The sequence below is a fragment of the Gorilla gorilla genome, chromosome 15 (assembly GCF_029281585.2).
Source record: "Gorilla gorilla gorilla isolate KB3781 chromosome 15, NHGRI_mGorGor1-v2.1_pri, whole genome shotgun sequence".
Classification (NCBI taxonomy): Eukaryota; Metazoa; Chordata; class Mammalia; order Primates; family Hominidae; genus Gorilla; species Gorilla gorilla.
In genome coordinates, this window is record NC_073239.2 from 80,494,196 (window position 1) to 80,638,374 (window position 144,179).

Below are 144,179 nucleotides of genomic sequence, written 5' to 3' on the forward strand. Positions count from 1 at the left end.
ACCACTGCACTCCAGCCTGGGTGACCGAGTGAGACTCTGTCTCAAAAAAAAAAAAAAATTCATTCATTTTTATGGCTGAATAATATTCCACTGAATGGATATACCATGTTGTTTGTTTTGTTCTGTTTTGTTTTTTCACAGCCAATTTTCATACTGTTGTTTCACATTCTCACAGCCCTCAGCACAGGCCACATCCCAGCCCAGCTCTGGGACTCTGGTTCAGGGCTCAGAGCCTCTGGTCTGGGCTGATCGAAAACCTCCTTTAACCCTATGGCAGTAGGTGGACCTTGGCTCTGCTTGTCCCTACTCAGAGCTCAGGGTAGTGCCCTGTACAGCCGCCCCACTTCCACGAAGGCCTCCACGTGGTAGTCAATGTCTTCCTCATTGTGCAATGCTGAGATCTGTATCCGGATCTGGGCCTTGCCCCTGGAGACCACAGGGTAGCTGAACCCAATAACAAAGATGCCTCTCTTCAGCATGTCATCCGCCATGCGAGGTCAGCTGGGCATCATCCAGCATCACAGGGCGGATGGGGTGACTGGCTCCTGAGACAGTGAATCCAGCAGCTTCCATCTTACTACAGAACCACTGAGTCCTGGCAGCCATAGACTGGACGATGGTGTTGCTCTCCATGAGCAGATCTAGGGCCTTAGAGGTGCAGCCAACAACAGCAGGTGGCAGACTGTTGGAGAAGAGGTAGGGCTGGGCAGCAGCAGTGACACCAGGGGCCCAGGCCCTGTCGTGTAGCCCCCTGATGCACCACCCAGGGCCTTCCCCAGGGTGGAGTTGATGATGGTGACCTGGCCCATCACACCCAGCAGCTCATCTGTGCCCTGTCCTGTGAGTCCCAGGAAGCCAGTGGCATGGCATTCATCCACAAAGACCAGGGCGCCATATCTAGAGGCGAGGCGGCAGATCTTCTGCGGGGGCACGATGTCGCCATCCATGGAAAAGGCCCCATCGGTGGCCACCAGGAACAGCCGATGCTTCTAGGCCTCCTGAAGCTTGGTTTCTAGGTCGGCCACGTCCAGGTGGCAATAGCGGTACTTGTGGGCCTTGCACAGGCAGATGCAGTGGATGATGGAGGCACAGTTCAGCTCGTCCGACAGGACTGCGTCCTCGGGTCTCAGCAGGGCCTCAAAGACGCCGGCGTTGGCGTCACAACAGCTGGGATAGAGGATGGCATCCTCCCGCTGGTGGAAGCGGGCTATTTTTACTTCTAGATTCTTGTGGATGCTTTGGGTTCCACGGATGAAGCGGACCGAGCTAAGGCCAGCTCCAAAGAGTCTGCAGACCTGCCTGAATCACCTCGGGGTGGCTGCTCAGGCCCAGGTAGTTGTTGGCACGTTGAGGATTCCTCCGGAGACGCCGTCCACGTGGATGTGCGGCCCCTGACGTGACGTGATAACCCGCTCACTCTTCCAGGTGCCAGCTCCGCGGATCCCTTCCAGCTCCCCCTCCAGAATGCCGCGCAGCTGGGCCAGCACTGACTGCGCGCTGCGGCCGCAGGGCACCCCGGAGAGCGCGGCGCGCCAGGCGTTTCCAGCCCACATTGCTCCTACCTCGCCAGAGCGCACCTGCCTGCCCGAAAAAAGCCCGAAAGCCGTGTGCACCGCCCACATTGTTTATCCATTCATCTACTGATGAACACTTGGATTCTTTCCACCTTTTGGCTAGTATGAATGTTACTATGAACACTCATGTACAAGTTCTTGTGTGGACATATGTTTTCAATTTTTCTGGGCATATACCTAGGAGTGGAATTGCCAGGTCAAATGGCAACTGTACAACTCCCTGAGGAACTTCTGGACTGTTTTCCAAAGCAGCTCCACCATTTTACATTCCCACCAGCAGTGTATAAAGGTTCTGATTTCTCCAGATCTTCAGAAGACACAATTTTTATTAATATTATAGCCATCCTAATGGGTGTAAAGTGTTCTGGTTTGCATTTCTCTGCTAATGATATTGAGTATCTTTGCATGTGCATACTGTCCATTTGTGTATCTTCTTTGGAGAAATGTCTATCCAGATCCTTTGATCAATTTAAAAATTGGGTTGTCTTTTCAATATCGAGTTGTAAGATTTCTCCGTATATTCTGGACACAAGTTCCTTATCTATGATTTGCCAACATTTTCTCTCATTCTATGGGTTAGTATTCTATGGGTTGGTGCAATTACTTTTGCACCAACCTTTTTAAGGGTCTCTTTCAATTGATGAGTTAAATCCACTTATACTATTTACAATGTTCTCCACATGGTCAAATGCATTGGGTAACCTATAAGTTCAATTTTCTCCCTGGACATCTCCCTCCTGATAACCTCTGTCTTGCTCCAGTCTGGACTGAATATAGTGCTGCAAAGCTGTTATCTTGCCACAATGCTAGGTTGGTTCCCTGATTTTTGCTATCTCTGCTCTTCCTTGATTTACTTCCTTAATTTCTGTGGAGTGTATCCTTCAGCAGCCTTTGAAAAAAACGGCATGAAGAGTGAAGTTTGAGATTTTGTATGCCTGCAATGTTTTGTTTTGAGATAGAGTCTCGCTCTTGTTGTCTAGGCTGGAGTGCAATGGTGCACAATTTTGGCTCACTGCAACCTCTGCCTCCCAGGCTCAAGCAATTCTTCTGCCTCAGCCTCTCAAGTAGCTGAGATTACAGGCATGTGCCACCATGCCTAGCTAATTTTTGTATTTTTGGTAGGGACGGGGTTTCACCATGTTGGCCAGGCTGGTCTTGAACTCCTGACCTCAGGTAATCTGCCTGCCTCGGCCTCCCAAAGTGCTGGGATTACAGGCGTGAGCCACCGCACCCAGCCAACCTGCAATGTTTTTAACTTCACGCGTGAAGACAGCCTGACTGGTCATAGAATTCCTATTTCCTGGGTTTAGCCAATGAGAGTTTGGTTACAAATGGATACTTTGTTAGCTGTATCAACTTGGTTCCTGAGGTTCAGAGAACAACTAGGAAATATTCATTTGACAAGGGATATCTCAAAAAATTTATCATCTATTTGCTGCATGAGTTTGGAGAGCTGTAAATTCAAATAGGTAGCAATCTGTCCTCAGAACTCTGAAGGCATTGATCCACCATCTTTTGTCATCCAGATTTGCTAATGAGTCTAACACAACTGTAAATCTGTTCCTGAGTGATTTTTTTTTTTTCCGGACACTTGCAGGATTTTCTATTTACTCTGGGGGTTCTGAAACTTCACAGTGCTATGCCTTGATGTGGATCTTTTTCATTCATTACACTTGACACTCTGCTGTGCCTTTCAATCTAAAGATTGAAGTTCTGGAATAGCCACTATATTAGTCCATTTTCACACTCTATAAATAACTGCCCAAGACTGGGTAATTTATAAAGGAAAGAGTGTTTAATTGACTGAAGAGTTCAGCATGGCCAGGGAGGCCTCAAGAAACTTACAATCATGGAGGAAGGAAAAGGGGAAGCAAAGCACCTTCTTCACAAGGCTTCAGGAGAAAGAGTGAGGAGTTAAAGGGGCAGAGCCCTTTATAAAACCATCAGATCTTGTGAGAACTCACCCACTATCAGGAGAACAGCGTAGGGGAAACCATCCCCATGATCTAATCACCTCCCACCAGGTCTCTCCCTAGACACGTGGGGATTATGGGGATTACAATTCGAGATGAAATTTGGCTGAGGACACAGACAAACCATACCAGCCATTTATGTTATTTCTAATAACCCACTGCCCCCATTTCTTTTTTAACTTTTTTCACTTTCTGAAACTGTTAGTCTGGTTTTGACTCCTGTATTTATCTTCTGTGGCTTTCATCTTTTCTCTTTGTCTCTTTCAGTTCTACTTTCAGGAATATTTTCTCACCCGCATCTTCCAACACTATTAATTACTTTTGAATTTTAAATATTTTTAATTTTAAAAAGCCCTAATGTTTTAATAGTTTCACTTCCAATTGTTTTATGAATGTGATTTCTCCAGATATCTTTCAAACTAATTTTTTTATTCACTACATAGCACTGTCTTTTATTTTAAAGATTCTGAAAAACACAATTTTTAACGCTTATGTAGTCCTCCATCAAAACATCAATGTACTGAAGATTTTAAGCAGCATGAGGCACCATCACGTTTTTGTTTCTTCCCCCTCATTTCCCCGCCCCTACCAGATCTGTTTTTGATGTTTAGCCTAGAAGTAGCAAGAAGGATGAACTGAAGCAGATTAGAGATCGAGCTGGTAATCCAGATGAGAAATAATGAAAGTCTTCTCTAGGGTAATAGTGGTGAGGTAAAGGCAAAAGGATAACTGACAGACGTTAGGAGATGAAATGGCACAGGACTTGGTGAAAAACTGGTTAGGAGAAGAGGAAAGAGAAAAGTCCAGGTTATCCTCAGATTTATGGTTTGGACAACAGGAAGAACAGCAATTTCTCCAAGTCGAGTCCTATTATAAATATTTTCATTTTTGTATTTCACTTTTGAGTCTCAAATTACCAACATAACTTCCTTTCAATCAGCAAAACACCTGTTTACTACTTACTAATATTAAAGATGCAAATATTTACTAAACATATTTTTCTCACTTTACATAGATGCCTATCATTTTATTTCTAAAAAAGCTTAATTCTATTTACTCATTAAAATACTTACATTTAAATACTCCAACATAATACATTAGGTGTATTAAACATATAGATGCTCCTCAGATGAAGCATATAGTCTGATCTGGTTTTATACACAATAAAGACAATTTAAAATGTAAAAAACTGGCCTTAAAAAATGCAGCCAACCACCTGTTTTATTAAGTTTTACCAAGTATTTCCTTCTAAAAAGTCCTTATCAGAGCTATTTCTTTAAAGCCAACATTTACTACATTAACAGATGGGTTCTTTAAATGAGAAATTTTACTTTCAACTCACTGATTTTATACCTAGAGGCTTTAAAATTTTTTAGAATATGTGAAGACTGGAATTAAACCATTCTCACCATATTTTTCCAGGACTGTTTGCTAACTGGCTTGTTTTTACATAAAGCTTTAAACATGTAGTAAACAAGAAGGACTATTTGAAACTATAAAACCTACCAAACAAAGTGCCAAATGCATTATCACTGCTTTTTCCTTCTCTTATAAGAATCATTACTATGAACTCGTACTCGTTGGTGCACAGAGGATGCTATTTTCATACTCTCTTTCTTTGTAAAGGTCTTCTCTATAGCTCCAGGTTTCCAAAGTAACAACTGTGCATCTTCTCCTCCAGTCAACAAAGAATCATCTTGCACATTCCAACAGAAAGAACGGACTGTAGCAGCATGCCCTCCCTGAAGGCTAGTCACATGGGTCAGTCCTGACATGCTGCAGTTCATCAAATGAATCCTTCCTTTGTTTGTTCCTCCAATAACATGCAATGTGTCTGTCTTTTCATGATATAGGCCACCAATCAAATAGTCCAAAGCATCTTCTTTCATGTTAACTACTTCTCTGACATCCTGGATGTTCAAACGTGTAACTGGTTCATCAGTGTCCAGATGATTAAGATCCCACCAATAAAATCCTTCATCATGTGTCATGCAGTAAATCTGTTTATAACCTTTCCCAGACCAACCAATACAGCTTACTGATGAAATTGAGTTACAGGTTGTAACCAGTGCATCCTCCTCATTATCAATATTAATATCAAATACATTTACCAGGCCATCAGATGAACCTGAGACTACCATGTTGGGATTGCTGGGATGGAAACGTACTTGAGTGACATCATCACTATGTGTCTCTGAATATGCACCAAGTGGGTCTTTAGTTGTAGATAAATTCTGAGAATTCATCCTTGCATCCCAAAACACCAACAATGCATCATCATCAACTTTTTCTGTACCAGCACAAATAATATGATCATTACAATTAATATCAAAACTGATAAAAATATTGGAAGGGTAACCCTTGAAGAGCTGAACAGGTTTTTCTCTGGCTACTCGAGCATCCCAACATTTCACAGTGCCATCAGTACATGCTGAATATACACTGTCACAGAAATTTGCAAATCTGACTCCATTAAGAAGTCCAGGATATCCACTAAATTCTCGTAGTACATTTAACCTTTCTTTATCATATATTCTGATTGATCCATTAGAACATAAAACAGCAACCAAGTTTTCCTTTCCTGCTTGGACAGTCTTTGATGTGTCTATACCAAGAAGGTAAGTGGGCTCTTTGGTTCCTAAGGAACATTTAACAATGTGCAGATTAGCAAATTGTTCCTCAATCTTTTCCATGTCAACAGCAGCATCCAAGGGTAGTAAAACTCTGTAAAAAATAATAATAATAAAAATAAAAATTAATGCTTAACAATGGAGATACATAAAAAAATTTAACTTGAAGTTTCTCTAAAATTGCAATTAAATCAAGAACATTTTCCTCTGAGGGCTGGCATGACTCAATCAATCAACAGAAATGTATTCTAATACTATAATCATTTCCTTCCTATGATGTAACTAAAACTCAGTTGCCTTCTAATTCAATCACTCTTTAATACTGAATTCACTACCAGGAGTGGTGGCTCACACCTGTAATCTCAGCACTTTGGGAGGCTGAGGTAGGAGGACTGCTTGAGGCCAGGCATTAGAGACCTGCCTGAGCAACATGGGGAGACCCCCCGCCGTCTCTTCAAAAAATAAATTAGCAGGGCATGGTGGCCTATGCCTGTAGTCCTAGCTACTCAGGAGGCTGAGGTAGGAGGACTGCTTGAGACCAGGAAGTTGAGACTACAGTGATCCATGATCATGTCGTTGTCATCCAGCCTGGGGAATAAAGTGAGATCCTGCCTCAAAAAAGAAAAAAAAATGCTGAATTTACTATATATATTTTATGCTAGTAAGAGAATAAAAAACATGTACATACGCCACCCAGTAGTTCCTTTTAGCTCAAACCCAATTACTGGTTCTACTCAAGTCATCTTCAGGATTGGCAAGGATCTCCACTTTGGAATAATCTTCTCCTGGCCCCAGCTGCCTTACACAACTTTAGAATTTAAACATAGATATGTAGGCAAAAAAAAAAAAAAAAAAAAAAAGGTTTCCCAAAAATATTCATGCCTTAATCCCTGGAATCTGTGAATATGTTAGGTTACAAAGGAAAACTGAAGTTGTACATGGAATTAAGGTTGCTTATCAGCCTAATTTAAGGCTAACCTTAAAATAGGGAGATTATCCTAGATTATCTGTTATCACCGTGGCCCAATATGGTAACAACTGTCTTCAAAAGTGGAAGAGGGAGGCAGAAGAGTCAGAGGAAGAGGTTCCCATAGAAGAAAGGCAAAGACACAGAGAGATACAATGTTGCTGGTTTTGAAGACAGAGGCTGAGGGTGGCCTCTAGAAACTAAAAAGCAAGAAAAGATTTTCCTCTAAGCCTCCAAATGGAAATGCAGCCCTGTTGACATCTTAATTCTAGCCCAGTGACATCCATTTTGGACTTCAGACCTCCAGAACCGTTAAGATAATAAACTTAATGTTATTTCAAACAACTAAGTTTGCAAGTAATTTGTTATAGCAGCAACAGGAAACGAATACAACAGAGGTTCCCAGTATAGAATCCTGGAGAAGTGCTTCTAAGGCAGTAGCAGCTTGTGATAGTAGAACTGGGATTTGAACCTAGGCATTCTGGCTTCAGGCTTCACGGACTGTGCTCTAAACCACCATACTAGATTGCCTCTCCAGGGTGGGCTGTATGTAGGACAAGTTCAAGGCCAGAAAAACATGCATGCCTAGTAACACTATAATAAATTCTTGACACTAGAGCAGAGTACAAGTCTGAGGCGGAGGGAGTCATGGCAGGACAAGCGTTTAAGTTTCTTCCACTCTTTGACCGAGTATTGGTTGAAAGGAGTGCTGTTGAAACTGTAACCAAAGGAGGCATTATGCTTCCAGAAAAATCTCAAGGAAAAGTATTGCAAGCAACAGTAGTCGCTGTTGGATCGGGTTCTAAAGGAAAGGGTGGAGAGATTCAACCAGTTCGTGTGAAAGTTGGAGATAAAGTTCTTCTCCCATAATATGGAGGCACCAAAGTAGTTCTAGATGACAAGGATTATTTCCTATTTAGAGATGGTGACATTCTTGGAAAGTACGTAGACTGAAATAAGTCACTATTGAAATAGCATCAACATGAAGCTGCCCATTCCACTGAAGTTCTGAAATCTTTCATCATGTAAATACTTTCCATATTTCTCTTTTATAATAAACTAATGATAACTAATGAAAAAAATAAAATAAATTCTTCTATTGTGCTTTCTCATCAGTGAATATTCTTTCTAGCCTGTCTAACAAATTCATTTTCATTCTTAAGATGAAATGTTTTTTCTGTTGCTTTAGTGATATCTTCTTAAGCATCTGTCTTTTCATCTTTAAAAGGAGAAATGAGTACTCACTCAAGAACTGTTAGGAGGATTAACTAATGCATGCCATGTGTTCTGCACAATGTATGGCATATCATAGTACCTACACAATAGATGTAATAGGTCAGGCATGGTGGCTCGTGCCTGTAATCCCAACACTTCTGGAGGCCAAGGCAGGGATCATCGAGGTCAGGAGTTCGAGACCAGTCTGGTCAACATGGTAAAACCCCGTCTCTACTAAAAATACAAAAATTAGCTTGATGTTGTGGTGCACACCTGTAATCCAGCTACTCGGGAGGCTGAGGCAGGAGAACTGCTTGAGGTAGAGGCTGCAATGAGCCAAGGTCTTGCCACTGCACTCCAGCCTGAACAACAGAGTGAGATTCCTACTCAAAAAAAAAAAAAAAAGATGGCTGGACATGGTAGCTCACGCCTGTAATCTCAGCACTTTGGGAGGCCAAGGCGGGCGGATCACCTGAGGTCGGGAGTTCGAGACCAGTCTGACCAACATGGAAAAACCCCATCTCTATTAAAAATACAAAATTAGCCAGGCGTGGTGGCACACGCCTGTAATCCCAGCTACTCGGGAGGCTGAGGCAGGAGAATCGCTTGAACCCAGGAGGAGGAGGTTGCGGTCAGCCGAGATCGCACCATTGCACTCCATCCTGGGCAACAAGAGTGAAACTCCATCTCAAAGAAAAAAAAAAAAAGATGTAATATAAAAATTACCAGTATCACCATATAAGGGAGAATTTGGATCTATCAGAGAGCTCCAAATAGCACAATTACATCAAACAGCAAAAAATATTAGTAAGTTGGATTTGGGTTTTTTAAAATTTATTTTATTTTTTTGTATTTTTAGTGGAGATGGGGTTTCACTGTGTTAGCCAGGATGGTCTTGACCTCCTGACCTCGTGATCTGCCTGCCTCGGCCTCCCAAAGTGCTGGGATTACAGGCGTGAGTCACCACGCCCGGCCTGGATTTGGGTTTAAAATAGAAATAAGCATTCCCTCCAACTTTTAATTTTCAACATTTATTTTTACTTATTTTTCCTTTGGAGATGGCATCACAGCTCATTAATTTTCAACATTTATAAGTGCACACACACAAAAAGCACTAATGCACACACACAGTTCACCTTCTAGGTTCACTGTTAACTTCTTGCCACATTTGCTTTCTCTCTCTCTACACACACACACACACACACACCCCACTGCTTTTTAAAAATGAACCTTTTGATGAGAGTTAGCTGCAGACAAAGTATCACTCCATTCCTAAATACTTCACCATAACAGCATCTCTCCAACCTTCTGTTTTTCATGTCACGGAATTTTTTGAATATCCTTTTCTTCAACAACTTTCATCCAAAGAGTTCAGGATCTACTAATTATCCTTGCCTAAATCAATGATTATGCTAGAATCTGCAAAACAGTCCTTTTCTAATTCTATCATTCTTTCTACCTTAGCAGGCATTCTTCTATAAACAAGAGCTTTTTTCCTTTCTCTGTTTCTTTGACTAGGAAATCACGATTCTTAAAAACTGTGTATCATAATCTATTGCTTTGTTGCTTTTTGATGCTCAAAGTGTCTGGACTTGGCCATTAAGACCCTTTAAGCCAGCTTCTGTAGCCTTCTGATAGGACCCCATCAGTCTGTAAGCCCTACATGAGAAACTCCGTGGAAGCATTAGGTAGCTCTAAAAATGGTGTGCTTCCTTCAACTTAAGTATTCAGACATGAAATGACCATTTTCTAGTAACGCTGGGGTAGTCACCTCCACAGGTGCTGAGGTAACTAGCACAGTACAACTGTTCTGTGGTTTTCCCGCCAGACGAAATAGCCTTACCTTGAACACGTCAGGCTTGCTCCTGCCTCAGGACTGCAGCAACAGCTGTTTGCCTGGAGTATTCTTTCCCTGCATGTCTGCATGAGTGACTCCTTCCTGTTATTCAGGTCTCAGCATATGTCACCTGCCCAGAGAGAGTCTCTCCCCCGCCAATCAACGTGAAAAAGCCCCTGTCATTTCCTATCACATCCTTATCCTGTTTCACTAATTTAAAAATTAAAAATGATGGCCAGGTGTAGTGGCTCATTCTTGTAATCCCAGCACGTTGAGAGGCCAGGGCAGGCAGACTGCTTGAGCCCAGGGGTTCGAGACCAGCCTGGGCAACAAGGCTAAACCCCATCTCTACAAAAAAATGCAAAAATGAGGCAGGTGTTGTAGTGCACGCCTGTAGTCCCAGCTACTCGGGAGGACTGCTTGAGCTCGGGAGGTGGAGGCTGCAATGAGCCAAGATCATGGCACTGCACTCCAGCCAGGACAACAGGGCAAGACCCTGCCTCAAAAAAAAAACTGACAAAATTTAAAATGTTTATGAAGTATTTCAAATATACAAAGGTGTAGAAAAAAATATAACAGACACCCAAACATGTACCACCTATACTTAACAAATATTAACATTTTTTACTGTATCTGCCTCAGTTTAACAAAATGGAACATTACAGACACAAGTAAAACTTCACTCCAATAATTAAGAATTTAGAATAATGGCACCATATTTATATGTATCTTTCTTGCAATTTGCTCTTTTCACTCAATATAATTTTTAAAAAGTCCTGTTTTAGTGGTGAACTTATTACCTAACTCTTTCTTGCTTATTTGTTAATAAGTGGTTGCTGAATACATTAATGCCTAACTGATTCAACTTTCACACATTAAAATCACCACGTAAGGACGCTGCGGTCAACGACAGACCACATTTATGATAGTTAAGATTATAATGGAGGCCAGGTGTGGTAACCCATGTGTGTAATCCCAGCACTTTGGGAGGCCAAGGCGGGCAGATCACTTTAGCCTAGGAGTTTGAAACCAGCCTGAGCAACATAACGAAACCCCATCTCTACACAAAAAATACAAAAATTAGCCAGGCATGGTGGTGCACGCCTATAGTCCCATCTACTGGGGAGGCTGAGGCAGGGGAATGCTTGAGCCCGGGAGGCTAAGGCTGCAGGGAGCTGTGATTGCACCACTGCACTCCAGCCTCGGCGACAGAGCAAGACGTGCTGTCTCTCTCTCTCTCTCTCTCTCTATATATATATAATACACACACACACATATATATACATACACACATATATATACACACACATACACACACACACACACACACACACACACACACATATGAGCTGGGAAAGTTCCATCATCTAATTGTGGTCCCTGCAAATTCATGGCACAATGCATTACTCGTGTCTGTGGTGATGCGTGTATAAACAAACCTATTGCACTGCCAGTCATATAAAAGTATAGTACATACAATTATGTACAGTACATAATACTTCACAAAGACAATAAAGGACTATGTTACGGGTTTATGTTACTGGTTTAAAAGTCCAATACTATACTTTTTTTTTTTGAGACAGAGTTTCGCTTTGTCACCCAGGCTGTAGTGCAGTGGCACCATCTCAGCTCACTGCGACCTCTGCCTCCCGGGTTCAAGAGATTCTCCTGCCTCAGCCCCTCAAGTAGCTGGGATTACAGGCATATGCCACAATGCCCAGCTAATTTTTGTGTTTTTAGTAGAGACAGGGTTTCACCACGTTCGCCAGGCTGATCTCGAACTCCTGACCTCAGGTGATCCACACACCTCAGTCTCCCAAAGTGCTGGGATTACAGGCATGAGCCACCATGCCCGGCAAGACTATACTTTTAATCATTATTTTAGAGTGTACTTTCTCTACTTATTAAAAGGAAGTTAACTGTGAACAGCCTCAGGCAAGTCCTTCAAAGGGTATTCCAGAACGCACTGTTCTCAAAGAAGATGACAACTCCATGTGTTATTGCTCCTAAAAACCTTCCAGTGGGATAAGACATGGAGTAGAAGACCACAAAATTGATGAACCTGACCGTGTGTGGGCCTAGGCTAATGTGTGTGTCTTTTTTCTTCTTTTTTTTTTTTGGAGGCAGGGTCTTGTTCCATCACTCAGCACAGTAGCGCCATCATGGCTCACTGCAGCCTCAACCTCCCGGGCTCAGGCCACCACATCCAGCTAATTTTTGTATTTTTGGTAGAGACAGGGTCTCACTATTTTGACCAAGCTGGTCTCAAACTTCTGGGCTCAAGCAATCTTCTTGCCTCAGCCTCCCAAAGTGGTGAGGTTACAGGCATGAGCCACTGTCCCCAGCCTGTGTCTCAATTTCTAACAAAAGAGTTTTAAAAGTAAAATTAGAAAATAATAAAATAAAAATTAAAGTAGAAACAGGCTTATGGAATAAGGATATATGAAGAAAATATTTTTGTACAGCTGTACAATGTGTTTGTGTTTTAAGCTAAGTATTATTACAAAAGAGGAAAAAGTATCACGGCAAGTGCTCTCTACAGGTATACCATTTGTTATCATTTATACCATAATTTTATTATACCTTTTTATGTTTAGATCTACAAGTATTTACCATTGTGTTACAACTGCTTACAGTATTCAGTAGAGTAAAATGCTGTACAGCGTAGTGTAGGTCATACTGTACAGCCCGAGTATGTAGTAGGCTATACTATCTAGGTTGGGTAAGTACAGTATACTCCATGATGTTCCCAGGATGAAATTGCCTAATGACCCAATTCTCATTGTTAGGCAATGAATGACTGTAATCATAACTGGAGTTCACCAAATGCTAGGCTATATGCTTGAAACTTCTATCCAGTTTTTAAATCCTAATCATTTAACCCTATGAGGCAGATATTATTATCACTATTTTACAAAGGAAATTGAAGCTCAGAGAGACTAATTTGCCCTTGCTCTCATAGCTACTAAATGAACATATTGGAGGAGTCTGGTTTGAAATTCAAGTTGTAACTTCAAAACCTGTAAATCTGTGTTCATTCCAATGTTAAGCTATTGATCTTCTATGTAAGTATTAAAGTACTCCTGTCAACTTTAATCCAGGGATATGCCCATGAGGCTTTAGAGGAGGAATTACATGTAAATTCTATGTATCAGACGAGAAAGGAAGCAGTGTATGATTGTAAAAACATGTAATAACCCAGAAAAGAGCTACAATAAGCAATCATCCTTTACTTTCAATTTTTCATGTGATCTACTTTTCTCTTTAAAACTTTTTTTTGAGACGGAGTCTTGCTCTGTTGCCCAGGCTGGACTGCAGTGACACCATCTCGGTTCACTGCAAGCTCTGCCTCCCGGGTTCACGCCATTCTCCTGCCTCAGCCTCCCAAGTAGCTGGGACTACAGGTGCCCACCACCATGCCCGGCTAATTTTTTTGTATTTTTAGTAGAGACGGGGTTTCACCGTATTAGCCAGGATGGTCTCCATCTCCTGATCTCGTGATCTGTCCGCCTCCACCTCTCAAAGTGCTGGGATTACAGGCATGATAAAACTTTTTATTATGGAATGTGCATGGAGTAGAGAACAGTAACAGAAATCCCCACATGCACATTATCCAGCACAATTATATTCCCCAAAAGTTATCAGGGATGGAGAAGTCAGTTATACATATTTTACTGAAGGGCAATTAAGAAACCCCAGGCCAGGCATGGTGGCTCACATCTGTAATCCCAGCACTTTGGGAGGCCAAGGCGGGCGGATAACCTGAGGTCGGGAGTTCGAGACCAGCCTCACCAACATGGAGAAAACCCATCTCTACTAAAAATACAAAATTAGCCAGGTGTGGTGGCGCATGCCAGTAATCCCAGCTACTTGGGAGGCTGAGGCAGGAGAATCGCTTGAACCCAGGAGGCGGAGTTTGCAGTGAGCCAAGATGGCGCCATTGCACTCCAGCCTGGGCAACAAGAGCGAAAGTCTGACTCAAAAAAAAAAAAAAAAAGAAAAAGGAAAGAAACCCTAGACAGGGCGCAGCAGTGGCTCATGCCTGTAATCCCAGCACTTAGGGAGGCCAAGAAAGGTGGATCACCTGAGGTCAGGAGTTTGAGAGCAGCCTGGCCAACATGGTGAAACCCCATCTCTACTAAAAATACAAATTTGCTGGGCGTGGTGGTGCATGTCTGTAGTTCCAGCTACTTGGGAGGCTGAGGCAGGAGAATCGCTTGAACCCAGGAGGTGGAGGTTGGAGTGAGCCAAGATCACACCATTTGCACTCCAGCCTGGGCAACAAGTGTGAGACTCTGTCTCAAAAAAAAGAAAAGAAAAGAAAAGAAAACCCCAATGGACAAAATGATGAAACTCTTCAAATTCTTCCTTCCCAACACCCCACTCTCACATGTGGCGTCAATATAATTTCCGGACTGGTCCCAGCTCCAGGGGCAGATCCTGATTAGCTCAAACCAATTATAGTAATCCCACCCCCTTTACCAGTTCAGAAACCTTACATTTTGGGCAATCTGGGCATGCATTCCCTTCCCAACTAAACGTACCCAGATATGAAACACTAACTCTAAAGTGGTCCCTAGCCAACTAATGAACAGTGCTTTTACACCGTATCTGAGCTTCAACATCTTCTGATCATTTAAGTCAGTTTGCAGCAGAACTTTTGTAAATGCAGCCAGAACCACCCTAACTAATTAGAGATAATCAAATAAAGTCTTGGGTATATCACCAAGTACTGACTTAATGTAAGAGGCCCCTATAAATAAAGATTTAAGAAACATTTTTTAAAAAGTCAAATTTCTAGGGTTGGGAGCAGTGGCGTATGCCTGTAATCCCAGCACTTCGGGAGGTAGAGGCAGGCGGATCACAAGGTCAGGAGTTCAAGACCAGCCTGGCCAACATGGTGAAACCCTGTCTCTACTAAAAGTATAAAAAAATTAGCCAGGCGTGGTGGTAGGTGCCTGTAATCCCAGCTACTCGGGAGGCTAAGGCAGGAGAACCGCTTGGACCCTGGAGATGGAGGTTGCCATGAGCCGAGATTGTGCCATTGCACTTCACCTTGGGGGACAAGAACAAGACTTCCTCTCAAAAAAAAATAAATAAAATAAAAAATAAAGTTAAATTTCATTCACATTATTTAATTAATTTATTTGGATATAGGATCTCATCCCGTTGCCCTCACTGGAGTTGGAGTGGTACAATCACAGCTCACTGCAGCCTCAGCCTTCCAGGTGCAAGTGATCCTCCTGCCTTAGCCTCCCAAGTAGCTGGGACTACAGGCACACACCACCACATCTGACCAATTTTTAAACTTTTTTTTTCTGGAAACTAGGTCTCATTATGTTGCCCAGGCTGCTCTCGAACTCCTGGGCTCAAGTGATCCAGCTTGACCTCCCAAAGTGCTGGGATTACAGATGTGAGCCACTGCACCTGGTCTTCATTCATATTAAAAAGGGTGACTTTGGGATGGGCATGGTGACTCATGCCTGTAATTCCAGCACTGTGGGAGGCCAAGGTGGGCAGATCACTTGAGGTCAGGAGTTTGAGACCTGCCCGGCAAACATGGTGAAACCCCATCTCTATTAAAAACAGAAAAATTATACAGGTGTGGTGACGCACTCCTGTACTACTCGGGAGGCTGAGGTACAAGGATTGCTTGAACCCGGGATGTGGAGGTTGCAGTGAGCTGAGATCACACCACTGCACTCCAGCCTGGATGACAGAGCAAAACTCTGTCTCAGAAAGAAAAAAGGGAGGGGTACTTTGATCTTTTGTTCTCCCTCGCTCCCTTATTGTTTTTGTTCAAAAATAAAAAGGAAAAATGAGATACACAGAGGAACTCTCAGAAGACTCTCTACAAAAATCTATGCTCAGTAATAATGGTAGGATCCCTGATTCTAACTAAACACATCAAAAAAAATAAGAAAACAAACCAGCAAAATGATCTAATTTATCTTACTTTATTTTTTGAGATGGAGTCTCACTCTCACCCAGGCTTAAGTGCAGTGGTGCGACCTTGGCTCACTGCAGCCTCTGCCTCCCAGGTTCAAATGATTCTCCTGCTTCAGCCTCCCAAGTAGCAGGCACCCACCACCATGCCTGGCTAATATTTGTATTTTGAGTAGAGACAGGGTTTCACCACGTTGGCCAAGCTGGTCTCAAACTCCTGACCTTAGGTGATCTGCCTGCCTTGGCCTCCCAAAGTATTGGGATTACAAGGCCGGGCACAGTGGCTCATGCCTGTAATCCCAACACTTTGGGAGGCCAAGGCGGGCAGATCACGAGGTCAGGAGTTTGAGACCAGCCTGGCCAACATGGTGAAATCCCATCTCTACTAAGAATACAAAAATAAGCTGGGTGTGGTGGTGCATGCCTGTAATCCCAGCTACTCAGGAGGCTGAGGCAGAAGAATCACTTGAACCTGGGAGGTGGAGGTTGCAGTGAGCTGAGATTGTGCCATTGAACTCCAGCCTGAGCAATAGAGTGAGACTCTGCCTCAAAAACAAAACAAAACAAACAAACAAACAAAAAACAACTTAATATAGAATTCCCTCTGGCTGGGCATGGTGACTTACGCCTGTAATCCCAGCACTTTGGGAGACTGAGGCAGGAGGATCACTTGCAGCCAGGAGTTCAAGACAAGCCTGGGCAACAGAGTAAGTCTCTTTCTCAAAAAAAAAATAAATAAATAAATAAAAAATAAAAAAATCTGTCTAGTAAGTTTCTGTATGTTTTAACAATGTATTTATATTTTTGAATATACAACATAGTCAATGGTCCAAAATTAAAAAGGTCCCCAAACTATCTTAGAACATCTCTGTCCTCAAGTCCCTTTCCTGTCCCAGGAGACAATGTTACTAGTTTCTTATAAATATTAATATTTTCAGAGATTGTCAATTTGGAGTACAGTGTAAATACTGCAGTGAAGTATCTCAACAAAAACCAGCCAGTGTGGTGCATGCACACACACGCACGCGCGCGCACACACACACACACACACACACACACACAAGTAGCTTTAAGAAGCAAAACCCCTAGTGCTGGCAATTTGGATGAAGACCATGCCTTCTGCCTTTAAGAAGTTGGGAGACAGAAAAGTAAACAATTACAATATAGGAAGACAGGTGGCTGGGTGCGGTGCCTCGGTGGCTCACGCCTATAATCTCAGCGCTTTGGGAGGCTGAGGTGGGAGATCACGAGGTTGGGAGATCTAGGCCATCCTGGCCAACATGGTGAAACCCCATACAAAAAATTGGCTGGGTGTGGTGGTGCGCTTGTAGTCCCAGCTACTCGGGAGGCTGAGGCAGGGGAATGAGGCAAGGGAATTGCTTGAAGCCGGGAGGCAGAGGCTGCAGTGAGCCGAGATCGCACCACTGCACTCCAGCCTGGCAACAGAGCAAAACTCCATCTCAAAAAAAAAAACCAAAAAAACAAAAACGAAGACTGGTACTAGGACAGAGGTGATAGAAACACAAAGCAGAAGTATGCAGAAGGTACAATGCTTGTCATAAAGAAAATATGCAACAAATATTAATTTCCTTCCTAATTTTCATTTCATTTGATTTAGTCATTTAAATTCATTTCACATTTTAAAAGCTACGATTCTTACACCTGTTCAGAAACTTAACACAGTTTAGTTACTTTTATATTAACTATTTAAAAAAACAACATGCAACCTTCATGAACACAATATCAAATAAACAACTCTCAAATCTGAATAAACTATAGCCACACCAAATTGAGCTGGTACTTTCTTAGATTTTTCATTTTATAATGAAAAACACACCTCTAAAGAGCATATGGCCGGGCGTGGTAGTTCACGCCTGTAATCCCAGCACTTCGGGAAGCCGAGGCGGGCAGATCACCTGAGCCTCAGGAGTTGGAGACCAGCCTGGCCAACATGGTGAAATCCTGTCTCTACCAAAAATACAAAAATTAGCCAAGGGTGGTGGCGCCCACCTATAATCCCAGCTACATGGGAGGCTGAGGCAGGAGAATTGCTTATACCTGGGAGGTAGAGGTTATGGTGAGCCAAGATCGCATCACTGCACTCCAGGCTGGAGACAGACAGAAACTGTCTCAACAAAAAAATAAAATAAAATAAAATAAAACAAAACCAAAAAAGCATATGAACTTCAATATGTTTCAAAAGATGACTGTGTTTCACTGCCCGACGTTCTCAGTGAACTCTCCCAAGATTCTTATCTTAGATACCAATCAGAATGTTTAGGATTTAAACTATTAAAAACGCCCTTGAGTTCCTTGGAGAAAGAAGAGTTTAAAAGGAAAAACAAAAAGACATAGGAGCCAAGAACTCCATTGGCCAATCTAAAACAATCTTAACAACAAAATAACAATACTCATCTGAGCGCAGTGGCTCACGCATGTAATCCCAGCTACTTGGGAGGCTGAGGCAGGAGAATCACTTGAACCTGGGAGGTGAAGGCTGCAGTGAGCCACAGTCGCACCACTGCACTCTGGCCGGGGCGACAGAGTAAGACTCTGTCTTAAAAAAAAAAAAAAAAAAAAAAAACTCTTGGATTACAATCCAAAGAATAAAATAAATATCCATGAGTCCATACTGACAAAAATGAATCAGTAAATAAATAAATGAGGGAGAACGAACAAATCTTCCTTACAGAACTCAAATATAACATATATAGATATACCCCTGTAGAAAGTAGAGCTGAATTCTCCTCCCCTTGAATGTAGGCTGGACTTAGTTACCCGCATCCAAAGAATAGAGTACAGAAAGGGTAAAAGACAGTAACCTCATTGTGGAGAAGCTCAGATGACATCACTGTGACCAACTGATCAAGGGTAACATCATCAGCAATATGTCATGTTCCTATCATGAACCCCCGGTATGATGTGATAAGAAAGGCATTTCATTCACCTCTGTTATATTCTTCCCCAAATAGAAAACCCCAGTCTAATCATGAGAAAACCTCAAACTAACCCAATTTGAGGGATATTCTTTTCTTTTCTTTTTTTTTGAGAGGGAGTCTCACTCTGTCAGCCAGGCTGGAGTGCAGTGGTGCAATCTCGGCTCACTGCAACCTCCACCTCCTGGGTTCAATCAATTCTCTTGCCTTAGCCTCCTGAGTAGCTAAGATTACAGGTGTGCACCACCACGCGTGGCTAATTTTTGTATTTCTAGTAGAGATGGGGGTTTCACCATGTTGGCCAGGCTGGTCTCGAACTCCTGACCTTGTAATTTGCCCGCCTTGGCCTCCCAAAGTGCTGGGGTTATAGGCGTGAGCCACTGTGCCTGGCCAATTTGAGGGATATTCTACAAATACCTGGCCAGTACTCTTCAAAAGTTTCAAGATCAGACCAGGCACAGTGGCTCATGCCTGCAATCCTAGCACTCAGGGAGGCTGAGACAGGCAGATCTTGAGGCCAAGAGTTTGAGACCAGCCTGGCCAATGTGGTGAAACCCCATCTCTACTAAAAACACAAAAATTAGCTGGGAGTGGTGGCACACACTTGTAGTCCCAGCTACTAAGGAGCCTGAGGCATGAGAATCACTTGAACCCAGGAGGCGGAGGTTGCAGTGAGACAAGATCGCGTCACTGTACTCCAGCCTGGGCAACAGAGCCAGGCCCTGTCGCAAAAAAAAAAAAAAAAAAGCTTTAAGATCATGAAAAAGAAAGAAAGACCAACAAATCATCACAGATTGGGGGAGACCATGATGATGTGATGACGAAATTCAATATGGTATCCTTGATTAGATCCTGGACTAGTAAAAGGACATTCATGGAAGACCTGGTGAAATCCAAATAAAGTCTGTCATTTAGTTAATAGTATTATCCCAATGTTAATTTCTTAGTTTTGACAAATGTTCCACGGTTATGTTAACATTAGGGAGGCTGGGTGAAGGGTATACAGGAACTCTGTACTATTTTTGCAACTTTTCTGTAAACCTAACATTATCCCCCCAAAAAAAATCTTTTTTTTTTGAGACAGGGTCTGGCTCTGTCCCCCAGGCTAGAGTGCTGTGGCACAATCTCGGCTCACTGCAACCTCTGCCTCCTGGGTTCAAGCAATTCTCCTGACTCAGCCTCCCGAGTAGCTGGGATTATAGACGCGCACCACCACGTCCGGCTAATTTTTTGTATTTTTAGTAGAGATGGGGTTTCACCATGTTGCCCAGGCTGGTCTCGAACTCTTGAGCTCAAGTGATCCGCCCACCTCAGCTTCCCAAAGTGCTGGGATTACAGACATGAGCCACCGTGCCTGGCCAACAAAAAATTTTTAACATATCATCAATGTTTATAGTTCTAGACAGAAAAATATTTGTGGTACTAACACACTAGGAATGTCCCAATGCTGAAAAGCCCTTCAGTCAAACTCATCTCTAGACCTGAGATGGTTCTAGCAGGCCAATCAGGGCTACCACCAACAATCTCTGCCCTAGTCACGTCCCTAATCTAGCTTCATAATAAACTGGAAATTACACAGCAGAGCCAACAGAATCTCTTTCCATATGCCAATATCCCCTTCCCCAAAGCAGTACTAAGGAAAGGTAAAAATAAAATTTCAAGGTTTTTTTTTTTTTTGAGACGGAATCTCCTCTGTCGCCCAGGCTAGAGTGTAGTGGTGGGATCTCTGCTCACTGCAACCTCTGCCTCCCGGGTTCAAGCGATTCTCCTGCTTCAGCCTCCTGAGTAGCTGGGATTACAGGGGTGCACCACCACACCTGACTAATTTTTGTATTTTTTGTAGAGACCGGGTTTCGCCACGTTGGCCAGGCTAGTCTCGAACTCCTGACCTCAGGTGATCCATCCGCCTCGGCCTCCCAAAGTGCCCCAAAGTGTTGTAATCCCAACAAGCAAGAGCCACCATGCCTAGCCAAGTTTCAAGAATTCTCACAAAAACTCCCAAATTTGGAAAGAAGCAAACTGAGGGAGTTGGTAGGCAACCTCAAAAAATCTCTCAGAAGTAGTAAGTACTCCTACTTACTACTGCAGGAGCTCAGCAAAGGCATGAAGAGTTGGTAGGGCTATTTTCTAATGTCTCCAGGCTCAGTTTGGGAAATGAGAAGCAGCCCGTAAGAGTGGAATATACCTGGGACTTGTTGGAATGGGATTTGGTATAGGACATTCAATGGGATCTCAGATGAACGGACAGATTCCAGGTCCTCCAGCAAGGACTGTCTCAGCCCCAGTATGTCACTAGTTTTTGCCAGTGGAAGCAATTTATGCTACAGTTAGGGTAGGATTAAGAGGTAATGGGTTTTCTCCACCTTTTCTTTGCTCATCTGCTGGCTCGATGGAGAAGACTCCTTGGTCCTACAGGATGGTATAGCCATAAAATGAAAGGAGTCGCAGCCTACCAATCACCAGATGAAAGGCTATCTGCTGATCAGGAAAACCTACATTTGGCTGCATCAGTCAATCAGCGGTGAACAGATCTGAAACATGTAGTTTTAAAACTCCAAATCTGCTTGCAGAGGTGGCATCCTGTAACTTCTTAGGGGACAAGTGAGAAAAAAACCCAAAAAACTCCAAAACACAATGATTCCAACCTCTTAATGTTATTCATTGTTTTAAAAAACTTAAAGTAAATTTCAAGAGCCAGAAGCTCTTGTATTAAAATACCTAAATTTTAGTCATTTCTTTCATACTATTTATTTTTTGTGTATTCCAGCTCTTTTTTATACTGCTGAATTTTTTTTTTTTTTTTTTTTGAGACAAGAGTCTCACTCCGTTGCCCAGACTGGAGTGCAGTGGCGTGATCTCGGCTCACTACAACCTCCACCTCCTGGATTCAAGCAATTCTCTGCCTCAGCCTCCCGAGTAGCTAGGATTACAGGTGTCCACCACCATCCCAGCTAATTTTTGTATTTTTTAGTAGAGATGGGGTTTCAACATGTTGGCCAGGCTGGTTTTGAACTCATGACCTTGTGATCCACCCACCTTGGCCTCCCAAAGTGCTGGGATTACAGGTGTGAGCCACCGCACTCGGCCACTGCTGAAATTTTTAAACATCTTTTTTTTTTTTTTTTTTTTTTTTAATACAAACACGGTCTCACATACTTGAACTCCTGTATGTAAGCAATCCTCCTGCTTTGGCCTCCCAAAGCGCTGGGATTATAGGCATGAACCATCACGCCCAGCCTATTACTGAAATTTTAATGATGATGACAACCTCATGACAATCCCAAAGTACTATTATATCCATTTTACTGATGAGAAAAGCACAGCTAATATGCAGTAAATCTAGTTTCTGAATTCAGGCATTCTTATTCCAGAGTCCATGCTATTAATTCCTATACTATACTGTCTCTATATAAGCATGTAGCATATTAATCTTTTTAAGGGGGGAGTATTAGCAGAGCCACATGGAAGCAGTAGCTGCTAATGTGTAAAGTGACAAGGCCAGTGGCAAACCTGAAAAATCTACTGGCAGCCACAAAAGCTTTATACAAGACATTCAAGTAGCTTAATGTTTATCAGGCATATCCTTTCTTTTCTTTTTTTCTTTTTTTTTTTTTGAGACAGGGTCTCACTCTGTGGCCCAGGCTGGAGTGCAGTGGTGCAATCACAGCTCACGGCAGCCTTGACCTCCCTGGCTCAAGCAATTCTCCCACCTACCTCAGCCTCCCAAGCAGATGGGACCACAGGCACATGTCACCACACCTGGCTATATTACACATATCTGATGTCAGCTTATCTAAAGCAAAACTGCACAGGAGAATCTTAACAATCTGGTTATTAACATTTCAGAGAAAGAGGGAAGAGTAAAATAGGAACAATCACACATATGCGTTACCAGTATGTCCTAGAGGAAACAATACCTTGGGATAAAAAGCATACACTGGTTTAATTTCAGGAGAATCGTTTCCAGAAAACAGTTATAATTTAGAGAAATGTATGTGTATGTTTTAAACTAACACAGAATTAGCTCTAAGATAATTTGCCAAAGAGCCATTTGTTTTAAATTCAGAAGAACTGCTGAATATTTAGCGGAAGGTATGCTAAACTGACATCTGCTACAACTCTAATATAATTTTAAATTTCACATTCATTAATGACTAAGACAATGTCTCTGTAAATTAATCCTGCTTAGCTAGTTTGAATATGGTATTCTTATTCACATAAACGTCCAAGATAGTGGTTGCAGCAACATATGGCATCCCATGCATTAAATACATTAAAATTCTCAGGAAAAGCACAATTTTTAAAGTACAGGAATCTGTTACTAAGGAAAAGGGGGAGGACTGGGAGGAAATGACACATACTTTCTCATGCAGTGTGAGATTATGCTGCAGGTTCCAGATATAACATTCAAAGCATCTTTTTAAAAACAAAAACATTTTCCTCAATAACATCCTGAGATGTCCAGTTTTGCATGTAAATCTTGCATCCAAACGTCACCCTTTACGGTAATTCCACAAATGCCCAGAATCTTTCAACAAGAACAATTAACTGCCTTTTTCCTTTCCAGAACAACCAGCTGGTTAAACAAACAGAGAAACCAAATTTCCCTAAGTCACCAGATGTCTTAATTTGGAACAGTTAGAAGCAATTCGGAATAATCCAATTCTTGAATTGGTACTACATGTTTACTATTTCTTCATTTTCTAATTTTGAAAAGACGTTTTTAAGAATTAAGCAAATGCTATCTTTAATAACTGCAAAAAAAATGAGGAAAAACAAAAAGAACCATATCCTGTTACAGAATGATGTTAACATTATCTAAGAGCCAGCTACTTAAATATTGGATACATTATAGTTAGAAACTGATAAGCTCTAACAACATTAAATCTGCTCTAAAGTTCTTAAGAATTACCCTACTCAAGAATTCAAAAACAGCCGGGCCCAGCGGCTCATGCCTATAGTCCCAGCACTTTGGCATGCTGAGGCAGGCAGATCATGAGGACAGGAGTTCAAGACCAGCCTGGCCAACATGGCAAAACCCTGTCTCTACTAAAAATACAAAAATTAGCCAGGTGTGGTAGTGTATGTCTGTACTCCCAGCTACTCAGGTGGTTGAAGCAGGAGAATCACTTGAACCTCGGAGGCGGAGGTTGCAGTGAGCTGAGATGGTGCCACTGCACTCCAGCCTTGGCGACAGAGCAAGACCCTGTCTTTAAAAAAAAAAAAAAAAAAAAATTCAAAAACAATTCTTGGCCAGGTGCGGTGGCTCACACCTATAACGCTAGCACTTTGGGAGCCTGAGGTGGGTGGATTGTTTGAGCCCAGGAGTTTGAGACCAGCTTAGGCAACATGGCTAAACTCCGTCTCTACAAAATTTAGCTAATTTTTGCATTTTAGAGCTAAATGTACAGGGCGTGGTGGCCTGGTGGTAGTCTCAGCTACTTGGGATGCTGAGGTGGGAGAAGCACCTGAGCCCAGGGAGGTTGCGGTTGCAAGTTGAGCTGTGATTGCGCCACTGCACTCCCGCCTGGGTGACAGTGAGACTCTGTCTCAATACCAAAACCAAACCAAACAAAAAAAACAATTCTGGAAAGGTTATGACATGACAGGCCTAGAACATAACAAATTCAGCAAAGAACAGTCATGAAGTCCCTTTCTTCATGCAGGACAGGATAGAAGGAGGTAGGTGGAAATACAGCCCAATAACTAATTATAATAATAAAAATAGTGAGGAGTGTTATAAAAAACAACATAGGGTAAGGCAAGAAAAATGAGGCAGGAAAAGCCATTTCTATTCAATCATTAAAGGAAACTTCCCCCATGAGGTGACATTTGAGCTGAGACCAGGACAAAATGAGGGAGGCAAGGGAGTGGATTACATGTAGCAAGAGCTGCCTAGGCAGAGAGAAACAAGTAGGCCAGTGCAGCTGAAGTCAGAGAAAGAAAGAAGGGTGTAGAAAATGAGGCTAAAGGGGTAACTGGAGCCAGAGAAGAGCTCCATCGGTCATGGTAAGAACTTCGAATTTTATTCTCAAGTGAGAAAGAAAGCCACTGTAGGCTGAGAGCAGGTAAGAGACACTGAGAATGGGTTCCTTGGGCTGCTGCCTGGAGAACAGACTAAAGGGCAAGAGTATAAGTAGTTAGTTTAGAGGTTTGTGCAAAGTTCTGAGAAAGAGTTATGACAGAGTGGCTGGATGTAGGTCACAAATATGAAAGAATTTTCTGGTAAAACTGCAAGTGGTGTGAGAGAAGGGCAGTCAAAAATGATTCTTGTCTCAAAAAAAATGATTCCTAGGTTTCTGGCTTAAGCAGCAAGGTAAATATGTTGTTGGTATATTATTAATACTTTAATTACAAGCTTTTTTTTTTTTTTTTTTTTGAGACGGAGTTTTGCTCTTGTTGCCCAGGCTGGAGCACAATGGCGCGATCTCGGCTCACTACAACCTCCACCTCCCAGGTATAAGCAATTCTCCTGTCTCAAGCCTCCCAAGGAGCTCGGATTACAGGCATGCGCCACCATGCCTGGCTATATATTTTTTCTATTTAGTAGAGATGGGGTTTCACCATGTTAGTCAGGCTGGTTACAAACTCCTGACCTCAGGTGATCCAACAACCTCAGCCTCCCCAAGTGCTGGGATTATGGGAATGTGCCACTGTGCCTGGCCTAATTACAAGCTTTTAAGATAAGATGATTAACTGGACAATTTGATAATTATCCAGTTGTTTATACAGGCCTTACTGATAAACTGTGGTATGTTATACTATAGAATTCTCTTTTTTTGTTGTTTTTTTGAGACCAAGTTTTGCATTGTAACCCAGGCTGCAGTGCAGTGGAATGATCTCGGCTCACTGTAACCTCCCGGGTTCAAGCGATACTCCTGCCTCAGCCTCACAAACTGCTGGAGTTACAGGCACCCACCACCACACCCAGCTAATTTTTGTAGTTTTAGTCGAGACGGGGTTTCACTATGTTGGCCAGGCTGGTCTCAAACCCCTGGCATCAAGTGATCCACCCACTTCGGCCTCCCAAAATGCTGGTATTGCAGGCATGAGCCACTGCGCCTGGCCTAGAATTCTACATAGCAATAAAAAACATACAACTGGTACATGCAACAATGTGGATGAATCTCAGAATTGGTTAGATGCCTGACACTTAAAAAGGTACTACAGGATTTCATTTATACAAAGTTTTAAAAAAGGCAAAACAAATCTATAATGGTAGAATTAAGAATATTACTTATTTTGGGGGGAGATACAAACTGAGAAACAGAACAAGAATTCTAGGTGGTGATTATGCTCAGATGCATACATTTAAAAATAAAACCATGGTGCTCGCTTCTGCAGCATATATACTAAAATTGGTACAATTCAGATTAGCATGACCCCTGCACAAGAATGACATACCAGTTTGTGAAACATTCCATATTTTTAGAAGGCTGTGTGTGTGTGTTAGAGAGAGACAGGGTCTCACTCTCTGTCACCCAGGCTGGAGTACAATGGCACAATCTTGCCTCACTGCAATGTCAGCATCCCAGGATCAAATGATCCTCTGGCCTCAGCCTACCAAGTAGCTGAGACTACAGGTATGTGCCACCATGCCTGGCTAATTTTTGTATTTCTGTAAGAGATGGGGTTTTGCCATGTTGCCCAGGCTGGTCTCAAACTCCTGGACTCAAGCAATCTGCCCGCCTCAGCCTCCCAAAGTGCTGGGATTATAAGCAGGAGGCAGTGTGCCTGGCTTGTAGGTGTATTTTAACAAAGAAGAACATTCAGACAACAAGAAAGAATTCTTGGAAATTAAGAATAAGAAAGCAGAAATACAAAATCCACAGAAGAGCTAAAAGATATGGTTAAGGAATACTCCCAACTAAAGTAGAAGAAGAAGAAAGAGAAAGAATGAAATCAGAGGATTGATCAATCAATCTAAGTCAAACATCCTAAAAATGAAAAGTCCAGAAAGAAAAATAGAAAAGAAAAAACAAACAAACAAAAAAACCCTGAGTCTTCAGCAAAAAGGATAGCAAAAGAAAGCCATACCAAGCCACATATATCTTGAAATTTCATAATGCTGGGGATAAAGGAAAGATTCTACAAGTGTCCACGGAGAAAAGGGGTCTCATAAAACATGTGAAGAATCGTAACAGCATCAGACTTCTCAATAGCAACCCTCGGGGAAAAAAGGAATAATGCCTTGAAAATTCTGGGTCAAAATTCTCTCTAACCTGGAGTCTTTTTAGCCAGTCAAGTTAACAATGAAATGTGGGTCTAGAACAGAGATATTTTATGTGTGCGTATTTTTAAAAATCACGGAGCGAATGCCTCCCTACTTCTGCCAAGCCTTACACTGTGGAAAGAGCACCAACGGTCGGCAGGTGGTGGGGAAGAGCATGGAGAGAAACCTCCTGTTGGGGCCTGCTGGGACTGAGTGGAGCAGCGACAAGGAGAAAACTCTCCAGCATCCCAGGCCTGACACTAAGCACAAGATAGTAACAGCTCATAGCTGAAGGAATTTGAAGTTTTTGGTATATTAATGTTAACTATAGTAACACCAAAACCCAAACCAGGCTAGACTGTTCAAACCCCAACACTCACAGTCTGATAGAAGCACAGGTATCCGTTTCCAAGGCTAAATGCTATTTACCTTAGTCTCTACTATTCTTCTATACATGATGTACAGAATGTAATTTTAAAGAGACAGAGAAATACCAACAAGTTATCAAGAAATGAGGCAAAAAACAGAAAAAACCCCAGAGAACACTCAGATATATACTATACACCTACTAATAGTGTAACTACACACTCCCACTGCTTCACTTGACAAGGCTTAAAAGCAAACAAAAAAACTAAAATAATTATGAATTGGTTATTTTTAAGCACCCCTCAAAACAGAAGACAACAAGTATTGGCAAGAATGTAAAGAAACTATAGTACAGCCAAAATGGAAACCAGTATGAAGGTTCCTAAAAAAATTAAAAATAGGCTGGGCACCGTGGCTCACGGCTGTATTCCCAGCACTCTGGGAGGCCAAGGCAGGAGGATCACCTGAGGTCAGGAGTTTAAGATCAGCCTGGCCAACATAGTGAAACCCCATCTCTTGTGAAAATACAAAAATTAGCTGGACATGGTAGCACGTGCCTATAATCCAAGCTACTCAGGAGGCTGAGGTAGGAGAATCACTTGAACCTGGGAGGCGGAGCTTGCAGTGAGCCGAGATCGTGCCATTGCACTCCAGGCTGGAAGACAGAGCAAGACTCCATCTCAAAAAAAAAAAAATGAAATCAGTATGTCAAAGAGATATCTGTACTCCCAGGTTCACTGCAGCATTTTTTCACAACAGCTAAGATATAGAATCAATCTAAGTGTTCATCAGTTGATGAATAAAGAAAATGTGGTGTAAAAATACAAAAATTAGCCGAGCGTAGTGGTGTGCACCTGTCATCCCAGCTACTCGGGTACACATTTGTGTACATACACAATGGAATACTACCTCAGCCTTAAAAAAGAACAAAATCCTGTCATTTGTGAAACAGGGATAAACTTGCAGGACATTATATTATAAACTAAAGTAAGCCAGATATAGAAAGCCAAATACCACATGATCTCATCTAGATGTGTGTATATATACAAACTTACATATCTATATGTGAAATCTAAAACAGTCAAACCCATGGAAGCAGACAGTAGATAGGTAGTTAATCAGGGCTGGGGAGGAGGGAGAATCAGGGAGATGTCGATCAAAGGGTATAAAATTTCACTCGGAAAGAGGAGTAAGTTCAAGAGCTCTACTGTACAATATGGTGACTACAGTTAGTAACAACGTACTGTACATTTGAAAATTGCTAAGAGGGGGCAGGCACAGTGGCTCACGCCTGTAATCTCAACACTTTGGGAGGCCAAGGCGGGCGGACTGCTTGAAGTCAGGAGTTTGAGACCAACCTGGCCAATATGGTGAAGCCCCATCTCTACTAAAAATAAAAAATAAAAATAAAAAAATTAGCTGGGCATGGTGGCAAGTACCTGTAGTCTCAGCTACTCAGGAGGCTAAGGCATGAAAATTACTTGAACCTGGGAGGTGGAGGTTGCAGTGAGCTGAGACTGTGCCACTGCACTCCAGCCTGGGTGACACGGCGAGACTCCATCTCAAAAAAAAAAAAAAAAAAAAAAAATTGCCAAGAGTTGCTAGGAGAGTAGATTTTCAATGTTCTCACCACACCCAAAAAAATGTATGTAAGGCAGTGGGTATGTTAATTGGCTTGATCTAGTCATTCCACAATGTATACACATATCAAAACATCTTGCTGTACTCCATAAATATATACAACTTTTATTTGTCAATTAAAAAATACATTTTTTTAAAAAGAATGTGAAGAAACTGGAACCCTTCTATATTGCTGGTGGGAATGTAAAATGTAGCAGCCTCTGTGGAAAACACTTTAGCAGTTTCTCATAAAGCTAAACATATGTTCATGCAAAAAAACTTATACATAAATTTCATAGTAGCATTATTATTATTGGAGACAGAGTCTCACTCTGTCGCCCAGGCTGGGGTGCAGTGGCACAATCTCGCAATCTCGGCTGGCTACAACCTCTGCCTTTTGCAGCACTTTGGGAGGTTGAGGCAGGTGGATCACCTGAGGTCAGGAGTTCGAGACCAGCCTGACCAACATGGTGAAACCCCATCTCTACTAAAAATACAAAAATTAGCTGGGTATGGTGGCAGGCACCTGTAATCCCAGCTACTCAGGAGGCTAAAGCAGGAGAATCACCTGAACCCAGGAGGTGTAGGTTGCAGTGAGATGAGATCACGTGATTGCACTGCAGCCTGAGTGGCAGAGCAAGACTCTGTCTCAAAAAAAAAAGAATTACTACAGTCTTCGCATCAAAAACTATGCAAGCCAGAGGACAAAGGAATGATAATTTTAAACACCAAAAGGACAGAAAAACCTACCAACACAAAGCTCTGTACCCAGCAAAAATGCCTTCTGAAAAAGAGTATAAAAGAAAGACTATCAGTCTGGTCCAAAGGCAGTGAGTTATCCCAACTGATTGCTCACAGTCAGTTACAGGTCAAACTCCCTGTTCCACTCTTCCCCTCTTCTCACTACTGCACTTGACTAGTCTTCAAAAAGACAAACAAGAAATACGATCAGACAAACACAAACTGAGAAGATTCACTGCCAGCAAAACTGTTGCTGTTAAATTGTTATTCAGGCAGAAACAGTATGATAACAAATTGAAATCTGGATTGACATAAAGAAAGAAAGAGCACTGGGAATGGTAAACATGAGGGTAAATGTAAGACATTTTTTCCTTTTAAATTTTTCCTTGAAAGATAATTGCTGTCTAAAGTAAAAACTAGTAATAACAAACCAAGGGATTTATGACAGGTCAAAGTAAAGTGCATCAGCCGGATGCGGTGGCTCACGCCTGTAATCCCAGCACTTTGGAAGGCCGAGGTGGGTGGATCACCCGAGGTCAGGATTTCAAGACTAGCCTGGCCAACAAGGTGAAACCACGTCTCTACTAAAAATACAAAAAAAAGTAGCCAGGCAGCCGGGCGTGGTGGCTCATGCCTATAATCCCAGGACTTTGGGAGGCTGAGGCGGGTGGATCACCTGAGGTCAGGAGTTCGAGACCAGCCAGGCCAACACGGTGAAAGCCCTTCTCTACAAAAATACAAAAAAATTACTAACAATACCAAGTTCTGGCAAAAATGCAAAAGCAACAGGAACTTTCATACACTGATGGTAAAATGTTATAGCCACTTTGGAAAGTGGTTTGGCAGTTTGTTTATAAGTTAAATACATACTTACCCAGCAAGCCCACTTTTAGGTATTTACTCAAGAGAAATGACAACTTATGTCCGTACAAACACCTGTACACGTGTTCATCACTATTTTATTTATAACAGCCAAATACCTAGAAAAAAAACAGAAATACGGGTAAGCTTAAGCACAGAAAAAATAAACAACAAAGAACCTCCCTCCCCCAGAAATATCTGTCATCTGCTGAAGGGAAAAACAAATTGTGGCATACATATATAATGGAATCTAACTCTGCAAGAAAAAAGGAACTAGAGATATATGCAACATAAAAGCATATATATTGTATGATTCCATTTAAATAACATTCTGGAAAAAGCAAAATGATAGGAACTGGTTGTTAGGGGCTGAGGTTGTGGGGACGCCATTGATTATTAAGGGGCACAAGGAAACTTTTTGGGTGATGAAAATATTCTATATCTTAATCAGGGTGCTGGTTACACAACTGTGTAGGTACATACCCATGTCAATTCATCAAACTACATACTTACAAAGTTTAAAAAGGTAAATTTTATGGAATGTAAATTACACTTTAACAAACCTGATCTCCCACGCCCAAAGGCAAACAAAACATAAAAAGTCATAGGCAAAACTAATGTATGATGATGGAAACTAGAATGGTGGTTATCTTTAGTGGGAATGACTGGGAAGGGGCATCCAAGAGGTTTCTTGGGTGCTGGTACCGATTTGAGTGTTGGTGGCACAGATGTCTTCTGTTTGTGAAAGTTCACCGAGCTCTACCCTAGATTTGTAGACCTTACAGTAATTATATTTTAATAAATAAGTACAAATAAATTATAATTAGTGCTATTTTAACTGCTCATTGTAGAAAATGTGGAAAATCACATTTTAAACACAAAGAAGCAAAACATACAATTTTGGAGTAGAAGAGGACTTTTTTTTTTTTTTTTTTTTTGAGACAGTCTAGCTCTGTTGCCAGGCTGGAGAGCAGCGGCGTGATCTCAGCTCACTGCAACCTCTACCTCCCGGGTCCAAGTGATTCTCCTGCCTCAGCCTCCCAAGTAGCTGGGATTACAGGCATGCACTGCCACACCCAGCTAATTTTTGTATCTTTAGTAGAGATGGGGTTTCACCATGTTGGCCAGGATGGTCTCAATCTCCTGACCTCGTGATCCACCCACCTCGGCCTCCCAAAGTGCTAGGATTACAGGTGTGAGCCACCACACCCACCCATGAAGGCAAAAAGTGAGAGATCTGATTAGACAAAAACATAACTAAAATAAGGTAAAATATATTAGAAATATAGTTAAAATTGAAATTGGAAGAAAATTTTCATAACACACTATCAAGGGTTAATACCCTTACTATGCAAGAAATTTATCCAAACATAAAATAATAGCTAAAAGAAGCAGTAAGTCATAAAAGGGAAAATTCACATGAACAAGAAACATAAAAAGATGTTCAACCTCAGCCGGGCGTGGTGGCTAATGCCTGTAATCCCAGCACTTTGGGAGGCCAAGGTGGGCAGAACACGATCACATGAGCTCAAGAGTTTGAGACCAACCTGGCCAACATGGCAAAATCCCATCTCTACTAAAAATACAAAAATGAGCTAGGCATGGTGGTGCACGCCTGTAATCCCAGCTGCTTAGGAGGCTGAGAGGCATGAGAATGGCTTGAGCCCGGGAGGCAGAGGTTGCAGTGAGCCAAGATCACACCACTGCATTCCAGCCTGGGCTACAGTGAGACTGTCTCAAAAAAAAAAAAAAAGTTCAGTCTTACTAACATTTGAGGAAATAAGATGCATTTTCACCTATCAGGTTGGCAAAAATTAAAAACACTGGTAACATCAAGGTTGATGGGGTGTTGGGAAATAGGCATCTGTAAACATTCTAGGTTGGGCACAGTGGCTCACACCTGTAATCCCAGCACTTTGGGAGGCCAAGGCAGGAGGATCACTTTGAGACCAGGAGTCTGAGACCAGCCTGGGTATCACAAAGAGACCCCGTCCTTACAAAAAAATACAAAAATTAGCTCGGTGTAATGGCGTATACCTGTAGTCCCAGGCACCCAAGAAGCTGAGGTCAGAGGATCACTTGAGGCTAGGAGTTCCAGGCTGCAGTGAGCAATGACTGTGTCAATGCACTCTAGCTTAGGTGACAGAATAAGACTTTGTCTCTAAACACACACACACACACACACACACACACACACTCTCTCTCTCTCTCTCTCTCTCCTCTCTAAATGTTAAACTTTTTGACAAGTATTCTGGTACTATATAAATAAAACTAGAAATATGTGTCTCCTTGAATCCAACAATCTCCCATAACCATCTATCCAAAATTAAATATATGCATATGTAAGGAAGGATATTTATTAAAGAATTGTAATAACAAAAAAAACTAACAGCCTGAATATCCATTAATTGGGAAGTGGTCAAATTAGAGTATTGCCATATAAAACAACATTAAGTAGCTTTTATAAAAAAATTAAAGTCCATAGTTTACCTTAGGGTTCACTTTTTGTTTTGTACAGTTCTATAGGTTTTGACAAATACATGTAGTGAATCCACCATTATATAACTGTTTCACCACCCTAAAAATCCTGTGTTCTGCCTTTTCATCCCTCTGCTCATCCTGAACCTTTATCAACCATTGATCTTTTTACTCTCTCTCTAGTTTTGCCTTTTCCAGAATATCAAATGGTTAGAATCATAAAGCAAGTGGCTTTTTCTGGTTTCCTTCACGAAGGAATAAACACATGGAGTTCCTCTATGTCTTTCAGTGTCTTAAAAGCTCATTTCTTCTTATAACTGAGTATCACTGAATTAAATTCCACTGTATGAAAAAAAAAAAATTCAGCTGGGTATGGTGGTACACGCCTGCAGTCCCAGCTACCAGAAAGGTGAGGTAGGAGGATCACTTGAGCTCAGGAGGTCGAGTAGAGAAAGTTATTTCAATACTTGACTGGAAATTTTAGTAACTTTTTTGATTAAATTTCTCTAATAGGCTGAGCACAGGGGCTCACGCCTGTAAGCCCAGCACCTTGGGAGGCTGAAGTGGGAGGCTCCCTTGAGCTCAGGAGTTTGAGACCAGGCCAGGCAACATAGTGAGATCCCATTCTCTACAAAAAGTTTAAAAATCAGCCGAACTTGGTGGTGTGCACCTGCAATCTCAGCTACTTGGGGGGGCTGAGGAGGGAGGATTGCTTAAGCCTGGGAGGTCGAGGCTATGCGATCAATCAGGTGAACCATGTTCACTCCAGTCCAGGCAACAGAGAAAGACCTTGTCTCAAAAAAAAATCTAAAATAGTTTAAAAACTTAGTTTCTTTTTTAGAATTTATAACTTTACTCATAAAATATCTGATGAGAATTTTCACTGACCAAAGAAATGCTATAATTTTGTTCTAACAGTTTTACTGAGTTGACTGTTATTCTGAGGCTGCAACATTCATTCATCATTTCAACTCAGCTATAAAGAAATAAATATATAACAAGAAAACTGGCAAGCTCTATGAAGAAAAATAAACCAGAGTTTAAGGTATGTAACGTGACGAGAATAGATGAGATGGGGTCAAGCTCTTTTAGATAAGATGGCTAGGACAGACCCTAGAGATGTAACATTTGGGGAGACAACGTAATTAAAAAGTGAGCAATGCAAATCTCTGGAGAAGTAGCTGTGATCCTAGCAATTTGATGTCAACCTTAAGAAAAAGAAAATAATAATAATAAAAGAAAGGCCAATGGCCGGGTGCGGTGGCTCACGCCTGTGATCCCAGCACTCTGGGAGGCCGAGGCAGGAGGATTGCCTCAGCCTAGGAGTTTGAGACCAGCCTGGGCAACATGGTGAAACCCTATCCCTACCAAAAGTACAAAAAATTAGCCAGGCATGGTGACGTGCATGCCTGTGGTCCCAGCAACTTGGGAGGCTAAGGTGGGAGGATTGCTTGAGTCTGGGGTCACCTATACTCCGGCAGCCTGGGTGATAATGTGAGACCCTGTCTCAAAAAAAAAAAAAAAAAAAAAAAAAAAAAAAAGGATGTTTGCCTGTAGTAAGGACTTTACACAAACTCTTATTAGTCAAAGTTTCAAATACCAACTCTCCATCCCTGGTGATGTCCTAAAATGTTCTTCCCTTTATCACTTTCTTGGGTTGCCTTCTCCTTGAATCCCACTGCAACCCAAGCTTAATAGAATGTTTAATAATTAAACACCAGTGTTAGGCACTCTTCTAGGTGCTAGAGAGACGGTGATAACTAGAACTTGATTCTGCCCTCAAAGCATTAGTGGATTTAAGCAGAACATTTGTCCCTTTCCATTTTGAAATGTTAATTTTGCATATACCGGATCAAGTCTTTAGTATAACCACTTCCAGATCTTTAACTCCAAACTTCATCTCTTTATTTTCTTTCTGAAGCTCCAGTATTCTTAAATGCTTGCTACATGTGCTGCCAGAACTTAAAATTCAGATTATCCAAAATTTACTTCATTAGCTTCTCTCTTCAACCCATGCTCCCAATTTCCATGAATGATAGCAAAGTCTGACAATCAGTGGTTCTTCCTTTCTCCCTCAGGAACAGTTTACTTTCTTGACTTAGCATTCAGGATCTTCCACAGTCCACAATGTCTGTTACTCATGTCTGGTCACTGAACATTTTAATATGCTGAATATGAGGACAGACAAGCATGAAAAGTACTGAAAGCAAGGGAAGAAGAGAAAGTTTAGTATTGCTGATCATAATGTGTGATGTGGATGGGAAAGGAGACGACATTGAAGCAAGCAGCAGGGCAGGTCTTAGAGTTGTCTATCTTGTATACCCAACTAAAACGTCAAACTTTATATTTTTTATTTCTTCTCACAGAACCAATTAGGTAAGAAAGGAGTTAGAACATTCAGTGGGTTATAGGGAATGACTAAAGCAGTATCTTATTTTTACCTAGAGCAGCTACGTTAAACTATTTGAATAAATAAATGAATTAGAAGGGGTCGGTAGCAAAAATATTACATATTCAGAGTCATACACACATTTTTTTTTCTTGAGATGGAATCTCGCCTCGTCACCCAGGCTGGAGAGCAATGGCGTGATCTTGGCTCACTGCAACTGCTGCCTCCCAGGTTCAAGCGATTTTCCTGTCTCAACCACCCAAGTAGCTGGGACTATAGGCATATGCCACCATGCCCGGCTAATTTTTGTATTTTTGGTAGAGACGGGGTTTCCCCATGTTGGCCAGGCTGGTCTCGAACTCCTGACATCAGGTGGTCCACCTGCCTCGGCCTCCCAAAGTGCTGGGACTACAGGCGTGAGCCACTGCACCCAACCCAGTCACATATTAAATTGCTCACATTTACAATGTAGAAGATGGATTTAAATAGGGAGAGGTAAGGCTGAAGGTTGGGAGACCATAGAGGCCATTAAAAAGTCCAGACAAGAGGCTGGGCGCGGTGGCTCACGCCTGTAATCACAGCACTTTGGGAGGCCAAGGCGGGAGGATCACCTGAGGTCAGTTCGAGACCAGCCTGGCCAACACGGTGAAACCCCATCTCTACTAAAAATTACAAAAATTAGCCGGGCATGGTGGCACACGCCTGTAATCCCAACTACTCGGGACGCTGAGGGAGGAGAATTGCTTGAGCCCAGGAGGTGGAGGTTGCAGTGAGCCGAGATTGTGCCATTGCACTCCAGCCTCGCCGACAGGGCGAGACTCTGTCTCAAAAAAAAAAAAAAAAAAAAATTCCAGACAAGGATACGGAGTGCTTGCTTTGGCAGCACACATACTAAAATCAGAAGGCCACAGAGATGAGCATGCCCTTGCACACGGATGACATGAAAATTCATGAAGTATTCCATATTTTTAAATGTATTGTCCATTTTTTTTTTCATGAGACACAGTCTTGCACTGTTGTCCAGGATGCAGTGTAGTGGCACAAACACAGCTCATTGCAGTCTCAATCCTCCCACCCCAGCCTCCTGAGTACCTGGGACTACAGGTGATGCCACCATGCCCCAGCTAATTTTTTAATATTTTTTTTGTAGGTCTCACTATGTTGCCAGAGCTGGTCTTAAAAAATCCTCTGGCCTTAGCCTCCCAAGTGCTTGGATTATAGGTGGGAACCACTGGGCCCAGCCTGTACTGTCTATTTCAAAATAGACAGGAGAGGACTGTTGCATGTTCTCACCACAAAGTGATCAACATGTGAGATGATGGAGACACTAATTAACTTGATTTGATCATTACACAAAGTATATGTATATCAAAACATCACACTATATCCCAGAAATAGGTATATTATGTGTCAACTAAAAATCAAACTAAAAGAGATAATGGAGTTCCCAACAGTAAGAATGGAGAAAAAAGGCGAATTTGAGAAATATTTTTCTTTTCTTTCTTTTTGCTTCTATTCACTGTGAATACTGTATTATAGTTTGACTATCTATTTATTTATTTGCACAGAGTCTTAACTCTGTGGCCCAGGCTGGAGTGCAGTGGTGCAGCTGCCACTCACTGCAGGCTCAATCTCCCAAGCTCAAGCGATCGTGCCACCTCAGCCTTCCAAATAGCTGAAAATACAGGTGCACACAACCACGCCTGGCCAATTAAAAAAAAAAAAATTTTTTTTTAATTTTTAGTAGAGACGAGGTCTTGCTATGTTGCTCAGGCTGTTCCTGAACTCCTGAGCTCAAGTGATTCTCTTGCCTCAACCTCCCAGTCTCTCGTACCTGGGATTACAAATGTGAGCCACCACACCTGGCCAGAGAAATATTCAGCAAGTTAACATTAGTGAAGCTTGGCACTGACTCGATTTGGAAGCACAGGGGAGGAGCAGGTGCAGAAGGAATCCAGGCTGATTCTTGCATTGGATGACCAAGCGGAGTTGAGTCAGAAAGTGAATCCAGGCCAGGCGCGGTGGTTCACGCCTGTAATCCCAGCACTTTGGGAGGCCTAGGCAGGCAGATCACCTGAGGCCAGGAGTTTGAGACCAGACTGGCCAACCTGGCGAAAACCCGTCTCTACTAAAAACAGAAAAATTAGCCGGGCGTGATGGGACACGCCTGTAATCCCAGCTATTTGGGAGGCTAAGACAGGAGAATTGCTTGAACCTGGGAGGTGAAGGTTGCAGTGAGCCGAGAGTGCGCCACTGCACTCCAGCCTGGGCAACAGAGGGAGACTCTGCCTCAAAAAAACAAAAAAAACAGAAACTAAAAACAAACAAAAAAAGTAAATCCAAAAATCAAGAAAATGGGGGAAAAAAAACAAAGAAATGCCCTTAGTTTTACTCATATAAGCCTGAGGGACTTCTGGGGATGGCCAAGGACAAACATTTGTATACATCAGTCTACAACTCAGAGGGAAAGTATGGGATTCTGTTACCAGACTATAGGAAGTAGCAGCACTTAAAAACTAGTAAAGTAGGCCGGGCGTGGTGGCTCCTGCCCCTTATCCCAGCACCTTGGGAGGCTGAGGTGGGTGGATCATGTGAGGCCAGGAGTTCAAGACCAGCCTGGCCAACATGGTGAAACCCGTCTCTACTTAAAAAAATACAAAAATTAGCCAGGCGTGGTAGCGCAAACCTGTAGTCTCAGCTACTAGGGAGGCTAAGGCACGAGAATCAATTGAACCCGGGAGGTGGAGGTTGCAGTGAGCCGTGATCACACCACTGCACTCCAGCGTGGATGATAGAGCAAGACTCTGTCTCAAAAAAACAAACAAACAAACAAACAAAAACCCAAACTAGGAAACTGGATGAATTATACAGATGAATTATACAGAATGATAGCAGATGAATTATACAGAATGATGGCAAGCAGCAGGCCAAGCATCCTATAATAGAGAAAAATGAAAAAAGAATGGGAAGAAAACCAGAAAAGTAGCCAAATGACAGCTAATATTAACTGATCATTACCATTCTAGGTTACCATGTCAGCCTCTGCACATGAATTGCTTCACTGAACCCTCCCAATAATCCTAAAAGATAGTCCTTTTATTACAGTGTTTTAGATGAGGAAGCTGAGACAGATATTGCATGATAGCTGAGAATGGGTATACAGTCAGACTGCCAGAGCGCAAATCCTGGCTTTACTAACTATATGTTTCAGTTTCCTGTAGTTTAAACAGGAGATAGCAATATCAATGCCATAGGGTTTCATAAATTAATTACCATGTTAAATGGTGCCTGGCACAAAAGCAGCACTCATATACCACTAGGTGGGAGTATAGAGAATGTTAAAGAAATGCAATATGTAATGTCAAATGATAACCTGCAGAATAAACTAGTATTTGACAGGATTTCCACCCCTTTTATGTATAAATATGTGTGTAAGTATATATATATATTTACATACGTATATAGACTAGATGCTTCTAAGGTGAATTTGCAATACAAATGTTCCCCTAAAAATGCTAACCTAATTCATCAAGCAGAAAGACACTTTAACATATTAATGATTTTTAAAATTTCCACTGTTAATTGGTAGATGAAATAAGTTTAAGCCAGAATGAGGCTTTTCCTGACACTGGATAGTTTATAATCATGTAAACATATCTCTCAGACAATAAAGCAATATTTTATAAATATTTATTGACAGCTACAGACTTTGTTTTGCATTTTGAGGTTGATTCACTATTTAATTTTCCAAATTAGGAGACCATTCAAAAGGACTACGTTGAAATAGAAATCAAAACACATCCCTAAATGTAAATATTTATAGCTTGTATAATATTCATGTAAAGATATAGCAGAACTAGTTCTTTTAACCACTTTGGTGTTATAATGTGGGAAGATCAGAATCTACTAAGTTCTAAACTCATTTCCTCTCTACTGAACACAGTAAAAGACCCTGATATCAGAGAAATAACAAACAAAAGGCATAATTATTGAACTATCCAGAAAAAAACGGATATTAAGAGGATAAAAAGTTCACATGTGCTTTGTAGATCAGATGTGAAGGATAAAAAGAACTGAAAATCATGTACGGTCAGTTGTAACTTCACTAAACATAAGAATTAGACTTAAGCTATCAAACCGTTTTAAAAGTTTCCTTCCTGGCCCTTGGCATTGATTACTACTGCCATCTAGCAGGAGGTCCAAAAATTAAAATTACGAGAACTGTAAAAAATCATCAGGACATAATTCCAATCTCCAAATAGAAAGATGTTTACCATACTAATAATTACTTAAATTTCAGGCCGGGCACAGTGGCTCACACCTATAAACCCAACACTTTGGGAGGCCGAGGCAGGTGTATCACTTCAGTCCAGGAGTTCGAGACCAGCTTGGCCAACATGGTGAAACCCTGTCTCTACTAAAAACACAAAAACTGGCCAGGCGTGGTGGCTCACACTTGTAATCCCAGCACTTTGGGATGCCAAGGCGGGTGGATCACCTGATGTCAGGAGCTCGTTACCAGCCTGACCAACATGGTGAAACCCCTTCTCTACTAAAAATACAAAAATTAGCTGGGCCTGGTGGTGGGTGCCTGTAATCCCAGCTACTCGGAGGGATGAGACAGGGAGATGTACTTGAACCAGGAGGCAGAGGTTGCAGAGAGCCAAGATCGCGCCACTGCACTCCAGCCTGGGCGACAGAGCGAGACTCCCTCTCAAAAAAAAAAAAAAAAGAGAAGTGAAGGGAGAAATATTCAGGGAAATAGACAGCTTAAAGAAAAAACAAGGCTCGACACAGTGGCTCATGCCTGTAATCCCAACACTTTTGGAGGCTGAGGCAGGCAGATCACCTAAGATCAGGAGTTTGAGACCAGCCTGGTCAACATGATGAAACCCCATCTCTACTAAAAATACAATATTAGCCAGGCATGGTGGCACATGCCTATAATCCCAGCTACTTGGGAAGGCTGAGGCAGGAGAATCACTTGAACCCAGGAGGCGGAGGTTGCGGTGAGCCAAGATCGCACCATTGCACTGCAGTCTGGGCAACAAAAGCGAAACTACGTCTCAAAAAAAAAAAAAAAAAAATTAGCTGGGCATGGTGGTGCGTGCCTGTAGTCCCAGCTACTTCGAAGGCTGAGGCAGGAGAATCGCTTGAACCTGGAGGCAGAGGTTGCAGTGAGCCGAGATTGTGCCACTACACTCTGTCTCCAAAAAAAAAAAAAAAAAAAAAGTTCAGGACCAGATGGATTCACAGCAGAATTCTACCAGACATTCAAAGAATTGGTACCAATCCTTTTGACACTATTCCACAAGATAACAAAGGAACTCTCCCTAATTCATTCTATGAAGCCAGCATCACCCTAATACCAAAACCAGGAAAGGACACAACCAAAAAAACAAAACTACAGACCGATATCCTTGATGAACATAGATGCTAAGATCCTTAACAAAATACTAGCTAACTGAATCTAACAACATATCAAGAAGATAATCCTCCATGATCAAGTAGGTTTCATACCAGGAATGCAGGGATGGTTTAACATACACAAGTCAATAAATGTGATGCACCACATAAACAGAATTAACAACAAGAATCACATGATCATCTCAATAGATGCAGAAAAAGCATTTGACAAAATCCAGCATCCCTTTATGATTAAAACTCTTAGCAAAATCAGCATATAAGGGACATACCTTAATGTAATAAAAACCATCTATGACAAACCACAGCCAACATAATACTGAATGGGGAAAAACTGAAAGCATTCCCTCTGAGAACTGGAACAAAACAAGGATGCCCACTCTCACCACTCCTCCTCAACATACTACTGGAAGTCCTAGCCAGAGCAATTAGACAACAGAAAGAAATAAAGCAATTAGACAAAGAAAGAAAGGGCATCCAAATCAGTAAAGAGGAAGTCAAACTGTCACTGTTTGCTGAAGACATGGTCAATTACCTTGAAAACTGTAAGGACTCCGCCAGAAAGCTCCTAGAACTGATAAAAGAATCCAGCAAAACTTTTGGATACAAGATTAATGTACACAAATCAGTAGCTCTTCTATACATCAACAGCGACCAAGCAGAGAATCAAATCAAGAACTCAACCCCTTTTACAATAGCTGCAAAAACAAACAAACAAACAAAACTTAGGAATATACCTAACAGGCTGGGTAGTGGCTCAAGCCTATAATCCCAGCACTTTGGAAGGCTGGGGCAGGTGGATCACTTGAGGTCAGGAGTTCGAGACCAGCCTGGCCAACATGGTGAAACCCCATCTCTATCAAAAATACAAAAAAATCAGTCAGGCATGGTAGTGCACACCTGTAGTCCCAGCTACTTGGGAGGCTCAGGCAGGAGAACTGCTCAAACCCGGGAGGTGGAGGTTGCAGTGAGCCAGAGCAAGGCTCTATCTCAAAAAAGAAAGAAGAAAAAAAGAATATACCTAACAAAGGAGTCAAAAGACCTCTACAAGGAAAACTACAACACACTGCTGAAAGAAATCATAGACAACACAAATGGAAACACATCCCATGTTCATGGATGGGTAGAATCAGTATTGTGAAAATGACCATGCTGCCAAAAGCAATGTACAAATTCAATGCAATCCCCATCAAAATACCACCATCATTCTTCACAGAACTAGAAAAAACAATCCTAAAATTCATATGGAACCAAAAAGGAGCCCGCATAGCCAAAGCATGACTAAGCAAAAAGAACAAATCTGGAGGCATCATACTAACTGATTTCAAACTATACCATAAGGCCATAGTCACCAAAACAGCATGGTACTGGTATAAAAATAGGCACACAGACCAATGGAACAGAATAGAGAACCCAGAAATAAACCCAAATACTTACAGCCAACCGATCTTCGACAAAGCAAACAAAAACATAAAGTGGGGAAAGGACACCCTTTTCAACAAATGGTGCTGGGATAATTGGCTAGCCACATGTAGGAAAAATGAAACTGGATCCTCATCTCTCACCTTATACAAAAATAAACTCAAGATGGATTAAGGACTTAAACCTAAGACCTGAAACTAACAATTCTAGAAGACAACATTGGAAAAACCCTTCTAGACACTGGCTTAGGCAAGGATTTCATGACCAAGAACCCAAAAGCAAATGCAATAAAAACAAAGATAAATAGCTGGGACATAATTAAACTAAAGAGCTTTTGCACAGCAAAAGGAATAGTCAGCAGAGTCAATAGACAACAACAGAGTGGGAGAAAATCTTCACAATCTATACATCTGACAAAGGACTAATATCCAGCAACTACAACGAACTCAAATCAGTAAGAAAAAAACAAACAAGCCCATCACAATGTGGGCTAAGGACATGAAGAGACAATTCTCAAAAGAAGACATACAAATGGCCAACAAACCTATCATTAGCTCGACATCACTAATGATCAGGGAAATGCAAATCGAAACCACAATGTGATACCACCACATTCCTGCAAGAATGGCCATAAGTGAAAAATAAAAAAAAAACAAGAGATGCTGGCGTGGATGTGGTAAACAGGGAACACTTCCGCACTACTGGTGGGAATGTAAACTAGTGCAACCACTATGGAAAACAGTGTGGAGATTCCTTAAAGAATTAAAAAGCAGAACTAACATTTGATCCAGCAATCCCACTACTGGGTATCTACCCAGAGGAAAAGTCATTATTTGAAAAAGATACTTGCACACGCATGTTTATAGCAGCACAATTCACAACTGCATAATCGTGGAACCAATCCAAATGCCCATCAATCAACAAGTGGATAAAGACACTGTGGTGTGTGTGTGTGTGTGTGTGTGTGTGTGTATGTGTGTGTATATATGTGTGTATATATATAATGGAATACTACGCAGCCATAAAAAGAAATGAATTAACAGCATTTGCCATGACCTGGATGAGACTGGAGACTATTATTCTAAGTGAAGTAACTCAGGAATAGAAAACCAAACATCATATATTCTCACTGATATGTGGGAGCTAAGCTATGAGGACACAAAGGCATAAGAATGATACAATGGACTTTGAGGACTTGGCCAGGGGAGGGGGGCAAGGGATTAAAAGACTACAAATATGGTGTAGTGTATACTACTCAGGTGATATGCGCACCAAAATCTCACAAATCATCACTAAAGAACTTACTCATATAACCAAATACCACCTGTACCCCAATAACTTACGGAAAAATAATTTTTTTTTTCAAAACAGTCTAGCTCTGTTACCCAGGCCGGAGTGCAGTGGCACGATCTTGGCTCACTGCAATCTCCGCCTCCCAGGTTCAAGTGATCCTCCTGCTTCAGCCCCCCAGTAGCTGGGACTACAGGCGCACACCATCATCCCCGGCTAATTTTTGTATTTTTAGTAGAGACGGGGTTTTGCCATGTTAGCCGGGCTGGTCTCAAACTCCTGACCTCAGGTAATCCACCCGCCTCGGCCTCCAAAAGTGCTGGGATTACAGGCATGAGCCACCGTTCTTGGCCAAAAAATAATTTTTTAAAAAAAGTCACTGCCCCCCCCAAAAAAGAAAATTACAAGAAGCTACATTAGCTGGGCACTGGGTTGCATGCCCATAGTCCCAGCTAGCAGGCTTACGTGGGAACATCAGTTGAGCCCAAGAGTTTGAGTCCAGCATAGGCAACATAGTGAGACCCCCATCTCTAAAAATAAATTTAAAAATAAAATAATAATGAAACTACAGAATAAACAGTCTCTTCTCTAGAACAGCAATGCTTAAATATAATTCAAAACAGCATCAACCATGAACATATAAAACTGAATGCAAAAGTCACATAAAATTTTAAATTATAAGATTAGAATTCAAAGAAATTTTACTCTTCTAAAGCATCAATTCAGGCTTTGTTTCCAAATATCACAGGAATATTCATTTACCTTTGCTATTAAAGATATTCCAGAGGAAAAGTTGGCGAAGCTCCAACCTGTGGTGACTTAGGCTATTTTCACAGTAATAAGAAAGTCTAACTCAGCAACCATTTACTGTGAATTTGTTTTTCTCTTATAGTCCCTGTGAGACTTTATGGGATAGGATGTTTTACTCTTCTTTATACCTTCCTGTGGTAGGCTGAACACTGGCCCTCAAAGATACAAAGGTCTTAATTCCTGGAATCTACGACTGTTTCATTATATGACGAAAGGGACTTTACAAAGTATCTTGAGATGGAGAGAGTATCCTTGTTTATCTGGGGGGGTCCTTAATATAATCACAAATGTCCTCATAAGAGAGGCAGACGGAGATGTGACTACAGATGAGAAAGTGGTATGATGATAGCATGATGTCCTGTGCAGAAAAGAGCCACAAGCCAAGGAAGACAGGCAGCCACTACAAGCTGAAAAAGGTAAGGAAATGGATCTTCTTCTCACAGCCTCCAGAAGGAACTGGGCCTGCAACACTTATGACTTTAGTCCAGTGAAACTGATTTCATACTTCTGACCTCCAGAACTAAGACAATAAATGAGGCTGAGCATGGTGGCTCATGCCAGTAATGCCAGAACTTTGGGAGGCCAAGGTGGGAGGACTGTTTGAGCCCAGGAGTTTGAGACCCACCTGGGCAACATAGCGAGACCTCATCTCTACCAAAAAAAAAAAAAAAAAAGGAAGAGGTGACTCTCTTGAGTACATCTGCACTCCCCTTTCTTAAGTGTGTACTTTTCACCAAAGGAAAAAAAAAAAAGAAAGAAACAAAGGCAGAAAGAATAAATGTGTGTTATTCGAAGTCACTAAATCTGTTGTAATTTGTTACAGTAGCTATATGAACAAAATACACCCTTTTGACATTTTGGCGATAATCTGTACATAATCTGCCCTAAAATATTGAACAGAATTAACATAAAGACCATTCCAGTTCAGATTTATCAAAATTCTCTTGTATTCTCTACCAAGTACATGAAAATATCTTAAATGCATGGAAATCATTGAAAATGTAGTTCTTTAAAGCACATAGGGAAAAAGTAAAAAAGCAGTAGCATCTTCAGTCGTATTTGCAGCTCATAGTGTCAGTGGCAGAAAAAGTAGTCATGACTTTAGTACAAAAGTACAACTCAAAAACTTCACGGGTTTGGCACAGTGGCTCGGGTGTAATCCCTGCCACTTGGGAGGCTGAGGCAGGAGGATCACTTGAGCCCAGAAGTTCGAGGCTGCAGTAAGCTAAGACTGTGCCACCGCACTCCCGTCTGGAAAAACACCCTGTATTTACAAAGTGAGAGAAAAGAACCCAAAAAGTAGTTACATGGGCTTGATCTTACTTTTGCTTTACAATAGCTACAACAGTCTAAGGTAAGAATACAAACCAGGTAAGCAAAATAGCTGCATTCACAGGAAAGTATTCCTAAATACTGAACAAGGAGATAAGCAGTCCATAGACGTTTCAGAGGATTTCTCACTTAAATGGTACTTGACTGCAAGTTACCACTGTTTTACTCGGCCATAGGTTGCAGTGCAGTCCAGGCTCCACAAGAAAGAATCTGAAAAGCAGAAACAGTCACGTGGCTTTCATCGGCAACATATTTTGTATCTATTAAATTATTTAATCCTCAGAACTCTAAGTAGTCAAGTTTGGTATTTATTTCAATTATACAGGTGAAAAAGCTGATGCTGACTTGTCCAGTCAAAGGTCAGTAACTGGTGCCTACTGCGATGTCTTTCCTCTAGATCATTTTACCTTGGTAACAATCGATTAATTCACTTCTAGGTGTGTTTTATTGACTTTTTTTTTTTTTTTTTGAGAAGTTGTCTCACTCTGTCGCCCAGGCTGGAGTGCAGTAGCACGATCTTGGCTTACTGCAACCTCTGCCTCCCGGGTTCAAGCGATTCTCCTGCCTCAGCCTCCCGAGTAGCTGGGACTACAGGCGCCCGCCACATTTTTGCATTCGTAGTAGAGACGGGGGTTTCACCATGTTGACCAGGCTGGTCTCGAACTCCTGACCTCGTGATCCGCCCGCCTCGGCTTCCCAAAGTGCTGGGATTACTGGCGTGAGCCACCGCGCCCAGGCTTTTATTGACTTTTTAAATAATTTCAAATTAATAAAGAAAACGGCCGGGCACGGTGGCTCACGCCTGTAATCCCAGCACTTTGGGAGGCAGAGGTGAGTGGATCACCTGAAGTCAGGAGTTCGAGACCGGCCTGACCAGTATGGTGAAATCCTGTCTCTACTAAATATACAAAAATTAGCCGGGCGTGGTACCAGGCGCCTATAATCCCGGCTACTCAGGAGGCTGAGGCTGGAGAATCGCTTGAACCCGGGAGGCGGAGGTTGCAGTAAGCCGAGATCGCCCCACTGCACTCCAGCCTGCGCGACAGACTGAGACACCATCTCAAAAAAAAAAAAAAAAAAAGAAAAGAAAAAGAAAACAGGAGCAACGTTTTACAAATTATACCATCTTTTAATTTTACATCCATGGAAGCTGAATGCCACAATTTGTCAGAGACAAGCTAAAGAAAACACAAGAATGAGTAATGTCTAACACTGCTTCTTCGCGTGAAAATGAGAACACTCACAGTACCTACCTCTTTAGATAGCCATGTGGTTTAAATGATATAATAGACCAGTTGCTGGTATCATACCACATCCCATACTACGGGTCGTCTCTTCCCAAGTGAAAATTTGCTTCCTGGCCTACAAAAGGATTATACTAAACCCTTTTAGTGGTGGGGAGAGTATCCGTGGAGAGGGAAGAGCACGAGGAAACAGGTCTTTCCCTGAAAATGAGCAAGGGCGTTTGGCTTTTATTGAAAAACGCCCCAGAGGAAGTACTGAGAACGGCACCGGCAACAGCAGCCTGACCCGCAGAAGGTTCTTTGGCCAGGGCCAACACAGGTTTAACCCGGTGGCTCCGACCGCGGAGCGAGACTGCCAACACGTGCACACTCCGTCCAGACCTCCCACTTCCCTCCGCGCTCCCGCGATAGCTGTCCAGCAACTCTAGCTTTCTAGACTCAACCACGGCGTCGCCGCTCGTCGAGAGGGCTGCCTATCCCGGGGACCCGCCCAGCCTGGCCCAGCAAAACGTACCTTATTTAGTAGCCTCAACCTGTACCGGAGAAAACGCAGGCTGCGCGGCGGCTTAGAGCGGTCAAGCGGAACCCCGCCTCGACCTCTCTGATTCGGTAATGCGCACAAGAAAATCAAGAGGATTGGTCGGCTGCAGAGAGGCGGCCCGTAACGCGACGCGAAAGAAGTGGGGCACAGCGGTCCGGGGAATTCTTACTAGCTTCCGATTGGACGAAAGCAGAACGCCTGCCCCTTCGTAGACCCAGCGTACGTACAACGCTCACACCACCACGCCATACGCTGCGTTAGCGGAAGTTTAATGGCCCCATTGGTGGGATGCGTGGCCAATAAAGGGCAAGAATAAGGTGGATTCCGCCTTCCTCGTGGCTGACTGGATGCATCCGCTGGTACTGATATACGTGAGTTTCAGCATTTAGACGTTCCGAGTTTCCACCGAGCCAGAGTTGGGTAGAGAGTTATTAAGATGACTAGGAGACTAATGCGGGGAGAAATAATTTAGTAGTTAGACTCAGGCCCTGAAACTACCACTCGTGTTCAGAAAGTCTACGTAATACCTTATTGTTTTCACGCGAAGAAACCAGCCCTTCAGGCCGGGCAGAATGTGGTTTAGGGATTCTCTGGCTGTCATTGGGTGAAAAAGCGATCAGTTTGAAGGTAGCTCCGCCTGGGCTCTAGGGAACTCTGGGATTTGTAGTCCGGAACTTTCGAGTCCTGTAGCTTTAAATGTGGTTGTTGCTACTGAGTTCTTTCATATTGTTAATAACACCCGTTGACATTTATTGTGGTTTGTTGGACTTTTTATCCTTTCGTTTATCAGCAGCATTAAAGACAACATTTAAGAAATGTGTAAACACTGCATGTATGTTCGTAAACAATTAATGTTTGTGTTTCCAACAATTTACTGCTGTGCCTAGCTCTATATTGTATGTTCATGATTACTGTACTAAGTAGATACTAAAATTATTTGTTTCTAAAACTTTTACTGTTACAACAAAACAGTGTGATTTTCATATTAGTGTCCATTTACGATTATTTGAACCCTACATTTAGCAATTATGTGTACTGTGATGGCGTGGGTAGCAGCTGCTTACATGAATCAAGTGTTGTTATGACATGAAGCAGAACTGGCTGCTGTCTTGACAGGAAAATAGGGCTATGCTTAAAATGTCAAGCAAGACCACCATCAGGAGGAATACACATTGTATATTATTAAAGACTGTATTATAATGTCTATCTTAAGCCTTTATTAAAACAGTTTAGGACAGGCTTTTCCTGAGTCTATAGAATCCTGAACTCTTCTGTGAGCTAATCTAGCGGTATTTCATTTTTGTGTCTAGCAAAAGTAAAACCATTAATAAATACCAAAAACTTCCTGAGTAGACTTCGCTTTCGAAAAATTTTAATATTTTTTTCCTATTTTACATGTAATACAAACTTTCGACTGTAGAAGAAAAAAACATGATTTCGGATGTATTTAATACTTCTACATTGCTAGATTAAAATGAAGTACACTTTACAGAATTAAAGCTAAGCAAAAACTGCTTTTATTACTGATGCTTGTAATTATTGCATTTTTGTTTAAAATGTCGAATTATTTTTGTCATTTTTGTGTCATTTCTAAATGATTAGAGAAGGTTTCAGGTTGTTTGTAAAGGAAGCATTACCGATTTAGCTCTTTGTTTTGTTTTGTTTTGGAGTCAGGGTCTCCCTCTGTCATCCAGGCTGGAGTGCACTGGCAGGAGGTGGGATCATGGTTCACTGCAGCCTCGACGTCCTGGGCTCAAGTGAGCCTGCCACCTCAGCCTCCTGAATTGCTGAGACTACTGGCACACGCCACCAAGCCCAGATTTTTTTTTTTTTTTTTTTTTCAGATGGAGTCTCGCTCTGTCGCCCAGGCTGGAGTGCAGTGGCGCGATCTCAGCTCACTGCAACCTCCGCCTCCCGGGTTCAAGAGATTCTCCTGCCTCAGCCTCCCAAGTAGCTGGGACTACAGGCACGTGCCACCATGCCTGGCTAATCTTTTGTATTTTTAGTAGAGAGGGGGTTTCACTGTGTTAGCCAGGATGGTCTCAAACTCCTGAGCTTGTGATCCACCTGCCTCGTGCTAGGATTACAGGCGTGAGCCACCGCGCCCGGCCATATTTTTTGTGTAGACAGAGATTCGCTATGTTGCCCAGGCTGGTCTCGAACTCCGGAGTTCAAACGAGGCTCCTGCCTCGGCTTACCAAAGTGCTGGGATTACAAGCTCATGCTCGTTTTTATTCCCAATAAATGAAGAGCGAAATTGGGTGTAAATCATCGATATATTTATCCTTGTAATATTCTATATGATGTAGTAGGTGAAACGTATGGATGGGTGAAGATGACTCTGTGGCAAAAATGCAGAATTACATTTTTAATGCTTTTCATTAGCTAGCATTTTAATGGTATTTTCCTTTTGCCTCTTATTTTAAATCAGTAGTTCATTTAACATGTTAATTAAATGTCATATAACTAAGAATAAACACCATTAAAAACTGAATCAAGGCTACTGTGGTTAGCTCTGTTTAGCTGAATGATAGATTAGCTGAGTGACTAAACTGTGGCCACATTTGGCTGATATAAATTCTAAGTGTTCTCTCAGCACTTTTGGAAGCTTCTAAAATGTTTCATTTATTTGTTTATTTTTGAGACAGAGTCTCCCTCTGTCACCCAGGCTGGAGTGCAGTGGCACAATCTCGGCTCATTGCAACCTCCACCTCCCAGGTTCAAGCGATTCTCACGCTTCAGCCTCCCAAATAGCAGGGATTACAGGCGCGTGCCACCATGCCCAGCTAGTTTTTTCTATTTTCAGTAGAGACTGGGTTTTGCTATGTTGGCCAGGCTGGTCTTGAGCTCCTGGCCTCAAGAGATCCACCTGTCTTGGCCTCCCAAAGTGCTGGGATTACAGGTGTGAACCACTGAACTGGCCAAAATGTTCTATTTTAAAGAAAAAAAATGATTATGTTGAGAATTTAAAAAACATATTTAAACAGGCACCATTACTACCTTTAACAGTGTGAACCTGTGAATCATCTGTGTACTCTGTTGGGAAATAGTTTAAGAAGTGAACTCAGGCTGGGTATGGTAGTGTACACCTGTAATCCCAGCAGTTTGGGAGGCTGAAATGGGAGGATTGCTTCAGCCCAGGAGACAGAGGTTACAATGAATCATCATCTCGACACTGCACTCCAGCCTGGATAACAGAGTGAGACCCTGTCTAAAACAAAACTAAACAAAAAAAAGAACCAAGTAAACTCAAAGTGAGATGAATGAAACGACTCTTGAGATGCAGGAAGAGAATATTAGAACCCTTATTTGTATGTCGTTTTTATTCTCAACATTTTTCTTTACATTTCTGTGTTTTTAAATTTTTTACATATAACAATATAAGCTTTTTTAAAAATCTTTTTTTGTTTGTTTGTTTTTTGTTTTGTTTTGAGACAGAGTTTCGCTGTTGTTGCCAAGGCTGGAGTGCAGTGGTGTGATCTGGCTCACCACAACCTCTGCCTCCCGGATTCAAGCGATTCTCCTGCCTCAGCCTCCCCAGTAGCTGGGATTACAGGCATTCACCACTATGCCTGGCTAATTGTATTTTGAGTAGAGATGGAGTTTCTCTATGTTGGTCAGGCTGGTCTCAAAGTCCCGATCTCAGGTGAGCCACCATGCCTGGCCCTTTTTTTTTTTCTTTAATAGGGGCAGGGTCTCACTATGTTGGCCAGGCTGGTCTCAAACTCCTGGCCTCAAGTGGATCCTTCCACCTCGGCCTCCAAAGAGCCAAGATTACAGACATGAGCCACCAAGCCTGGCCCTTTTTGCAATGTATATGTAAAAATATATATGTATTGAGTAAGTGGTAAAATTTTTTTGAGAAATATGTGATCAAAACCATATTTGGAGGTCAGTGATTTGGGACATGACAACTGCAATTTGAAGATCTTGTGGGGAGAGAAGTCAAAGAAAAAAACACAAATGTTTTAGTTAGTATCTAATATGAAAGAATGGTATTGGCCAGTTAGCTCAGGTGGTTAGAACTGTGAAAAGAAAATAATCTCAGGACCCCAAAATCACTAAGCCAAAAGGAAAAGTCAAGCTGGGAACTGTGTCGGGCAAACCTGCCTCCCATTCTATTCCTCAATGAGATAGCTGCAAGGATAAAACAACTGCTTACCTCCTTCATCACAATTTGCCACAAGGAAATTCCTTGTGGACTTCCTCCCTACTTCAAGTTATTCCACCTTTCCAGACTGAACCAATGTACATTACATATATTAATTGATGTCTCGTCTCCCTAAAATGTATACAACCCAGCTGTGCCCTGAACACCTTGGGCACATGTCCTCAGGACCTCTGGAGGCTGCCATGGGCACATCCTTGACCTTGGCAAAGTAAACTTCCTAAATTGATGAGGCTTGTCTCAGATACTCTTTGGTTTGCAGAATGTATTGCTGATATGAAGGAAAACTTGAGTTCTTATATCTAAAGTAGAAAAAAAAATAGGCTGAATGCTATTCTTTAATTTGTCACTTAAGAGCTACTTAGAAAAAAAAAACAAACTTTTTATCTGAAGAATGCAAGCCCTTGCCGGGCATGATGGCTCACGCCTGTAATCCCAGCACTTTGGGAGGCCGAGGTGGGTGGATCATGAGGTCAGCAGTTCGAGACCAGCCTGACCAACATGGTGAAATCCCATCTGTACTAAAAATACAAAAATTAGCCAGATGTGGTGGCGGGTGCCTGTGTTCCCAGCTACTGGGGTGGCTGAGGCAGGAGAATCGCTTGAACTTGGGAGGCAGAGGTTGCAGTAAGCCAAGACTGTGCCATTGCACTCCAGCCTGGGCAACAGAGTGAGACTCTGTCTCAAAAGAAAAATAAAAATAAAAACAGAATGCAAGCCCCTTTAAATTATCAGGCCCAGGGAGGCATTTGCAATGTAACAGCATTCTTGTCTCACTCTCTGTTGAACTAAATAATTACTCTTGAAGCCATTTGTTATATAGTCTCTAGACCGACGCCAAGTAGCCATAGAATGCCATGCATCCTGTAGTTCAACAGTGTATAGCCAATCACTAGCCAATGTTATTTCTGTAAATCAATGAGAATTCCTAATGAACAAGTTTTTAAATTGTCCCTTCTCCTGATTCATCCTATTTTCTTCAAAAACTTGAGCCTCTCTCTGTTTTGTTCTCTGGAGCACTCAAGGCAACTTGGAAGTGTCCTGAAATGCAGTCCTCAAGCTTAGCCCCCTCAAAAGTTACTTTTGTCTCAACTTCTTCCTTTTAGGTTGATACTACCATGAAAAAAAATGTAAAGAAATGCTTTTAAATTGCAGCGTTAAGGGTTTAAGTCATTAAGAAACGATTTACCATTAAAAATTATATATACCCACACATACACTCATATATATTGTTAAAATATGCCACGAAGTCCAAATTATACACAATACTTAAATAAATAACTAATGAGCTGGGTGCAGTGGTGCACCCTTGTAATCCCAGCTACTTGGGAAGCTGAAGCAAGAGGATCACTGGAGCCCAGAAGTTCTAGACCAGCCTGAGCAATATAGCAAGACTCTGTATTAAAAAAAAAAAAAAAAAAGTTGTATGTCATACTACTTGCGAGTTCTCATGCCCAATCACTGTATCAGGGCTCCATCAGGAAAATAAAATCAATAGGAGACATATATTAAGGGTTTTTTTGGCAAGGAGTTGACATACAGTTGTGGCAGCTCCCTAGGTAAGTCTAAAATCGGCAGAGCAAGCCATCAGGAAAGGCAGGCTGGAACTCAGGCATGAGCTGAAGCTGCAGTCTAAAGCAGAATTTTGGCTGGACGCGGTTGCTCATGCCTGTAATCCCAGCACTTTGGGAGGCTGAGGCAGGAGCATTACTTGATCCCAGGAGTTCAAGGCTGCAGTGAGTTAACGATCACATCACTCCATCCTGGGCAACAGTGAGACTCCATCTCAAAAAAAAAGAGAAGGAACAGCAACTCAGAGCAGCCTAAGCTATGTGAAGTACGCAAAACTTGTTAGGCTTACAGAGACATGACTTTTGAGACCTCAGTCATCCCCCACCCACACCAACCCACACTGTAACTGCCCAGTGGATTCACCTTCCCCGCTGCCTAGACAGAGCTGATTTATCAAGACAGGGGAATTGCATGGAGAAAGAGTAATTCACATAGAACCGGCTGTGTGGGAGACAAGTATTATTACTCAAGTCAGTATCCTTGAGCTTGATCAGAGTTTTTAAAGACAATTTGACAAGTAGGGGCTTGGGAAGGGGGAAGTACTGATTGGTCAGGTTGGGGATGGAATCATAGGGGGTGGAAGTGAGTTTTTCTTGCTGTCTTCTGTTCCTGGGTGGGATGGCAGAACTGGTTGAGCCAGATTACTGATCTGGGTCTGGGTGGTGTCAGCTGATCCACTGAGTGCAGGGTCTGCAAAATATCTCAAGCACTGATCTTAGGTTTTACAAAAGTGATGTTATCTCCAGGAGCAATTTGAGGAGGTTCAGAGGAGCCAGAGGTTGCATGGTTGCATGACCCGTAAACTAATTTCTAATCTTTTTTTTTTTGAGACGGAGTTTTGCTCTTGTTGCACAGGCTGGAGTACAATGGCACGATTTCAGCTCTCCGCAACCTCCGGCTCCCGGGTTCAAGCGATTCTCCTGCCTCAGCCTCCTGAGTAGTTGGGATTACAGGTGCCCACCACCAAGCCCAGCTAATTTTGTATTTTTAGTAGAGAGGGTGTTTGTCCATGTTGGTCAGGCTGGTCTCGAACTCCCGAACTCAGGTGATCCGCCCACCTTGGCCTCCCAAAGTGCTGATACTACAGGTGTGAGCCACCCTGCCTGGCCCTGTAATTTCTAATCTCATAGCTAATTTGTTAGTCCTGTAAAGGCAGACTGGTCCCCAGGCAAGAAGGGGGTCTTTATGGGAAAGGGCTGTTATCAGTTTATCAGTTTATTTTATTTGATTTTTTGAGACAGAGTCTTTCTCTGTCACTCAGGCTAGAGTGCAGTGGTGTGATCTCGGCTCACTGCAATGTCCACCTCCTGGGTTCAGGTGATTCTCCTGCCTCAGCCTCCTGAGCAGCTGGCATTACAGATGCCTGCCACCATGCCCAGATAATTTTTGTATTTTTAGTAGAGACAGGGTTTCACCATGTTGGCCAGGCTAGTCTTGAACTCCTGACCTCAAATAATCTGCCTGCCTCATCCTTCCAAAGTGCTGAGATTACAGGCGTGAGCCACCGCGCCTGGCCATGTCATCAATTTTGTTTCATAGTCAAACCATGAACTGAATTCCTTCCCAAAGTTAGCTTGGCCTACGTGCAGGAATGAACAAGGACAGCTTAAAGGCTAGAAGCAAGATGGAGTCAATTAGGTCTGATTTATTTCACTGTCATAATTTCCTCAGGTATAATTTCATCAGCTGTAATTCTGCAAAGGCTGTTTCAATACCCAGGGGCAACTGTTTAAAGACATTTTATTCTGTCCGGGTGTGGCGGCTCACGCCTATGATCCCAGCACTTTGGGAGGCGAGGCACATGGATCACTTGAGGCCAGGAGTTCTGAGACCAGCCTGACCAACATGGTAAAACCCCATCTCTACTAAAAATACAAAAATTAGCCAGGCATGGTGGCACGTTCCTGTAATCCCAGCTACTCGGGCGGCTGAGGCAGGAGAATCCGCTTGAACCAAGGAGGCGGAGCTTGCAGTGAGTCAAGATGGCACCACTGCACTCCAGCCTGGGCAACAGAGTGAGGCTCTGTCATCGCAATGCTCTGTCACAGCGATGACAGAGTAAGGCTTGACACAGCGATATATATAATATATATATATATCATGTATATATGTATATATCATATGTACATATGTGTATCATATGTATACATATATATATGATAAAGACATTTTATTGTTTCTTTCCCTGTAGTTGCCAGACTAGCTGATAAATTACCTAAAATGTTGTTAAAGTTGCAGAGTAGGACCCTCGCCCATTATCTTCATGTTCCTGGAATTTGTGATACAAGGAACAGTGTATTGCCAATCAATAGCTTATGTTATTTGAATGAACCAATATAAGAACTGCCCCACTTTTTAAAACCCACCTGAATATATGCTGCTAATCAGAGCATATATTCAAGGCAGCTTGAATCTGTGTCTCCCAGGTTGCAATCCTCAAATTCGACCTAAATAAACTCTACTTATATTAATTTTTGCCTCACTTTCTTTAGGTTGACAGTCTTATATTTGTGGGAGTGAGTCAGTATAAGCATACAAGATGTACAAACTAATCCTATTTTCCCCTCTTTTTTTTTTTTTGTTTGTTGTTGTGGCAGGGTCTTGCTCCATAGCTCAGTCTGGAATGCAGTGGTCCAATCTTGGCTCAGTATTCCCCCTCTGTTAAAATACATTTAAAAGGAACAGCCCTAACCTCACACTCCATTCCAGCCTGGCTCTCTAACTTTCTGCCTCATTCCACTGGCTAGTCCTTAAGACCCTGACCTAATACTCTCTTTTTGAAGTCTCTGGCTCCAATCTTAAGCACCATATTCTTTTGCCCAAATCTGGAATCCCAGGGCCTCTTGAAGGTTTCCCAATACATGTAAGGCCCACTCCTAGGCATGCATGCATGCCTCTACTATGTAAGGAGTACTTCTGGAAGCCACCAGCTCTAGAGTTTCTGAAAATGTCAACAAGACTGCCTTTGAAACCAGAGGGTGGGTGGTGGTGAGAACATCCTGTGAAGGGTGCCAGCTGGTTTATACCAGTCAGTGTGCCAAACTGCTCTTCTAAAGATAAGAGGTGGTGCTGTTTTAATTCCTTCAGTTTTAAGATGCACTTTACTATTACCCTTTTTAGTTTAGAAAGAAGAAAGTTGACGAAGAGGCAGGGCTAGCTCTGAAACCGATAATTATGTTAATCAAAAATCCCACCCACCTCCAGAAAACCTTTTCACAGAGCTGCCAAAAGTGGTGAATTGATTGGTTTAAGCTGTATGTTCTCTTCATGCCACTTTCTTTTTTTTCTTTTTTTTTCTTCCTGCCACTTTCAAGCTAAAAGAGTGAACAAATAGTAAAATAGCTACACTAAATGGAGTTAAGAGGAGAAAAAAGGAAGGCCAGACTATCTGACAAACCAGTGTCTGGGTCTTCTATTAAAGAATTAGAGGCCAGAATTCCAGCACTTTAGGAGGCCAAGGTGGGTGGATCACCTGAGGTCAGGAGTTCAAGGCCAGCCTGGCCAACATGGTGAAAGCCTGTCTCTACTAAAAATACAAAACTTAGCCTGGCATGGTGGCAGGCGCCTGTAATCCTAGCTACTTGGGAGGCTGAGGCAGGAGAATCTCTTGAACCCTGGAGGCAGAGGTTGCAGTGGGCCAAGATTGCGTCATTGCATTCCAGCCTGGGCAACGAGAGAGACTCCATCTCAAAAAAATAAATAAAAAATAAGAATTAGGACCATACTTTTATTTTATTTTATTATTTTTTAGACAGGAACCACTCAGACTGCACCCTTTCTTACTCTCCTGCAGGAAGAGAATGATCATGAAGGGCAAATGGCAGTGAAGCAAGAAGAGCTGGCTTCAGGCTCAGAAGAGAATGCTGTGCCTCTTCCTCATGGTTTGCGGTGCCCTGCATGTTCAGAGAAACTTCTCTAGTAATGAATGAACTATAGAAATGATCCCTGAAAATATGGTCTTGATACTTTTTGTGGTGGTTTTTTTTGTTTTGTTCTGTTTTTGATGGAATTTTGCTCTTGTTGCCCAGGCTGGAGTGCAATGGCACGATCTCCACTCACTGCAACCTCCACCTCCCAGGTTCAAGCAATTCTCCTGCCTCAGCCTCCCAAGTAGCTGGGATTATAGGCATGCGCCACCATGCCCAGCTAATTTTGTATTTTTAGTAGAGACGGTTTCTCCGTGTTGGTCAGGCTGGTCTAGAACTCCCTACCTCAGGTGATCCACCCGCCTCGGCCTCCCAAAGTGCTGGGATTACAGGGGTGAGCCACTGCGCCAGGCCAGGGCCAAAAGGAGCAGCTCAGGATCCTTATTCTGTGAAAAGAAGTTCACTTCTTTCTTAATTAAGATTTTATGCTGGGCAAGGTGGCTCACGCCTTTAATCCCAACACTTTGAGAGGCCAAGGTGGGCAGATCACTTGAGGTCAGGAGTTCGAGATCAGCCTGGCCAACATGGTGAAAACCCGTCTCTACTAAAAATACAAAAATTAGCTGGGCATGGTGGTGCACACCTGTAGTCCCAGCCACTCAGGAGGCTGAGGCACAGGAATCCCTTGAACCCAGGAGGCAGAGGTTGCAGTGAGCCGAGATTGTGCCACTGCACCCCAGCCTGGGCGACAGAGCAAGACTCCGTCTCAGACAAAAAAAAAAAAAAAAAAAGATTTTAAATTACCTATTTGCCAATTCATATGTAGTTGATTTGGAGCAGGTACTACAAGATTGGTTCTAAATATACATAAATTAAGAGCTGAGAAAGTTATTGCTAAGCTAAATTCAACCAATTACACTGTTTTTTTTCTGCTCTCTCCTTGCATCTATTTTATTCTAATTCTGTTTGTCAGGCTACTTACTTTTATAATCTTTTTTAGTGTGGAAACAGTAGAAAAAAGGTAGAGAAAAATGATATCATGAACACTTGTTTTTAATTTAAAAAAATTTTTTAAAATAGAAACGAGGTCTCACTATGTTGCTCAGGTTGATCTCAAACTCCTGAGCTCAAGCGATCCTCCCTCTTTGGCCACCCAAGGTGGCGGGATTACAGATATGAGCCATCACAGCAGGCCCAAAGCAGATGTTTTAATAAGCACTATTACTCAAAGCTAGATATGTGATTTTGAGCAAGGTATTTTATTTTCCTCTAAACTCCAAATTACTCATCGACAATGTCTCTTGTTCAGGGGTTTTATGAAAATTAAGTAACAATAAAAGTAAGATAGCACAGTGTAGGCATTCAGGAATTATAAGTTGAAGTTCCAACTCTTCCTCTACCTATACCCCTTACTTTGTGAGATTACAGGAAGGATGACAAAAAAGGATATGTTGGGGTTTTTTTTTGTTTTTTGTTTTTTTTTGAGACAGAGTTTCACTCTTGTTGCCCAGGCTGGAGTACAATGGTGTGATCTCAGCTCACTGCACCCTCCACCTCCCAGGTTCAAGTGATTCTCCTGCCTCAGCCTCCCGAGTAGCTGGGATTACAGGTGCATGCCACCACGCACAGCTAATTTTTGTATTTTTAGTAGAGTTTCATCATATTGGTCAGACTGGTCTCGAGCTCCTGACCTCAGGCGATTCACCTGCCTCAGCCTCCCAAAGTGCTGGGATTACAGGAATGAGCCACCACGCCTGGCCTTTGTTGTTTTTTTGAGACAGAGTCTCCCTTTGTTGCCCAGGCTGGATGGAGTGCAGTGGCACGATCTCGGCTCCCTGCAACCTCCGCCTCCCAGGTTCAAGTGATTCTCCTACCTCAGCCTCCTGAGTAGCTGGCATTACAGGTGCGCTATCATACCAGCTAATTTTTGTATTTTTAGTAGAGACGAGGTTTCGCCATGTTGGCCAGGCTGGTCTCATACTCCTGACCTCAAGTGATCCAGCCACCTCGGCCTCCCAAAGTGCTGGGATTACAGGTGTGAGTCACCACGCCCAGCCCAAAAAAGGATATATTTGCTGAGCCCTTTAATTGTTGAAAATGAACCTTGAAAAAAAGAAAAATTAATGATAGGACTAGGAATGTACACCATCCAGGAGGTAGAATTAAGAAAGTTTAAATGCAATAGATGAAAACTATACGCAGGCTGGGCGCAGTGGCTCACGCCTGTAATCATAACACTTAGGGAGGCCGAGGCTGATGGATCACTTGAGCTCAGGAGTTTGAGACCAGCCCAAGCAACATAGTGAAACCCCATCTCTACAAAAAAAATACAAAAATTAGCAGGGCATGGTGGCTCATGCCTTTACTCCCAGCTACTCGGGGGATGAGGCAGGAGGATTGCTTGAGCCCAGGAGGCGGAGGTTGCAGTGAGCCCAGATCTCTCCACTGCACTCCAGTCTGGGCGACAGAGTCAGATCCTGTCTCAGAACAAAAAAGAAGAAAATTATAGGCAAAGAAATGTAGATTTCTTTTATTTAATATTAAAAGAGAGTTGTTGCGAAGTTGATATGAATTTATGTGAAATAAGACTACCAAGGCCGGGCGCTTGGCTCATGCCTGTAATCCCAGCACTTTGGGAGGCCAAGGTGGGAGGATCACCTGTGGTCAGGAGTTCAAGACTAGCCTGGCCAACATGGCGAAACCTCATCTCTACTAAAAATACAAAAATTAACTGGGTGTGGTAGCGCACCTGTAATGCCAGCTACTCAGGAGGCTGAGGCAGAAGAATCGCTTGAAACTGGGAGGTGGAGGCTGCAGTGAACTGAGACTGCACCACTGCACTCCAGCCTGGGCAACAGAGCAAAACTCCATCTCAAAAAACAAACAAAAAAAAGACTACCAGACTGATGTGGTATTTTTAGGATTTTTTTTTCTTTTTTTTTTTTTGAGATGGCCCGACCTCTTCTTTTTTATCATATGATCTCTAACTGATGTATGTGACACAATAATACAAAACTATTTGAGCTATAAAAGAAATATGAAAGGCTTCTGTTTTCTTTTGTAGGCCTTCTGGAACTTTTGCCTCAGACTCAAATACCAATGACTCCTAATCATACCAAGATCCCTACTCATTGCCTACTTGTTTCTGGATTTACATATTATTTGACTCTCTCATCTCATATCCTAGAGAAGTATTTAGTAAGAGTTGGATCTGGCCAGGTAGGGTGGCTAACACCTGTAATCCTAGCACTTTGGGAGGCTGAGGCAGGTGGATCACCTAAGGACAGGAGTTGGAGAGCAGCCTGGCCAACATGGTGAAACCCCGTCTCTACTAAAAATACAAAGATTAGCTGGGTGTGGTGGTGGGCACCTGTAATCCCAGCTACTTGGGAGGCTGAGGCAGGAGAATTGCTTGAACCCTGGGGGCGGAGTTTGCAGTGAGCCAAGATCGTGCCACTGCACTCCAGCCTGGGCGACAGAATAAGACTCCGTCACAAAACAAAACAAAACAAAACAAAACAAAACAAAAAAAGTTGGATTTAATTTTCTAAGCATTAGGTTAAAATTTTTTTGCTAGATAACACGGTGTCCTAAGATAAGCCAAGAATTATAAAGATGGCTCTGATGATTGCCAGGAACGTATTATGTATGCAGTAATAATAACACATTGCAACAAAGCCATGTTTTCTCCCATTTTTAAAAACATGTTTTGATGATGAAGGATATAAAATACAGTCACAGTGAAAGCCTGCAGCTTGAGTACGTTTGTAATCAGATGATTACAGATGATTGCTATGAGGCTAATGAAGTGAAATTTACTCCTAGGTTTGAGAGTAGATGATAAAAGGAACATTAAGGAGATTATAGTCTCAATCATGAAGATATTCACCTAATTAACATTTTCCTACCTTTGAATTTAAATATCAAAAGTAGATACATGATAGTTGTTGATTTGTAATACAAAATTTACTACTTTTGATAGTCATTTCTCACTTAAGCTTGTAGCATGTAATTTTTTTTTCCCACAAATCTTTTCCTACATTAAAAAAAATACATAAAAAACTTGGCTGGGCGTGGTGGCTCTCGCCTGTAATCCCAGCACTTTGGGAGGCCGAGGTGGGCAGATCACCTGACGTCATGAGTTCGAGACCGGCCTGGCCAACATGGCTAAACCCCATCTCTACTAAAAATACAAAAATTAGCCAGGCGTGGTGCCGCATGCCTATAGTACTAGCTACTCAGAAGGCTGAGGCAGGCTGAGAAGGCTGAGGCAGGCTGCAGTGAGCCAAGATCGTGCCACTGCACTCCAGCCTAGGCAACAGGGCGAGACTCCATCTTAAGGAAAAAAAAAAAAACTTATTTGGGTTGGGCACAGTGGCTCACGCCTATAATCCCAGCACGTTGGGAGGCCATGGTGGGCGGATCACTTGAGGTCAGGAGTTTGAGACCATCCTGGGCAAAATGGTGAAACCCAGTCTCAACAAAAAATACAAAAAACTAGCTAGGTGTGGTGGCGCTTGCCTGTAGTCCCAGCTACTGGGGAAGCTGAGACATGATCACTTGAGCCTAGGAGGCGGAAGCTGCAGTGAGCAGAGATTGCAGGATTACACCATTGCACTCCAGCCTGGGCAACAGAGTGAAACTCTGTCTCTAAAACAAACAAACAAACAAAAAAACCTTATTTGACTACTTCTTGAAGCAAAATGCGCAGTGAAAAGAAAACTGTTTCTTTCAAAAAACAAAATCATAAATATATACCTAGTATAAGCAGGATAAATTATACTCTTTGTCCTCAGCCCCTGCGAGAATGCTCAGGGCAGAAGATAAATCTCCCTCTTTCCCCATACAGATGCCTTAACTACCTATTTGATCAGCTAAGATAAGGAAAAGCAAGGATTTCAAAGCCTTGCTGGGTCCTTGAGTATTAGTTGATAGCCCTGCAGGTAGAAGACTCTGTAACATGAAACTATCATTATGGTTCTCATTCCTTATGTGCAAGTAGGCCTCTGGGCGTGATTAGGAAATTGGAGGATAAAAAATGAGGAACAGAAACCACTCTGCACAAATAACATAAAGTACTACATTACATGGAATGTGTTTTATTTAGAAAAATATTTCTCTTTAACGTGATTCACTCAAGAGATGTTATTCATCACCTATTATGCGCCAGGTATATTCTGAGTCCTGGAGAGACAACATTTAACAAAGTTCCTGTCCTCATGTAGTTTATTTTCTCGTGGGCAAACAGACAATATCTATTATTTTTATTAAAAACAATGTAAGGTAATTTCAGCCAATGATAAGTATGCTGCCGGGTGGGATATTCAAAATATTTAACACAGGTATGGCCAGCTTGGTGTCACATCTTCATATTCTCTCTTGTATTTGCTGTCTTCCTTCCTGCCTCACTTCCCTTTCCTGCTCACTCCAACTTCCTTGACATTGAACTTCCCAAAAAAGTGTTAGTATATAAGCTTTAGTTTGTGATTGTGTTCCCATATACTCCCCATCTTACCCCCACATCACCCCCAATTAGAACATAGGCCAACCTTAGCCTTCTTGTGACAAGTGTTATACTTTTAGTTGCTGGATCTTGGGAAGGTCTAGGAGATGCTGGGATAGCAAGATCAGGGGATGTCTTGGGAAACACCACACCATCCTCTAGTTCTCCTCCATCCCAGTTCTCTTTCAGTCCCTTTGATTCTCCTGAATGTAAGTGTCCCAAAGTCCACAAAAACTTCTGTGTTCCCTCTTTTAGTGGCTTCACCATCCCAGTCAACCACACTAAAAGACTTAACATCACTTTTGACGTTCAACCTAATCCTCTGCGCTTAGTCACACATTCATAGCACTGTGTGGGGAAGAAAAAGCGTTTTCATGCACTCTTGCTCTCCCTCTGGATAACACCCTAATTCAGCCTGTCATTATGATTTATTTGGATTTTGCAATAGCTTGAAACCGACTTTGCATGCCTCCATTTTCCACCTCTTCCAGCCCTTTGTATTAATAGCACCAATGTTTTAGTGCCTTAAAATATCCAGCGGATCACTTGATGTCAGGAGTTCAAGACCAGCCTGGCCAACATGGTAAAACCCCGCCTCTACTAAAAATAAAAAAATTAGCTGAGTGTGGTGGCGTGCGCCTGTAGTCCAAGTTACTTAGGAAGCTGAGGCAGGAGAATCACTTGAACCCGGGAGGCGGAGGTTGCAGTGAGCCGAGATCGCGCTAGTGCATTCCAGCCTGGATAACAAAAGTAAGACTCTGTCTCAAAAAAAATAATAATAATAAATAAATAAAAAGACAAAATCCTTAACTCTCCTACAATGAACTTTTGGTTTAAATAGTGGAGTACCGTAAGAGCGTCTCACTTCTTTCTCTCATTTTATTTTTTCTTTTCTTTTCTTTTTAGATGGAGTCTCACTCAGTCACCCAGGCTAGAGTGTAGGGGCATGATCTTGGCTCACTGCAGCTTCCCTCTCGGATTCAAGCAATTCTTTCACCTCAGCCTCCTGAGTAGTAGAAACAGGGTTTTACTATGTTGGCCAGGCTGGTCTCGAACTCCTGACCTCAAGTGATCTGCCCAACTCAGCCTCCCAAAGTGCTGGGATTACAGGTGTAAGCCACTGTGCCCGGCTTTTCTCCCATTTTCTTATTTATTTTAAATTATTTTTCATTTTTGTGAGACGGAGTCTCACTCTTTCGCCAGGCTGGAGTGTAGTGGCGCAATCTCGGCTCACTGCAGCCTCCGCCTCCCGGGTTCAAGCAATTCTTCTGCCTCAGCCTCCTGAGTGGCTGGACTACAGGCAAGTACCACCAGGCCCAGCTAATTTTTGTATTTTTAGTAGAGATGCAGTTTTACCATGTTGGCCAGGATGGTCCCGATCTCTTGACCTCGTGATCTGCCTGCCTCGGCCTCCCAAAGTGCTGGGATTACAGGTGTGAGCCATCGCACCCGGCTTTTTTTTTTTTTTTTGAGATGGAGTCTCATTCTGTCGCCCAGGCTGGAGTATAATGGTGCGATCTTGGTTCACTGCAACCTCTGCTTCCCGGGTTCAAGCGATTCTCCTGCCTCAGTCTTCTGAGTAGCTGGGATTACAGGTGTCCGCCACCATGCCCAGCTAATTTTTGTACTTTTAGTAGAGACAGGGTTTCATCATGTTGGCCAGGCTGGTCTCAAACTCCTGACCTTGTGATCTGCCCACCTGGGCTTCCCAAAGTGCTGAGAACACAGGTGTGAGCCACTGCACCCGGCCTTTTCTCACATTTTCTAAGGTAACCATAAAAATTTTTCTTTTCTTTTTTCTTTTGAGACAGGGTCTCGCTGTGTTGCCCAGGCTGGAGTTCAGTGGCGCGATCTGGGCTCACTGCACACTCCACCTTTGGGGCTCAAGCGATCCTCCCACCTTACCTCTCAAGTAGCTGGGACTACAGGTATGCAACACCACGCCCAGCTATTTTTTTGTATTTTTAGTAGAGGCGGGGTTTCACCATGTTGGCCAGGCTGGTCTCAATCTCCTGACCTCGTGATCCACCCGCCTCGGCCTCCCAAAGTGCTGGGATTACAGGCGTGAGCCACTGCTCCCGGCCTGTCTTATGTCTTTTTAAAAATTTAAACATGTATTAGCTTGGGAAAAAATTAATATTAATAAGAAGAAACCTTTAGACTGTACTTTCAGGGATCATTTCTGTAATTCGTTACTAGAGAAATTTCTCTGAATGTGTAGAGCAGTTAATTTTTTGTATTATTTTAAATAAAATTAAAAAAAAAAAAACTGGCCGGGTGCAGTGGCTCATGCCTGTAATCCCAGCACTTTGGGAGGCCAAGGCGGGCGGATCATGAGGTCAAGAGATCGAGACCATCCTGGCCAACATGGTGAAACCCCGTCTCTACTAAAAATACAAAAATTAACTGGGCGTGGTGGGTCATGCCTGTAGTCCCAGCTACTCGGGAGGCTGAAGCAGGAGAATCGCCTGAACCCGGGAGGTAGAGGTTGCAGTGAGCCAAGATTGCACCACTGCACTCCAGCCTGGTGACAGAGCGAGACTCCATCTCAAAAAAAAAAAGAAACTTTCTAGCTTCCCTGTTCCCTTTTGCCTACATGACAAGGCTTAAATCGCCACATCGCGCTCTTTTAAATCGGGCCTCAGCCTGCCTTCTGAGCTCATCTGACAGCCTTCTCCCCAGCTTCGCCCATGCCAGTCACACATTTCTTTAAGGAAATATATTGAGCACCTACGGTATGCTAGTGGGTATAGAAACATGAATAAGACATCCTTAGTTCCTCAATGAATTATCTAATGGCAGAAACAGATGCATAAAAAGTAAATACACTTCAGTGGATTCGATGCTGAAATAAAAGCAAAGACGATGGCCTCTTCTATGGAAAGGCAAAAAGCAACACTTTGCCCCAGTTTGTCTGTCATTTCTGGCTCCATGCCCTTGATAATGCTGGTTTGTTTGGTTGAGGTTTTGTGTGTGGGTGGCTGTACAGAAGGACAACATGACATTTTCTCTTACCAGTCCTGCCCTCTCCCTCCCGCAAGAAACAAAGGCTTTTTCTTCCTTGCTCACCAATCAGTTTGTCCATTATGCTGTGATTCTGTTTCAGTCAGGATGCATTTTAAGACAGTAATTAAGAAGGCCAGGCCGGGCACAGTGGCTTACGCCTGTAATCCCAGCACTCTGGGAGACTGAGATGGGTGGATCACCTGAGGTCAGGAGTTCGAGACCAACCTGGCCAACATGGTGAAACCCCGTCTCTACTAAAAATACAAAAATTAGCCGGCCGTGGTGGTGGGTGCCTGTAATCCCAGCTAGTTGGGAGGCTGAGGCAGGAGAATTGCTTGAATCCGGGAGGTAGAGGTTGCAGTGAGCTGAGATGGTGCCACTGCACTCCAGCCTAGGCAATACAGTGAGACTCTGTCTCAAAAAAAAAAAAAAGGTAATTCAAGAATATTTAATGGAGACTTTGGGACCTGAACAGGGGTTAAAGGATGGATAACAGCCAGATGGCAGGAGTGGCCAGTGCAAAAAATTTATCTTTGGGAAAGAGCACATGCATGGGGACTAGTGAAGCAGTCAGCCTGGCTGCAGAGAAGGTGTTGCTAGTTAATGGGAGATAAGGTTGGTACATGGGATAAAGTTATGGGCATGAACACAGGCACAGGTATTTATAGCTGAAGTAAACAGGGACTCTGTAGGCTCTTGAGCAAAAATAACATGATAAAATCAATACTTGAACATTAGTGGGAAAGTTAGCAGGATGCAAAATGAATTCCTGGTGTGCCTCCTTCCCAAACTCTCCACACTGGATTAGCCACCACACTTGGCATGGAGCTAAATGAAGACTATCCCTCTAAGTTTTAGCAACGAAAGGGAAAAAAGAGTCAATGGCTGCCTATAAAGAGCAGCAGGGTTAAACAAAGATAAATTTGAAAAGAAGAGCAGATTTGGAAGAAAACAGCAATATTCAGTTTTTAATTCACCAAATATTTATTGAGCCTCTAGTACATGCAAAACACCGCTAAGTACTGTGCTGAATATACAGTTCCTCTTTTCAAGGAGAGCGTAATACAGGTACACAGCTCTCTATCATGGAATGCAAGAATGCTGGGAGAATAGGAAGAGAGTATTCTAGACAAGTGGCTCTCAAACTTTTTGGTCTCAGGACCCCTCCATACTCTTAAAAATTATTGAAGGCCTCAAAGAGCTTTTGTTTATGTGGCTTTTGTCTATCTATCGATATTTTCAATATTAGAAATTAAAACAAAAATCTGGCCGGGCGCGGTGGCTCATGCCTGTAATCCCAGCACTTTGGGAGGCCAAGGCAGGCAGATCATGAGGTCAAGAGATCGAGACTATCCTGGCCAACATGGTGAAACCCTGTTTCTACTAAAAATACAAAAATTAGCTGGGCATGGTGGCACACACCTATAGTCCCAGCTACTTGGGAGGCTGAGGCAGGAGAATCGCTTCAACCCATGAGGTGGAGGTTGCAGTGAGCTGAGATTGAGCCACTGCACTCCAGCCTAAGCAACAGACCAAGACTCTGACTCAAAAAAAAAAAAAAAACCCAAAGTCTAAAAAGATGTATTTACCCATTTTTGAGTAACGATATTAAACCCATTACATGTTATCATAAACATTTTAAGAAAAATATATTTTCTAAAACAAAGAAAAATAGGTACAACAAAGAGTTATTCTGTTTAATATATTTGCAGATCTCCTTATTGTCTGGCATATAGAAGAAACCTGGATTCTCATATCTGACTCTGCCTTCAAACTATTGTGATTTTTTTTTTTTAAGTATTTGAAGCAAACCTGTCCTCATACAGACATGGAGTAGGAAAAGGGAGGAATTTTCGGACCCCTTGAAAGAGTATTAGGGACCCCCAGGAGTCTTTGGTTCACATTTTGAGAACCCCTTTTTTAAACTATAATTAGTTATATAATCCTCCAGTAGGATTTATTTGTCAAAAAAACTCCCTGCCTTCCCAACACTAATGAGAGCTAATAGAATGGGAATGACACTTGTCAGTTTTTTTGTTTGTTTTTTTGCCCAGGCTGGAGTGCAATGGCGCGATCTCGGCTCAAGAGATTCTCCTGCCTCAGCCTCACGAGTAGCTGAGATTACAGGCGCATGCCATCACACCCGGCTAATTTTTGTATTTTTTGTAGAGATGGGGTTTCACCGTGTTGCCCAGGCTAGTCTCAAACTCCTGAGCTCAAGTGATCTACCTGCCTCGACCTCCCAAAATGCTGGGATTACAGGTGTGAACCACCGCGCCTGGCCTAAATTGTTTTTTGTAATCTAAAAAGAGGAAACTAAATTTTACGAATTGTTGTGCCAAACCCCTATTAACCTCTGTAAGGAAGGCACCAGGTTCAAGAGGCCAAAGGAGAGACCCAGAACCAGCAAATAAGACCTGGGGTTTTATTAGGGGATTACATACATGGAAGAGAATCCAGTTGCAGCAGGCTGGACAGGGGAATTGCCTTAATTATAGAAATGGTCCAGTGGCAGTGGGATGGACAAGATATCTGTCTTACCTACAATCCAATGGTGGCAGGTTGGACAACATGTCCCCCTTCCTATAGTCCAGGGCTGGTGCACTGGATGTCACAGCCACATGGCCCAGTGATGGCTGGCTGCGCAGAAAAACCACAATCATTTGCAAATAGCATGCAATTAATATAGCATTTTCACCTAGCACCCTCCCTCTAACAACCTCCACTTGGCAAGCTGCATCCAACCCAAAACTCAGGGCCTTAATCCCCTGTATGGCCCCTGTTCCACTGTGTTATGGGATCCTTGGGGGTGTTGCTTTTCCAGCCGGAAACCTCTGTGGCCAGTGGCGCCTTTGCCTGAGTTTTGCTCAGGCCCATTGGGCCGAATCAGCCTGTCAGGCTGTGCTCAGCTCATGCTACCTGCCAAGATCCCACACCTTCTGAGGTGAGTGGAGTGGAGTTGTGGCAGGTGTGTGAGCAAGTGAGCATGGGGTCCAGCCACTGCAAACAGCCAGGCACGTCAGCTGCAGTAGGGCAGGCAGCTCCAGGCACCACCACGGGCACTGGCTCCCTGCGAAGCTGCAGCTGAACCACATGTACCACAAGTAGCTTCCACAGCTGGCACTGGGGAACGTGGTGCCCCCCAGAAGCTTGGAGATGCCAGGAAATGCAGTGTCAAAGAGTATGTCACAGCCTTGGCTTGGGGAGCTTCTAGGTCTGAGCTCATCAAAGGGCCACAGCTCTTCTCTCCTTGTCTCCTGCAATGTGGCAAGCAAGGGGTGTGTTTCAGCCCTGTTTGTGTTACAGCTCTTTTAGACCCGCCATGCGGCAGGTCCTGAGTTCTCATCCTGTGTCCAGAAAGAATGAGGTACGTGGACAAGTGGAGGGTGAGCAAGGCGAAGAAGAGCTTTACTGAGCAACAGAACAGCTCAGAGACCCACAGTGGGTAGCCCCTCTTTGAAGGGAGGGTGTCCCATCAAGTGTTCAGCTCTCAGCAGAGATGAGACACTGGGGTGGGTAGCTCCTCTCCATAGCTGGTCATCCTGTCATCTCCCTGAGTCTGGCTGAGTCGGGTTTTTATCAGCAAGGAAGTGCTTGCTGATTGGTCCACAGGCAGCCATGGGCGGGCCCAGAAAAAAGCACAAATTCCCACTCTGGTCTGCAGGGCTGGCAGCCTGGTCCCCAGGCTTCACGCCTTCCCCAGCTTGAAGGCGGGGCTTCACCAGGGACCTTCCCCTTTCCACGCAGGAGCCTGTCTGCCTCCTGCCACTGTTCATGGTGCCCAGGCTGCTCTTGCAGAGGGGTGCCTGCAGCCCAGCGCTGAGCTGCCCTCAGACGCCACTCAGCCTCCCTCCCATGCTTGTTTGTGCCCAAAGCCCGGAGAGGGTCAAGGCGGCAGGGGGCTGGCATGTCAGCACTGCCGCAAGCAGAGCACACCTGGCTGGATTGCAACAGCACCTTGGCTTGGCCTCAACTTTGCACCAAGATCTGACTGGGCTCCAGGAGTAAGGAGAGGCCAGGCAGCGGGAGCAGGCATTTCTGACCCTGCAGCTGCAGCTTGGGTGGCTGCAGCTGCATCCAGGAGGGTGGGGATCCTGCCTGCTCCATGGAATACACAGCCCCAGCCGCGCCTCCCGGCTGCAGCCAGCATTGTTGGAGAGGCTGCTCCAGATGGGCTGCCACTGCCATGAACAGGGCAGGACAGGGGTTCAGATGTTCATCATTGATAAGGAAAAAATGTTCAGGTTGGCCACTCCCAGATTCCCTAGCTTAGAACACACATTCAGATGCATCTGCCATACAGGGTCATTCTCAGGGTAGGCTTCAGTTATTGCTCTCAGGTGTGTTTATGCTACACTAACGTTAGTGTGTAGGTTGACATTTGCATCTTCACCAGTCTGAAGGCCTGATGGTCACATCAGGTAGGGAGTATCAGGGACAAGAGCAAGAATTCCCTAAGTGTCACTCTCACTTGTTTGTTCATTTTCAGCATGACACATTGTACAATGGTTAAGTAAAAGATTTACCAATTATAATATTTAGCCTTAAGTAACTTCAAAAAATGGGTGTTGGTTCCCTGCCCAGATTCTACTTACTGGTCATGGTCCCCATTCCCTACATGCTGTGACTCTTGGCTGCTACCAGCTCATACCTGTATCTTTCTGTGAAGAACTGACCATAAATGATGGATGCTACCTAATCAGGAACATCACACTCTGCCACCACCCTCCTGCACTAACTCCAGGCGGCCCATAGCCCATGACTGAATAATACAGGAATACTAAAGCTTGCTTCCTTGCCTCAAGAAGAGACAAGTCCATGGTGCCATCCACACTCCAGAGCTGCTCGTGGGATCAAAATGAAGATAGATTTCAGCTGAACCCATGTCTTTGCCTAGCCTCTTCCTCTGTCCTATTCTGTTTCTCTCACTCCCTTACAGGTTTCAGCTGACATCACTCTCTCAAAAGAATCGCTGGCACAGGAATCTTCATCTCAAGTTCTGCTTCTTGAGAACATAGCCTAAAAGAAGCGTATGATTTTAAAACAATCATGCAAAGAAGTCGAGGATTGAAAAGATCAGTAATGAAGATAAAAGCAACAACAACAAAATGGCAGAACTAGTTCTTTTCCTACTTCTGGTATAATCTCTTCTTAGCCAAAATATGTGATAAAAATGACAGTTTAATAAAACCTAACAAGATGTCAGTTAAAAGAGAACTACAAAGAGGACTATTTGAAATAAAAATTTCTATCCACTTTCTTTTTTTTTTTTTCAAGACGGAGTCTTGCTCTGTCACCCGGCCTGGGCAACAGAGTGAGACCTTGTCTCAAGAAAATTTTTAAAAAGGCAGTATCTTCTGATATTAAGGAAGATGGGTATTTCTAGTGGAATTTCAATAAAAATTTTTCTATAAATAGGGTATAGGACTAAAAAAATGAGTATCCTGATTTTTTACTACTTCTTTGAATCTTGGCATGTTTTTCAGTTATGTTTCTCATCTATGATAGATATTAAAACCAAGAATTAAAATAAATTGAATGTAAACCCATACCTCCTCAGCAGATCTGTAGAACTTACGTAAAAAAATAAAAATACAAAATAAATAAAACCAGACCTTCAAGCTTCTTTATTTCCATGATATTAAACCAAGATTAAAAAAAAAATCTAACGATGGCCGGCACAGTGGCTCACACCTGAAATCTCAGTGCTTGGGAGGTTGAGGCAGGAGGGTCACTTGAGGCCATTGGAGTTCAAGGTTGCAGTGAGCTATGATAATGCCACTGCATTCCAGCCTGGGTGACAGAGTGAGACATTGTTTCTTAAGTAAATAACTTTAATGATTACTATTTATAATGGTAGCAAAATATTTAAAAGTTATTAATAAACAAAGTAGTTGGAGTCTCCCTTACTTGCTGACTATAATAGTCAAAAGAGAAATGCCACATTGAGCCTTGGCCTTTCACATATTAATTCCACTCAAAACAGAAAGATGACTTAGTGGATGTCATATTCTCACCATTTCACCAAACAGGTAAGTCATCAGGATCTATATCCTACAGCAAAAAAAATAAAAAAATAAAAACAGGTGAATCACTCTTGTACTCACAGAGGTGGGGAGAAGACAGCAGCTTCCCCCTTCAAACTTCCAAGAGGGCAGAAGTTTTGACAGATATTCCTAACTTACTAGCTGAAGCAAAAATGTACGAGAATGAGAGAATGGGTTCCCTCAAAAACAAGAAAATCCTAAAGGTAGCTGGTTACATATATAATATACAAAAATCAATAGCTTTCCCATAAATAAAAAAAAATGGTTAAAAATAAAATGAATACAAGAGCTCTTATATTATTACAAGAAAAAAGATTATATACCCAGGGACAAACCAAAGAAATGTGCAGAGCCTGTATGGAGCCAAATGGAGGCTATTTAAGATGACTTGAGTGTATTTTCCCAGAGTCAGCTCAGTTCTTACTTCAGGGAAGACTGCCCAGACACCCCACCCCCCCCAATTAGATAAAATCACTTATTATAAGCTCACCGTATTACCACATCTCTCCTCCTTAGCACTTCACAACTTTACATTTATTTGTGCAATTATTTGCTTGATCTCTATCTCCTCTTCTGGATTTCTTAAGATCCATGATTACAGATACATTACTTTAGTTACATTTATATCTCTAATGCTTAGCAGAGTTCCTGGTGTAATAAGTACTTAATAAATATTTGAGTGAATGAATGAGAGGAAAATATATGCCTGTAATCCCAGCACTTTGGAAGGCTGAGGCAGGCGGATCACCTGAGGTCGGGAGTTTGAGACCAGCCTGACCAACATGGAGAAACCCCGTCTCTACTAAAAATACAAAATTAGCTGGGCATGGTGGTGCATGCCTGTAATTCCAGTGACACGTGGAGGCTGAGGCAGGAGAATCGCTTGAACCCAGGAGGTGGAGGTTGCAGTGAGCCGAGATCATGCCATTGTACTCCAGCCTGGACAACAAAAGCAAAACTCTATCTAAAAAATATATATACACACAATATATATATTATATATAGTATATTATATTATATATAGTATATTATATTATATATAGTATATTATATTATATATAGTATATTATATTATATATAGTATATTATATATTGTATATTATATATAGTATATATTATATATTATATATTGTATATTATATATAGTATATATTATATATTGTATATTATATATAGTATATATTATATATAGTATATTATATATGCATATTATATATATTATATATGTATATTATATAATGTATATAATATATTATATACATATAATATATATTATATATACACACACACTGTGCTTCATAGACAATATTGTAAAAGTTATATCTATGTAAATTAATCTGTACATGGATTATAATGACAATCAGAATAGCAACATAGCAACAGCAGTTTGTTTTGTTTTGTTTCTGAGACGGAATCTTGCCCGTGGCCCAGGCTGGAGTGCAATGGCGCAATCTCGGCTCACTGCAACCTCCGCCTGTTGGGTTCAAGCAATTCTCCTGCCTCGGTCTTCCATGTAGCTGGGATTACAGGCGCCCGCCACCATGCCTGGCTACTTTTTTTGTATTTTTAGTAGAGACAGTGTTTCACCATGTTGACCAGGCTGGTTTCGAACTCCTGACCTCAAATGATCCGCCCGCCTCAGCCTCCCAAAGTGCTAGAATTACAGACATGAGCCACCGTGCCTGGCCAACAGCAGCATTTTTTGAAACTTGACAAAATGTTAGTATTAGGATTCATCTAGATTCCAGAGTTGCAAATAGCTGCACAACAATGTGAATGCACTTAATGCCACAAAACAGCATATGTAAAATAGTTAAGATGGTAAAATTTTTTTTTTTTTTTGGACAGTCTCTGTCGCCCAACCTGGAGTGCAATGTCGCAATCTCGGCTCGCTGTAACCTCCGCCTCCCAGGTTCAAGCGATTCTCCCTGCCTCAGCCTCCCGAGTAGCTGGGATTACAGGCACCCACCACCACGCCTGGCTAATTTTTGTATTTTTAGTAGAGATGGGGTTTCTCCATGTTGACTAGGCTGGTCTCGAACTCCTGACCTCAGGTGATCCACCCGCTTTGGCCTCCCAAAGTGCTGGGATTACAGGCGTGAGCCACCGCGCCTGGCCGAAGATGGTAAATTTTATGCTATATAAATTTTACCACAATAAAAAAATCTGGCTGGCAAAAAAAATTTATCTAGAAACATGAGAATAACCCAAAAAACACTTAAAGAGAAATAAAAGATGCCTTGTTAGAAATTAAAACATATTATAAAGCTACTTGAAACACTTTGTAGCCAGATAATAAATCAATGAAGCTGAATAAAAAGTCCGGAAGTAGATTAATATTTATATGGGAATTTAGTATATAATAAGGATGACACTTCAATTCAATGGGTAAAAGATGGATTATTCAACAAGTTTTGGGGAAACAAGAGCACCATTTTTAAAAGGCTGAATTTGAATTATCAATTTCTTTAGAAAACTGGAGAAACAAGTCCTCTCATATGCCATTAGTGATACTATAAATTGATACAATCTATCTAAAGGGCAATTTGACGATATTGATCAACATAAAAAAATCCACTAAAGCTTTGACTAATCAATTTCACTTCCCACAAATGCATAAAGATGTATATGCAAGGATGCCACTCTGTCGCCGTAACTTTTATTTTTAATGTATTTCTAGAGAGAGAGAGAGACAGGGTCTTGCTCTGTCACCCAGGCTAAAGTACACTGGTGTGATCTCAGCCCACGGCAGCCTTAACATCCTGGGATCAAGCAATCCCCCCACCTTAGCCTCTAAGTAGCTGGGACCACAGGGGTGGCCACCATGACTGGCTATTTTTTTGAATTTTTTGGTAGAGATAGGGTTTCACCACGTTGCCCAGGCTGATCTTGAATTCCTAGGCTCAAGTAATCCGCCTGTCTCGGCCTCCCAAAGTGTTGGGATTACAGGTTTGAGACACTGAACCTGGCCCAGAATCTATATTCTTTGACACATAAGAATTGCACATATTTATGGCGTACAATGTGGTATTTTTATAGTATACAATGCATAATAATCAAGTCAGGGTAATTAGTATATGCATCACCTCAAACCTTTACCATATCTTTATGTTGAGAACATTCAAAATCCTCTTTTCTAGCAATTTGAAAATATGAATAAATTATTTTTAACTATATTCACTCTACGGTGCTATAGAACACTAGAATTTATTCCTCCTAACTGTAATTTTGTATCTGTTAACCAGCTTCTCCCTATTCCTCTCCTCCCCCTATCCATCCCAGCCTCTAGTTACTACTGTTCCACTCTCTACTTCTATTTGGTCAACTTTTTAGCTCACTGTAACTTTCAAAACCTTGCAATATCATTTTAAAAAAGAAAGAAAAAGTAAAAAAAGAAAGAAAAAACCCTTGCAGTGTCCTAAATATACAAATAGAATACTAGCTAAAATGTCTAACAAGAATACTATAATATGCTGGGTGCGGTGGCTCACGCCTGTAATCCCAACACTTTGGGAGGCCGAGGCGGGCGGATCACCAGGTCAAGCGATCAAGACCATCCTGGCCAACAGGGTGAAACCCCATCTCTACTAAACAACAAAAATTAGCCGGGCATGGTGGCACATGCCTGTAGTCCCAGCTACTTGGGAGGCTGAGGCAGGAGAATCGCTTGAACCCGGGAGGCAGAGGCTGCAGTGAGCCAAGATTGCGCCACTGCACTCTAGCCTGGCGACACAGCGAGACACTGTCTCAAAAAGAATACAATAATATACAGCTATTAAAATTAGGTAGATCCTTCAGATACATTTCTAAGTGAGAAAAACTACAGAGCCATACATATAGCTCACTTTTATTTAAACTAGCTTTTAAAAGGACATATATGTGTATATGTGTGTGTGTATATATACATGTGTATATGTGTATACACACACATACACATACACATGTATGTATATATACATATATATACTTATATAATACATATATATGTCACTTTATGTATTTTTAAAAAGTCTACAGAAGAACTGGTTAACAGTGGTTACCTGGGAGGAGTGAGATTATTTGACTTGGAGGTGGGGGGAAATTCTAGTTTTCTGTTTTACCTCTCAGTTCTGTTTTAATTTTATTTAACTATGAGTAAGTTTTATTAATTTATGATAAAGTTTTAAAGTATTAATACATCAAAATGGCCACATAAAACAGCTACATGAAAATGTCATGTACCCATTCAGAAATCTTTGCTGCAGTCCCCCTTTACAAAAAAACTGCCTCTAAACTCTGAGAGCAGGGTCTCTGAACAGAATAAATACCAGATAAAAACTTGTTGTTTCAGGTATCAACTGTAAGGAGAGATTAGACTCTCCATTGTCTAAAGAAAATTAAAGTCTAATTACAAAGTTGTGAAGTATTTATGTGTAAATTTAAAAAGACTTCCATCAAAAGGGGCTTCCTTTTTAATACTCAACTAATTAAAAAATAAATCAAATACTTAATCTCAAAGCATTTGGTTAATTTTAATTGATATTTAACTATATATCAATACACTTTAATGTGTAAATTAGTTTTTTTTCCCCCTGGGGAAAACTACTATTCCTCTCTTTTGTGCTTACACATATTACTAATTTTTCCAAAAATAAATGTAGGTTTCATTCTACTGAGAACACCCTTTATAAAAATATCAGATTCCTATTCTAGAAATACCATATAGAGAAATGGGACAATCTTTTTTAAAAAGTGCCAACCTCTACCAACAGAATTTGTATTGAGCATTTATTTGTGAAACATTTATATATTGAGAGCTTTGAAAAAGGCAGGTTATGTAGGTTAAGATCCATCAATATTCCTAATGATGCCTTGGGAGGTAATATTGGAAATACCTATAAAGCATTAGTCATGCCCTCTTTCAAGCAAGAACTGTGGAAGTCTGGCAACAAAAGTTAATTTCCAAGCTGGTAATATGTAATACATTTCAGACTGTTACAGTTTGCACTGGTAATTAATAATTAACAATTGGAAAGTCTTCATCCTCTTGCTATTGATTTTAGACCCGGAAAAACATTCTTCACCTCTGCTCAGTCCTTGAGCAGATGAGATTCCTCATGGGAATCTTAAGCTCCAATAGCATGAGAGTTGTGCATTTCTTTCCAGCTGTCCACTTTTATAATTATTATGGCACGAATTAGTGGGGTTTTATTCTGCAAAAAAAAGAAATGTCTTTTTTTTTTTTTTTTTTTTTTGAGACAGAGTCTCGCTCTGTCACCCAGGCTGGAGTGCAGTGGTGTGATCTCGGCTCACTGCAACCTCTGCCTTCTGGGTTCAAGCGATTCTCCTGCCTCAGCCTCCCGAGTAGCTGGGAATACAGGCACACCACCACGCCCGGCTAATTTTTGTATTTTTTAGTACAGATGGGGTTTCACCATGTTGGCCAGGCTGGTCTTGAACTCCTGACCTCAAGTGATCTGCCACCCTCAGCTTCCCAAAGTGCCTCTCTCCTTTTAAACCAAATTATTTGTAAGGAGTATTTTTGAGAAAGGAGAAATTATTGTTTTATATTGGCAGTGCCTCAGTAAAACACTGTCAATTTAAATGTTGATAAACATTTAGATTATTTGGAATGTGGTAGTTTATGCTATTGTACAATTATTAATTACCATTAGTGATGTGTGATTTTTCAGCATTAATTAAAATTTGGATTTAGGAAAGAAAAAGAATAATGTGCCTGCCTTTTATTGGTGGCAATAAATTTAAAACACATTAGAAAATTAAAAATGAATTACAAATATGTTAAACACATGAATTTAAAACTGAATCATAAACACCATCAACCATTTCAAAGTTACATGATAATTCTTAAGCATGGGTCATTTAGAGAGTCATACAGTTACAAGACAAATTAAAGAAAGTAAATTAGGAGAAGGAACTAAGATGTCACTCTTAAGAGTGTAAAAAATGCTTCGAAACTGATGGTGCAGATGTTTATTAAACCAGTACTACGATTTTCATTATAAATAAAGTGTTGATTACCAAAGAGCATTTTCAATTTTTATCTTAAAAAAAAAGAAAAATCAATGATCTTGGCCAGTTATACCAACACAAAATCACACAATTATTGATCTAAATGGTGGGGTCTTAGACCTTCCCTTGCCGATACAATGTTGACAAACGCAAAGGGGGCACTTCCAGCTTCGTGCCCATAGCACAGACTGGTGGAAATTACAAGGACCAAATCACAGTCAGCAGAGAAGGTAAGGGAGGGCCTTGGGTAGCGAGCACAGGTTCAGCCAAGTCAGCCCTATGACACGTAAATACTGGCTAAATAGCCTGTTTTCTGACCCTGCATTGATATTATACAAAGAGGCTAGATTTTACTTACTTTAGGTTAAGACCTTAAACAGTCCCAAGACTGAAAGGGAGAACTCAGCAAGCAGTAGCATGCTTTCTAGGTGAAGGGATCTTTTTAAGGGATCTGATTAGTTTGAAATGCAGTGTAATATGTAACGGAGCAATGTAAGAGATGTACAAATAAACTTCTTTTAAAAAGAGAAGATTTTTATTTATTTATTTTGCAGGGCAGGTGCTGCAAATGGGAAGTGAGCCAAAAATCAACAAAACTGTTCCTCACAAATATGTCATAAATTACTGTGTGCAGTTTTGACATGTTAGGCATTGGCTCTGCATGCCTGAGACTTCTGAGTTCAAGTCATAGAGAGGAGGTCCTCTCACTTGTGGGGATTGCTGATTTCAAAGGGAATTTTTAGATCCTCAACGTGAAAAAATGATATTCTTTCCAGCTCAAATGTTTTTTAATAGATCACAGCTGGCCAGTCTGGTCCTCAATACCCTTAAAAGACTGTTAGTCTACCCCGACCACTTGAAAGGGTTTAGCATTAGAGAATCTAGGTCAGGCCAACGAAGTGGATTAGTAACTTAATAACTATGTGGTTTATTTAATGAGAAACTGGTGTTACATTAACTTGCGTGTGCATCTGAATGACCTAGCGGGCTTGTTAAACAAATTGCTTGGTCTTTGGCCCCCACGTTTTTGATTCAGTAAGCCTGAGATGGGGCCCAGGAGTCTGCATTCCTAACAAGTTCCCAGGTGATGCTGATGATGCATATTAAGAATCACTGCTCCAGGTAGTTCAGCTAATTCCCTTGCCATGGTTCCCTAATATCCTCGTTGTTTGACAAATGTGAGATAAAAAGTAGATTAATGACTGCGTGCACTGGCTCATGCCTGTAATCCCAGCACCTTGGGAGGCTGAGGCAGGCAGGTCGCTTTAGCCCAGGAGTTCAAGAGCAGCCTGTGCAACATGGTGAAACACTGTCTCCACTAAAAATACAAAAATTAGCTGGCCGTAGTGGCGTGCGTCTGTAATCCCAGCTACTTGGGAGGCTGAGATGGGAGGATGGCTTGAGGTGGAGGCTGCAGTGAGCTGAGATTGCATCACTGCACTCCAGTCTGGGCAACAGTGACATCCTATCTCGAATGAATGAATGAATGAATGAACGAATAGAAGAAAAAGTAGATTAATGGTACTAAAATTTATTACTTAAGATCAGGTGTTACAGTCATTTGGGAGTTACTGTTCACTTTAGGTTTTGCATTCTTCTTGATTCAGACAGTCTGATCTTAGATTCAATGAGAATTAAAAACTGTATATAATAAAATTCATTCTAGCATGTACTATCTACCTATTTCATAAATCTTAACCTCGGATACATACTTACCATCTCATTCCCTAATTCCTTTTTCCCTTTATTCGTTACAATCTGACTACTGCCACTACCACATACACCATTGAAATTGTTCTCTTAAAGGTAAACCAGAAACTCATGTAAGATGTCTGCCTTCAGCCTGAATCTCTCTACTAGTGTTTGGTATTGTTTATTCATCACTTTGTTCTGAAAACTCTCTTCTCCCTACCAGTGTGGATTTTAGGGACCTTTTCATTGGCTCCGTCATCTTCTATCTCCTCTCCCCCTTTCCCTAGGCAGACATCATTAACTGATCGTGACACTCCTAGGGCTTCACAGCATAACCCAGCAGGAAAACGCTCTTAGTTGATTGTTGTTTGTCTGTGAGATGAAACGTGTTATGAAGGCTCCAAACTATCTCCAGGCCAGGCACTGTGACTCACACCTGTAATCCCAGCACTTTGAGAGGCCAAGTGGGGGGAGATCACCTGAGGTCAGGAGTTTAAGACCAACCCGGCCTACATGGTGAAACCCCATCTCTACTAAAAATACAAAAATTGGCTGGGCCTCGTGGCACATGCCTGTAGCCTCAGCTACCAGGGAGGGAGGCTGAGGCACAAGAATTGCCTGAACCCGGGAGGTAGAAGTTGCGGTGAGCTGAGATTGTGCCACCACATTCCAGCCTGGGTGACAAGAGGGAGACTTCATCTCAGAAAAAAAAAAACAAGAAGTAGAGGAGAAGAGAGAATGGGAGTAGAGCATGTCCGTGTGCTGTTAGGAGTGATTTAGTAGACTGGGAAAAGTTGATGTTTCAGGATAAAGATAACTCCAGGAGAGAAATCCTATATGAACTCCAAGAGATATCATTAATTTAAAAAAAATGGGGGGGGGGGGGGAGTGTGGGGAGGGGACTTGCAGAATATGTACAATATATTTTAAAAAACCTAAACTTTATATAACACAATTATTTATTTCAATATACATAAACATATAAAAACACACACACACACAGAATATATACTCCAAACTGGCAACAGTAGTTACTTCTGAGAGGAGAATACAATTATTATAGTGGGCAAAGGAGGACTTTTTTTCCCAAGTATATAATATATTGCTATTAACTATAGCCATCATGAGTTAAAATAGATCTCTTGCACTTATTCCTCTTGTCTGAAATTTTCTTTCCACTCATTCATTGATGGACAGTTAGGCTACTCTAAGTAATGCTGCAATAAACTTGAGAGTGCAGATATTTCTTTGATATACTGATTTCAAATCCTTAGAATATATACTCAGCAGTGAGATTACCGGATCATATGGTAGTTCTATTCTTAGTTTTTAAATATCTCCACACTGTTTTCCATAATGGTTATACTAAAAAGAGGATTTTTGCTGTTCTTGCCATTTGAATTAAAAAAAAAAAACAACCCAGCAATGTATCTATAGATATCTTGTGTAATTTTTCATAGCAAGTAACTTCTCATTTCCATGAAATAATTTCACTATATAAGAAAACAGCTGACATTCAAGAATAACCTCATGTTTTCTAGCAGAATTTCTTATGAAATTAAAAAAAGACTTTCTGCAGTAGGCATTGTTACATTCTAGAAATGTTCTAATAAAGGTACTGATTTTTTGTTCTTTTTTTTTTTTTTTTTTTTGAGACAGAGTCTTGCTCTGTTGCCCAGGCTGGAATGCAGTGGTGTGATCTCGGCTCACCACAACCTCTGTCTCCCAGGTTCAAGCAATTCTCCTGCCTCAGCCTCCTGAGTAGCTGGGATTACAGGCATGCGCCACCACAACCGGCTAATTTTTGTATTTTTAGTAGAGACAGGGTTTCACCATATTGTTTAGGCTGGTCTCGAACTCCTTACCTCAGGTGATCCACCCGCCTCAGCCTCCCAATGTTCTGCTTATTTTTAAAAAACCTTTATGAATAATGTGATTTGCAATTTAAAAATTTATTACAAGGATCTCATTTTCCAAAATATGATTCTGTAAAGTTCATATGAGATTTATGAGGTAGTTTTACATTCTTTTTCCAGTTTCTCTTTTCTTAGTTCTGAATGAGATTTCTAAAGGAGAGATTTTCTTCTCTTTTTCCTTTACATATCCATCTCTGTAGCTGGCAAGATTTGTTGAATGAATTCTAGAATTACTGAGGTCTTTGGGGTCTAATCTGTCCCTCTCCCCCTCCCCCACTTTTTTTTTTAAACAAAGAACTATCCGTTTAGAGCCACTTCAGCTCAGAACTACCTAGATAGTAGGTTGGATTAGGTTACTTAGGTAAAGTGACCTATTAGTTACTTTAAACCTTGTGATTTAAACAAAAGTTATGACTCTTCTAAAGCAATTACCTCACTGTCTTTCTTTGGTGAAACTTGTTAATTTCCTTAGAGGGGTGTATATACAAACTTTTTAGACAGGAAAAGAGGGGAAGGTTGCTTCAGTGACAAGACATGCTCTCCCAACTCTATTCCCTCAGTGAACGTGCATTAAAATTCTTTTTGTTAAATTCCAGAATCCTAATAGAAACAAAAATACTCCATTTCTTTTTGCACACTTGATCTAACAGAGTTTATTAAATTTTAATAGTGAAAGGGCTCTTAGAGAACATCAAGTCTTACCTCTTCATTTTATCTGTGAGGAAATCATTTATCATTCTGGTGCTAGTACCTAGTTGAAGGAACTTACAATTATAGTTCAAGACAAAACAAAGTCAAAACAAAAATCCTGGTCCTCTGACTTCAGTTAAACACTTTTTTTTTTGAGACAGGTTTTCACTTCTGTCACCCAGGCTGGAGGGCAGTGGTGTGATCTGGACTCACTGCAACTCTGACTCCTGGGCGCAAGGGATTCCACTGCCTCAGTATCCCGCGTAGCTGGGACTACAGACATGTGCCACCATGTCCAGCTGATTTTTGTATTTTTAGTACAGACAGATTTTCACTGTGTCACCCGGGCTGGCCTTGAACTCCTGGATTCAAGCGATCCATCCTCCTTGGCTTTCCAAAGTGCTGGGATTGCAGGTATGAGCCACCACACCCAGCCTCAGGAAAAAAAAAAAAAAAAAAAAGACACAGAATGGGAACATGAAAGTCAGTACAGGTTTGGCACCAGCATCTTCACAAATAACAGAATTCAATGCAAACATTTTCACAGTAAGTCAATAAAGTGGTACGTCAGGATTTGGGAAATGCCACTGTTTGCAAGCACAAATCTAAAGTCTGTTTTACGACAGACTTGCAAGGGCAAGAATATGGTATAACATATCATGACTTGGAAAAGCTTAAAGCCTCCCAAAGACAGAAATCTGTAATCTTTCCCCCCTACTTAGGAAACTATCTCACGGAAGAGTCACCAAAGTTTTCTTTGAAATGGGAGTTTCAGGTTGATACATAAGGAATGGCTATCTTTACAGATCGGCAATGGCTAGTGACATGTTTGTGGGCCAATTATAAGGTAAATGTAAGTCAGTGTGGTCATCATGTCTTTTTTTATAGGTAATAGACAAACTAATGAGGAAGCCATTAGCCTCTCTGGAATAATACCAAATCAGGAAGAAAGTAGGTGGTTATGGGTGTATTGTGGATTACCTTACAGATGCAGAACATATTCAGGTTATCTCTGTGATTCTGTTAGAAAACATTCTTCCTACACCCATGCCACAATCTTCACCAACAGTTGAGATTAGCCAGATGTGTGGTCAGGTCTGATCTCAACGCATAAAGGGAATCTCATGATCTCTTAAGTATGGTGGGTTCAAGAATACAGTTCCATAGTGAGCAGCAGGTATATTCAAACCTACCCCTAAAGCCCAAAGAATAAGGCTGACAAATCCAATTTCTTGGAAAGAAAATATTTCACAGAGATTTGAAAACATAAGCAGTATCTCGGACAACTGCGAGACGGTGGATCCTCACACCCGTCCTCCAGAAATTATCCTTTAGAAAGCAACCCTTGGGCCAGGCGCGGTGGCTCACAGCTGTAATCCCAGCACTTTGGAAGGCTGAGGTGGGCAGATCACTGGAGGTCAAGAGTTCGAGACCAGCCTGGCTAACATGGTGAAACCCTGTCTCTACTAAAAATACAAAAATTAGACAGCCATGATGGCACATGCCTGTAATCCCAGCTATTCAAGTAGGCTGAGGCATGAGAATCGCTTGAACCTGGAAGGCGGAGGTTGCAGTGAACCGAAATCATGCCACTGCACTCCACCCTTGGTGACAGAGCAAGACCCTGTCTCAAAAAAAAAAGAAAAAAGAAAAAAGAAAAAAAAGCCTTTAGGATAAAGACATGTGCAGCTGTTACTTTCTTGTGGAAAGTTGTGACCACTGGGGAGGTCAGATAAGCATCTTTATGAGGGTTGTTACAGGCATTGTTTAGAGAACTTGCTGCAGAACACTTTGGCATGCAGAGTCAAACATTAGTCATTACGGAGATTTCACTTCAAGATGGTATCACTCTTGCCACGCAACAGGCTATTTTCCTACAAACACCAACTTTATTCCCAGAGCATACCTGCAAATCCTAGATGGAGTATCTTGGAAGCTCGTCTTCCTTGTAGAACACATTGTAAACTCCTGGTCTGTAATAAAAGTAGCCAGGTCTGCAGACTCTTAACCTAATGACGTCAATCCTCATGGCCTGTGCGTAGGTTTCCAGGTAAGTCATTAATTTGTTATACAACCTTCTTGTGAGGGCTTGGAAGGTGAGGGGAGTATAGCTTCACATCCAAAGTTCTCCTAACTTCCTGGGGACTCCTCTTCTAAATAACAGCAATTATAGCAGTCATGATACCATGTCACCAAAATTCACACCTTTGGGATTTTTCATATAAAATCTAGGATTAATATAAAAATTGCCTTTTTCTCCTCTTAATAAGTAAACATGTAATTGTCTTCTGCTATCACAGATTTTAAAAAACAAAAAACCAAACACTTAATAATGAAGTATATATCAAAAAATATTTTTGATTACCTTCACATTAGGTGTAATTTCACTCATGAGCTAAGTGAGTAATAGTGCAGCCCTTCTACTGGCAAAGAAAGACACCACTTCACCACACCTATTGTTTACTGGATATTTTAACAAACTCTTCAACTTTACTCTTACTACTCCCTTGTAGGTACCCTGATGCTCCAGACAAACTACTATTTGTTTGCCAAACATGTCTAACACATTCCTATCTCCATGCTTTGGTTCATCCAATTTCTTTTTCTTTTTTGAGATGGAGTTTTGCTCTTGTTGCCCAGGCTGCAGAGCAATGGCGTGATCTCGGCTCACTGCAACCTCTGCCTCCTGGGTCCAAGCGATTCTCCTGCCTCAGCCTCCCAACTAGCTGGGACTACAGGCGCCCACCACCACGCCCAGCTAATTTTTGTATATTTAGTAGAGACGGGGTTTCACCATGTTAGCCAGGCTGGTCTCGAACTCCTGACCTTGTGATCTGCCCACCTCAGCCTCCCAAAGTGCTGGGATTACAGGCGTGAGCCACCGTGCCCGGCCAAATCAATTTGTTATTTTAAAAATTTACAACCTTTGTTCATGAATACTTTACAAAAGATTTTGAGAATATACTGCTAAGAAGCAAATATTTAAAAATTCTTATTTGTAAAGCTATTTAAAACATTTTATGGTGACAAATGTTGCAGGATTATTATTCAGTTTTTTTACTTTTAAGATTGTTATCACAGATTTCAACCAGTGTATTAGTCTGTTCCTGCATTGCTATTAAAAACTACCAGAGGCCAGGCGCGGTGGCTCACACCTGTAATTCCAGCACTTTGGGAGGCTGAGGTGGTTGGATCTGCTGAGGTCAGGAGTTCGAGACCAGCCTGGCCAACATGGTGAAACCCTGTCTCTACTAAAAATACAAAAATTAGCTGGGAATGGCGGCGTGCACCTGTAATTCCAGCTGTTCAGGAGGCTGAGGCAGGAGATTCACTTGAACTTGGGAGGCAGAGGTTGCAGTGAGCCAAGATCATGCCACTGCACTCCAGCCTGGGTGATGGCAAGACTCCATCTCAAAAGAAAAAAAAAAGAACCTACTGGAGACTGGGTAATCTATTTAAGAAAAAAAAAAAAAAAAGAGGTTTAACTGGCTCATAGTTCTACCAGTGGTACAGGAGGCCTGGCTGGGGAGCCCTCAGGAAACTTACAATCATAGCAGAAGGTAAAGGGGAAGCTGGCACATCTTACATAGCTGAAGCAGGAGGAAGAGAAGGTGAAGGGGGAGGTGCCACACACTTTCAGATAACCAGATTTTTTTTTTTTTTTTTTTTTTGAGACGGAGTTTCGCTCTTATTGCCCAGGCTGGAGTGCAGTGGTGCAATCTTAGCTCACTGTAATCTCCACCTCCCGGGTTCGAGTGATTCTCCTGCCTCAGCCTCCCGAGTAGCTGGGATTACAGGCATGCGCCATCATGCCCGGCTAATTTTGTATTTTCAGTAGAGACGAGGTTTCACTATGTTGGTCAGGCTGGTCTCAAATTCCTGACCTTAGGTGATCCACCTACCTCGGCTTCCCAAAGTGCTGGGACTACAGGCGTGAGCCACCATGCCCGGTCAACAACCAGACCTTATGAAAACTCACTATCAGGAGAACAGCCAGAAAGATATCTGCTCCCATGATCCAATCACCTCCCATCAGACTCCTCCTCCAACACTGGGATTACAATTTGACACGAGATTGGGTAGGGACACAAATCCAGACCATATCAACCAAAAATGAGCAAAAATACTGTGCATTAAAATGAGTTTGGTGAATGCTTCCCCTTAAATTAACCCAGATGAAAAAGGAGAAAAACTCTTAAATAGTAGGAAAATTATAATCCATCTTATTGTCACCAACCCCACTGATCCTCTGAATTTGGGCCTGGAGACCTTTGGAGACCAGGGTAGCCTTTCACTTCACTGAAGTAAAAAAAACACTTGATATTTAGGCTCTGAATATATTTAATCTAGATTTTAATTATAAACATCACTTAAAATTTTTAAATGTAGTTGGTTTTATGAAAAATTAAAGATCAATTGTAAAAAATAATATTCTCGGGAACACAATTATTTATTACTAGAAACTAAAAGTTATATCCCTGTATATACAGAATATTTTCTTTTCAGATTTGATTTCAAGTTTAAAAACAATAAAATCTTAAAACTAATTTGAGTACAAATCACATTCATACAATGGGGTACTGTAGTAATTACATACAAAACTTTCCTAGAATTAAATTATTAGCCCTTCAATATTTGCATGAAAAGTGACAAAATCCTTACTAAACTGGAAGCATTCATTTACAACCTAAACTTTTAAAGCAGGTAGACTATTAAGCAATATTAAAATTTTTAGATCATTAATCTCTTTAAGAATCTGATGAATGCTGTAGAAATTTTCCCCAGAAAAATGCACACATTGAAGCCTAAGGACTGAATAATCATGTAATTCATTCAATATATCCTAATTGAATGCCTACTGTGTCCCAGGGATCCAGAAGTAAAAAGATGCATAAGGTCTTTTTCCTCATGAAGCTTACATCATACGGATAATGACAGAAAATGTAAAAAGTAAATAATACATAATTACAGATTGCGATTGATACGCTTTGCCTTTGTGTCCCCACCCAAATCTCACCTTGAATTGCAATAATTCCCACAAGTCAAAGGCAAGACTAGGTAGAGATACTTGAATCATGGGGCAATTCCCCCATGCTCTTCTCGTGATAGTGAGTGAGATCTCATGAGATCTGATGGTTTTATAAGGGGCTTCCCACTTCACTCACCACTCACTCTTACTGCATACTACCGCCCTGTGAAGAGGTGCCTTCTGCCATGATTTTAAGTTTCCTGAGGCCTCCCCAGCCATGCAGAACTGTGGGTCAATTAAACCTCTTTCCTTTATAAATTACCCAGTCTTGGGCAGTTCTTTATAGCAGCATGAGAATGGACTAATACAGTGGTAGATTTCACTGACAGATAGAATAGATTTCAGTTAAGAGGACTCCTAATTTAGGACAAAGGATAAACCTCAACTCTGAGGAATTTTTTAAAAAATCCTTATCTAGTAAGCATTTTGTCACTTTTCATGCAAATATTGAGGAGCTAATAATTTATTTCTATTGTGAGAATTTTTTTTTAAAAAAAGAGAATCCATTTTATATCTCCTAAGAAAATATCATCATACAAAAAATAAAATATTTAAAATTTATTTAATTTTTAGAAAACAGGAAAAAAAATCTTAAAAAACAAAAATATTATCATATCCTGTTGCTTGCTGTACCAGAGAATGAGCTTTCTAGACATCCAAGGAGAATGCAACAAAACTAAAAATGATGAAAGGAAAAAAAAAATACTCTCTTAGGGGCTCTGGAGCAATGAAAGACTCTGGTTTTCATATTTATAGGCAAGAAAGCTTTCACAATCACTAAGGGTTTTTAGCATGAACAGTCAGTACAATAGTTACCAAAGTATATTTTATTCTGCTCATAGACTGCTGCTATCAGATGTAGAATCCCATATTTGGGAGAGAAAGGAAGCAAGGGAAGGGCAAATTAGGAAAAGCCAGCTAGTTGAGATTTAAGAATTAACATTTCTAGCCTGGCACAGTGGCTCACCTACAATACCAGCACTTTGGGTGGCTGAGATGGGAGGACTGCTTCAGCCCAGGAGTTCAAGACCAGTCTAGGCAACATAGTGAGGCCCCATCTCTATAAAAATAGAAAAATTAGCCAGACATGGTGGTACATGCCTGTAGTCCCAGCTACTCGGCAGGTTGAGGCAGAAGGATGGATTAAGCCCAGGAGGTAGAGGCTGTAGTGAGCAGTGATCATGCCATTGCACCCCAGCCTGCATGAGAAAGCAAGACCCTATCTCTAAATAAACAAATAAACACATTTATTTCCTTAAACACTTTTATTTTTTAAAAAGTTTATTTTTCTTTGAATTTTCCCTCCTGTGTCTCACAAGGAAGGCTTGTTTCCTTATAAAGAGATCTGGTGGGCTTAAAATGAAGAGCTTTCTAAAAGTCCTTCAAAATTAGCATGTTAAAATTTTTATTGTGCTATGTATAACTTATTATAACCACAACCAGAATTCAAGTGTAAAAGTTTTTTCTTTTTTCTTTGAGATGGAGTCTCACTTTGTCACCCAGACTGGAGTGCAGTGGTGTGATCTCAGCTCACTGCAATCTCCACCTCCTGGGTTAAAGCAATCCTCCCATCTCAGCTTCCCGAGTAGCTGAGACTACAGGCATGTGCCACCATGCTCAGCTAATGTTTTTGTCTTTCTTTTTTTAGTAGAGACTGGGTTCACCATGTTAGCCAGGCTGGTCTCAAACTCTTGACCTCAAGTGATCTGCCCGCCTCAGCCTCCCAAAGTGTTGGATTACAGGCGTGAGCCACCACGACTGGCCAAGTTTTTTCTTTTTAACTTACATATATATTTCAAAAGGAATGGAAGAACTTGATCAAATAACGAGAAAATACCCAGCACAGTAATATCTACTAATTACTTTTTCTCAAACTGCTACCTCTTCCCTTTCTTAAAAAACCTTATCAAACAACAAAAACCCTCTTCAGAAAATCTAATGCAGCTATAAAGTAAAATGTTAAAAACTGATCCTTACTGATGTCCAGATTAAACATTTTACTGGCCGGCTGGGATTACAGGCATGAACCACCACACTTGGCCACATGTTAGGTTTTAAATCTAGAATAAACATTCCTTGTTAACGAGAATAAAATTGTTTACCAATAAAAAATCTTTGTCATATAAAATTGTGTGATCATATCTTTCTCCACTCCCACTGCTTCACTTGAGTAGCCTTTAAAAATTTTTGTGATTATATATTTTTAAAAACCACTTTAGTATTTACTTATCTTTATTGAATGCTCTGTTAAAATTTGCCTTTAAGGGAATGAATGACAGGGAGGGTGAGGGAAAATTTGCTTTTAAATTCTATTCATTTCACTGAATTCATTTTTATGTTGTCCTTGAAATATATATTTAATAAACACTACTTGTAAAGAAAGCTACAAAATAAAATAAAAATAATTGTGTCAATCTTGAAGTGGCATTTTTTTATATTAGGTCATATAATTAGTTTCTGGCAGACCTGGTTTTTGCAGTTCACACATCATGGCATTTTAAAATTACAAAATAAAATGTCCATATGTTTTATTCTGCTTGAAAAAGTACCTGTTCCTAGTTTTATGATTAATCCTTGACATTCATGGAAAAGCAGTAAACTACCTACAATACTATTAGTCACATTTTACTGAAACATTTTTGTGCATAAGCTTTTTAAAAGAAATATTATGAAACTTTTTACTAAAAGTACAATGTTAGAAATAATCATAAATGGAACCAAAGCCAGTTTGTACCTCAAAGAACTTCTTCAATGTCTTCTATTGCCAAAACAGCACTTTGATTTTGGACAAAACGCTCCAGAGGAAATATGTGCTAGAATGAAAATCCAAGACATATTTTTAAAATCTCTACCAGATAAAACAGAAACAATTGCTCGGAAGGCAAACAAAACAAAGCAAAACCTTCTTCAATCTTCAATTTGGCTTTTATTTTAAAATACATTTAGCATAGAACTGTCATAGGACAGAAAATAATAAAACACAAATGGAACATTTTCAAATACCTTTTAAGCTAGACATAAAAATCAACAGGATAGCATACGCCCAAATTATGGGAAACGGTCCCTAAAATTCAATTCATTAAACATACATTTTGAAAGTAAAGCTCTTTTCACATTTTCCAACGTACCAATATTTTCCTACATGCCTTGGTTTCCTTTTAACTAATAAGTAAAGGGTAAATTTAGTTGCTTTACTTAAAATTACCAGCTTCAGTTTTGGTAAAAATTACCATGCCCCTAAATTCTCAATCAGAATTATAAAAATATGAGCTCAAATAGTTATGGTGCCCAAAATAGAAACATCTGAAGTGATAGTTCTGGATAATCATACAGATATTGCACTAAAATCAGTAATTTCATACCTGGTATTTATTTATATGGAAAGTTAATCCTCTTCTTTATGAAAAACTTTCTACAAATACACTTACTGTTAACGTAAGTACAACCACACTTCAAAATATAAAGGCAGACAGAAAAAAGAATAGTTTAATACTATATGCAAATTTTCCACTGTGAAAATAATAGAAAGTTGAAAAAATAATAGGATCTAAAATACTGATACTAATTTTAGGTTTTATAATTTACCTTAAATAGCCAATAAATGGGTATTAAAAGTTAATGGTGCTAAATCCAATCCTTTCCAAATTATTTAGAAAAATGCTTTGTTTACATATGAAGTATGTGCATTGTCCCATCTATAAATTTCAACGTTTCCATTCACTGGAAATACCTACCTGCAGTATAAACAATCAAGACAATGTACAAAAAGTATGTCCTGTTCCTATAACTTACAATGCACAGAAAAAATATCTACAAAAAGGGAAGTATTTATCCATTTAGCTTTCTAATAAATTGGTGAGAAAGTTTAGCCCATTCCACATTTCTTTCTAAATAAAGGCTAAAGAGTTAAGGGTAATTTACTTTTATGCCTGTCACCCTGACATACATTTTTTAAAATATTTGCTTGATTATATGTAACTTAAGATAAAGTTAATGTCTTATTTTTACATCACAGTATACATAGCATTTCTTAATTTAGCAACGGAAAGGCACAATTAGCAAGCAATAAAATTCAGTACCTGAATTATTAAACTGACGTCCAGAATAGCTGCAAATAAAGTTCATTCAAAACAGTATACAGAACTTAAAAAAAAATCCAAAAACTAATTTTTCTAAAAATTTGGTCCATTAAAAATGCCTCCCATGTTCAACATCATGGATAACATGAAAGGTAATGGCAGTGTAAAAACAGGCAGTAAATCAATGTATAGTAGCATATGCATTCTGGTCTAGTAATTACGCAATTCAATTAGGAAATGGCTCCCACAGTAAATAAATGTTAAATATATCTGTTAATAACAACATACCTGTATGTAGTTCAAATACACAGGCACAACTGTTTGCATATTATTATTGATTTTATAATACACTCCCATAGTTTAAAAAAACACTTAGGTATATTATTTTATATATAATATATATCAGATATATAATTGCATATTATGTACCTTATATATATTATATATAAGTTGAATCCATAATACAAAACTCTCCAAACATTACATGAACATTCTAAATGGATACTTATCATTTTCTCAGTAACGAAATAGCTCAGCTCACCTAAAACAGTATCTGGATGTGCAATGATAAAATGCACTGACTCTTATGAATTTACTTAAATAATTATTTAAGTTAAATTCCTGCAAAAGCCTAATTGTGACCTGGCTTTACCTGGAATATATTTTTGGGTATCAGTAACTGATACCCTCCTTTCTTATCATAAACAATACTTCTCCATCAAGAGATACCAATAAAGAAAAATATGTAAGGAACAAAAAATGTGATGGAGAAACCAACCATTCCATAGGTAATATACCGATAAGGAAGTTCAACTTCCATGTGCTGTCTTGCTTTTCGAATATCATCATACGGTATATTGAAGATTTTGCAGGCTAAAGGAATGGTGATCTTTTTCATTACATCTCTGACTATTAGTACAAATACCATCCCTATGAGGATCCGCAATATGGCTTTTCCAAACAGAGTCATAGTAATGGGGGGCCCAGCTAAAGGTAATGTATCTAGAGAAGGATCTAATACTAGACCCATGTTATAAGTAACATGAGATCCACATGCAATTCCAGCACCACTTCCTAGTATCTCAGCTGTGTCTCCTCGGGATGTGCTCCAGGTGTCAAGAGTGAAAGAAAAGATCCCCAAAGCTAAATGAAGCCCGATGATGATGAATGGAGCATATTTGTGAGTTTGGTTGAAGTTGTCAATCAGGTCCACAAATGGATAGAAGACAGCTAAGATTAAAATGGTATATAGGAATCCAGCAATAATATCCTAGGAAAAGATAAAAGTATCGTTGTTTAGTATAATACTGAATATTTTTGGCATTTAAAAAATAATTTATATTTGACATTTCAAATGTTGAATATACATACATTTTTTAAAGTTGTCAAATTCTCAAGGTAAACTTTATTAACTGACCATATAAGAGGCACTAAAAACTGTATTAATAATAAAAGGATTTATATTTTCATAATTCTACCCTTTTATAAATTAACTACATATATAATATCCACAAATTTATATTCAAATTCTGAACAACAAACTATGCTAAAATTGTGTAGTTTTGATTTCTGGGGAAAAGGACACTTATTATTCCAAGAAATGGTTTTCATTTTCATATGTTTATGTATGTAATTATCTCCATGACCACACAGGATATACATCCTAGGTAATTTTCTTTTCTCATTCATTCATTCATTGAACAAATATTTATGAGTACCAACCCCTATTTTAGGGGTTGAGGATACACTGCTTTAAAAAATGACAAGAATGTGGCTGGGCAAGGTAGCTCATGCCTGTAATCCCATCCCTTTGGGAGGCTGAGGTGGGTGGTTCACTTGAGGCCAGGAGTTCAAGACCAGCCTGGGTAACATAGTGAATCCCTGTCTCTACTAAAAATGCAAAAATTAGCCAGGTATGGTGGCTCCAGCCTGTGGTCCCAGCTACTTGGGGATGGAGGCATGTGAATCGCTTGAACCCAGGAAGTGGAGGTTGCAGTGAGCCAAGATCATGCCATTGCACTCCAGCCCGAACAACAGAGCAAGACTGTTGATAACCACATAAGAAAGCAGATAAATATTACAATTTCAGATTGTTACGAATCTTATGAAGAAACTAAAACAGGACAACGGAATAGTATGATAAGGACCCAATTAGAGTACTGATTGATTAAGGAAGCCTGTCTGAGGGTGGTGACACTTGAGCACAGATCTGATTCTAAAGGGAGCCTATATTTAGAGGCAGAGGAAATGTGTACCAGGTAGAGGGAATATCAAGTGCAAAGGCTTTTGTAGGCTAGGTAAGAGAGTAGATTTTATTTCAAAAGTGATAGGAGCTGGGTGCAGTGGCTCATGCCTATAATCCCAACACTTTGTCGAAACTGCTTGAGCCCAGGAGTTGGAGACCAGGCTGGGCAACACAGGGAGACTTCGTCTCTTAAGAATAAAAAGTGAGGCCGGGTGCAGTGGCTCACACCTGCAATCCCAGCACTTTCGGAGGCCGAGGCGGGTGGATCACCTGAGGTCAAGAGTTCAAGACCAGCCTGGCCAACATGGAGAAACCCCATCTCTACTAGAAATACAAAAGAAAATTAGCTGTGTGTGGTGGCACACACCGATAATCCCAACTACTTGGGAGGCTGAGACAGGAGAATCGCTTGAACCCGGGAGGCAGAGGTTGGGGTGAGTCGAGATCGCACCATTGCACTCCAGCCTGGGCAACAAGAGTGAAACTGCAACTCAAAAATAAATAAATACATACATACATACATACATACATACATACATACAAAAATTAGCCGGGCTTGGTGGTACGCGTTTGTAATCCCAGCTACTCGGGAGGCTGAGGCAGGAGAATTGCCTGAACCTGAACCCGGGAGGCGGAGGTTGCAGTAAGCCGAGATGGCGCCATTGCACTCCAGCCTGGGTGACAGAGCAAGACTCTGTCTCAAAAAAAAAAAAAAAAAAAAAAAAAAAAATTTTTTTTTTAAAAAGAATTGACAACTGTAACTTGGTGATGGATTGAATGTGAGAAACAGCAAGAAGAAAGAGAGGAATCAAAGATGGTTCCTAGTTTTAGGTAGGAGCAATTGTGTAGACTTGATAGAAGATGGTTTACTTGAGGAAACAAAGCTATTAAATAACTTTCTGAATCATTCCTGACAACATACAAAAATGTTCCGTATTTCTACCTTACAACAAAACAAAACCCTATGATCTACTATTACTGAAAAACTTATCAATGTTTATATTCACTGTCTCCACTTCCTCACCTCCGATTTTTCTCTAAACTCACCACTACACTGAAACCACTTTTTTCATGGATACTAGAGGTCTTCAAAAACAATCGTCATTTCTTTTTTTTTTTTTTTTTTTGAGATGGAGTCTCACTCTGTTGCCCAGGCTGGAGTGCAGTGGCGTGATCTCAGCTCTCTGCAACCTCCGCCTCCCAGGTTCACGCCATCCTCCTGCCTCGGCCTCCCGAGTAGCTGGGACTACAGGCACCCGCCACCATGCCCGACTAATTATTTGTATTTTTAGTAGAGACGGGGTTTTACCGTGTTAGCCAGGATGGTCTCTATCTCCTGACCTCGTGATCCGCCCGCCTCAGTCTCCCAAAGTGCTGGGATTACAGGCGTGAGCCACCGCATCTGGCCAGGTCATTTCTTAACAATATTCAATACAGTTAAGCAACAGACTAGTTGCTTGATGTTTTTGTCTTAAAATTTTTTATTATATAGGATTTGATACATAGCAAAATACATGTACAGTGTATATGAAACTATAAAATTCATATCTACGAAATCACTTCCCAACAAAAGAACTATAATATTACAAGAATTGTCAAATCTACTGTTGTGCTGTTTCTCAACCTATCATTCTGCATTCCTCCCTGGAGGCAATTTGCAAGCATGAATTTTGGCTTCATAAATACCTGGGATTTTTTGTTTGTTTGTTTTGTTTTGTTTGTAGATACCAGGTTTCACCAGCTTGCCCAGACTGGTCTTGAACTCCTGGGCTCAAGTGATCCACCTACCTTGGCCTCCCAAAGAGCTAGGATTACAGGTATCAGCCACCGGGCCTGGCCATAAATACCTATTTTTTCAAATCGTTTTACCACATTATCTTCAAGCAAAATATTATCTAGTTTGGCCCGGGGGCGGTGGCTCATGCCTGTAATCCCAGCACTTTGGGAGGCCAAGGTGGGAGGATCACCTGAGGTCAGGAGTTCGAGACCAGCCTGGCCAACATGGTGAAACCCTATCTCTATTAAAAATACAAAATTAGCCAGTGTGGTGGCACATGCCTGTAATCCCAGCTGCTCTGGAAGCTAAGGCAGGAGAATCGCTTAGAACCCCGGAGGTGGAGGTTGCAGTGAGCTGAAATTACGCCACTGCACTCTAGCCTTGGTGACAGAGCAAGACTCTGTCTAAAAAAAAAAAAAAAAAAAAAATCTAGTTTTGCTTCTTTCTGAGCTTTGCTAAAATGTTACAGCAGTCTCTTTTGAACTGCTTTTTACACTTAACATTAAGATTCATTCATTATATTATATGTAGTTATCGGTCATTCACTTTCACAATCATGTAATATTTTGCTGCATCATTATACAATTTATCGGTTTTCCCACTTATGGTCATTTAAGCTGTTTTTGGGTTTTGGATTAGTTAATTGATTACGGTTGAACTTGAATGCTTCTCTGTTTTTTGTTTTGTTTTGTTTTTTGAGACAGGGTCTGTCGCCCAGGCTGGACTTTGGTGGCACAATCTCAGCTCACTGCAACCTCCACCTCAAGTTGTCCTCCCCACTTCAGCCTCCTGAGTAACTGGGACTACAAGCGTCCATCACCATGCCCGGCTAGGCTAATTTTTGTATTTTTTGTAGACAAGGTTTTGTCATGTTGCCAAGGCTGGTTTCCAACTTCTGAGCTCAAGCAATCCACCTGCCTCAGCCTCCCACAGTGTTGGGATTACAGGTGTGAGCCACTGTGACCGGCTGGGCTATTTCTTTTCTATGCAATAAAAATTGTGTCATGAAATGACAGGGTCTGCAGTTGCAGTGCTTGAAGCCATTGTTCTAAAAGAGATATAACTCCAAATCAGAACACTTTGGAATATAAGAATAGCTGGAGAAGAAGATACAGATAATTATGAAAGAGAATACAGTTGAACATTCAACTATAAAATAGTAGGGAAATAGACTATGTTTTGTTCAACCTCAAATATTTTTTGGATGGATGAATGAATGAATAAACAAATCCTTCACATGAATTTGTTTTGTCTAGCAGAATCTACCAAATTACTTGTAAATGAATATCTTTCCTCTCTTTAAATGATGTACTACATGATAGATATAAGAAAATATTTTATTTATTTATTTATATGAGACTGAGTGTCACTCTGTTCCCCGGGCTGGAGTGCAGTGGCACCATCTAAGCTCACTGCAACCTCTACCTCCTGGCTTCAAGCAATTCTCCTGTCTCAGTCTCCCAAGTAGCTGGGGTTACAGGTGTGCACCACCAACCACACTCAGCTAATTTTTGTATTTTTAGTACAGACAGGGTTTCACCATGTTGGGCAGGCTGGTCTCGAACTCCTGACCTCAGGTAATCTGTCCACCTTGGCCTCCCAAAGTGCTGGGGTTACAGGTGTAAGCCACCATGCCCAGCCATGAAAAACATTTTTAAAAATTTTATTTAGATATAAAACATATTTTGGCTGATAGTCTCCTATTGTACAATAGTAAGTAAATAAAGTTGCTTAAAATTATAATTGTATTCTCTTTATTTAAATAAGTGATTCCTTTTATAACAGGTCAAGGAAAGATATTACACAATCGATTAACAAAATGTTTACGCTCGATCTTAGCCAAAAGGCTGAGAGGTGATCAATTAACAAAATGTTTAGGAAAGTGTCAACTAAGGCAATAAATATCATGTGTGCATTCCAACTCTTAGAAGGACATATAAAGCATTTCATAACTGAGTTTTTGTCTATCATTAAGTTTCATTTAATGCCAGATCCCAAAATGAATTTATAGACTATTTCTTCTTGTCTTAGAATTATCTTTCCTACCTATATTTCAGGCAAACTATTATATATTCTTTGAGATTCTCCTCAGGCATCTACCTCCTCCATAAACTTTCTTCTCCTACCCTGTAATAAGAAATTTTCTCTTCTTTGATTCCACTGCATCCTCCACATACCTGCTATGACTGTTTTCCATTCTTTGCTTGTCTGTTTCTCCAGGAAACCAAAAGTTCATAACCCTTGCTGTAGATTAAAATCAAGTGGAGAACTTGATAAAAATACTGATGCCTGGGACAATATTCAGAGATTATGATTGAACTGAAGTGGGGGTAGGGCATCGGTATTTTTTAAAAATCTCCCCAGTGATTCTGATGTACACCCCTGGTTGAAAACAATTGCACTACACTGTTTTATTACATACTGCATATTTAGACAATGACTACTCAAAGGCAAAGACTTTACCTTATTTATACATATATTTTCAGTGCATGAAAAATAAGTAAGCAGGAAATAAATGTTTGGTTAGTTAAATTAAGACAGTTAAGGTAATTCTTTAAAAATAAAAATAAAAAACAGAGAAAGAAAAAAAAAGAAGAAAGGAAGAAAGAAAAAGAGTTAAGGTATTCTTTAGACTCATCACATTGACTACATAATCCTGCCTGACAAGAGCTCTATAAGAGAAGCAGATGATATATAATTTATTGAACCAGGTCTAAGACATTTTTGGAGAATAATAACTTTCTGTACTAAAAACACTGCTTCAATACTTTACAATTATTGTCACATTTAACCATAACAACCAACATGAAACAGCTTGCCTCGAAGAGTCCCATTTTGCTCTTGTCCCCTGGACAGGTATTAAAAGCACCTTTTTCCCTTTCAAAAGTGTGCAAATTTGATGGAAATTTATGGTTACCTTAATCAACCAGTTTTTAAATAATGAAAACTGGAGTAAGGTCACACAGCTGCTTATTTAACCTCTTACATTGAAGGTACTTGACACAGTTGTTATAAAAATTAACATTTTGAGAAGCAGAAATTAAATATTGGGAGTGAAGAGAAACTAAATGTTCAACTTCCTTTTTTTTTTGGAGACAGGTCTTGCTGTGTCATTCAGCCTGTAGTGTAGTGGCGTGGTCATAGCTCACTGCAGCCTCAACCCCCTGGGCTCAATTGATCCTCCCACCTCAGCTTCCCAAGTAGCTGGGACTACAGGCGCAAGCCACCAGGCCTGGCTAATATTTTGTATTTTTTTGTAGAGACAGGCTTTCCCTATGTTGCTCAGGCTGGTCTTGAACTCCTGGGCTCAAGTGATTCACCCACCTCAGCTTCCCAAAGTGCTGGAATTATAGGCATTATCCACCACATCCAGCCTCAACACCTTTTTTTTTGAACAGGATGTCTTCCGAGAAGACTCAATGATACATACTAAAAATCACCAAAGAATTCTGATCAGCTGGATTTTATTTCAGTTACTCAAAGATTCCACAAGTGACTCAAACTCTGACCATGCATTTGGATAAGGAGATCTCAAATGATGTGACTGTCAAACCTCTATTCTTCATATTTCTTTTTTTGAGAGAGGATCTCACTCTATGGCCATGGCCTAGGCTGGAGGGGAGATCATGGCTCACCACAGCCTTGACTTCCTGGGCTCAAGCAATCCTCCCACCTCCCAAGTAGCTGGGACCACAGGCACACACCACCACACCAGCCTAACTTTTTGTATTTTTTTTTTTTATAAAGACGGGGTTTTGCCATGTTGCCCAGGTTGATCCAGATATTCTGGGCTCAAGTGATCCACCCGCCTCAGCCTCCCAAAGTGTTGGGATTACAGGCGTAAGCCACTGCACCTGGCCAATTCTTCATATTTCAGAGCACAAATTGCCAAAATAATTTCACCTTATGAGGTTACATTCCCTTTGTTTGCTATCTTACCCTTACTTCCCTACCTTGTAATTAAAGGCACAAGTCTTGGTAAATACCCATAGGATTTTGGCTACAAAAATAAAAGCTGTTGCTTTACTTTTTATCTTAAATTTCATGAGTGATTTAGAATTTCATGTTATATGCTAAAGTGTATATATTCTAAACTTTGTACTTTTCACATAGAATTTATATCAAGTCAGATGTTTCAGACAAATGACAATTGATAAGTTATTTATATAAAGCCATACATATTTACTCTAAGGTTAAGTGAAATGAAGGGTTAACAGCTCTGAAGTTAGCTTTTTATTAATTATTTTTATTTTTATTTTTAGATAGGATCTTGCTCTGTTGCCCAGGCTGGAGTACAGTGGCAAAATCACAGCTTATTGCAGCCTCAGTCTTCCTGGCTCAAGCAATCCTCCCATCTTGACCTCGTGAGTAGCTGGGACTACAGGTACAAGCCACCATGACCAACTTATTTTTTAATTTTTTATAGAGACGAAGTCTCCCTACATTGCCCAGGTTGGTCTTGAACTCCTCCCACCTTGGCCTTGCAAATTGTTGGGATTATAGGCGTGGGCTGCTGTGCCCAGCCAGGTATTTTTTTAAATTATGTATTTTTTCAAATTATGTATTTTTTCATAATAGATATAAGCATATGTTCAATCCTATAAAATGTTTCTTTTATACCTTAAAAAATGAAAAAACTGGCCAGGCACAGTGGCTCATGCCTGTAATCCCAGCACATTGAGAGGTCAGGGCGAGTGGATCGCTTGAGCTCAGGAGTTCGAAAGCAGCCTGGGCAACATGGCCAAGCCCTGTCTCTTCCAAAAAGAAAAAATAGAAAAATCAGCAGGGCATGGTGGTCCCAGCTACTTGGGAGGCTGAGGTGGGAAGATCGTTTGAGCCCAGGAGGCAAAGGTTGCAGTGAGCAGAGATTACGCCACTGCACTCCAGCCTGGGTAACAGAAGGAGACCCTGTCTCAGAAAAGAAAAGAAAAAAAAAAGCAAAAATTCATTAAATGTCTTTAAATTGTTATGTTTGATCTCTTTAACATTAAGAATTCTTTAAAATAATAACTTCTCATGTATCAATTGACATAAAAAATCCAGTATTTGTTGTCCTCTACTTTTTGTGTATAGCTCCACGAGTATTAAACTTAGATTGTTCCACACCTTGTCTGACCAGGAAAAAAAAACAAAACAAAACTTAGATTGCTACGAAACTAGACAAATCTTCTTCCTTTTCTGTTTGAGTTTTAAATTGTTTATATTTCCCTAGATAGGGTATATTGAACTCCTATCCAATAGAATCAGAAAAAGAAACATTCAAATTTACGACATAACCATGTTGGCTATCATTTTGATATCAATATAATGGATAACATTAAAATGTATAACTAAGTGGTTTTAAGTGTTAGAGCACAAAGTATGCAATAAAGAACAATTAATGTTAAAGGTAACAAAGAGCTCAAAGTAGCAAATTTTCTAAAAGGAAATTTAGCAAATAATTTTAGCTATTTATTATTATAAATAACTCTTATACCCCAAAATTTGTTAATTACACATCTAAATGGAATACTCCAGGTTATCATCAATTTATGGTAGATGATATTAAATATCATACATTTAATGAAGATTTATTAGGTACTAAATTTGAAATTTTTTTCATTTATACTGATCACACCTAGAGAGGCTAGTGATTTGCTGAGACTGAAATTCAGGTCTCCTATCTCATAATGGCTTTTTTGTTTTTATTGATTTTATTTTATTTATTTATTTTTTTGAGAGGGAGTCTCGCTCTGTCGCCCAGGCTGGAGTGCAGTGGCGCGATCTCTGCTCACTGCAAGCTCTGCCTCCCGGGTTCACACCATTCTCCTGCCTCAGCCTCCCCAGTAGCTGGGACTACAGGTACCTGCCACCACGCCCGGCTAATTTTTTGTATTTTTAGTAGAGACGGGGTTTCACCGTGTTAGCCAGGATGGTCTCAATCTTCTGACCTCATGATCCGCCCGCCTCTGCCTCCCAAAGTGCTGGGATTACAGGCGTGAGCCACCACGCCCGGCCTTTTGTTTTTATTTTAACTATAATATATTTCAGGTGTCCTGGATCCAGTTTAAATATGACAATGATGGCAACAGAGTTTCTGACAACAAAATGTATTGTTATAATGCATTGTTTTTTATTATAAAAGCTATGATTAGGGATGACTTTTGAAGTATCTATCTTCTTTCATTAAAATACACATTTAATACATGCTCACTACACAAAAAGTAAAAATTATAGACAAACAATAACAAACAGTTTTTAACCTAACAATAACCATTGTTAAAACTCTTAGTGTTAGGCTGGGCATAGTGGCTCACATCTGTAATCCCAGCACCTTGAGAAGTTGAGGTGGAACGATCACTTGAACCAGGAGTTTGATATCAACCTGGGCAGCATAGCTAGACCCTATCTCTACAAAAAATTTAAAAATTAGCTGGGCATTATAGTACATGTTTGTAGTCCTAGACACCCGGGAGGGTAAGGTGGGAGGATCACTTGAGCCCAGGAGTTTGAGACTGCAGTGAGCTATGTTTGCACCATCACACTCCAGCCTGGGTGACAGAGCAAGACCTTGTCCCTAAAAAGGCAAACAAACAAAAAAGAACAGATGTTGTCCATCCTGGATATTTGACTAACCCAACTAAACATTTCATTTTTTAAAAAGAACAGTATCAGCTAGGCATGGTGGCTCACACCTGTAATCCCAGCACTTTGGGAGGCCGAGGTGGGTGGATCACTTGAGGTCAGGAGTTCGAGACCAGCCTGGCCAACATGGTGAAACCCTGTTTCTACTAAAAATACAAAAATTATCAGGGCATGGTGGCATGCACCTGTAATCTCAGCTACTTGGAAGAATCCCTTGAACCTGGGAGGCAGAAATTGCAGTGAGCTGAGATCACGCCTCTGCACTTCAGCCTGGGTGACAGAACAAGACTCCATCTCAAAAACAAACAAACAAGCAAACAAAACCAGTATCTTTGAGATTATATATTCAATGTAATCACATAGATTCTTTTTCTTCCTTGTATGATGATAATGAGTCAAGGGATATTATCTAATATCTTTTTCTCCAAGAAATACCAGGAATTCACTTTTTATCACTAAAGATGCATAACCATTTGGTAGTTTTTTCAGAAGTACTGATGCTAATTTTTAGGGGTGGAACAGAATAACTCTAAAAAGACACAGAAGATAGAAAACATTTTCTTGTAACAAGTATTTGATTTTGCATAAAAATATGATACTTAATCTGATTACAAAATTAGGAGAGACTAGTCAGAAAGAAGTGTATGTAAATTCACAATTCATATTAAATACAAATAATTATAAAAAGTCAAACACAAATAATTTGTTTATTAAAATAGTGTTTAGGGCTAGGCGCAGTGGCTCACATCTGTAATCCCAGCACTTTGGGAGGCCAAGGCAGGTGGATTACCTGAGGTCAGGAGTCTGAGACCAGCCTGGCCAACATGGTGAAACCCTGTCTCTACTAAAAATACAAAAATTAGCCGGGTGTGGTGGTACATGCCTGTAATCCCAGCTACTCAGGAGGTTGAGGCACAAGAATCGCTTGAACCTGGGAGGCAGAAGCTGCAGTGAGCCGAGATTGCGCCACTGCCCTCCAGCTTGGACAACAGAGCAAGACTGTCTCAAAAAGAAAAAAAAGTGTTTGGTAGGGACTTCAAAAGGAGAGAGGGAGAGCGGGGGGAGGAAAGGGCCGCAAAACTTCCTATTGGGTACTATGTTCACCATCTGGGTCACAGGATCAATAGACGCCCAAATCTTGGCATCACACAATATACCTTTGCAAACAAATCTGCTTATGTACCCCTTGAATCTAAAATTAAAATTTAAAAAAACCTAGAAACAATGACCAACCCCAAAATTACAGCACACACTGCCTCCCAGCAAAATAAAATAGTGTTTGGGACTTCTGGAAATTTATCTGTGAAGGAGCAGGTGCTGGAAGCAAGAAATTTGAGATAGAAACCAACATTTCTATAACTAAGAAATATGAGAATGAAATATGAGAAAAAAAATTCTAAAAATGGTAAGCTGTTAAGGACAAGAAAAAAACTGACACGACCCATTAGAAACTAGAATTCCATGAATTCTTCCACCTTTTTTTGTGATCCTTTATCTCCATGATAATACATAATTCATTCATAGATGCCTCATGAGACACCATGTTGGATGCTAAAGGTAGAGTTAAAACACACAGTTGCTGTTCTCAAGGAACTTGGAGTCTAGTATACTTGACAGATAAGGAAAAAAGCAATTGCAATTTAGGATAAGTGGGGAAGGGTCACCTCACAAGTCTTGAGAAAGAGAAGATGGGGAAGGTAATAAGGCTTTGAGGGGTTAAGAATATCTATAGTGAGTCTTGAAGAATGAATAGGATAGTTAAGGTAAAGAAAGTGAAAAGGGCATTCCAAGTAAATGTTACAGCATTTGTAAAGTTATGGAGGTAAGAAACCCTTTGCATTGGAGGAAACCTAATAATTCAGTATAGCATCGTATTTGTGTTTTGGAAAGTCTACTAAACAGCTGAATACTAGTGGAGCAGTGTCAAACTGGAAGTTGGCTACTAATTAAGACGCTATCACAGTAATCTGGTCAAGATATGTCGCAGGCCAGAGCTAAGGGGGTGTCAATAGGGATAGCGAGGAGGGAAAGTGAATGGGTGTGGCTGCAAATAGTACAGGGTCCCTGTGCTGCTGCTTTGGGAACCGAATTGCATTCTCAAAACACAATGTCCACTGTGAGTCCTAACATACTGATGGGAAAGAGAAGAAAAGTAGAGTTTAATATGTAAACACAAATGGCACCTGGAAAGTTTAAGTTCACATAGTTTCTAGTCACTAGTTCTTCAACAATACTTAGGAGCTCTCCTTGGTTTCTGTAGTCACATTGCTGGTTTTGACTCAGTGGTAAGAGAGACACAGAAAAGACTGCAAAGGAAAATAAAAGTGAGACCGAAAGGAGGAAGAAATGTTATCTCGATTATAATACCTGGCTATTGTGATTGCTGGAAACTGTTTCTATGAAATATGTGACTACTACATTAATACTTCATAAACCATCATGTTGATATTTTCGCAAAACAAAGTTAGATGACTTACAATATTTTCTCATTTAGGCTTCAGGTAAGTTTGCAAATGATTAAAAATTATAAAATTTCCTGTCAATGTCATAAAAAATAAAGTATTAAGAAGACAACATTTTCCTTACCAGAATGGAGTGCATTCCCATGTAAATTCTACTTAGGCAAACTAGAGAACACCAGCAGGGAATAAGAATCAGTCCATATATAAGAGGGTACTAAAGGGGAAAAAAAGTAAAATTAGTTAAACAAATTTAAGTTAGATATAAACAAACAAAAGACAAATCAAATCACTATTCTATAAAGTCCACTAAAACAAGAAATTTGTTTTTACTCCCCATTGTATTTCCAGCACCTAACCCTGAGTATGGCACATGGCAGACATTCAAGAAATACTTTTCCACAAATGAACAAATGAATGAAATCTCATGTGTCTACATTCTTTATTGTGAGAACTGGCTCACTTCTGCTTCTACAATGAAGATTCAATCACTGGCATGGTATAGGAGGAGGAGGACAGGTAAGAGACATACTTTTAATATGGCCACCAAAATGAAAGGGCCTCTGGAATAGTACCTGAATCTGGTCCATGTAAATGTCTTCAGTTGTCTGGGGAGGAGGATTGGCATTATCTCCCTCTCACTTCATCAGTGACTGCTATCTGCAATTTATATTGCTATTCCCCTACCTTGCATTCAGTATTCAACACTTTGTACTTAGTTTTTCACTTCCACCCCATTGACTAAAATTTCAAATGGTCCCCTTACTGAGAAAAATTTTTGTGGAATACTAGGAGCAGAAATCATAAAAGGGAAAAAGCATAAACAGAAAGTGCAGACAATTCTTGGTATCAATGGCACTAGTGGAAGAGTTGGCTGTGAATGTCCTGAGATTGGAGGGAAAGAGGAAAGGATGGATGGGCATGGTGGTAAGTTTGTAAAGGGAAGAAGGGAGGGAACATTTGGGGCTGTTTATGCCTGATGACTTCAAATTTCTCAATGAAATTGAAGCCAAGGTGGTTAGGGAAGTTGGGTTGAAATAAACGAGCAAGGGACTTAAGTAAGCTTGTAAGAAGAGTAGAAAATATTTAGTACGAAATTGTTGTTTTTTGGTGGTTTGTTTTGTTCTGTTTTTTTAGAAAGACAGAGTCTCACTATGTTGCTCAGGCTGGAGTACTGAGGCTATTCCCAGGTGTGATAACAGCATACTAACACCTTGAACTCCTGGGCCCAAGTGATCCTCCTGCCTTAGCCTCCTGAGTAGCTGGAACTACAGGCAGAGTTGTTTTTTTTGCTGCTGTTGTTGTTTTTTGTTGTTGTTGTTTTTTGTTTTTACATATCTACTACATTTAACATGGTCCCTCACTTTCTCCTTGAAACTCTAAATACCCTTGATAGTCATAGCTTCATACTCTCCTGGTTCACCTTTCACCATTTATTTTTTGCTGCATTTCCCACACAAGAGCGTATCTTCCTCTTTTTGTTCTTTAAACATTAGTATAAAGAAGGATTCTGTCCTTAGTAGTTACTGAGTCTTACCTTTTCCTTTTTTTTTTGAGACAGGGTCTTACTCTGTCACCAAGGCTGATGTGCGGCAGCACAATCATGGCTCACTGCAGTCTCAACCTCCCAGGCTCAAGCAATCCTCCTGCCTCAGCCTCCCGAGCAGCTAGGACTACAGATGGGTATCTCAAACTCCTGAGTTCAAGCGATCCACACACCTTGGACTCGCAAAGTGCTAAGATTACAGGTGCAGTGAGCCAATGCACCTGGCCCCCTTTCTTATTTTTTTAACTACTTCTAGACTAGGCATGCTGAAGACCTACCCATTTCCCCGGGTTTAAGAACCATATATCCAACTCTGCACATATTTCCACCTTGAGGTCCCTATGGCAGTAAACCCACTATACCTCAAATGAAACTCATCATCATATCACCCACACTTGTTCCTCCTCTGATATTCCCTATTTCATTTGGAAACACCAAAAACCAAGTAATCCAAATGAGAAACATGAATTATCCTTAATTCTTTCCTTAGCCGTTGTATTCAATGAATAATCAAGTTTTACTAATTTTATATTCTAAATATTCCTTGGGAGAATAATTATATTCTTTTCTGGGAGTATAAGTTCCTATTCTTGCTGGAGGAGGCACTAAACAGTAAACACAAAAGCATGCAAATGATATGATATGTAAATATGTATAAGTTATATAAAATATATAAATCATATAATAAAACCTGATAGGTGACACGGAGAAAATAAAAAGAGAACATGTGTTGAAGAAATAGTAATGCTCATTAATATTCCTTGTGCTCCTCCTACATTTTGGATTCACTTACATTAGGGTCATGCAACTAATTTTGGCCAGTGAGCCGGGGAAAAAAGTGACTTATGCCACTTTCAATCTTCCTTTGAACTCTCTCTTTCCTATAGATGTGACCCTGGGAAACTACATGTTGAGATGCATCACAAGACGGGCAAGCTTCCATCAGCCTAGGTCCTTGAGGGTCAAAGTGGACAAAGCTGTTTGCTAATGCATAATGGATTTGTAACACAAGATTTTTTTTTTTTTGAGATAGGGTCTTGCTCTGTTGCCCAGGCTGGAGTGCAGTGGCATGATCTCGGCTCACTGCAACCTCCACCTCTCAGACTCAAGCGATCCTCCTACCTCAGCCTCCAGAGTAGCTCGGACTAGAGGTGTGCCACCACATCCAGCTGATTTTTTAAAAAATATTTTGCAGAGACAGGGTCTCGCCATGTTGCCCATGACTGGTCTTAAATTCCCAGGCTCAAGCAATTCGCCTGCCTTGGCCTCCCACAGTACTGAGATGAGAGGTGTGAGCCACCACTCCTGGCCAAGATACAAGATTTTGTTATGTGTTAAGTCATTGCAATTTTGGGATTAAGTCATTGCCACAGTATCGACAAGTCTATCTTAATTAAAACAGATATAAAAATAGGGTCATGAGTTTCAGAGTGTATATGGGGCAGGTTACAGTATTAAATAGAAGATAGTCAGTGTAGGCTTTATTGAGAAGTTGAGATTTGAGGCAAGACGGAATGGAGGTGAGGTGAGTATACTTGCCAAGCAGATTATCTGTGGGAATAGCATATACTAGGCAGGCGAATCAGTGAGCAAAGTTTCTGATCACCAAGTATGACTGGCAAGGAGGCTAGCTGTGGCCATAGTAGAGAGAGCAAGTAGAAGAGGTTAGGGAGGTAATGGGGGGCCAGATCAAGTAGAGCCTGGGAGGCCACCATAAGAAAACTAGCTTCTATTGTGAATCAAATGGAGAGCCACTGCAGGGTTTTGAGTAAAGCTGCTATGCAGAGATTAAATTTTAAGAGAGTAAGGCAAAAACAGGAAGACCAGTTAGGAGGCTGTTGGTATAACCTAGGTAAGAGATAACAGTGGTGTCTGTCTCTACAGCAGGGACTTGACCTTTAAAGTCTTTAAAAACCTTTAAAGTCTAATTTTTAAAAAGCTGTTGACAGTAAAAAAAAAAAAAAAAAGAACCAAAAGAAGTAAAAAAAAAAGTCAACTTTAAAAAAATCTTTCTGCACTTCCTTCTCTTTTTTAACTTGGACCCTATAAGGAAGTAAAAATGTACAAAATTACTGATAAGAGTTCTTTATACACAACAAACTGAAGAAAAAAATCACCTATAGAGTCTCAGAAGCTAGAGGTGAAGGTCGGAAGGGGAAGGGTAGAGATTTTAAATAGGAGCAATGAAACCAAGTATGACTTAACCCACATTTATTCAATTTTACGACGTCCAAGGTGTTTAAAAAGCGGAGATGGAATGTTAACAAGCCAGATGCAGAGGCTAAAGAAGCTATGAGGCTTTCCTTTTCTCTGCTCCATGGCACCTTCAGATTTCACTGGGATGAGGTGACTAAAGAAAACAAAATAAGTCATTTTTATTGACCGACTTTTTTTGGTCATTACTCTCTACCTTTATGATATGTTCTCTAGATTTTTTTATGGAAAAAAAATATTTTGGGGCCAAGTACGGTGGCTCATACCTGTAATCCCAGCAGCACTTTGGAAGGTCAAAGCAGGCAGATCACTTGAGATCAGGAGTTTGAGACCAGCCTGGCCAACAGGATGAAACCTCGTCTCTACTAAAAATACAAAAATTAGCCAGGTGTAGTGGCACGCACCTGTAGTCCAAGCTACTTGGGAGGCTGAGGCATGAGAATCGCTTGAACCTGGGAGGCAGAGGTTGCAGTGAGCCGAGACTGCGCCACTGCACTACAGCCTCGGTGACGAAGTGAGACTCTGTCTAAAAAAAAATTAAAAAAAAAAAACATTTTGGGGAACACTTGATCCAGTTCTGACTACATGATGACTTTCATATTTACTCCCCATTGAATAACAGAATTCTGAACTTCTAAGTGTCAAAGTAAAAAAGAATTTCATCAGTAAGCACACAAAAAAGACTACAGATCTTAATGGCTAAAGGAAATAACAAATTAGATAAAGTGATATTTTTTTTTACTGTGCCTAATTTATAAATTAAACTTTATCACATATACATATGTACAGGAAAAAAACAGTATATATAGGGTTGAGTACTATCCACAGTTTCAGGTACCCACTGGGGGTCGTGGAACATATCCTCTGCTGATGAGGGGGGCTACTATATCCCTATTCACAGATGAAGTGATCCTAAAGATAGAAAATCCCAAATAATCCATGAAGAAAACATATTAGAATTAATAAATGAATTCAGCAAAGTTGCAGGGTGTAAGATCAACACTCACAAATCAGCTGTGTTTCTACATACCAGCAATAAAAAAAAACCCTAAAATGAAAGTAAGAAAAATAATTCCACTTTCAATAGCATCCTAAAGAATAAAATACCCATACCTAGGAATAAACTTAACTAAGGAAGTGAAAGGTTTGTCCACTGAAAACTATAAAACATTACTGAAAGAAATTAAAGACCTAATTAAGGCCAGGCGCAGTGGCTCATGCCTATAATCCCAGCACTTTGGGAAGCTGAGGTGGGCGGATCACAAGGTCAAGAGATCAAGACCATCCTGGCCAACAGATCAAGACCATCCTGGCCAACATGGTGAAACCCTGTCTCCAATAAAAATACAAATACAAAAATTAGCTGGGCGTGGTGGCGTGCGCCTGTAGTCCCAGCTACTTGGGAGGCTGAAGCAAGAGAATTGCTTGAACCCGGGAGGCAGAGGTTGCAGTGAGCTGAGACTGCACCCTGGCACTCCAGCCTGGCAACAGAGCAAGAGAGACTCCATCTCAAAAAAAAAAAAAAAAAAAAAAAGACCTAATTAATGAAAAGATATCCCATGTTTATGGATTAGAAGACTTAATACATTAAAACTTAATATGTTAAAATGGCACTATTATCTAAAGTGATCTATAGTCAATGTAATCCCTATTCAAGTTTTTGTTTTTGTTTTTGTTTTTGTTTTTGGCGGTGGGTGGGGAGTGGAGTCTCGCTTTATCACCCAGGCTGGAGTGCAATCTAGCAGTGGTTCAATCATAGTTCACCATAGCCTCCGACTCCTGGACTCATGTGATCCTCCCAATGCAGCCTCCCATGTAGCTGGGACTACAGGTGTGCACCACCATACCCTGCTAATTTTTTAATGTTTTATAGAGATGGGGGTCTCACTATGTTGCCCAGGCTGGTCTCAAACTCCTGGGCTCAAGTGATCTTCCCATTTTAGCCTCCCAAAGCACTGGAATTACAGGCCTAAGCCACCATGCCCAGCCCTTCTGTCAAAGTTCTAATTGCATTTTTGCAGATACTGAAAAGCTGATCCTCAAATTTATATAGAATTGCAAAAGGTCCTGAAGAGCCAAAACAATACTAAAAAAGAAGAACAATGTGGAAGGACTCATATTTTCTGATTTCAAAATTTACTACAGTATTCAAAACAGTGTGGTACTGACATAAGGTCAGACATATAGACCAGTGAAATAGAATCGTGGGCCCCAAACTAAACCCATATACGTATGGTTAACTGATTTTCAATAAGAATGCCAAGACCATTAAATAGGTAAAGAATAGTCTCTTTAACAAATAGTGCTAGGACGTCTGAATACCTACATGCAAAATGATGAAGTTGGACTCCTATCTCATACCATATATACACTCAAAATGGGTCAACAACTTAAATATAAGAGCTAAAAACTTTTAGAAGAAAACATAGGGGCCGGGTGTGGTGACTCACACCTGTAATTCTAGCACTTTGGGAGGCCAAGGCAGAAGGATCGCTTGAGCCCAGGTGTTCAAGACCAGCCTGGACAACACAGTAAGACCCTGTCTCAATAAAGGAAGAAAATCTTTAAAAAAATTTTTAAAAGAAAACACAGGGATAAATCTTTATGACTCTGGATTAGGCAACAGATTCTTAACTATGACACCAAAAGCATGTGTAACAAAAGAAAAACATAGGTAAACTGGAATTTCATCAAAATTTACAACTTGACCGGGTGTGGCGGCTCAGGCCTGTAATCTCAGCACTTTGGGAAGCCTAGGCAGGAAGATCACTTGAGGTCAGGAATTTGAGACCAGCCTGGCCAACATGGTGAGACCCTGTCTCTATGAAAAATACAAAAAATTAGTCAGGCATGGTGATGTGTGCCTGTAGTCCCAGCTACTTGGGAGGCTGAGGTGGGAGACTCGCTTGAACCCGGGAGGTGGGGGTTGCAGTGAGCCGAGATCGTGCCATTGCACTCCAGCGTGGGTGACAGGGCAAGACTCTGTCTTTAAAAAAAACAAAAAAACAAAACAAAACACTCATGTACATCAAAGGAAATTATCAAGAAAATGAAAAGACAGTTTACTAAATGGGAGAAAGTATTTGCAAATGATATATTTAATAAGGATCTAGTATGCAGAATTTGTAAAGAACTCTTACAACTCAAAAACAAAAAGACAACACAATTGAAAAATGGGCAAAGGACTTGAATAGACATTTCTCCAAAGAAGATATACAAATGGCCAACAAGCACATGAAAATATGCTCGCCTGGCATGGTGGCTCACACTTGTAATCCCAGCACTTTGGGGGGCCGAGGTGGGCAGATTGCTTGAGCCCAGGAGTTTGAGATGAGCCTGGGCAACATGGCGAAACCCCGTCTCTAACAAAAATACAAAAATTAGCCAGGCATGGTGACATGCACTTGTGGTCCCAGGTACTTGGGAGGCTGAGGTAGGTGGATCACTTGAGCCTGGGAGGTAAAGGTTGCCATGAGCCAAGATCATGCCATTGCGTTCTAGCCTGGGTGACAAAGTGAAACCCTGTCTCAAAAAATGGGAAATGAAAATGAAAAATGAAAATCAAAATCACAGTGAGGTACAACTTCATACTCCACTAGGATAGCTATAATAATTAACAGAAAGAAAAAAGACAGGAAAGTAACAAGTATTGGTGAGTATGTGGGGAAATTGGAAGCTTTGTACATTGCTGTTGGGATGTAAAATGAAGCAGCTGCTATGAAAAGCAGTTTAGCAGTTCCTCAAAAAGTTAAACACAGAATTACCATATGACCCACACATTTCCACTTTTAACTATATCCCCCAAAGAAATGAAAACCAGTACTCAAATACATTCATACATATGTTCATACCAGTACTATTCACAATAACCAAAAGGCGGGCATAGCCCAAGTGTTCATCAACAGAAGAATGGGTAAATTATTTGTGGTATATACAAACAATGGAATAGTAGTCAACACAAAAGGAATGAAGTACTGATGCATGCTACAACATGGATGAACTTTAAAAACATTATGTTAAGTGAATGAAGCCAGACACCAAAGGTCACATATTATACAATTTCATTTATATGAAATATCCAAAATAGGTAAACCTATACAGCCACAACATGGATGGTTGCCAGAAGTCAGGGGGAGAGAGAAACGGGGAGCAAATGCTTAATGGGTAGAGGGTTCCCTTTTGGGGTGATGAAAGTGTTTTGGAACTAGATAGAAACAATGGTTGTACGACATTGTGAATGTACTAGAGCTGAATTATTCACTTCAAAATTATTAATTTTATGTAAGTTTTACCTCAAGTTAAAAAAAAAATAAACCAAAACTAAACATATCCAGAATGTGACCACTTCTACCTCTACCATTATTACCTGCTGTAAGCCACCAGCAATTCTCTCCTGCCTGTATTACTATAATATGTGTCTGGCACATAGTGGGCAGTCAATTAATACTTGTTGAACAAAGTAAACATAAGCCTTCAGCCACCAGCCTTACCATATTATATTCATGAAAACATGTGTCAAAGGCCATAGTATCATTCAGTTCCTGGCCTCAAACATGGTCTGTGTTAACCCTTAGTTCTAAGAGCATCTGTGAAATCCACCATAATAAATTGCAATCTGAAAATCCTTTTGAGTAAACTTAAGAAACAGAATCCCAGCACTTTGGGAGGCTGAGATGGATGGATCACCTGAGGTCAGGAGTTTGAGACCAGCCTGGCTAATGTGGCGAAACCTTGTCTCTACTAAAAATACAAAAATTAGCTGGGCCTGGTAGCATGCGCCTGTAGTCCTAGCTACTCGGGAGGCTGAGGTGGGAGAATCACTTGAACATGGAGGCAGAGGTTGCAATGAGTGAGATCATGCCACTGCACTCCAGCCTGGGAGACAGAGTGAGACTCTGTCCCAAAAAAAAAAAAAAAAAACTGACCCATATATAATCATTTAATGTACACATTAAATGAGAAAAATATAATTTAAAACATTCTCAATCTATGGTTTTGACCTATTTGCATCTAATGTCAGTGTTATTACTGTTTCTCTTTTGAACTCTTAAGTTACAAAGAATCAATTTAGCAACTGAACTCACCATATACACATTATAATTAAAAATATATTTTATATCAAAAACCACAGTAAGGGAAGTGCTATTTGTTACCATACTAGTTGATATAATCTTATGTTAAAAAAACAGGATCCGTGTTCCAGTTCCTATTAAGGAAAGAATCTGTGAAGAAAGAGTAGGGCTACATGTTATAGCTTGTAACACGTCAGAGCTGCAGGCAGGCCCCAGCATTCCAGATGAGGAGGAAGAAATTCCTGATTGCCTCTCCAGAAACCAATAAATATAGACTTCCAGGCAGTTTCCAAGTCATTAGTACTTCTTCATTATCTACTGATTTTTTTTTTTTTTTTTTGAGATGGAGTTTCTCTCTTGTTGCCCAGGCTGGAGTGCAATGGCGCGATCTCGGCTCACCACAACCTCCGCCTCCCGGGTTCAAGCAATTCTCCTGCTGGTCAGGCTGGTCTTGAACTGCCAACCTCACGTGATCCACCTATCTCGGCCTCCCAAAGTGCTGGGATTACAGGCGTGAGCCACTGCACCAAGCCCTTATTAAGTATTTTTTTATGTCTTGGATAATCCAGCCTCATCTGCTTCAAGGCTCCAGAAAACTTCTCCAGCGTCTTGTGTGGATTCTGTGCAGATTTTTTTTTTAAAATCCCTATTCAAACCTCCAGGGTTGAGAACAAATCTAGTCTGTGGTGACAATAGTTGTATAGCTGCCTCGGCACTCAGGAAAAAGTGAGTGTGGTAGGCTCATTAAGTACAATAATTTTCAAAATGCAAAACGCATTACAATGGCAAACTCAAATTCTGTCTTTTCCACATTAGTAAATTTAGCAATTCTGTAAGACCTTAGTTTCTATTTTATAAAAAGTCAGAACTAGGGGGACTATCTCTTCCCCCATTCCTCAGTCACAGCAATCTAACTGACCTTTCTCTTGTTTCTGATACATATTTGTGGTATCGTCCTCCACTCTCTCCACTTCTTTTCTATTCCTACCTAACCCAATCTTTCTTTTTTTCTTGGTACTCACTGGCTATAGCAGCAATCCTTTTTTTTTTTTTTTTTTTTTTTTTTTTGAGATGGAGTTTCACTCTTGTCTCCCAGGCTGGAGTGCAATGCCCCATCTCGGTTTACTGCAACCTCCGCCTCCTGGGTTCAAATGATTCTCCTGCCTCAGCCTCCCAAGCAGCTGGGATTACAGGTGCCCACCACCATGCCCGGCTATTTTTTTTTTTTTTTGTATTTTTAGTAGAGATGGGGTTTTGGGGTTTTGCCATATTGGCCAGGCTTGTCTCGAACTCCCGACCTCAGATGACCTCAGATGATCTGCTAGCCTCGGCCTCTCAAAGTGCTGGGATTACAGGCATGAGCCACTGTGCCCAGCCAGCAATCCTTTATTTCTGACCGTTAATTTGGCTAGACTTTTTTAAGCCAAAATTCAATTCTAAGGCAGACATTAGGAGAAATATGAATTTATTATTTACTAAGAGGTTAATAATTTTTATTTGACATACAATTTACTACATACCAGGTGCTATTCTAAGAGCTTTACAAATATTAAAGCATATAATCATCAGAACAACCATATGGCATAGCTATTCTAATTCACCTCATTTTATAGATGAAACTGAGGCACAGCAGGGTCAAATTTTTGCCCTAAGTCAACCAGCTATCAGGTTATGGATCTGTGATTCAAGCACAGGAAGTCTGATTCCTGAGTCTGAGCTCTTAACTACTACACTATGCTGCCCTTCATATATAAAGTTGTTGTTTATATACTTCATATATAAAGTGTGTTGTTTAATTTCTTTTATCCTTAGGATCAAGTAGAATATCACTCAAATATATTTTAAGTTTTTCTTAGAATGAAGGCTAAATAAAAATTTCATTTAATTAGAGGTAGAAGAGAGCTTAAAGATATTAATTCTGGCTGGGCATGGTGGGTCACACCTATAATCCCAGTACTTTGGGAGGCCAAGATGGGTGATCACCTGAGGTGAGGAGTTCGTGACCAGCTTGGCCAACATAGTGAAACTCCGTCTCTACTAAAAACACAAAATTAGCCGGGTGTGGTGGTGGGGGCCTGTAATCCCAGCTACTCGGGAGGCTGAGGCAGGAGAATCGCTTGAACCCAGGCGGCAGAGGTTGCAGTGAGCTGAAACTATGCCATTGCACTCCAGCCTGGGCAACAAGAGCGAGACTCTGGCTCAAAAAAAAAAAAAAAAAAAAAACCATTAATTCTATCCCTCTCTCTTTACAGTTAAAGAACAGACCTATGGATGCTAAGTAACATTCAGTATTATACTCTAGTGACCTATTCTAATTCCTTTTCCAATTTATCACTGCTTCTTACTTTATATTTTTATCATTACACAAATGGGTAACAATTTTAAATTTGGCAGGGGTTTCCCGGCTTCTGTTTTCATTTTCATAGAGAATGTTGAGCTGTATCTGCGGCGTTTATGTATTTCCTCTAATAAGAATGTTTCTACTGAAATTAAATCTTTAGGTCTTATAGAGTAGAAAGTAAAAATTACAAGTCCTTCACATTATTTTCAAATACATAAAAATGTAAAAATGTACCAAACCCAAAACAGATCACATGACATCCTAGATGTTTTTAATTTCATACCACTATCTAATCTTTTCACTGCACATCCTTGATCACAAGAAAATTTATCTAAACGTTTCCCTCAATTATTCTACCAAACAGCTTTTTTCTTTCTGATATACTTTTCTCACTATTATACATAATAAGAATTATTTTGTGTATTTTGGCATGTTCCATTTACATTCATTGAAGGTAGTAAATTAAGTCAATAAAATCACTTGCAATTAAAACAATTACAAAAACTGTCTTTAATACAATTTAAATTTTTCAGAGTAACTTAAATATGGAAGGCAGGCACAGGAAAGAATTTCTGTTCAATTCTAGGAATGAATAGTATACATGTAAACAGATGACAATAATGGCACATTAAAGATAGACATGCCTTGTTCTCATACATTACCAGTGTAATGAAAACTGATACAACCTTTCTGGAAAGCATTTTGTCAATACACAGAAGAGCTCTAAATGTTCATATATATTGACCCAGCAATTCTACAATTCTATACTAAGGACATAGAAATGTGGGTAAGGATTCATATTTTTAAATGTTTGTCATAAAAGTATTGATAACATACAATAATTATAAACCAAATTTATTGGTTATAATGAAGTAGTTAAAAATATGAGTTTATAGAGCTATATAGACCTGACTATCACTATTTACTTCATGCATTATATTGGAACTCCAAACATGTAAATAACAGAAACCAATTTAGATTATTTTAAGAAGAAAAAAAGGAGATGCATTAAAAGGATAGACAGCGCCTCACAGAACCCTAAGGTGGAATGAGGCTAAGCTTGGAGAAGAAACCACAACTATAAACAGAACAGTCACAGGATCATCTTTTCTTTCTATATTTCCGCTTCATTTTTCTTTTTCTACAGACCAGCTTCTCTGCCTTTCAGTCCACATGACAGACAAAGGCTTCTGAATTTACTTCCTCATTGAGAAAACCAGCCCAGACTCTGTACCTGTTCTCAAATCCTAAGGGACGAGACCATGTAAAGAAAATATAGCTTCCCTATAGGTAAGGGAGCTTTTAGAGAGTTATAAACTAGGCAGACACCCCAAAAGCTACTTCTTCAGTTGTAGGACCATGGGCTAGGGCTAGCCACATAATCTCTTTACATCTCAGTTTCCTCATCTATAAATGGGGATACTAAGACCTATAATAATCATAACCCTACAGTATAAAAACTATTTCATAGGAATACTTTTAAAATTTCATTCATTAAGATTGTTTTCTTTCTTTTTTTTTCCCCGAGACAGAGTTTCACTCTTGTTGCCCAGGATGGAGTGCAATGGCGCGATCTTGGCTCACTGCAACCTCTGCCTCCCGGGTTCAAGCGATTCTCCTGCCTCAGCCTCCCAAGTAGCTGGGATTACAGGCGTCCACCACCACGCCCAGCTAATTTTTTGTAATTTTAGTAGAGACGGGGTTTCGCCATGTTGGCCAGGTTGGTCTTGAACTCCTGACCTCAGGTGATCCGCCCACCTCGGTCTCCCAAAGTGCTGGGATTACAGGCGTGAGCCACTGCACCTGGCCATTAAGATTGTTTTCTAGGGATTTATATCGGTGGGAAAATTCTTTACATAATGTATTACTCAGGGTTCTCCAGAGAAACAGAACCAATAGGATATGTATATCTACATATACAAAGAAAAGTTTATTTTAAGGATTGGTCATGCAGTTGTAGAGGCTGGCAAGTCCAAAATCTGCAGGCCAGGCCAACAGGCTGAAGACCCAGGGAAGAGTTAATGTGTAGCTCAAGTCTGAAACCATTCTGTTGGCAGAATTCACTCTTCTTTGGGGGAGGTCAGTCTTCTCTTAAGGCCTTCATTTAATTGGATAAGACCTACTCACATTATGGAGGATAATCTGCTTTACTCAAAGTCCACTGATTTAAATGTTAAACTTGTCTAAAAACTATTTTCAGAAAAACATCTAGATGTTTTGATCATTTTTGATCAAAAGCTGAGTACTTTGGCTGGCCATGGTGGTCAAGGCCTGTAATCCTAGGAAGGCCAAGGCGGGCAGATCACTTGAGGTCAGGAGTTCCAGACCAGCCTGGCCAACATGGCAAAACCACATCTCTACTAAAAACATAAAACTTAGCTAGGCATGGTGGTAGGCACCTGTAATCCCAGCTACTGGGGAGGCTGAGGCAGGAGAATCGCTTGAACCTGGGAGGCGGAGGTTGCAGCGAGCCAAGATCGCACCACTGCACTCCAGCCTGGGCAACAGAGCAAGACTCCATCTCAAAAAAAAAAAAAATCTGAGTACCTTTACTCAAATAAACTGATACATAAAATTAATAATCGCATATAATATTAAATAAAAAGAATAAACTCCACATATAATATGGTCCCAACTATTTTCAAATTGTAAGGAAATAAAAAATTAACATTAGCTTTTTTTTTTTTAATTTATTTTCTAAGTCTTCTATAAATTTCAGTACTTATCTTGCTTGTTCTCTTAGCAGAATAACAATGTTAACTACTTTTCTTTTCTAGAAACACCCTCTCTCTTACTTTCACTTCTGGCTTCCCTCTGTACTACATTCATTTTATGATACTGTCCAATCTACACCCCTCTCTTCTGAAAACTTCCCCCACTTGGACCCAGCAGTGTGGCCCTGGAGACATGCTCATCCCCTGTGATCCTGCTCCCTTGACCACAGCTACTTGGATCAGGAATGAACACTTGGCCCTAGGGAAGCAAAACCATTGGCTGGGCTGAGCCACTCAGATTCTTTTCTCTAAAAGTAGCTGCAAATAAAGTCAGAAAGAGAGTCTCTACTGTGTGCTTGAATTTATAAAAATAAAACTATGAGTGAGGCAGACATGTGCGTATGAAAACAAAACATTCTTAATTTTTTTGTATTTTTTACTTATTTTTTGTTTGTTTTTTTTTTGAGGGAGGGTCTTGCTCTGTTGCCCAGGCTGGAGTACAATGGCACCGTTACAGTTCACTGCAGCCTCAACCACCTGGACTCAAGTGATCCTCCTGAGTAGCTGGGACTATAATCCCAGCTACTTGGGAGGATGAGGCAGGAGAATTGCTTGAGCCTGGAAGGCAGAGGTTGCAGTGAGCCGAGATCGTGCCATTGCACTCCAGCCTGGGCAACAAGAGCAAAACTCTGTCTCAAAAAAAAAAAAAAAATGGCATTTCACCATGTTGCCCAAGCTGGTCTCGAGCTCCTGGGCTCAAGCAATCCACCATTTTCAGCCTCCCAAAGTTCTGGGATTACAGACATGCACCACTGTGCCCAGCAGACCCTCTCTTCTTCTGTGCGTACTCATTTTGCACCTATATGCTGATGACAAGAAACTGGTCCTGATCTTCATGTATAGAACCATCTCCTGGACAGCTCCAGATGACTTATAGACACTTCAAACTCGAAATACCTAAAACTGAAGTCATCTCCATGCCGTTGCCACTTTCCCCAAATCTGACCCACTTTCATTATTTGCTATTTCTATAAACCAAACTACTACTTCTCAGCCTGCCAAGGAGGAAACCTCAGAACAATACTTTTTTTCCTTCTTACTGATATATCCAATTAGTCACCATGTTTTGTCAATTCTACCTCTTAATATCTATCAAATTCACCCATTTCTCTCTACTGCCATTGACACTAAGTCAGGGACTGGCAAAGCTTTTTGTAAAGAGCCTGATAGCAACTATTTAGGCTCTGTGGCCTAAACAGTCTATGTCAGAACTGGTGTCAGTCATAATCCCAAAAGATACAATCCTGAATGTTGAAATCCCAAAAGATCAAAATCTCTAAAGTCTAAAATCTCTAATATCTAAAATCCTGAAAATTACAAACCCAAAATATTAAAATCCTGGAAATTGAAAGCCAAAATCTAGGGAAGAAATTTAGCACATTTTTGGTTGTATGTGGGGTAGCCGTATCATGTTAGGTGAAGTATTTTCTTGCTATTGTCTTTACATGGAAATTGTGTACAGTTTATACATATGGGTGTGAAGTTGACAAGGTTTGAATTTGTGGACTTAATTTTAGGTGTCAGCTTGACTGGATTAAGAAATATCTAGAAATCTGGTAAAGCATCATTTTGGGTGTGTCTGTGAGCATGTTTCCAGAGGAGATTAGTGTATGAATCAGAGTGGACTAGATGGGAAAGATCTGCCCTCAATGTTGGCATGCACCATCTAATCTGCAGGAGGCCCAGACAGAACATATCCAGAAGGTTAACTGGATTCTTTGGGAGCTGGGACAGACTTTTCTTCTGCTGCCTTGGATGTTAGAACTCCAGGCTCACCAGCCTTGGGATTCCAGCACATACTTACACCAGCAACCACCCAGATCCTGAGGCTTTCAGCCTTGGACTGGGAGTTACACCATCAACTTCCCTGGTTCTCAAGGTAAAAATGTAGAAACTTAATAAATTAAGTGATGTACATCTGCATTTGTGAAAGATAAAATTTCTTGAGATCTTGACTCTTTGGGTGACTGCACATGTGGTAGCTGGCCCATGTGGTTTTTGATGGATCTCATCAAAAGGCTCAGATTGTCTATCATGGTATTTCAGATGACCACAGTTAATAAAGTGGAGTGCACACAATTACCAGCCATAGTGATAAATGTTTGTACTTCACTTTTTTAACTCTTTTTTTTAATTTTCATTTTTTACTAATGGAGTCTCGTTCTATCCCCCAGGCTAAGATACAGTGGCATGATTATAGTTCGCTGCAGCCTCCAACTCCTGGGCTCAAGTGATCCTCCCACCTCAGCTTCCCAAGTATCTGGGACTACAAGTACATACCACCACACCTGGCTAATTTTTAAATTTTGTGTAGAGAAAGGGTCTTGATTTGTTGCCCAGGCTGGTCTCGAACTCCTGGCCTCAAGTGATCCTCCTGCTTTGGCTTTCCAAAGTGCTGGGATTACAGGCATGTGCCACCATGCCCAGCCTTGACCTCCTTCTATTTTTTTTTTTCTTTTTTTGAGACAGGGTCTCACTGAGTTGCCCAAGCTGGAGTATAGTGATGTGGTTACAGCTCACTGCAGCCTCATGTGATTTTTCCTCACCTTAGCCTGCAGAGTAGCTGGGACCACAGGCACACACCACCACGCCTGGCTAACTTTCTATATTTTTTGTAGTGATGGAGTTTCACCATATTGCCCAGGCTGGTATCCTGAGCTGAAGCGATCCTCCTGCCTCAGCCTCCCAAAGTGCTGGGATTACAGGCATGAGCCACTGCTCCCGGCCGACCTCCTTTTTTTTTTTTTTTTGAGATGGAGTGTTGCTCTTGTTGCTCACGCTGTGATCTTGGCTCACTGCAACCGCTGCCTCCTGAGTTCAAGTGGTTCTCTGCCTCAGCCTACCGAGTAGTTGGGATTACAGGCGCCTGCCACCACACCCAGCTAATTTTTTGTATTTTTAGTAGAGACAGGGTTTCACCACGTTGGCCAGGCTGGTCTCGAACTCCTGACCTCAGGTGATCCGCCCACCTCGGCTTCCCAAAGTGCTGGGATTACAGGCATAATCCACCGCGCCCAGCCAATGACCTTCTTCTTTATGGATACAGTTCATCTGCTCATAACTGTTGCACCTGTGCAACTGTCATTAGTATACCTGAGTATGCTTATAAAAATATGTATGTTATTATTGTCTATTTTATTGTTTAAAGTGACTTATGAAGCATTCTGTTGTGTGTTTATATGTTGTTCGAATAAATCCCCCTTTTTTCTGAGCTGGAGTTTCACTCTTGTGAAACTCAGATCCATGAGAAAAGGGAAACAAATGAGCCCTGTGATTGCATTATCCTGCTGCTAGAGGCAGTTTCTAGGCTGCGGCACAGAAGGAAGAATCAAAACTGAGTCCAGCAGTTTCCCTGAGTTAAGGGGAGAAAGACTAGTATCCTCAGAAGCCAAAGAGGCTGTAATTTGCAGGACAGAGTATTGGAGAGACAAATCTCAGAGACTGAGCCCTGGAGATATGTAGAGGGAACTCATGAAGTGGCTGGCTGAGTACTAATCTGTGCATGCATGGGGAGAAATCCACCAGACTGTAGAAAAAACTGCTGTGGAGAGGAGCAGGCCAAACTATTCCCAAAGCTCATATAAGCTTGCAATTGCTTTCCTATCAAGCAGTGAAGAGGGAATTGGGTAGAATGGTTAGAAGGTTATCACGTAAGTAGTGAGGCTAAGTTAGCCTTAGCCTACGATTATTCTGGACCATCCTATCAAACCTAGAAGGATTTAAACTGACAAGTAATTTAACTACACACCAGAACAAAGTCCAAGACTATGTAAAGAAATACAACAAAATCCAAAACTCTGTAAAAATTACCAAGCAAGGAATTAGGAAAATATGATCTATAATCAGGAGAAATAATGGAAACACACAAAGATGACAAAGATGATGGAATTAGGAGATAAATACCTTAAGATTGCTATAAAACATCTTATAAATTGGCTGGGCAAGGTACTGTAATCCCAGCACTTTGGGAAACAGGGGTGAGAGGATAGTATGAGCCCAGGAGTTCAAGACCAGCCTGGCCAACATGGCAAAACCCCATCTCTACTAAAAATACAAAAATTACCTGGGTGTGGTGGTGAGCGCCTGTAATCCCAGGTACTTGGGAGGCTGAGGCAGGAGAATCACTTGAATCCGGGGGGGTGGAGGTTGCAGTGAGCCAATATCACACCTCTGCACTCTAGCCTGGGCAACAGAGCAAGACTCTGTCTCAAAAAAACAAACAAAAAAATTAAAAATATAAAATTAAAAAATTAAAAAAATTAGCCAGGCATGGTGGCACACACCTGCAGTCCTAGCTACTCTGGACGCTGAGGCAGGAGGTTCCCTTAAACCCAAGAGTTCGAGGCTCTTGGGTTTAAGATCTCACAATTGCACCCCAGCCTGGGTGACAGTGAGTCTCTGTACCCAATAATAATTTTTTTTTTTTTTTTTGAGATAGAGTCTCACGCTGTCACCCAGGCTGGAGTGCAGTGGCACAATCTCAGCTCACAGCAACCTCAGCCTCCTGGGTTCAAGCAATTCTCCTGCCTCAGCCTCCCAAGTAGCTGGGATTACAGGCGCCCACCAACATGCCAGCTAATTTTTGTATTTTTAGTAGAGAGGAGGTTTCTGCATGTTGGCCAGGCTGGTCTCAAACGCCTGACCTCAGCTGATCCGCCTGCCTTGGCCTCCCAAAGTGCTGGGATTACAGGCGTGAACCACCGTGCCCAGGACCCAACTGTAATTTTTAAAAATCTTCTGAACTTACTCAAGAATATAGAAATATAATGAGCTGAGAAATTGAAGATTTTTTAAAAGACCCAAATGCAATTTCTAGATATAAACTACACAGAATCTGAAATTATACCCTATCCTACTTGATAAAATTACCAGAAAATTAGAGATTGCAAAAGAACAGGTAAGTGAACTTAAAGCCATAGCAACAGAAACTGTAAAAAAGGAAGCAGGGAAAGCAAAAATGCTTACAAAAAAAAAAAAAAAAAAGAATAGAGCTTCAGTGACCTGTGAATGAACAGTTTAAAACACATGAAATTGGAATTTCTCTTTTTTTTTTTTTTGAGACGGAATCTCACTCTGTCGCTCAGGCTGGAGTGCTATGGCACGATATCCGTTATCGGCTCACTGCAAGCTCCACCTCCCAGGTTCACGCCATTCTCCTGCCTCAACCTCCCGCGTAGCTGGGACTACAGGCACCCGCCATCATGCCCGGCTAATTTTTTTGTATTTTTAGTAGAGCCGGGGTTTCACCGTGTTAGCCAGAATGGTCTCGATCTCCTGACCTCGTGATCCGCCAGCCTCGGCCTCCCAAAGTGCTGGGATTACAGGCATGAGCCACCACACCCGTACTGAAATTGGAATTTCCAAAGAAGAGAATGGAAGTGGGGAAGGGAGAGGAAAAAAATTCTAAAAATAATGCTGAAGATCTTCCAAATATAATGAAAACTACAAACCCATGGATTCAAGCTCAATGACCTCAAAGCAGAAGAAATACAAAGAAAAAAGCATGTTAAGGCACATCATTTTTAAATTGCTCAAAACTACAGAAAAAGAAAATTGTAAAACCAGCCAGAATAAAAAATACATATTAAGTACTGGGGATCACAAATAAGAATTTCAGCAGATATTTTGTCAAAAACTATGCAAGCCAGAAGGCAATGGTACAACATAGTACTAAAAGTGCCAAAAGTAGCCGGGCACAGTGGTTTACAACTGTAATCCCAACACTTTGGGAGGCTGAGGCGGGCAGATTACTTGAGGTTAGGAGTTTGAGACCTGCCTGGCCAACACAGTGAAACCCTATCTCTACTAAAATTACAAAAAAATTAGCCAGACATGTTGGTGCTCGCCTGTAGTCCCAGCTACTTGGCAGGCTGAGGCAGGAGAACTGCTTGAACCCAGGAGGTGGAGGTTGCAGTGAGCCAAGATTGGGCCACTGTATGCCATCCTGGGGAACAGTGCAAGACTCCATCTCAAAAAAAAAAAAAAAAGAAGTGCCAAGAGAAAAAACAAAACTATCAACCTAGAATTCTGAATTCTGTATCTTTATTTTTGGATTCTGTATCTCATGAAAATATTTTCCCAAAATTAATTCAATATCTTTTTCAAATAAAAGAGCTAAGGAAATGTTACCACCAGCAGATCTATAGTAGAAAAAATGTGAAAAGAGGCTCTTTAGGTAGGAGAAAAATTATACCAGTTCCAAAACCATATTAGGACATTCTATATCATATATTGGAACATTATACAAAAATAATAACAATGAATTGTGAGCCTTAGGACATATATGGATATAAATGCATGACAAAGAGGGGGCAGGGATAAGTGGAAATATACTGTTGCAAGGTTCTGATGCTATACTTGAACTAGTGTAATATTATTTTAAGGTGAAGCAACCACTAAAAAAAGATACAGTTTTTAAAAATCAACATGTGCCCTATAAATATATGCCTACTAGGTACCCATAGAAATAAAAAAAAATAAAAATCTGTAAAGATCAGTAAGTAAAATACCAATAATCTAAGTGAAAAAAATAAAAGAAACGCTTTGAATAGACAGCTCACAGAAAAGGAAACATAAGTGGTCAATAAACCTATGGAAAGTTCTTCAACTTTACTGATAAGACTAATTCAAATTAAATACAATGTTAAAATTACTTTGTCATCTGTAAAATTAGGATAGTAAAAATTCATATATATGTATATACATATATATATATTTTTTTTTTTTTTTGACATGGAGTTTAGCTCCTGTCATCCAAGCTGGAGTGCAGTGGCATGATCTTGGCTCACTGCAACCTACGCCTCCCAGGTTCAAGCGATTCTCCTGCCTCAGCTCCCGAGTAGCTGGGATTACAGGTGCTTGTCACCACACCCGGCTAATTTTTGTATTTTTAGTAGAGACAGGGCTTCTCCATGTCTGACCTCGGCTGATCCGCCCACCTCAGCCTCCCAAAGTGCTATGATTACAGGTGTGAGCCACCACGCCTGGCCACATAAAAATTATTTTTTTTAAATTTAAGAAAAATTATTTTGAGGAAGATCAATAAATTTGATAACGTACTGCAACACTGAGAGCACAGGAAACCAGATACTCTCATACATTTCCAGGAGGAATGTAAATTAGTACAATCTTTATGACAGGCAATTTTACGTTATCTGTTAAAATTTAAATGCCTATATTCTTTGACATAGTAATGTGTTCCAGTAAACAGTCACTGTGTCATTACACTAGCAAACGATTGGAAAACTAAAGGTATTGGAATATTTCTTGAGGGGAGCGCTGGGAAAATAAATAAATAAATAAATGTATAGAAACAGTCAACTTATTAAATTATGTCATATTAATATATTGGAACAGCATGCAAATGTGAAAAAAATTAGACAGCATTTTCTCTCTCCTTCTGTTTGCCTCTCTCCTTCTCTCTCTCTATATATAATTAATTTATGTAAGGCATTTTTAAAAATCATAGACACATAATTAGTATTCATTAATTGTTGGACTTAAAAAAAAAAAAAGAAGGCCAGGCACGGTGGCTCATGCCTGTAATCCCAGAACATTGGGAGGCAGAGGCGGGCGGATCACCAAAGGTCAGGAATTCGAGACCAGCCTGTCCAACATGGTGAAACCCCATCTCTACTGAAAAAAAAAAAAAAAAAAAATTAGCTGGGCATGGTGGTAGGTGCCAGTAATCCCAGCTATTCGGGAGGCTGGGGCAGGAGAACTGCTTGAACCCGGGAGGCGGAGGTTGCAGTGAGCAAAGATGGCGCCACTGCACTCCAGCCGGGCGACAGAGGGAGCCTGCATCTCAAAAACAAAACAAAACAAAAACAAACAAACAAACAAAAAACAAAAAACAAAAAACATGCTGGGCATGGTGGCTCATGCCTGTAATCCCAGCACTTTGGTAGGCTGAGGCAGGAGGATCATTTGAGCCCAGGAGATTGAGACCAACCTTGGCAACATGGTGAAACCTATGTAAAAACAAAAATGGTAAGAAAAAAAGAAGAAATAGAAAGGAAGGAAGGATGGGAAGGAAAGAGAAAAAGGAAAAGAAGGATGGATGGATGGAAGGAAGGAAGAAAGAGAGGGAGGGAGGGGAAGGAAGGTCTTCGCAATATATTACTAAGTGATAAAAGCAAGATCCAGAACAGTACAGTACGTTACCTTGTGTATGAATAATAAACTATATAGGCCGGGTGCGGTGGCTCATGCCTGTAATCCCAGCACTTTGGGAGGTCGAGGCGGGTGGATCACCTGAGGTCAAGAGTTCAAGACCACGCTGGCCAAAACGCTGAAACCCAATTTCTACTAAAAATTAAAAAAATTAGCCAGGCGTGATGGTGGACGCCTGTAATCCCAGCTAGTTGGGAGGCTGAGGCAGGAGAATCACTTGAACCTGGGAGCCGGAGGTTGCGGTGAGCCAAGGTCGCGCCATTGCACTGCACTCCAGCCTGGGCAACAAGAGCAAAACTCCGTCTCAAAACAAACAAACAACTATACAAATGTATGTCTGCAAAAGTAGAGACTACCTCTGGGAAGCTAAACAAGAAATGTCTAACACTGAATCCTTCAGAAAAAAAGACCCTAGAAGCTGTGGGACAGAGAAAGAAATGTACTCTTCTCTTCATGTTTCTTTTTTTGAGACAGAGTCTTGTTCTGTCAGCAGGGTTCAAGCAACCTCTGCCTCCCAGGTTCAAGCAATTCTCCTGTCTCAGCCTCCCAAGTAGTTGGGACTACAGGCACCTGCCACCACACCCAGCTAATTTTTGTATTTTTAATAGAGACGGGGTTTCACCATATTGGTCAGGCTGGTCTTGAACTCCTGACCTGAGGCGATCCGTTTGTCTCGGCCTTCAAAAGTGCTGGGATTACAGGCGTGAGCCACAGCACCCAGCCTAATTTCTGTATTTTTAGTAGAGACAGGCATGGTGGTGGGTGAGCCAAGATCGTGCCACTGCACTCCAGGCTGGGCAACAGAGCAAGACGCCATCTCAAAAAAAATACAAAATTAGCCGGGTGTGGTGGCGCACACCTGTCATCCCAGCTACTCAGGAGGCTGAGGTAGAAGAATCACTTGAACACAGGAGGCGGAGGTTGTAGTGAGCCATGATCATGCCACTGCACTCCAGCCTGGTGACAAGAACAAGACTTTGTATCCAGAAAAAAAAAAAAAGGAATTAGTAATAAGCACTTGTAAACTCAGGAAAACGTGAATTTCAAACACAAGTATCGTGCTCCATAAAAAAGAGGCAAACCAATTCAATTTTTTAATAAACTGTGTTTCTTTCCAGAATTACCATAGTGATCAATTTTTCTTGGATCTTGCAGCCTCCTCTGGTCTTTACTGTGACCTACTTTTGTAACTCTTACTTTTTGCCTTTCTTCCATTTATCTTTTCATGACCTCACAGATATCTTCTTCTATTATTTACAGTAAACAACATTTTGACAGAATATTCTTATGTGTCTTTCTTTTCCAAAGCTCTATGTTTATCAAATTTTTTATTTATATTAGGTGACAAATCAGCATTTGATTTCAGTCAACATCTTCATACATGTTTAAAACACAAATATTTGTGGATGTTGCATATGTATGTACAAACACAAACACAAATTATCTTCTCAAGGTATATAAAAGCTATTCTCGTATTTTAAGAATACAATAATATATTTCAAAAATAATATTACTGCAAGCATACCTTAAAAATCACACACAAAGTGTGATTTAAAATGAATTTTCTATATAAGCTGCTGAGTCAGTCTGAGCCCCTGACACTTACTGGCTAGGTTACTTTGCTTAAGTTATATAATATAACCTCCCTGAACCTCAGTTTCCTCATCTGTAAACCCATGCTAGTAATAGGAACATTGGGGTATTATAGAAGAGTAAATGAGATAAAAGACATTTCAAACAATGTCTGATTCATAGTAAGTGCTTAAAAATATATATTAACAGCTGGGCGCAGTGGCTCATGCCTGTAATCCCAACACTTTAGGAGTCCAAGGTGGGCAGATCACAAGGTCAGGAGTTAGAGGCTAGCCTGACCAACATGGTGAAACCCTGTCTCTACTGAAAAAAAAAAAAAATACAAAAAAATTAGCCGGGCGTGGTGGTGCGTGCCTGTAATCCCAGCTACTCAGGAGGCTGAAGCAGGAGAACTGCTTGAACCCAGGAGGCAGAGGTTGCAGTGAGCCAATATCACACCACTGCACTCCAGCCTGGGCAACAGAGTGAGACTCCATCTCAAAAAATAAAAAATAAAAAATAAAAATATTAACAATGCTGTAACATTATTAATATATTATAAAACATAATTTATTACAATAAAAAGTAGTAAAAGCACATAAAATGAAAGACTAGTTGGCAATGAGTTGTCTATAAAGTAAGTGCTACAGCTAATTTTTAGCAGGGCAAGGTGGCTGACGCCTGTAATACCAGCACTTTGGGAGGCCGAGGTGGGAGGATCACTTGAGCCCAGGAGTTCAAGACCAGCCTAAGCAACATGGCAAAACCCCGTCTCTATAACAAACAAACAAACAAACAAACAAACAAAATTAGCTGATGGTAGTGTGTGCCTGTGGTCCCAGCTACTTGGGAGGCTGAGGTGGGAGGATCACTTAAGCCTGGGAGGTCGAGGCTGCAGTGAGCCGGAATCGTGCCACTGCACTCCAGTCTGAGCGACAGAGTAAGACCCTGTCTCAAAAAAAAAAAAATTAATCTAAAACCTTCTAATTAAATAAAGCATACAGTTAAAACTGATTACATTCCATATTATTTAAAAATTAAATTAATTCAAGTCAAACAAAGCTTTAAAAATTAAGAAATTTTATTTTTGAAAAGAATATGCAAACATAAATGGAAAAGGAATGTCATATTGTTTATCTTATTCTTCAAAGGACTATTTATTGTCTATATCAGATGCTCCTTATTTCTTAATTTTTTTTCCCAATTCAGGCTACAAAAAATTCCAATGAATAATACGAGAGCAATAACCATTATCCTAGGCAATGGATCTCAAGTTATTTAATCCTTGGGAAAAGGTCATAACATTTTCTATCCTCCATCACCATAAAATATATATACAAAACTCTTTAAGTAACTACTTGGAGCTATACTATTCCAATCTCTCCTTTGTCTCATAATGTACCTTAAAAAAATTCAGGCAGGGTGCAGTGACTCACGTCTGTAATCCCAGCACTTTGGGAGGCTGAGGGGAGTGGATCACGAGGTCAAGAGATCGAGACCATCCTGGCCAACATGGTGAAACCCCGTCTCTACTAAAAATACAAACATTAGCCAGGGGTGGTGGTATGCGCCTGTAGTCCCAGCTACTGAGGAGGCTGAGGCAGGAGAATCGCTTGAACCGGGGAGGCAGAGTTTGCAGTGAGACAAGATCACACCACCACACTCCAGCCTGGGTGACAAAGAGAGATTTCGTCTCAAAAAAAAAAAAAAAAAAAAAAAATTCAAAGACTGGAATTTCAAAGAAGCTGAGACAGCAATCTTGAAGAAATACAACTAACTCCTCACTTATCTAATGGGTCAGAATCTCTGGGAAACTTACCCTGGGAAATGTAGAAATCTGCATTTTTAAACAACCCCCGAGTTTGTACACTGTCTTTTTTTTTTGAGATAGGGTCTTGCCCTGTCATCTAGGCTGAAGTGCAGTGGTGCAATCACAGCTCACTGCAGCCTCAACCTCCCAGGCTCAAGTGATGCTCCCACCTCAGCCTCCCTAGTAGCTAGAACTACAGGCATGTGCCACCATGCCCAGCTGATTTTTGATTTTTTTTCGCAGAGACAGGGTCTCGCTATATTGCCCAGGCTGGTCTCCAACTCCTGGGCTCAAGAGATCCTTCCGCCTCAGCCTCCCAAAGTGCTAGGATTACAGGGATGAACCACTACACCTGGCCATATACTGTCATTTTAAGTATAGGTGAGGAATAATGAAACAGAAAGGATTAATTTAAAATGCTCTGGGTGGTGAATCTTGAGCAAATTTCAATGAGGGCAGAAACATTAAGTAGTAGGTAGTAGTGAAGTAGTAAAGCCAAGACAAAGGAAAGGTATAGAACTCAGTTTCAAGAGATGTTTCAGCACTCTAGGCATATATAAGTAACCATACCTGTCCCAAATAAGCAGCTGAGGCACAGCAGATAGGTAAGACTGCCAACCAAAACTTACTAGAAAAACACCAGGCTTTCATTATTTAATTCTTCCCCCAGTTTCTAGGGGAAAGGCTTTCTATATAAGCCTCCAATGCAGTACAATACTAATTCACAGAGTAGAGGACCCAAACAGCTGAAGCAAAGGAAGGTACTTTTGTTTTCAATAGATAACAAGCATCTTTAAAAAAAAAAAAAAAAAAAGGAAAAGGAGGCCAGGCGCGGTGGCTCACGCCTGTAATGCCAGCACTCTGGGAGGCCGAGGCGGGGGGATCACAAGGTCAGGAGATTGAGACCATCCTGGCTACCACAGTGAAACCCCGTCTCTACTAAAAAATACAAAAAAATTAGCCGGGTGTAGCGGCGGGCGCCTGTAGTCCCCGCTACTAGGGAGGCTGAGGCAGGAGAATGGCGTGAACCCGGGAGGCGGAGCTTGCAGAGAGCCGAGATTGCGCCACAGCACTCCAGCCTGGGCGACAGAGCGAGACTCCGTCTTAAAAAAAAAAAAAAAAAAGAAAGAAAGAAAGAAAAGGAAAAGCTGGCACTTGGGAGACCAAGGAGGGAGGATAACTTGAGCCCACGAGTTCGAGACCAGCCTAGGCAATATAGTGAGACCCCGACTCTTAGGGAAAAAAAAAGGAAAAAGGTTAAAAAGCCATCTTGTTTTTTGTACTGGATTATTACAGTCAAACATTTATAAACACAGAACTTTCATATAAAGGAGGCTTAGGCCAGGCGCGGTGGCTCACGCCTGTAATCCCAGCACTTTGGGAGGCCGAGATGGGTGAATCGCCTGAGGTCAAGAGTTCAAGACCAGCTTGGCCAAAACGGTGAAACCACGTCTCTACTAAAAATCCTTAAAAAATTAGCTGGTGTGGTGGTGGGCGCCTGTAATCCCAGCTACTCGGGAGGCTGAGGCAGAGAATTGCTTGAACCTGGGAGGCGGAGGTTGCAGTGAGCCGAGACTGCACCACTGCACTCCAGCCTGGGCAACAGAGCGAGACTCCGTCAGGAGGCTTTCTTTCAGAACAACTAACCGAAAAATTATGCAAATTTAGAGTGAAAAATGTAAAATAAGAAATTTAAAGCATTACAAGATTAATTTTAATGTAACTGGTCAGTTTGCACATCTGTAAAATGACAGTTTGAAACTAAGTGATTTCTAACATCCAGTCTACTTCAAAGTCTAAAATTCTATGATACGCAAATTTCTTAAACTTTGAATTAAATATACCAGGTTGTTTAAAAACTAAATCTAAGCTTATTCTGATAATTCAAATAACCCTGAAATGTTAGAATATCAATATCCCATAAACGATTCAGCAGTACTGTTTTCAGACTTCCAGTTAGTATGTGTCCAGAACAAATAAAGAGCAAAAATAGCTATTTTCTCTTACTTTGACTGCTAATACTAATAGCATACAAAATAGCTACTCACTGAGAAGGCATCATAAAAGGATCTATTGTTACAGAATCCTAAAAGTCTCATGAAAATAAGAGAAACATCATCAGCTAACATCACCAGGCCAAACACAGCTCACTGAAAATCTTAAATTCGGAAATATTTAGATTAAATGAAAACTTCGAGATATTTATCTATTACGCAAAACAGGCACTGCTTCACAATCTGAACATCACCGTATAGCTCCTTTGGTTAAACAGAAAAAAACTTCCCATGGTACTCTTTCCTCCTAATTCTGCCATTCTCACTATGCACAATGCGTATTTTCCAGGTACTGTAAGAGAGATGCACTACACAGAAGTATCCATGGGGACGAAATTTTATCTACACTGAAATTTAATGTGGAATAAGTAAGCTTATCATAATGGAGTTTTACACAGAATGTGTATTTCTCAATGTAAAATGATTTTGTGAAGTAAAGGGGGAAAAAATAGAGGAAGTTTGTTTCCTTAGAATCTCCATAATTACGCACTTTATTCTTAAAATAAGGGACTGGTCTGCAGGATTAACAAATCTTACAATTCAAAGACAGCTAAACATTGGAAGGCCAAAAGAAGTAAGCAAAATAAAAACGATTACCATTAAAAACTCTTCCCTTGGCAGTTTTCAGAGGGTTAAAAAAAAAAAAAAAAAAAACTTTTCCTGATTGTCAGGCTGACCCTGCTGTCATATTTGCCATTTTTATAAACCCACTAGTCTGATCAAGAGCCCTATCTTTAAGAATAACTTTTAAACCATGCATTTTTAGAGTTAATGAGGCAATAACACTATAGTATTACAGTTGTAGCTCAACAACTGTTAGATACTACAGATTAGTGATCCAGAAGATAATCAAACTTTATCAGCAAAGTAGCAACCACACCCCTTAAAAACAGAACTCACACTGTGCTCCATTAACTTCCATAAAGGGAATTTCGATGAAAATCGATTACTTCATTGCTTGGAACTAGCATGTTTGTTTTGGAATTACACTAAGGTTTTGTAAACACTGTCTCACGGTAAAGCTAATGACTTTACCTCTTTCCGAAACAGTTTTAGGGAAGGCACCATATACTACGGTGAAACTGGGTCTCAGTTTACACATCGATTATTTAAAAAATTCACTTCCACTGTGCATTCCAAGAATTAAAGCCGTTTAAAAAACTCAGCCAAAGCCCAATGACAATGTATTACTCTAGGAAAAGTGTGTCCTTTGGGTTCTAAGGTATTAAATTGGAATTTAATATTAAAATAGAATTCAACGGCTAAGTATCCAGTTTCCCCCAATCACTTAATTTTTCAAAACCCAGAAAGGGCCTGTTTGCGAGTATTGTGAAAACCTGTGGAAAGAGAGGCTTTGGAGGGGAACGGTCGAATTAAAATAAATGCAGAGAGCAAAGAGAACTCCGAGTTCTTTGAACTCCCCCAGGCTGAACAGGACGAGAAGGAACCTTACCTGCCAGCGGCCATAGGTGAGGAGGACCATAGAAATGGGGATGGCGGTGCCGGACATGGCATGGGTGGAGGGCATGCTGTACTCAGAGTTGTAGAAGACCTCCAACTTGACCACGGGCGGCGAGGCGGGCCGCGGCCAGCGGATGATGTCCTTGGTGCACTGGCCCAGGTACATGACCAGCACCCAGATGACCACGAGCCTCCGGCCCACCAGAGGGTCCAGGTTCCAGATCCAGAAGGGGAAGAACAGGATGTAGAAGAGTTCGTTGCCCAGCTCCGTGCCGAAGCAGAACAGGCAGTAGAGCGGCCAGTTGCTCACGCGGGCCAGCTGGCCCTCCTCGCCCGTTAGCGAGTTGCGGCGCAGGGCGCCCGCGCGCCGCGGCGAGGCCGGGCCCAGCTCGGCCGCCAGCCCGTTCCGCACGCCGTTGGGGGCGCCGCCGCCGTCCGGCTTGGCCGGGCACTGATTGCGGTCGCTCCCGGGCGGCTGGGGGCCTCCAGGCGCCCCTGGCTGCCGCCCTCGCAGTCGAGGGTCTCCGGCGAGAGGCGCCTCCGCCTTCTCATCCTCCCTCCGGTCTGCTGAGCGGCGCGGCGGCGCTTCCACCCCGCACAGCCGCTGGAAACGGGCCACTTTCTGCGGGTCCTGCAGACGGCCAACCAGCTGGGCCAGGCGCTGCCTCAGCGACATGATAACGGAACCCCCGGGAAGGCGGGCCGGCCTCCGGCGCAGCCCCGAACTGTCCCCGCGCTCCTGGCCAGCGGCAGCGGAACCGGCACACCGCTCTACCCTCCGGAGTCTGCCGGGTGACGGCGCCACAGGCCGCGCGCCCCCGCCCCGCGCGCGCCCCTCCCTCGCCGCGCGCGCCGCGCCCCGCCCCGCCCCGCCCCCACCCGGGCTCCCTGAGGGGCCGGGCCGCGCGGGTCCGCCCTGAGCGCATCCGGCCGCGGCTTGGCGCTGAGGATCGGCGGGCGGCCGCTTTGAGGTCCCGGGTAATACCCACCAGCAGGCGTCGCGGCGTACGTCTGGTGGGACGCGGCGTGTCCCCCTGCTCCACCTTCAGCCCTTCTTCCCCGCGGGCTAGTGTCGCCGGATTCCCTCAGCCAGAAGTTGACTTAAAGAGGCCACGATCCTGGTGCCAGCTTGCGCAATGCCTGTGACCAAGCAGCCGGGCATCCTGCTGGCACAGAACCAAATGGTGAATGATCAATGAAGGCGAAGCAACTACCATGAGTTCGGAATCGTTCGACTCAAGTAATTAACAAGTAATTACAGAGCTGTCCCAGGCGACTGATGTTCGGAAAACCATGTGCCAATTGACCAATGGTGACAAGACTACATGTAGATCCCAAGATAGGGCCAGGTGATATTAACAGGTGTGGTCTGCAAAAGAAAAGCCAGCCACCTACAAATTCAAAATACTGTGTCATTTATCAAATATTTTGGTATATGTTAAGGGAGCACAGGTGTTCTTAAGTGTAAAATTTCCTTTTCCTAGATTCTAATACCTAGAGGGCTTGCACAGAATAAATGTAGAGAGTGAATGCAGTATATAGATTTTTGAGTTTGATAACGTTAATTTAGACGCTTAACTTCCCTGTCTCACAAGTTACCAACTTGACTTCTAGCTAGAGCAGTTTATAAGGTCTCTGAACTCCTCAGGTCAGGTGAATGTCTTTTATATATACCTAGAGAGAGAGAGATGAGACAGGGTCTCGCTATATTGCCCAGGCTGGTCTCCAACTCCTGGGCTGAAGTGATTCTCCTGCTTTGGCCTCTCAAAGTGCTGTGTTTACAGGCGTGAGCCACCACACCCGCCATGATCAGGTGAATGTCTGTAATTAAAGAATGTGAACTACTTCCAAGAAACAGGCTTGAAATTGTCCCATGCCCTTAAAACAGTAGAAATACTTTCCTTCAGGCGTGGTAGTTCATGCCTATAATCTCAGCACTTTGGGAGGTCGAGGAGGGAGGATGGCTTGAGTCCAGGAGTTTGACAACAGCCTGGGCAACATAGGGAGATCCCACCTCTACAAAAAATGAACAAAATTAGCTAGGCAGGGCTGGGCACAGTGGCTCACGCCTGTAACCCCAACACTTTGGGAGGCCAAGGCGGGCGGATCACCTGAGGTCGGGAGTTCAAGACCGGCCTGACCCACATGGAGAAACCCCGTCTCTACTAAAAATACAAAATTAGCCGGGCGGGGTGGTGCATGCCTGTAATCCCAGCTACTCGGGAGGCTGAGGCAGGAGAATTGCTTGAACCAGGGAGGCAGAAGTTGCGGTGAGCCAAGGTCGCGCCATTGCACTCCAGCCTGGGCAACAAGAGTGAAACTCTGTCTCAAAAAAAAAAAAAAAGAAAATTAACCAGGCATGGTGGCCCACACCTGTAGTCCCAGATAACTGGGGGACTGAGGCGGGACGATTGTTTAAGCCCGGGAGGTCAAGGCTGCGGTGAGCCCTGATTGTGCCATTGCAATTCCAGCCTGGGTAACAGAGTAAGACCCTATCTCAAAAAAAAAAAAAAATTTTTTTTCATTTCGCAGGGACAGGTACTCTCCTCCTCCCACTCCACTTGCTAGGCTGTGGCCATAGAAAGAGGAATAAATCATCACCCATGCTCTCAAGTTGTTCACAGTTTAGGGGAGATAAAGAAAGGACTACTTCTAGAGTATAGAGAAGATGGCAAGTGTAAAACAGACATAAACAGCATGCCTCAGAAAGGAGGACAAGTTTGACTAGGAACAGGAAGAAAGGTGTTAGGAGGTGATCCTGTAGAGCTGGATTGTTTTACAGAGCAAAATATGAATAGGTGAAGAAGCCCATTTTAGGAAGAGAAAGTGAAGGAAGATAGGGATATGCAAAAATGTATTTGGTAAACAATAGTCCATAGAGACCAGGTGCAGTGGCTCACTCCTTTGATCCCAGCACTTTGGGAAGCTGAGGTGGGAGGATCACTTGAGGTCAGTAGTTTGACACCAGCCTAGGCAACATGGCAAGACCCTGACTCTACAAAAATATTTTCTAAAAAATTAGGTGGGGGCCTGGTGCAGTGGCTCATGCCTGTAATCCCAGCACTTTGGGAGGCCAAGGCTGGTGGATCACTTGAGGTCAGGAGTTTGAGACCAGCCTGGCCAACATGGTGAAACCCCATCTCTACTAAAAATACAAAAATTAGCCAGGCATGGTGGCAGGTGCCTGTAATCCCAGGTACACGGGAGGCTGAGGCAGGAGAATGGCTTGAACCTGGGAGGTGGCAGTTGCAGTGAGCCAACATTGTGCCTCTGCACTCCAGCCTGGGCAATAGAGCTAGACTCAGTCTCAAAAATAAAGAAAAATAAAAAAATTAGCTGAGTGTGATGGCACATGCCTGTAGCCCTAGCTACTTTTAAGGCTGAGGTGGGAGGATTGCTTGAGCCCAGGAGTTAGAGGTTACAGGGAGCTACGATTGTACCACTGCACTCCAGCCTGAGCAGCAGAGTAAGACCTTGTCTCAAACAGTAAAAATTTAAAAATGAAAAAAAAACCAAAAAACAATAGCATATAGCATAGAGTAGCAAGGGTGATTGGAAATGAGATTACAAAGGGAGGATAGGATTAGGTTGTAAATCCTTGAATACCAAAGGGATTTAATTTTGTAGGCAGTGGGAGCCATGGAAGGCTTTTAGGCTAGGGAGTGACACCATCAGAACTGTTTTAGAAAGATAACTGGGAAAGAAATCAAAGACGATTGTCAGAGGTCAGAGAGTGAAGGCTAGGTAAATAATTAGAAGATTATTGCAGTCATCAGGTGAGAAACAATGACAGCCTGAACTAGGACCTTGGTTCTGGGGGGTTGGAAGTGGGGGGATAGATTTGAATGAAATTTTGGAACTAGGAAAAAATTAAAATGTTTCATTTGAATTCATAGGACTGCAGGCAAATATTAGTCCGTTCCTGGTTAGAACAAACTTGTGTCTAATTTCTTTTTTTTTTTTTCTTTTTTGAGATGGAGTCTTGCTCTGTCACCAGGCTGGAGCATGGTGGTGTGATCTCAGCTCACTGCAACCTCTGCCTCCTGGGTTCAAACGATTCTCCTGCCTCAGCCTCCTGAGTAGCTGGGACTACAGGTGTCTGCCACCACACCCAGCTAATTTTTTGTATTTTTAGTACAGACAGGGTTTCACTGTGTTAGCCAGGATGGTCTCAATCTCTTGACCTCGTGATCTGCCTGCCTTGGCCTCCCAAGGTGCTGGGATTACAGGCATGAGCCACCGAGCCTGGCCAACCCTTGTATCTAATATTGAAGCATTAGCAATGTGGTGAAGGAGAGAAAACATGAGAAAAAGATACAAATATATTCAAAGAAGGTGTAAAGCCAGGTATACTAAACAGCTCTGGAAAATGAGACATAAAGTAATCACTCTGTGGAGTAAGCAGAGAGGTGTCATTGGGTTCTCTATGAATGGTTCTGTGAAACAGATGATTCGTTGGCATTTGAAGACAAGGAGCATCTTGGTTTATAGAGAGAAGGGGAGAACAGCATCAGGCTGAGGGATTGTGTATGTGCTTTTCTGTCAAAATAATTTGTTTACAAGGGAATTATTCAGATTCATCTGAGGAATTTCCTATTCTAGGGTCTGTTTATCCCAGAGATGGCAGAGGAAGAGGAAAGTATGTAAAACAAAGTAGAGGTGATCATTAGATCCCATGGCTGCATTATGAGTCCTTTAGCACTGGTGTATTTTGTGGGATATATCACCTTTAACAGTAGTGGGAACAAAGGTGATGGAGAAATGGAAATTTGACCTATAAGTGCACTAAACAGGAAAAATAATACAAGCTGACAAAACGTGAAGGAGCTGACACTGGTGCAATAAATCATTGTTAATGAGAGGGACAAGGTCTTACCTACATACCAAAGAGCCATGGTATAAAGAACAGTAGTTTTGGTGGTTTCTACCCACATTCCCTCTGAAATTTTCCTAATAGAATATCTTAAAATTTAATAGAAGTTTAACTATAGGCCAGGCACAATGGGTCATGCTTGTAATCCCAAAATTTTGGGAGGCCAAGGCAGGAGGATTGCTTGAGGCCAGGAGGTCAAGACCAGCCTGGGCAATGTGGTGAGACCCTGCCTCTAAGAAAAAGAAAAAAGTAAAAAGAAAACAAAAAAATTTAACTATGTTAAAAGATTCAAATATAAACATTCTATGGCAAGTATTTTTATCACAAAGCATACAATTTTAATTTTTTAAATTTTTGTTTATTTTCTGCATTCTCTCAGAATGTGAATAAACATTTTTTTGAAGAAAAAATATTGCTGCCAAGTAGGGATATACTACCTGGGTATGATTCAGTGTCTTTCCTGCAAAGCCAAATAAAGATATCGTATGATATGAGAACTGTATTATATCCATGCTTCATAATTAACATGTTGATTTTCTTATATCCTTCTCTGTACTTGACTTTATTTTTATATGAGATGGAGTCTTGCTCTTTCGCCCAGGCTGGAGTGCAGTGGCGTGATCTCGGCTCACTGCAACCTCTACCTCCTGGGTTCAAGCAATTCTCCTGCCTCAGCCTCCCGAGTAGCTGGGATTACAGGCATGTGCCACCACGCCTGGCTAATTTTTGTATTTTTAGCAGAGACGGGGTTTCACCATGTTGGCCAGGCTGGTCTTGAACTCCTGACCTCATGATCCACCCACCTCGGCCTCCCAAAGTACTGGGATTTTAGGTGTGAGCCACCTGGCCCAGCCCTGAGTTTAATTTTATACATTACTAAAATATTTTTTTGACACAGATATTCTATAAAGGTAAAATGTTGCCGTCATTTCTAATGGAACTTTCATAAAAGTAGTAAGGAAACAATATGCAGTCTTAGCCTTGGACATTTTACCTTCCATAGGCAAATTAAGTTTGTACTTTATTATATTGGATTGAGATAAATCTGATTCAGCTACTTTTACAATGAGGTCAAAGAACTTTATCTTTAGAAATATACATTCTAAGTAATTTACATTCACAACTATTTTACTTAAAATTATAATATTCATTTTAAACTGAATATTTATTGCCATTAACTTGTTTTCTTTTGCCTATCTGGAACCTAGTTTAATTTTTTATTGTTAAATGATAAAATGTATATATATTGCAAACTATTTGCCATAAATTGTTAACATTATAGAATTTTTTTTTTCTTTGAGACAGAGTCTTGCTCTGTCACCAGGTTGGAGTGCAGTGGTGCAATCTTGGCTCACTGCAATCTCCACCTCCTGGGTTCAACCGATTCTCCTGCCTCAGCTTCCCAAGTAGCTGGGATTACAGGCATGCGCCATCACACCCAGCTAATTTTTGTATTTTTAGTACAGATGAGGTTTCACTGTGTTGGCCAGAATGGTCTCGATCTCCTGACCTCATGATCCACCCACCTTGGCCTCCCAAAGTGTTGGGATTACAGGCATGAGCTACCGTGCCCGACCCATTATAGAATTTTTTTATTTTTATTTTTTTAGGGACCAGGTCTCACTATGTTGCCCAGGCTGGTCTTGAACTCCTGGCCTCAAGCAATCCTCCTGCCTCACCCTCCCAAGTAGCTGGGATTACAGGTGCAAGCTATGGTACTCGGCTATTACTAGAATATTTGTGATACGTTGATATCAGTAACAGTACATTATGGGCATCAATAAATATTCATTATGAGTATGTTATTTTTGAAAAATTAAACCTATGTTAATTAAATTCTTTATATATACACCTAATGATTTTATCCTGCATCTTTGATTAGTTTTATTATATTTCTCAAAAATAGGATTTCTTCTGAATTCTCAAAAATCTCTGTGATAGCACAAATATAAATAAAATGTGTGATGTATATTAATAAAATTTTATCATTAATGGTTAACGAGTTTTCTGTCTTCTAAGGTTTTTATACCTCAACGTTTGAATCACCTTCTCCCAAGGTAAAATTCTAAGGGAAACTTACACAGAAATGGTCTAAAAGTATCCCAGGCAAAAAGCAAAATTAGAACAAAATAAATGAATGATAATAAATGGCCCATCACCCACTTTATTTCTAGCCCACATAGGCTGAGCTGACCGTGGAATTCTTCCTTATCGTAGAGACCATTTATACTCAGTTTTCCTTTCACCGAACTCTGTAATATTTTTTTTAAAAATTACTCCCTAAGACTTTTTTCCTCTTTCCTTGTCAACAATTCTCTTCTCAGTCCTACTTTTCTTCTTCTTAAAATATGATTGGGCCAGGCGTGGCGGCTCACACCTGTAATTCCAGCACTTTGGGAGGCCGAGGCAGGCGGATCACCTGAGGTCGGGAGTTCAAGACCAGCCTAACATGGAGAAATCCCCGTCTCTACTAAAAATACAAAATTAGCCGGACGTGGTGCCGCATGCCTGTAATCCCAGCTACTCGGGAGACAGAAGAAAAAGGAGAAGTCGTCTTTTATGTTAGGTGAGGAAGGGGATACCCAAACAGAGGAAACTCAGCCTTCAGAAACAAAAGAAGTGGAGCCAGAGCCAACTGAGGACAAAGACTTGGAAGCTGAAGAAGAGGACAGTAGGAAAAAATATGCTCCTGATGATCCAGATGACTTGAACTTCTTTAATCAAAAGAAAAAGAAGAAAAAAACTAAAAAGATATTTGATATTGATGAAGCTGAAGAAGGTGTAAAGGATCTTCAGATTGAAAGTAATGTTCGAGAATCAGCTGAACCAGAGGATGACCTTGACATTATGCTTGGCAATAAAAAGTAGAAAAAGAAGAAGATCAAGTTCTCAGATGAGGATGAAATACTAGAGAAAGATGAAGCTCTAGAAGATGAAGACAGAAAAAATCATGATGGTGTCTCATTCGGTAATCAGGCCCTGCTTGGGCAGGCTCAGAAAGAGACTACACATATAAGGAGCTGCTGAATCGAGTGTTCAACATCATGACGGAAAAGAATCTAGATATGGTTGCTGGGGAGAAAAGGAAATTTGTCATGAAACCTCCACAGGTCGTACAAGTAGGAACCAAGAAAACTTCCTTATTTTTTTGAGACGGAGTCTGGCTCTGCCGCCCAGGCTGGAGTGCAGTGGTGCGATCTCGGCTCACTGCAAGCTCCGCCTCCCGGGTTCACACCATTCTCCTGCCTCAGCCTCCCGAGTAGCTGGGATTACAGGCGCCCGCCACTAAGCCCGGCTAATTTTTTGTATTTTTAGTAGAGACGGGGTTTCATCGTGTTAGCCAGGATGGTCTTGATCTCCTGACCTCGTGATCTGCCCGCCTCGGCCTCCCAAAGTGCTGGGATTACAGACGTGAGCCACCGTGCCCGGCAGAAAACTTCTTTTGTCAGCTTTACAGATACCTATTAACTATTACGTCGTCAGCCCAAACATCTTGCATTTTCGTTGGCTGAATTGGGTACAAGTGGTTCTATAGATGGTAATAATCAACTTGTAATCAAAAAAAGATTCCAACAGAAATAGAGAAAATGTCTTGAGAAGATATATCAAGGAATATGTCACTTGTCACACATGCCAATCACCAGACACAATCCTACAGAAGGACACGCGACTCTATTTCCTACAGTGCGAAACTTGTCATTCTAGACGTTCTGTTGCCAGTATCAAAACCCGCTTCCAGGCTGTCACTGGCAAGCGAGCACAGCTCTGTGCCAAAGCTAACTAATTTGCTAATCACTGACTTTGCAAAGCATGTTGTGGAGACGTGGCTGGACAGGTTTGCCATTAGAGTGGATATACCGTTGTATTAAAAACAAGATAAAAAAGCTGCCCAGTTGTTTGGAGAGTGGTTGGTTGGTCTGAAATCCTTGCAAGACGCTGATGCTCAAGCTGTTGGCATACTCCTTGCCTACTTTAACAACTATCAGAGAAACGTGCTATGGGGTAAGGAGGTGCTTTTTTAAAATTGTTCATAGAGTTCTGTAAAATGCAAGATAAATTAAAGTTATTATAACAGTGAAAAAAATCTGATTGATGCCTTTTTCCCCCCAACAATGATTGGAAATATAGATGTCGTACTGGTTCGAAATATTTTTTTTTTAAGTTCCCAGGTCTTGAAATCTCCAATCACATCTGCACATTCACCATTTAGACATCTTGGTAAGTGTTGACTTGCCCCTAATATTTTGATGTTTATAGTAATGAATATACTAGAGTAAATTCTCAATCAGAATGGAATATTCTAAGTGCTACAACTCTTTTAGAATTTGCCCATCAGACTTTACGGTGCTTACCAGAAAGCTCCCCTGGCCACCCTGCAAAAAAGAGAATAGAATATTCTAGTTAATTAAATTTCCTGAAGAATGTAAACTTTTAATACACTTTAGTCCTTGGTGAAAATCATTTATAAAATGTGTTTAATATATTTTTGAATACCTATTTTCGTAAGTATACTAGAATTTACAGCCCTTTTGCATATTTTTTGTTTTATTTGTGTATTTATTTATTTATTTATTTTTATAGAGACAGGGTTTCACCATGTTACCCAGGCTGGTCTCCAACTCCTGAGCTCAAGCCATCCACCGGCCTCTGCCTCCCAAAGTGGTGGGATTACAGGCATGAGCCACCAAACACGACCCATCTTAACCTTTTTAACAACCTATCATTTTTGTGTGTAGATATTTGAGGACTTTCATGACTTTTAAGATCAAGATGAAAAATAGACTCAAAGATTTGTGGAGCTGGAAGGGGCTTAGAGGCCATCTTCTTAACTTCCTCATTTTATGAGAGTCACTCAGTTTATTACGTGGTATTTGCTGACTGTGCTAAGTTCTTGGACATGCAATGTTAATAAGACATAGCTCCTGCTTTCAAGATGCTTGTGTCAAATAGTCTTTGAGAGTGCTATCCTTCTTCTAGGTTCCAGATTAGACTGGGTGTTGTGTTTTTAGCTTTCCTTCTCTGAATTCTCTCACCCATTCTTCATTCCCACTGCTACCCTAACCTAAGTTTAATTAAGAAAAGGAAGGAGTATTCTAGGAAGTGATTCAAGATTTCTTTGTTATAAAGTGAGATTTCAGAAGTCATAGTTGAATCTGTACAAGAAACCTATAATGGCTGCTTCAAATAGAACAAATTCTATGTTTAGCTTTTTGGTCCATCGTAATCACTTCCTACCCTAGCAATTCATGCTTATTTCCTATGGGAACAAGGACCCAGCCTTGTCCTCCAGTCAGACTTGTCTTTTCATTCATAGACTAACAACATCACTAACTCAAGGCGACTTTCCTCTACCTGGAATAATGGCTTTCTATCCTACCTAACTATATCATCCCCCGTATTTAAGATTTATATCTTTCATATAATACTGAAGAAAATTGGCACCTGTGATGATCTTGCTAGAACTCTCTGGAATGCATTCCTCTGGTAACCACAGATTGGGTTCCCACCCTCTGCTGGGCCAGGGAGTGGGTTCCCTGAGATTTTTGTACTTTTGGACAGTGAGAGATTGGGGTGGTTTCTCTCCAATGGTTAAACCTTTTAAGTCTAAACTTAGAAACACAGTAGACATATGTCCTACCTTTAGAGAAAGCTGGTTAGTGGTGAGAGAAAGTGAAACTGCCATACCGAAAACAACAGAAACAAGACTTGGAAAGACTCCTAACAAGGTTTGAGCCCCTTGTTTCACCTCTGCAGCCCTGCCTTTTGTTTGTTTGTTTTTTGTTTTGTTTTGTTTTGT

General features: G+C 41.2%; 2 protein-coding genes, 1 long non-coding RNA gene, 2 other non-coding genes and 5 pseudogenes across 12 annotated transcripts; 6 read left to right on the forward strand and 4 right to left on the reverse strand.

Annotated features, from left to right (window-relative positions):
• Positions 1 to 314: 314 nt before the first annotated feature.
• On the reverse strand, positions 315 to 3,255 carry LOC101140242 (2-amino-3-ketobutyrate coenzyme A ligase, mitochondrial-like; annotated as a pseudogene).
• A 92-nt stretch (positions 3,256 to 3,347) lies between these two features.
• On the reverse strand, positions 3,348 to 47,935 carry WDR89 (WD repeat domain 89). 8 transcript variants are annotated; one of them, XM_055362006.2, is made up of 5 exons: positions 47,782 to 47,894; positions 46,060 to 46,233; positions 35,205 to 35,524; positions 30,892 to 30,997; positions 3,348 to 6,271 (listed from the first exon to the last, which is right to left on the reverse strand). In XM_055362006.2, the coding sequence occupies exon 5, from the start codon at positions 6,238 to 6,240 to the stop codon at positions 5,077 to 5,079; it is 1,164 nt and encodes a 387-aa protein (XP_055217981.2). In that variant the 5' UTR covers positions 6,241 to 6,271; positions 30,892 to 30,997; positions 35,205 to 35,524; positions 46,060 to 46,233; positions 47,782 to 47,894; the 3' UTR covers positions 3,348 to 5,076. The 8 variants fall into 8 exon arrangements, with proteins under 8 accessions (XP_055217981.2, XP_055217980.2, XP_055217984.2 ...); XM_055362005.2 differs by having other exon boundaries at positions 35,205 to 35,556; XM_055362009.2 differs by lacking the exon at positions 47,782 to 47,894 and adding an exon at positions 47,277 to 47,759.
• Positions 7,780 to 8,235, forward strand: LOC101140604 (10 kDa heat shock protein, mitochondrial-like; annotated as a pseudogene).
• On the forward strand, positions 26,407 to 26,508 carry LOC115930619 (U6 spliceosomal RNA). The gene has a single exon (XR_004067244.1). It is a non-coding gene; the product is annotated as a U6 spliceosomal RNA (small nuclear RNA).
• On the forward strand, positions 36,613 to 36,715 carry LOC115930622 (U6 spliceosomal RNA). The gene has a single exon (XR_004067247.2). It is a non-coding gene; the product is annotated as a U6 spliceosomal RNA (small nuclear RNA).
• A 91-nt stretch (positions 47,936 to 48,026) lies between the features above and the next one.
• On the forward strand, positions 48,027 to 57,518 carry LOC115930586 (uncharacterized). Its single transcript, XR_004067225.3, has 2 exons — positions 48,027 to 48,179; positions 57,342 to 57,518. It is a non-coding gene; the product is annotated as an uncharacterized lncRNA (long non-coding RNA).
• On the reverse strand, positions 57,306 to 57,509 carry LOC115930739 (uncharacterized; annotated as a pseudogene).
• A 7,556-nt stretch (positions 57,519 to 65,074) lies between the features above and the next one.
• Positions 65,075 to 65,148, forward strand: LOC115930742 (uncharacterized; annotated as a pseudogene).
• Positions 65,149 to 90,212: 25,064 nt separating this feature from the next.
• On the reverse strand, positions 90,213 to 134,332 carry SGPP1 (sphingosine-1-phosphate phosphatase 1). Its single transcript, XM_004055280.4, has 3 exons — positions 133,502 to 134,332; positions 104,621 to 104,710; positions 90,213 to 92,658 (listed from the first exon to the last, which is right to left on the reverse strand). Exons 1-3 carry the CDS (start codon positions 134,183 to 134,185, stop codon positions 92,107 to 92,109), a joined length of 1,326 nt encoding a protein of 441 aa, XP_004055328.1. The 5' UTR covers positions 134,186 to 134,332; the 3' UTR covers positions 90,213 to 92,106.
• A 313-nt stretch (positions 134,333 to 134,645) lies between these two features.
• Positions 134,646 to 142,166, forward strand: LOC101141718 (eukaryotic translation initiation factor 2 subunit 2-like; annotated as a pseudogene).
• The last annotated feature ends 2,013 nt before the right edge of the window (positions 142,167 to 144,179 follow it).

Excerpts from the sequence above, each read along its gene's own strand:
- WDR89 (XM_019010204.4), bottom strand. The coding sequence starts at position 6,240 with ATGGAAAAGATTGAGGAACAATTTGCTAATCTGCACATTGTTAAATGT.
- SGPP1 (XM_004055280.4), bottom strand. The coding sequence starts at position 134,185 with ATGTCGCTGAGGCAGCGCCTGGCCCAGCTGGTTGGCCGTCTGCAGGAC. Across the intron at positions 104,711-133,501 it reads TCACCTATGGCCGCTGGCAG|TACCCTCTTATATATGGACT; the intron begins GTAAGGTTCCTT and ends TTTCCCCTTTAG. Across the intron at positions 92,659-104,620 it reads TGGGAATGCACTCCATTCTG|GATATTATTGCTGGATTCCT; the intron begins GTAAGGAAAATG and ends ATCTTTTCCTAG.